Consider the following 144,179-nt stretch of genomic DNA (forward strand, 5'->3'; position numbering starts at 1 on the left):
CCACTTCAAGCTGCCTCAGCTCCTCACCGTTCTCCTGGTTTGGTTACTTTGTTTTGTTTTTTTCTTTTATCATGCAACATGTTCGTACACTATTTCCCACATTCACATACATCACTGATGTTACTGTCACATCTCATTAATTTGTTTAGTATAATACTTTAATAACTTGTTTTATTTTTGACCTCCACCCTGTTGTGTGTTCTCCTCTGAACAATGAGCCAGTTCATGACATAGTGAACAAGCAAATGTAAATATTTGATTGAATATGACCATGAGAGTCCTTTGGGCGGATCGGGCATGTGTGTTTGTGAATGCATTTGCTTTATCAGAAAGATATGAGGAAAAGGGAAGAGAGAATGGATTGACATTTTGCCTGCGAAAACGTGCATTCATGGCTATGCTGGTATGCAGAAGATAACATAAATCTCGCTCCTTGGCACTGATGCAGAGAATATAGAATTTAACAATGGAACATTTAATCACTGACTGCCGCTGAAAAACACATTAGCAACCAGCTCCTGGGAAGAAATCTTTACTGTCATTTGGCTGTCACATTTGTGAGCGTACAAGTCTGCATTTGATATTCTGGAGGTGACTCGCATGCTTGAGAACATGTGCGAAGTGTTAACCAGCTCTCTGAGCTTCCAGTGCCGGCTGACGCCACCTCAAAAGAGCGTCATTAATTAACATGCCATTATCAGAGCTGAATGCTAGCTGGGGGAGATTAATGCTGCGAGGAGCTGCTAGTGGATTAAAGGTCACATCCTGTGTGTTAATCACACAACACCCCTGACCTCTGGAAGGAAACACAGTAGAATGGGCACATTATTGCCACCTGGCTGGGCACCAATCATTCCCGGGATCAAAATGAGGACTGTTCCTTTCAGCAGACACAGACAGTGAATGGGTGGGATAGAGAGGAAGGTTTTAGCAAAATAATGACAAGGGAGATATGAAGCTGTGAGAGAGAGATAGAGATCAACATGATAATTAATATAAGGCACTTGAAATTGTGATGTTGCTACATTTAGTAGTTTAAAAAGATTGCAAAGGTCACTGAGTGTAACGCTGCCCCAGGGCTCCAACTATAGCCATTGTCGTCAAGTTACACACAGCACAGAGGCAGGAGTATAAGCAGTGGATATCATTATCACCAAGATATTACAAACAAAACAGTCAACGTACATGAAGGCATATACAGTGTATTGTTCGCCTCCTTCACAGTCTCCTCTCCATCTCGTATGTACATAAACACACAAAGACCCTATACAAGTCTGTTACTAACACTCTACATTCTTAGTGAGAAAAGCCTTGAGGACTTTCCAAGGTGGATGGATTAATTTCTGGGCGTTCAAGAAAAAACGCTCACAGGCTGGATCCGAGCTTCTATATCATATTTCTGCAGCCCACACACACCTCCCACTATCCCACATCTGACAAGAATCTCTCAGATCGGATGTGACTCACCAGCTTTGGCAGTCGAAGGCTAAATTCTTCTTCTGTTACTCTCTTACGATGACCACTCAGCTCTTTCCAGTTATTTTTTTTTTTTTGTTGTAGTCAACCACAATGGACTCCAGCCTCTGATGTGTGTTGTCATACTGAAGAACACACTGTTTTACAGGAATTTACATACTGTCAAATAAGGTTTTGATTATGCTCACATGAACGGGATCTGACAGCTGGGGTGGATTATTCCACATGAATCTGTGGCATGTCATCTATTGATAGCCTTTCTGTTTTTTTCTGAGCACGACAAAAGACACTTCTGAAAACACCTCTGGTGCTGTTGCCTCTGTGCTAGAGGACAGAAGGCCAGGTCAGGTGGAAAAAGGAACATAAACTGTGATTGCTCAGGGAGCATTGTAGATGCTTACAGAGCGGCCTCTATTCTCAGAGGACCCTGTATTCCTGCATCAACGCTTTCCAGGATGCAGGCGCTTGGTTCACTGCTCGTTTGATGGACTATTTTCCCTCCTTCCTAGGCAGGGCTGTGTACATTTTGACCTTGGTGTCAGCAGAGCCAGACAGAAGCTGCTGAATAGGATATCTCCCTCGTCCTCAAGGACATATACAGCAACATGGTCCTTTGTATTTTTATCACATGATTTTGGAACAGGATACTGACATTAATGTACTATAAAGTGCTTAATTTATTTGTGTAGAATAAAATGTGTAATCTACTTTGTTCAAATTGTATACTGTCCAACTGCAGAGATGGGACCAAGGTATTGCTTTGCAAGTCACAAGAAGCCTAAGTCTCAGGTCTCAGCACCCAAGTCCCAAGTGAAGACTAACAAGTATCATGTCAAGTACCAAGTCCTAAGCTTTAAGTTTCGCGGCCCAAGCAAGTCATAATGCGCTTTTCACTGAATATAATGCCGTTTTAACAACAGAGTAATAATGTTAGCTAAGCATTAGCTCGCTATGTTAATGTTGAATGAAATTGGAAGTTGTTGCGTCTCCATCTGAAATTTCCAACCCGCACATTTTGCATACTGCAGTTATTTAGTGCAGACCACCACATAGTTTTTGTACGTAAAATGAAATATCTTTCGTATATTTTTTTTTAAACTGGTACTCAATAACATAGCTTTAGTACTTCATGGTTTTCTCCTGCATCTTAATTGAATGCCGTTGGATCGGTTTAGACAAAGAGGATCTGGGGAATTAAGTGTCGACTTGCTGGAAATGAATAGCATTAACAATCAGGAAATGAAGGTAAATTAATTGATTTATGGCACACTGTTTGACCATTGTATTTTTTAATCTTTGGAGGTATCAGGTATTTTCAAGTCAAAAGGCTCAAGTCCAAGTAAAGTCAAGAGTCACTGGTGTTAAAATCCAAGTCAAGTTGCAAGTTGATTTTGTCAAGTCTCATGAATTTTGTGACTAGAGTCTGCCTCAAGTCCAAGTCATCTGACTTGAGTCCACACCGCTATTCTTGTAATGAATGTGGTATATTTCATTCTGAGGATGAATCCTACTGACTTGGTATTGGTCTTCTGACATTTCATTTAACGCCACCATGAGGTTGACACTTTTGTTTATTAGTGAAATGTCTTAACACTCAGGGCAAATTGTACCACCGTTAGTGCTCCCGGTACTTCAGTTTATAACTCAATATCTACAAAACATTCCCATCAGCCTAATCTTTACATTTTGTGTAGTGCTAATTAACAAACCTGAGCATGCTAACACAGAAATTGGTGAATACAGGACACATTATACCTACTCTGCTGTAACATACACATGCTGGCACAGTGAGTATGTTAGCATGCTAATGTTAGCATTTAGCTCAAATCACTGCTGTGCCTAAGTACAACCTCACATAGCTACTAACATGGCTATAGACATCTGTGATTAAAATGTAACTAACTGTAGTTTGAAAGAGGTCGATGGTAGTGAATTGTAAACCAACAGTCCCCATCAGCTCTATGGAGCTTTATAGCAACTTTCAGCACTTCTAATGAACGTAGTGGAGCATTTAACAACTTAAGAGCCAGGTATTTTCCTCAGGAGCTGGTGGTGAACAAAAATTGAGCCAAAAGGAGAGTGAATACTGGACTTACACCCAACTGGTGGTCAGAAACACAGCTCCAAATGAATGCTTATGTTGCTCTGTATCTGTTGAATGTGTAATCATGCAACCAAGCAGCAACAAATCCACCATATCAACTTATAGCACACAGTGACAAGATTCATGACTGTGATTCATGGCTGATAAATGATAAAACCTCAAAGAAAACAATATAATATTTGACATTTTAATTCTATTCTGACAGCCCAGTAATATTTAAGTGTCCCCTGTATTTTGGGGTCTTTGTCTCTTGTGTGCTATGTGGCCAAAACAAATTATAAGTGACTAATCTGCAGAGGGCAGCAATACTGTAGAGGCTCCTACAGCTGGGAGTGTAACTATTAAATCTGTGTAGCAGCAGAGCCACTTAAAAATAGCCTGGTCCTCCATTGTCCTGTCAGGGTCGGAGTTTTAGGGTACTGCAATTCACAGGAGGCTTCCATCTGCATGTGCCTGGAGACTCCTTCTGCTTTTTTGACAGCGAGATGTAATCAGATTGTCTGTTTGTTGAAAGGCACAGCTGACTACTGAGTGCAGTGAGTGGGGAGTTAAACTCTGAGTGGCCCCACTAAGGCTCTCTATGACGTAGCACGGTGTAGAGGCTTAGCTTTGAGGAGAGAGATTCACTCAACTTCATTTCACTCTCTATAAAGCTAAAATTACTGCGCTTTCTCAGTCCAAACGGCAGAGTTTCTCCAAGGGCAAATCTGGATTCTTGGTTTGACACAAGCAGTGAAATCCTCAATTGCATAATCAGAGTTTAACATTTGCTTAGCTGACAGCAGAGCAGTTGGGGGGGAAGTGGGGACTCAGAGATGGGGAGTGATTGACAAGGATTTTATTCTGCCTTTCTGTGGCGTGTTAGAGTGTCAAGCTTCCTCCTTTCAGCCGTGCTAGCTGAAAAGCCCTTCCCTCAGGGTGTCTTACTCAGCCCTGACACAGACACTGCCACTACCTTGTGATCTCACTGCAAAAAGCACATGAAAGATCATACTAACACACACATGCACAGAGAGAGGGAGTGTGTGACAGAGATTACTTCAATCACAGTATCTGCTATCGCACTCTATTCTTATCTCTGTACTGTTATCAACTCCCTGTAGAACATAAGCTCTGTTGACATTTCACCTCATTTCTGGTGTAAAATACTTCTAAGGCTCCATTATCTTCCTCACATGCCTTGTTTTAATTCCACTACTCTCGGTTACATTAAAGAACAATCTCCTGCACTTTCATATTTTCAGTCTGCCCTCCGGGATCATTTAAAATCGCTGCTCTGTTTATAGTACATCACAATCTCAGGCATGCGTACACCTGTACTGTTCCAGTTTATCAACAGCATTACTTATGAATTAGGTGACGCCTATCAACCATTTACGAGTCTGTGTGTTGACACTCTCTTTGATGATAGCTCTCTGCGTCAACTGACTCAGAGAATGTACGCTTTATCTTTCCACCATCCACCCACGGAGCAAGAATAAAGACACTGTGTCCATATGGGAAATGGCAAATGCATCAATTTCCATGGCTTGTGAGATGCATATGCATGTGCATGTGAGATGCTGCAGTGTGCTGAGTGTGTTATGTGCTGTACATTGAGCTACCCCCTGCACAGCTCCCCTAAAGCAACCCATCCCCCAACAGAGACATTTTTGCTCTCTATGTGTGACTACATTACGCCGGCTTCCTCTCCCCCACTGAGTGAGCCTTCTGAGCTGGTCCCTGGGGTGGGTGTCGGTGTGGAAAGCAGGCCTTTTTCCCTGTCCATGGGATGTTATTGATGAGGTGAGGTAATGGATCTCCCCGCTGTGCTCACAGGGACACTGAGGATAAATCAGACAGTGGGTAAGACCCAACCAGCCATTCCACCTCTCTCCAGACTCAACTGCCATTTCATTAGCTTTATTTATGGGGGTTCTGCACTCTTCTGAACCCCTCCCCTTTGCGTCCTCCCACTGAAAATGCCGCTATTCTTCTTTTTCCTCCCTTATATAGTGCTATGGCAACCCATAAACACCCCTGTCCTTCTTTCCTCCCTTTTTTCTTGGAAAATCTAGTATTCTCCCTCCCACACATCTTCCTGGGAATTATTCCTCTAGTTTGTGTGGAAGTGGAGATGTGAGCAGCCTGGGAACCTACAGCCCGCTATCACGCGATGGACAAAGGGCTGGAGAGATAGTGTCGTGCTCTGAAGTGGTGAGGGATTCAGCACTAGTCTGGGCTTTTAGACACAGCAGTGCAAGTCCATCCAGCTCAGCACTTCCTGTAGAGTCGTATTTGAGTTGGCTGAGCAGCAGCAATTCACCTCTGGGCTTATGGCTCAGCCACTTAGCGAGAAAAATGCAGCCAAAACCGGCTTTGTCCTTGAGGGGGGAGAGAGGAATTCCTTACGTGTCCTTGCTAGAAAGAACTAATTGAACTATTATCTTCACCATGGGATCAAATGTCAGCTTTTTTCTGCCAGAGATGGGTGTCCATTATTGGTGGGCAGACCTTTTACTTGAAAAGGTGAACAAGTTATCACGTCACTACCATATTCATGCCAACAGCAGTGACGCCTCCAAGGGTGATTCGATAGCTGCCCCCCCCCCAAGTAAAAAATTAGAGGCCAACATTACTGTCTTTAAGAGGCTGTGGCTAGATTTTTTAAGCTAGCACAAAGGTACTGGTATCATGTGACAACACACAACATAAAGCATCCACTGCTTCCAACTATGTCAACATAGCTTGTTGCGAAAGGGGCTAAATAACGCTTCAAATTTAGGCTAAATTTTGACAAGGGAACAACTGGCATGATCATTTTCTCTCTTGAACTCTCACCTCAAGAGAGTTTGTTCAATACAATCAATGTACTCTTTCAAATTAAAGGTCTATATTTGTCTCTCTAAGGAAAAGGACAACCAGCCTATCTGAAAAGCAATAATTTCCCTATCATTTATAGATACATAACATATTAAACCAGGATTGTTATGGAACTCAAATGTTACGGTGCCAGTATAGGTTTATGCACATCAGATATTTAGTGATATTAACTGTAAAATAAGAAACTGAAGTATATCAGTATGCGATTCCTTAACTCTCCGCATTGACATAGTCAGTTATGGCTTTTAATTTTTGTTTGCCACCCCAAGATTGACAATGGCCCCCATCTGGCCCCCCTGTAAAAAATTCCAGGGGGCACCACTGGCCAACAGAATACCACTTTGATTCCCTTCAGCTCTTTCATCACCATGTGCTTCTCAACTGCCAAGGTTTATCACACAACTCAGAAAAACACAGTGAAGTACGTCCACAACGCCACAACTTTCATCTGTAAAAGGCATCTGTGTTATCACAGCTGGTGGTGTCTGTTGATGTTGTGGCACACTATCAGAGAGCAAATATCTAGGTTGACTTGCTATTTAATATCACTGGAAAACCTTACCAATGCCAAAATTTGTTCCATGTGTGAATGTGGATGTACATGCATAATATATGCTGTATGATGTCTCTGTATCTAATTTATTTAATGTACTGAAACCTGGATTAGACATGAAAGGCAGTGATTCATACTCTCCTCGCATGCTTTTTCCATTAGAAAGAGACAGGAATGGCTTTTTTTTTTTCGTTTCATGGTGAACATTGATGTCATGACAGTCATGCTAGAACATGTCCATACAAGGTCCACTCCAGTTTACTCCGCATGAATCCATGCAACCTAACAGATGGTTGACTGAGCTAAGCTCCAACGATGCTGCGCCACTGCCAGTTTCATTACAGGGGTTCACTTGGACATGGGACAAGTGTGAATATGTCTGTCACACCCACGGGCAGCCAGTGATACCAAAGAAATTCAGCCACAATTTGCTACTTGAAAACAGAGAACACATGACATCATGGGGCGCCTCATTTTACGAAATACTGACACACATAGAGGAGGGTGTGATAAATATTTTGAAATGATTTTACAGAAATGTTTCAGTAGCACTTAATGTATCCACTCTTGCGGGTGTTACAAATGTCAGGGATAGAAATACTGCAAAAATATACACAGATATAAGATGTAAAAAAGACACAGAACCTAATCCAACTTCTCATTACACGTGGGTGAGGTTGGAAAAGACTCATATTATGTCTCAACAGTAAAATTTAGTCTACATATGATCTTGATAAAGGGAAGGAAAGGAAAAAATGAGAGAAAAGCGTGTGCTGGCGGTCAGCCAGGTGTGGACAGACTCAGGAAGTTAAGCCGGAATTCCAACAATGCAGGCAGTCGTTAGAGTCTTCAGTGAGATGCTGCCATTTCTGCTCTCACTGCCGTCTTTGTTGTGGCGAGGAGAAGGCTGTTAGGTGAAGTCTTGTGGCTGTGAATAAATTTCAGCCCTGACTTTGCATTGTAAGCCTAGACTGATTTGTGAATGATACAAGGAAAATAGTGTCTCAGTTAAGCAGATAAAAAACAGGCTCCTCTGTGGCTTTCTGTCTCTCTGCCTCTGATATCTACAGAGAAATATAATTTTCCCAGGCTGTTTGACTCGAGCCCAGTCGTGACAATAATGAATGCCAGCAATGGCAGAATGAATTATGTCTCAGCTAAAAATGTACATCATAGCCAAAGGAAGAACTTGGCATGTAATTATACCAGTGTTATAAATAGCAACACGTGCCAAGAAGTATCCACCACCTCCATCCAAAAAATCACATTACAAATGAAACATATGATTTCAAATGGAGATATTTTATGTTTTTGATTGTGTGTTTCTGATTTAATTGTGCTTGACTCTAATTAGGAAAAGTCTAAGTGAACATGCCTTTCGTACTCCCCCTGAAGACAATGGAAAACTAAGAAAGGCAGAGTGTAATAATGTGTTTCTAATCAGCCACAGTTTGGGGAAGATGGCACCCAGCAAAAGAATATTTGAAATTGTAATCAAAGCCGATCATTCACAAAGGGGAGCTCCATTAATCTGGTAGACTGTGGATGGCAGCTTGTCTTTTAAGAGTGCTGTTTTGATGAGGATTTTCCCTCCAGCCTCTTCTCTGTTTCTAAAGGATTTTCTGTTGTTCATCTTTTATTTCGGAGCTGTAATGACTGTCTGCAGTGCATCTATCAACTGACAGCCTTTGAAATATCCAAAGTCTGCTGAGCTGATGCAGTCACTCTCTGTGGTGCCTTTCATGTGGGCTCTGGATCTATTGAAACAGTCCTCTCCAGTTCTTTTTAATATCTCGAAGAAGAAATACCTTAGGTATTTTCCCCCTGAAGTGAGCTACAAATTTATTTTTGCAATCATGAAAAGTGTCCCTTGCTCACATATCATGTATTTTAGGATCTCAAGAAAGATCACCTGGCCATTTGGGCTTGGTCTGATGCCCTGTTTAACTCTACAGGGGATCTGGCTGCAGATGAAACACAGCTGTTGACATCAAAACTGGCAAGTGAGAAACATTTGTGCTTTATCAGTGAGCTGACAAATTGGGCATTGCGGAGATGGGGGATAGATTATTCCGACATGCGCCTGGGTCCAGAAAGCCCAGCTGAAATAAACAGATCTCTTTCCTGCTCTGTGATGGCTGGATGAAGAGATGGTGGTTATACTGATGGTTAGAGGGGGTCTCCCAAACCACAGAGCAGAAAGAAAAACACGGGGAAGAAAAACAATCCCATCTGACATCATAGGAAAGGCTGCCGCTGAAATTTAGGTCAAGATATAGCCTGCCTGAAGTGTGCCAGATAGTTTTATGGCAAAGTCAGGTTGCCAACGCCTTGTCCAAGTGGAGTGACATAATGCAAAATCAAAAGTATACAAGTGAAGCTAATTACCGTAGCCTGTCAAAACCAGGTTTACATAGCAGCAGGTTTTAATTCCTTTAATGAGCCCCACTGACTGACTTGAATACTTTGAAACAAAATCTTTTCTGTGGCTGAAATAGCTGCAGTGTGGGTGGTGGTTTGAGAAGCTAGTGTAGCTGTGAAGTGGATGAAAGGTTTCAGACCATTTAGAGGGCACTGGCTTCAGCAGAGTCATCAACTATGTACACAGCATGGGATGTTGTGATCTCCCAAATACTATCCTTCAATGTTAAGTCACTGTATTCACAGCTTGTACTTCTCTGCGGGCATCAAGCAGCACAGATGTAGACTTCCTGGAGTGTCAACGCTTGAAGTGACCCCTGTTGGAACCTCTGAGTTCAGGCTGAAGCAGGGAGGGAGAGGGAATACAGAGGGTTTTGTCCACGTGAATGTAGTGTGAGTGGGACAACATGAAATTTGTTGAGGACCAAGTGTGCCAACAATATGACCGAGTGACATGGATGTATTTTTTTCAGAGGATAGATAGATAACTGAATTTTTAATTTTTTAATTCAATTTTATATACTTTATTAATCCCCCTGAGGGGAAATTAAATTTTTTCACTCTGTTGTCATTAACACACAGGTCCGAAAGACACACACATGCACAAACAGGACCTATACATGCATATATAGTGGAGAGATGTCAGAGTGAAGGGGCTGCCTTGGTCAGGTGCCCCGAACGGTTGAGGGGTTCGGTGCCTTGCTCAAGGGCACCTTGGCAGTGGCACCTCTCCAGCCACCAGTCCACGCTCCATATTTGGTCCGGATGGGAACTCGAACAGGTGACCCTCTGGTTCCCGACCCAAGTCCCTATGGACTGAGCTACTGCTGCTTGATAGATAGATAGATGGATAGATAGAAAGAAAGAAAGAAAGAAAGAAAGAAAGAAAGAAAGAAATATGGTAGGCCTATACATTGTGAGGTGGTGCTAGCAACACATAGCCTATATAGAGTATTTGTAGGGACATACAATGTGTGTAGATAAGCATTTGGTTAGTGTAACCTTTTTGCATTGCATCTGATCCTAACCATAGCATACAGAAATGTAGACATGAGCATGTTTATGAAATGATACTGTATGTACGAGTCATGTGCAGACACGCATGTCAGACGTGTTAAATGATGTGTGGAAAGTAGTGCAGAGTCTAATAGGAAGAGGCAAGGTGGAAAATAGCGACTACTTGCTGTTTATATGTGTGTATTTTTTGTTTTTGTTTTTGTGCCTTATGATGGTCACTGACTTTAACTCTACGGCGCTATATCACTGAATTTGTTGTGGGCATGGGAAAAGTGCAGTCTGAGCAAAGAGGAGGGGCGAGAGAGCATGTGGACCTATTGAGAGAGGGAGGCGGTTCAGCCCCGTTGTGGTCTCAGCAGCAGCGGCTTAGAGACTAGTGCTAGACCACTGTGTTGTGCAGGAACAGGCACGACATAGCTGAAAACCGCCAGCGGAACAAATGAAAACGAAAACTACTCTTTCATGTGGATTAATTCAGGGGCGAGACACTCTGTCGAAGCGAGAAGCTCTTTAAGCGAATTGGGACCGACTGACGAGGATTGGGACATTAGCTACTGTACGATAACACCGCCGAATGGTTTCTCTTGCCCCGCCGCTAAGGTTAGTTAGCTTCCATTGCTGGCTGTCCGTTGGTTTGGGGTGGAGGGGGGTTGGGGGGGGGTCTGTCTGTTCTGTTGTTGGACGACGGGGTCCGGCTATTCTTTGGAGGAGACACACACATAGCATTATTGACCTTTTCGAGGCTATACGTTACGTTATAGCCCCATGGTTCGTCGAACCTCTGGGAAATGTAGTTAAGTTTAACTAGCGGGTTGCTCACCTCACAACAGTACTCCTAGTTGCCTGGCTTTCGTCAGCTAGTTAATTATTTTATAAATCATGAACACGTGCTACATGGCTAGGCTAAGCTAGCTTAAAGCTAACGGTGCTAGCTACCCGAGCTAGCTGTCAGAACTGCGGACCAGTTAACGCCAGTTTGATTGAACTGAATTAACGTTAACACTGGTGTCCTCTGTGTAACGCTAAACACACTGTTCATCACACAACGCTACCAATAACAGCTATGAATAGACAATGTCAGTTTTACACTAAGTGTATAAGCTATGTTATATTGTAGTATCTGGCTAACTGGCTTAGCCTGCTAACTTGGCTATGCACTGAAGCGCCCGGTTTGCGTTTGTAAACATTGGTTTTATTTGAAGTTGACTTAGTGCGCTCCATTGATAACGCTAGCTAATATAACGGTAGTCAGTAACACAGTGTTTTGTTGTCAGATGGGTGATAAGCTATGATGGTAAGCCACTGACACAAGTTTAAAGGAACGTAAGGTGAATTAGCGTTAATAGTTGTCTCAGATAGCGTAACGTTAGTTGCTTTTGTGACAGCAACGTTATGCTTTTGAGTTGAACCGTTGTTTTCAACCAAGTTTACTAGCCACATTTTAACTTCATTTTTAGGGGGCTGCTTTTAGAGTCAATCGTTTTAGCTAATGATAGTTATCCACCTGTAAGCAAGCGGTGTTGCAGCCTTATTTGCCAGTTGAGCCTATTGTCGTCTGACTTCAAAGAGCATGCACATCTCTAGTCACAGTTAGTTATTGACAATTTTATAGTACAACTAAGCCCTCTTGTGAAATGTCAAGGGGCAGTGCCTCACCCCAATTGAGGTGATCATTGACAAAAACAATGTAACCATGTGTTGTTGTGGAAAGAAGCGGATGTCTGTTTTTATCTGCTGCTAAATCTCCACAACCACTTCCATGATAAGCAATCCGATACATTCTACTTTGAGTTGTAGAATATGTCTTTGCTTCATTATTGCTGCCCCTGGAAATTAGGTTGACTTGATTTAAATTGTGACACAGCCAAATGTGATTTTAATTACCTTGTAGTGGATGTACACCTGTATTGCATTGAACTTCATCTAATATTGCACCAACACAGATCTGATGATCATGAAAACACTGTACTCCAAAATACTTTGAACACGACTTACTTGTTGTTTGAATCTGCTATTGAGAAACAGCACTGGCCTGTAATATTTTGAATAGGCATAGCATTGTTGAGTGTTATGTTTTTATATTTTAGACCTAGGCTTATAAAACCTCTTGGTAAATTTAAATCAAAGACATGGGGCCATGTGGTATACTAGGACCCATTGTTCAGACAGAGTGTTAATCCCATTTGTATTTATTTCACTGAGGTGATGTGTATTTGATGCATGTCCTGTTTGTTGGGTTTTGAAAGTTTTTTGCAAAGGATTTTTTTTGAGTTGAAGATATTGTCAATATATGTATGGTTGGGACATCTAAATTGTCATGCACTGTGGGGTTAAGCTAATTTTCCTCTTCAGCTTTACCAATCACCCATTGATCTTTGTTAGCAATCAAATGAAGCAGCATGGCATACTCTTATCTATCTCTGTATCTAGGTGTGCAAACAGTTTCAGGTTTATGTGCCTGTGCTTAGAGATGTCAGTCTCTGAAACCTCTATTGCCACTGTGATACGGTGGGGATAAATGGGCTTGTGTTGGGTGGCAGCAACACATCTTAAAATCTGGAAATGTTAAACCGAAATTGTCTGCATAACTATGACATAAAGTGGTAATTGATATGTTTTTTGTGTCTTTAGTAAGCTGTTATGTAACCCAGGGTTACCCAGGAAAAAGTTTATCTCAGGTGGTAAACCATGATCTTGTTGCATTTCACTCAGTGATCCACTTAGTGGTTGATGACCTATAAACAGTAGCCACACATTGCCACACTCACTGGCATTTGTTATTTGAAATGGCACTTGAATTTGTTTCCCCTGAAGTGTAATGTTGTATTTCACTAATGTGTATCAAATTTTATGATGTTAGTGAGGGCGGCCCGCTTCTTATATGAAAGAAAAGACTGAGAAATCTTGCACCCACAACATTTCCTGTTGCTGCTACACAATTAAAGTCTTCCTCTGGCCAGCTATAAGGGTTCTTATTGTGAAACAGTCACACATTCCTGAAGTCTTAGTCAAAAACATTTGCAACTGCCACTTGCTTGGTGTGTGAAATTCATAAATATATGGACATTTAGGTTTTGTTTTGTTTTTCTGCTCGGTTGATACGTTTTAAATATTGCAAGGAGGAATTGGCAGAAGAAGACATTACCACTGCCACAAGCAACCGTATTGTGCCCGCATCACAAGTTCAAATTTCCATTACTTATGGTTGGCTACTGCTAGATTTGTCACATTGGCCATTGTAGTCCCTACAGCACCGTTATAATGAAGCACTCTTGTTACTGAATGTTGCGGACACCATCTTGCCTCTTGATGTCATTCTAACAAACCAGCTGTCTATGTACACCGATACTTTCAGAACAAAAAAAAAAGAACAGGCTAAAGTGAGAGTCTCTCTGGAAGGGATATTTAGAAATAACGGGTTTGTGCAAGTCCTTGTCCAGCAAGAGCACGGGTGTCGTGCTGCCAGAGCTCACTGGAACGATGCTACTCCCATGTTTTTCCTCCAAGTCAGGCGATAGATTTCGCAGTTTACACAATCTGGTTGAAATTCATAAATATTTTTAAAAGTTTAAAGATCCAATTATCACTAAAGTGTATATGATCTTAGACAGACCGTAAAACAAATGGATTGGTCACACATTGACATTTAAGGTGTGTCGATTGATTTATGTTGTCAATAAATATGCAAGATACATTCCACTTTAAAAGTTGCTGGTAGCTGCCAGCAGCAGCCTTTGAACAGCAGGGTGAATTAAACATCTTTACCTCAGTCTATATAGCTATTGCTCGAGGCAGCAAGATATCCCTTCATTTTATAGTCTACTAATGGATGAAAAACTAGCCTCACAATGAGCTCTGTTTACATAAGCTTCAAAACCAGTCACAACTCACCTCTGAGCAAGAGTGTTGAAATGAGGCTACAAAGGCCAAAGAAAGACTCACATTACAGAAATAATTTAGTACACATCCTATATTAAATAAGTCAAGAGAAATATGTGACGTCACCAACGAGGCCCTGATATAATAAATACCATTTCCTATGACCATATAAATTTGAAGTACTTTTACTACACATTACATCACAGAGAAAATCAGCTCAGATAATATTTACCACATTAAAAATGTCCGAATTTCAAACTGTCATAAATTAAATGAATAAATGTTTTCCTTCAGAGGTTTGCTGAAATTTTTGATGTAATCCTTACCAGGATGACCCTGGCTATGGGCATGTAAAATATGAAGTTATCGTACGGCGCCGTTTTGAGAATATTAAAGGAAAGCCATTTCAAATTACATAACACATTGACGATTTCCTTGTATTGTAACTGTCATAAAGTAGAAAATTTCACAGCCGACAGTGTTTGATCTCTTTTGGTAGCATCCAGCCAACTTTGGTTGAAGCACCAAGAAAGGAGGACATATACACCAAATAGTGCAGGTAATTTTTTTGGTGCATGCAGTTTTAAACGTTAAATGCACCATTACGTGTACACTGAAAAAAGTATTTGGGCCCTGCACAGTCATAGTGCCTGGAGGCAGTTGGTGTGTCTGACAAGGCAGCCCAGAGAGCACAAAGTCTGCCAATAATTCATAATGGTGTGACATTGCTGACTTAAGGTCTGTGCACTCATAGCACAGTGTTGGCTTAGCAGTTTGGACTGTGAAGAGTTAAACGAGAGTGAGGAGATATATCTCCCTTATCCAAAAGGGTAATAGGGGCAAAGATAATCCCGTGCTCAGTATGGTGCCTCAGGGAGACCATTTCAATGCTAGTTCAATTCCTGCTTGTATTATGAAACACAGCACAGTTACGAAACTGGAAAGGGGAGAGTTCTTTGCTCATTTTATTGTCTGTGAAAGATGAGTCCTCAGTGAATTCTTGAGGGAAGAAAAAAAAACCATGTTGCGTCATCATAAATCACAAAAAGTTTCTGTTACACTTCACAAAGGCTGTCCTTCAAAGGCATATTTGTCATAATTTATTGTTGATAATTTTTAATTATCTGTAAGTAGGGATGGGTAATATATGATACAATATCTACAATATCATCGTGATATCGACATTGAGGTATTTGGTAAAAAATATTGTGATACTTGATTTACTCCATATTGCTCAGCCCTACATCTCTTTACGTAGATCTAATATGCTGAATCAGCTGAGCGCATACAGCACAACTCAACCTGTTGGCTTGGTGTGTCTGCAGTGCAAGACATTATTTTATTATTTGTAGGTTAGACTTAGCATTAAATCATAAGTCAGCATCCTCTTTAGTCTTGGAATTTCCACAGACAGTAATAATCTGCATTTTAGTGTTCAAAGGTGAACTTCTTTAATTTAGGCAAATCCAGTCATGGATCTGTTCACACCGCACATTTAAGCAAAATTTATATTCACTGAAATCACAGCACATGAAATAATGATTATAGGGAAATGACACAACTTCGGTATGCTGCGGTGCACTTTATGAACCCTTAAGTTAACACGCAGAAACCAAAGAGGGAAATATGAGGCAGTCACCATGAAACTGCCTCCCAGGCGCATTCCCTCCTCCCACCCAGTTTCCCTCTCACTGAATGAGTAACAGCAGCTGTCTAGCACTTCTTGCTCACTAGTGGACTGCACCTGGTAGGTTTCGTGTGTGGAGAATGTTATGCTTGACTCAGTGTGGTAGAATATTATGATCGGGCACAGCCGGTCTGTTGCAGTGCCTCAAATTACTCACAATCAAAGTGCCACTGAACTGGCCACAGTGCCAGTACCTCAGTTCCAGTGGCCGCACCAGGGCTGAGGTTTAGCAGTTGTACCATTTTCTGGGATTGCTAAATGGAAAAACCCCGGTTGTGACATGTTATTTGAGGAAGTTGCTTTTCTTATATGGGCCCATGCAGATCCTCTAAGTAGCCATCAGCCTTGTGATTTTGTTCTCACCTTTTATGCTCTCCCACTTTTAGGGCTGCACGGTATATGCGGTAGACGGTAGAAATGATATAAATTTGGCCCACGGTAGAGATTTGGGCTCTACCGTCCTATCGTTGATGACGTCATCGCACCTGCCTCAGTGTGAAAATGGCTGCGAGCACAGAGACAGCGGAGCAAGAGGAGCTGGTTCACGTCCGTGATTTAGCGTAGCACGTGCAACGTGTTGCTGGAGAACTTGTGAGTGAGTGAGTTAATGTTTTATGAACAGCCCCAGACTTCTCAGACTCTTTTAGCGACTTACCGCTCAGAGGGAACTCATTCAGTGTCTCCTCTGGCAGCAGCACAGCGTCTCTCCCTCTCCTCTCTCGCCATGCGCACACAGGAGTTGGTTTTCGGCAAGAGAGTTTGTCATAAACCTTTGGTAATGTAAACCTATGTGACGCTAGGGGCTCCACAAAAAACTCCATATGTGAATGTGTGATAGTTGTGGTATCATAGCAGCCTTTCACAGGTTACAGCGTGATGATTAGAGGAGAAATGGCAGAGCATAAAGGTCCAGGTGGAAAAAACACAACTCAGTCATTTAGGATTTTGCTAAAAGAAGGAAATTACCTTTTGATATAGATCCCAGGGGACATTTTGCACCATAGAGTACTGGGTTTTAATTTTGAGTTTTGAGATCTGCGTTCTGCACAATAAATGCTCTAAAAAATACATTATATCTTTGCTTTTGTTGTTGTTGTTGTTTTTTTTTTTTATCAATTTAGCTTTGCTAAGGGACTACAAAACCCATTCAGAAACACTTCTATTATAACTTTTACACTTAAATTTATACCGCGATATATACCGTTACCGTGTAGGGTTGGGTACCGAAACTCGGTACTTTTTGTACTTGGTACCGATTCACGTCGGTACTACCGAGTACCAATTCACTTAAAATGAAACGGTGCCAAATTTCGGTACCTGAGGTGGAGGCAGAGCGAGAGCGCATGACTCACACCTCAGACTCAGCAACAATGGCGACAAAAACAATGTGCAGACAAAAGTTAACGTGCAGCACTGTTCCTAAATGTTCTCAATAAAATGTTGAAACTGAGAAGTTTAGACTATGGGCCCGAACGACACATAGTGCGTCCAAATTCACACCCGTTTTCTCTGTGGATTTTCTCCGCGACTGTGCGTCATAGCGAGAAGCCACGCATATCAGCGGAAACAGCAGAATTGTAGCTTTCCGACAAGGCCAAGCACTTGTCGGTAATCCAATGTTTTCACAGCGAAAAATTACAATAAATTGATGTATAACAGAGCTTTCATACAGCTTTGCACACACATTACTCTTGGATGGATTACTCGCGAACGCAGGCTCGCACAGAAATGCCACGCATATCACATGAAAGCCCAGGACCACACACATCATTGTGCTGTCATCCCATCACGCCATAAATACAGATCAGTTGTCTACAAAATAAAAACTTGATGAATTTCTTTACAATCCATGATACAGATCTTGTTATCAGTCACTTCATATAGTGAGGAATATCATATCTTACCACGTCTTAGGCTTGCGTGTGTTTCTCCCTGTCTATCCACATTTGTAGTCCGGCTTTCAAGATGCAAATATCTCCATATTGTCCAGTTGACACTCCATCAAACTTTGTATGACAAGACCAGCCACTTCACCTTTGCACCCCCAGACAACTGCAGCCTAATGCATGCTGACAGGGCCGTAGTCACCATATACATTGAGGGGGACACATGCCCCCCCACCAATGCCCAAAATGTCTCCCCAGTATATAACTGAAACTGAAAAACAAATATTATCTTGGAGGACATCATTGCATTTGGTTGACTATTTTTCTATTATCTTAGATGTAAATATTGCATGTTTCTTTCAGATAAAACACATTTTTGACTTGTGAATGAGTCAATGGAATTTCTTGCAATAATGAAAAAATACTGGCAAACATGTCCGCCTGGCACAAACCACATGTTTTGGACAACTGTGAAGTGACAGAATGTCCCAGCATCATGGTTCTTATATTGCCAGATTCCAGAGAGTCTCCTCTCTTCATATATGGCAGAATATGTCTTCTTCCAACTTGCTATGGTGAGATACATGTAAAAATGTAAGAATTTAGGCACACAGATTTGTTTTTTTCATTGATATAAAAATTAATATAAAATACAGGCACATAGAAGAACATAAAATGATGGCAAATCTGGTTAGCCCTGATTGACCTGAAAAAAGCAAAATATAGCATGTGTTATGTAGCCTTTATAATGACTGTGATATGAGCTTAAAAGTAAAGGCAATAAAAATACCCCAAAAACGCCTAGGGCCCATAGGGTTAAAAAGTACTGAAATAAGGTATCGTTTGGTACCGGTACCGAATTCCAGATACCGGTACTGGTACCGTATCGGTTCAATTATGAATGGTACCCAACCCTATTACCGTGAAGGGATTCGATTTATACCGTGATATGAATTTTAGGTCATACCGCCTAGCCCTACCCACTTTAATATTTAGGATGCAGTCATCGGGGGGGGGGGGGGTTTGCTGAGGCTGTTAGCCTTAGGGGATAATGGGGTCTAAAGGTCAGACAGATTCTGCGTCTGTCACTCTGAAGAGTTCAAAAGGGCCACAAGATTTATATGTCCCTCCAGGAATTTGTGATGCTGCTTGCAATAATCAAATTCAGTGAATCCTTGCAATATTTGTAAGAGGTAGCAATTTTTACACTGCATTTTTTTTTTACATAACAAAGTCAGGTCAGAGTCAAGCTTCTCAGTTTACCTAATTACCACACTTTCCTGCATAAAATCCAGTTCAAAACCACTGTTACTAACTAACTAGCATGAAAAAAAGGTTCCTTGACCTCAACAAAAACCGACATGATTCAACATGAATTAGCTGTGTAATCTTTTCACTGATACCACTTCTCCAGTTTCCTTGCGCACCTGTACATCTGTAGTCTCAGCTCTCAGGGCGTGTACGTGCGCCACCAAGTCAAATCTCAGTAAACTAATACAACAGCTTTCTGGTAACAATGGAATGCATGCCAGTTTAATCCTGACCCTCACATGTTTTTTTTTTAAAGATATTTTTTGGGCATTTTTGCTGAGTGTGAAAGGGGGAGAGAGAGAGGGAATGACATGCAGCAAAGGGCCACGGTCTGGAGTCGAACCCGGGCCGCTGCGGCAGCAGCCTAAAAAATGGGGCTCCTGCACTATCCACTAAGCCACCGACGCCCTGACCCTCACATGTTAATAGTGACTTTAATACCACTGCAAATTGCAAATGGATTGCTTTAAATATCTTTTTGTAAGTATATTAATTTGTGTGTGGACAGACATAGTGCTGTCTATATTGTTTGTTTGTCTGTTTGTTAGTAACCTGTTGTCTGTTTTTATCATTGGACCTGGAGTCTGTAAATAAATAAAGAATAACTATATATATTTTACACACTGTAATGGTAGGATATCTCAGATGGAAACAAGTTGAGATGATATTGAAACAGTAGAGAACATATGGATGGTCTTCAGTGAGTTTTAAGCTCCAGTTTAATTTTAGTGCTGAGTCAGTGTGAGTAAAGAAATGTAAACAGCATTCCTCATTTACCCCCCACAGTTTTTCCCTTATGTCAAAGTGGGTTTCACAGTTTACAACTTCAGCATGAGGATGAAGCAGAATTATCGTTCCGGTCATGAGAAGTGAAAAAAACAAACAAAAAAACACCACAAGAGTGAACTATGGGAACATCAATCAGATTAACTGTGTTCGCTCCTCTCTGAGTTTGCTGTCTAATAACAGTAACGCTAAGTTGATGTGCCAGTGTGCAGTGCATCTCCCTCCAGTCTGTCTCTCTTGCTAACCTAGCTCGGCAGTGCATCTCTTGGTCTGTCTGTGTCTTGCTTGTTTGCCAGTCACTTCTAGGGCTGTTCTGTGACTTTGTGCCTGACAAAAGTAAGCGTGAAATACAGCTGATAAACATCAGCAGGCAACAGTGTTTACATACTGCAGCTTGGAAAAGATAACCACGTCACACGTGAACATACGTTCATATGTGTCAGCACGAAATGAAATTTCCCAGCAGCAACCTCTGTGCGGACCAGTCCTGACACTTAAGTGTTGTGATGGCACTCCTCATAGGTGCACATCATTTTAAACAAGACAATGATCATCTAGTTTCCCAGTCAGAGTTTAGTTACAGCTCTGGGCTAATGCAGGATGGAAAACAATGGATTGACATGGACTATTGATTATATATTAAGTTTACAATGTTGATTAGCTGGGCAATTAGCCAAGCTATAGTAGCCTATATATGGAATAAAATGAAGGAAAATATTTTATTTGAAAAATATAGTTTGTTAATACCTCATTCTTTTCTGTGTATGTTTACTTATTGACCGACATTTGGGGCAGACTGTTTTGAGGTAGGGAGCATTGTAGTGGGAGCATTGGGGTGTTAGGTGTGACTGTGTGGCAATGGCAAAGTGTTGACATGGCTCTAGGCTCAGGTAGGAACACCCTGAAGAAGAATTTTGCTCAGGGCCCCAAGGAGGTCTAGACTAGCTTTGCTTCATCACATGATTATATACTACTGTCACATTTTTTAAACTTCAGATAGCTGTCTCATTTTCACACCATACATGTGTTTGCATTCCTGATTTTGGACATATTGATTTTACTTTTATGAATCAGCGTGTGTGTGTGTGTAGATTGATGAAGTTGCCATTAGTTCTAGATTTTGGAATGTCCCTTTTTGTTGGGTGTTTGATGCGATGTGCCCTTTCATTAGCTAAATGCATACAGCCCGTGGGACTGATTGCTTGAGAGTTTCATGGCCCCCAATTGGCCTAAGCCTTTACAGTCATTTGCAGTACCTAAAAGTAGCACCAGTGAAACTCTGACCTTTCAGCATGAAGAAATGACATAACATTTCACAACTGTTAATTACGTTGTGTCATCAAACACTCAATCCTAACAAAAACTGTTCTGTGGTAATGTTAGATGTTTCCAGTGCTTTAAAAATGTGTTGTATCCTGTTACTGAAGCCTGAAGTCTTTCATTGTTCACATCTTTATTAGTCTGAGTGGGTGGAAGTTCGCTGCATAGATCAGCCTCTCATTGGGCGGAACAAGCCACCCGCTGAAGTCCCGCCCTACCACCTCCGGTTGTGCAGCAGTTTTCAACCGTTTTAAACACGCCCTTTACTAACTTTTGCGGTGTTTGATCTTGCAGGGATGTAGCCATTTTTCTGCCATGGTTTGCATCCTGTAGGCGATATTTTTGTGGGCGTGTTACAACAAAACCTGTTTCCCCCCGGCAATATTTTTGTAAGCGCACCGTTGCTGTGGCACCGCCCAGAACGATTGTGATTGGATGAAAGAAATACAAGCAGCCGGGGCGTTTTTTTTCTCCAATCTTAAAGTGAGAGTCGGCCCAGCCAGACCTTTCTTTTCTTGAGAAAGGTCTGGTGAGCGAGACTACATCTGTATTGATGTGCTTCAATGGAATTTACCCAAAAAACTGTCGATCACTTAACCAATTTTAATTACTTGTGATATAAGTGCTGCAGGGATGACGTTTTTTTTCATAGACTGTAAAAATAATGGACGTAGCTGTGATGTCTCCCAGTGGTTTGTGGACTCCCGTTTTGAGGCCTCGAGTTTGGCATTTTGGCTGTCGTCATCTTTTGGAGCCAGAAGTGACCATATTTGTGTGAGAGGCTGGTGCTGTGGAGGAGGGAGGGGTGGATATGACTGAGAAATCATTATGAACAGACAGCCTGTCACTCAAAGCAGGCTGCCCGAAATTATTTGTAACTTTGAGCCGGAATGAAATGTTATTGCACAGTTGTCACGAACAATGAAATTAGCTATAGAGACAAATAACATTTTTTGTACCAGGCTGTAGGGCTGGGCTGGGCGGTATACCGGTTTGTACCGAAAATCGGTATTTATTTTCGTTATGATATGAATTTTTCATATACCGCCATACCGGTGAATAGCCCAAACATTATCCGGAACGCGCACAGCGGGAAAGTGTTTCAGCGGGGACCCATTTCACCGCTGCACACCACAGGCACGCTTGAGCAGGTGAGAGTGAGAGCATAGAAAAGTTTAGAGGTGAGAATGGCTGCCAGAGAGAGTCCTGAAAGCAAAGCAACTGTACAGGATAACCCAGAAGAACTCGTACCAAAAAGAGCAGTGTTTCCCCTATATGCAACTAGCAGCGGCGCACCGCCGTTTACAATTCTCCTCTGCCCTCTGTATCGCACACGGTGGAGTTTCGCCCCAATGCGCGCGCACACACACACACACACACACACACACACAAAGCGCGCGCACACACCCAGACACAGATAGGTGAGCACACTAGAGTACGGCTCGGACCGCATTTTCCGAGACCGTTACGGCCGGGCTCCACCGGGCATGTCAGCGGCGCGACACGTCTGCAGCGCGAGTCCTGTAGCAGCTCGCCCCCTGTTAATCAATTACAGCGGCTCCACCGGCAATGGGAGCGGCACGACAACCCCCATCTGTCGCGTGACAACTCTCTATTTTACGCGGCTCTTCTATTTTTGTCGCGCTATGCTCCCCTACACGACCCTCCAGCAGATAAAAACTACATGAAATAGTGTGCTAAACGAGCACAATGTGTTTTTAAATGAATAAACCATTATCAGAGGTGATATGGGATGATTTTTTTTCATGCATTTACCCATGTTTATCCGTGACATTGTGTAAATGTCTGTGGCGGACATTTGAAAGCAAGTAGATGACAACCAATACAGTAAACTTGTAGATAACTCAAATATATGTAATAATTTAGGTGGAAAATGCTTTAACATTTCATGCAGCCTCTCGGCTCGGCAAACGGTAAACAACCCCACTGGCTTCTCTACGTGTCGCTTCCGTATGCAGTCAGTGGAGCCCAAATGAATGGAGCAGAGCGTGTGTTGTGTTCAGGCGTTGTCAGGTAAATAACAAATTCCGGCACTTGAATAGGCCATAGCACAACACAGCAGCATGTTAAGTTGGCCGAACCTGAGCAAAATACAGTGAAATACCGTGAAACTGATATGATTTTTTCTTAAAACCGTGATACGAAAATTTTGTCATACCGCCCAGCCCTACCAGGCTGTAAACATGTTTATTTCTGCCTTAAAGTTGAACATTGTAATTTGGATCTATGGGGAGTGACTTGGCTTCTGGAGCCTACCTCAAGTGGCCATTCAAGGGGAGAGCAAGCGGCAATGGTGAACAGTGCACCAGGTAAAATAGCTATTCCAGCATTGGCTACAATTGCCTACACAGCTAAACAACCCAAAAAAAGGAAGACAGAACTCGGTTCCCCGGAGCCCTGGAGGAAGGGGAAGGGTGAGGTGGGGCCAGGCCTGGCCAGAGGGCGCGAGGGTCGGCCGTGGGAGCGGGGCCGAGGGCTCTCGGCAGAGAGCGAGAGCCAAGCCTCGGGAGTATGTGCGGGTCCGCAAGGGAGGGATGGGGTGGGCTGCTGTGCGGAGAGGGAGAGCCGAGCCTCGGGGTATATGTGCGGGGCCGTGAGGGAGGGATGGGGAGGGCTGCTGCACGGTGAGAGGGAGAAATAGAACCAAATACTTGTATGCTCGTCTGGTAGGAGGGGCTCAGGGCACAGACGAACGAAACCTAACTCAGATGAGACTCAAAAATCAACCGTTTTCAGGCTTTCTACTTACTGCAGCTTTAAGTGTTGGCTTTGTTTTTCAGCCCCAGAGGGTGCCGCTTGTTTTTTGTAAGCCAACCCATTAGTTAGAGTCGCCCAGGTGCCCTCTTCAAGAAGCCAATGGTATATATCCATCGGATTCTGGATTACTGCAGAAATAAGCTCTGTGGCAAACCAACGTTTATGATAGCTTCACTGTTTGTTCAGCAAGTTAATCAGTTACAAAGTTACAAAAGTTACCTATGAAGGTCACTTTTCTAATTTTTGAAACGTAAATGCAATTGTCAGAAATAAAAAGGTGAATGTAAGGCTATAGACAAACTACACTACAGCCACACAACTTCAACATCGCCACCATAACAATGCTGTAAAGCTGTTTTCAGCGTGATTATGTTCTATAGTCTCATTTAGCCACTTGTTAGCAATTGTCTTTTTTAAGACACGGAAAAGCTTCAGAATTCATTTTTTCGTATTTTGTGCTGTAGAACCAAATGTGAAAATCTTAACCACAGACCTGTTGTCAAGTATCTAATCAAAAACAGTCATTTACACATTTCGTACTCATTCTTTCTAGGGATGCACCAGTGTATTGGCTGGACATTGCTATCAACCGATATTCTCCTTATTTTTTGTTGTGTCACATCAATTTTGTATAGGCTTGAAAGCAGGGTTTGATACTAATGACCACAAACTTAAATCAGTGGCCACTAGGTACAAAAATAATGCAATGTCAGGGCTTTGTGATCATACTTAGTTTGACTTGTTTGATGAGGCGGCTAGTAGTAGCCAGAGACGATAGAAAACTTGTTTGGGATAAACCGAGATCTCCCTGGGATGCTATTGTGATGAAAAGACACTGTAAACTCACTATGTTGCATCAGATGATACACCCTTTTGTTTCCCCAATAATACAACATTATAAGCAACAAATCTGTGTTAAAATCGGCAGGAGGAGAGCGAGTTAGCTTTACCCATAAGCAACCTGTGGCTGCAGCTAACAGCTCACAGAGGTTGCATAATGATTAGGTTACATCATGAGATGTAGAAATCTACCAAGTAAAAATGAGTCTTATATGAAGGTAAATTATAAAGTTGATGTGTTATGCAGTCTTGTAAAATGTAATTTTTAGGAGAAACTTGAATAAATATAGTTGGTTGAAGGAGAAATTTGTTGATGATTTCACATCAATATGAAATGGATATTAGAGAAGAAATTATGATCTATAAAAAATTCTACATGAAAGGTTATGTTAAAGGTTGTTTCACAAATTTGTATGATTGCATTTTTGCTCATTCAAAGGTAGTGTAATGAAGGGCATACTTACTTTAGAACAGTTGTAGATTTCTTTGTTTCCCCGGCACAAAAGGTGGAATTAAGAAAAACAACAATAACAAACACAAAATTAACAAATAATGTAAAAACATCATTATCGGGGTTGGCTATCGGCTAAATTGTTATTTTAAACATCGGTATTGGCCCAGAATTTTAAAATCTGTGCATCCCTAATTCCTTTAGAATTCTGTATTTGTGTCTCAAAGGCATTATGTAATACAGACGGTGAAGCTTTTCCTGATGTCTTTTTAAGTGTATCAAGGACTTTCTCAGTTAGTCAGGGTTTTTGGAGATCATCTTTTAATGCACCTTTAAGACACAAGAATACAGTCAAGACTTTCTAGCTGCCCATTATTTTGATCTTCATTGCTAACACCAAGAAGATAATTGATTAGTATGATAAGACTTTACTAGACACATCGACCACACAAAGAGTTACTTGCATCCCTTGTTTGTGTTGACTTGGAAGACCAAAATACCATTATTTAAAAGCCTTATGTAATATCCCTTTGATTGCTTGTTGTTGTTTTGTGTGTTATTAGAAATTAATTAAAAGTTAGTCATATATTATTCATAAGGCTTTCTATTTGATTCCCATGGCTATGAAATGGAGTTGTTATTAAAACCACTCACCCATATTTAAACATACTAAAAGACAGGCAGACAGCGGATTAGCAGAGATTAGAAATGGCTCTGTGGTAAGTGATTCACTTGACTCTGTTACGCAACACGGATGACAGCATGTTACAGGACGTGACTCTTGTTTATGTGTAGGCTACAGCTGTGGGTAGCATTATATTCATCTCTTTGATTGGCCTAACTTCTACTAGGAATGTGTTACAGCATAGTTTGTTTTTCACATTCTGGAAAGCGTGTTAGTAAGGCCAGCCAAGGGCACACACCTCAGGGTTGATGATCTTACAGTGGAAATACGAGTGACACGAAACAGTGAAAGGTATGAAGGCCCAAGTGGAGTGTAATTACAGGTTGTGGTGTGCTTGTGTGAGGGAATTGACTTGACATGTCAAACCTCCTGTCATGACATGTGTGCTGGATCCATGACAGTGCAGTTTGGAACAAATTAGTCCTCTTGAGTGCATCAAAACATCGAGCTGCCGGTGTGACGTCTAGTCTGTGTTTTGTAATGTCTGGGTATTTTCCCCACTAAATCAGTTTCTGTCCATAATTCACACCCTTGTGTATCTAGATGGGATGTTTTGTTTGGTATGTTGTCTGAGTAAATAACACCAGTATGTATGGCCATTAGTGCTTGGCACGGCACACACACGCTCACTCTCGCACTGTACACACACACACTTGAGCCCTCTCATGCATAAATAGAAGCTCTGTGAGGCTGCTGTCATGAGGGGCAAACAGAGGCACTCGGGTTGCATGCTGCCATACAGAAGAACATTTCAAAGCTCTTGAATAATTAAGTAGCAGTGAGGGGGAAGTAGGTCAGCCCAGCAGACAAGTGCACTCCTCAGTTTTATTTCCTGCTCCTCAGCATGGAGAGCTGAATGTCAGGTGGGCTTTAAGAACAGCGGCAACAGAGAATAAAGAGGGATTTGTGAGTGGAGACCTCAAACATCAGAGCGATGCTGTCACATTGTGTCCCACTGAGCTGAAGAGTGTTAAGTGTAGTGCATCCAAGAGGATCTGTAGAGAGTAATTTCAGGCATCAATTATTAACAGATTATCAATCTCAGCAATCATTTGACCTCAATCAGTGTTTGATTGTTTGGGGGGGGGGGGGTGGGGGGGGGGGTGGACTGAACATTATTTGAAAAATGTTCGATTTAGTACGAGTATGATATACAATATTAGCTTTTCGACGCTTTGAGTATAAATGGACATTTCTAGAAAACTCCTATGCGTCAGTGTGTAATGTTGAAAGTGATAATGATAGTAACAGCCATAAAATAACTTGTGGAACTGTAAAATTGTTCCTGTAATTTGTTACTGGCACCCATTGGAACCTTTTTGGTATTTTACTTGCTCTGCAATAATAAAAATGTAATTTTATAACTTGTTGCAGGGCTGATGTAGTAGACAAGAAAGCAATTCTGCTCCCCTGCTTTTCTGATCACACAGAGATCACATCTTCTGTCTCACTCTGTCACTTCTGCTTAGGGTTGGGTACCGAAACTCAGTACTTTTTGTACTTGGTACCGATTCGCGTCGGTACTACCGAGTACCGATTCACTTAAAAATGATTCGGTGCCAAATTTCGGTACCTGAGGTGGAGGCGGAGGTACCGTTTGGTACCGGTACCGTATCAGTTCAATTATGAACGGTACCCAACCCTACTTCTGCTTGTGTGTGTGTGTGTGTCTGCTCGTTGAGCAGTGATACTAGGCTATTACTACAACTACTACTAATAATGATAGTGATAATATAGAAAAGAAAATAGACCAGATGCCAAAACTGTCATGGCAGATTGGCACTGCAGCGATAGTTTTTGCTTGCTGGAAAGCTGACAGAGCAGCTGGAGAGCTCCGTGGCTGGCTACCTGGTTTCAGGGCATTTCCGCCTACTATCTGAAGTTGAACCCGGCGGCTTGGCAGAGCTCTGCTGCCAGATTCTAGGTGCATCGCGGCACTTCGCCTCTTGTCTAAACTTGATGTTCTCACTTAGATGCCATCTCCAGCACTGAAATTTGGCACTAATTGCTTTAACGTAAATTTCTATGTGGTAATACCAACAAAATTGGATCTATACCCTTAAAAGAGTTTTTGGCCTGACTGAAGAATGTTATCTCACAAACTGATTTTTTCAAGATACGATTTAAGTTTTGAAAATATCTACTTGAGGTTTGACTCGGGTCACACTAGCAAAAAATGGTGAATGTGTAATAGAGCATATTGAGTCAGTTGTAGAGACCCCTACTGTTCGCTTTCGCTTTTCAATCATGATGTGATTTTCCCTGTATGGTGTGGTTTCACATTATTTTTTCCTCTTGAAATGACCATTTCTGGGTTGTGAATATACATTCATAAGAATACACACAGCTAACAGTAAATTTTCACTTACACATGCATCTTAGCTGTCACCTGGCCATTAGAGATGATCTTGCCTGTGCATTCAGTTGCAAATGTAACAGAAGAAATAAGGTAACGCAAAGCATTTGAGCAGCTAGCCTGTGTCAGTGTGGTGTTACACAGCCTTAGGAAAGGTTCATGTAGGAATCAGTGTAGATACCACAGAGATTCTGCCATTTATCGTAATACACACACACAGATGAAGATATATACGGTGGACTGCATATGTTTTGATAGCCAATTCAAATCAGCTGCAACAAAATACTCATGTTCTTAAAAGACTCAGAGGGAAGATATCTAATTCTTTAGGCTATGTCAGTTACAACTTTTCATCAAATATTTACTTCATCCAAACAAATACAGAAATACTCTGCTTTTCTCATATTGTGGGAGAATCCCAGAGGCATTGTTCATTGGTAGAAGTTTGTTTTTGAAGTTGAGAGTCATGAACAAGTATTGTGTGATGTGCAGTGTGTGAAGGCCTCAGTTCTACGCTGGCCAACGGGGAGGGGGAGGGGAGAGCCTTATGTAATTTCACAGTGTCGCCGAGGCGGCTGGCAGCAGGGGAACAGGCAGGAAATCCAATAGCTGCTTTGCTGTCCAGCCTGGATACAGCTGGACGATCACATCTGGATGTGCAGGCCAGCCAATCGCTGGCCCTGTTCATCTCTCTCCTCCTGTTTCCTCTCTTCCCTGTCAGACACACACTTTCACAGTTGGTGTGTTGAGACAGTGCTAATGATCGATATCATGTGTTGCATATCGATAATGAATATTTGAAACAGTTTCAATAATCTGTTTGTGCAGTTTTGATACACCCGCACCAGCTGTGCTTTCTTGTTCTCTTGTTAATGTTTACTACAGTCATTCTACTGTTCTCTGCTGCAAACCAAGGAAAGTCATTTTTGTCATGTTATAGCCTTGTTATATATATCTTTAAGTAAAAAAATTAAATATTATGTCATTCTTTCCTTGTGTTAACCAAAATGGTATAAATATCAATATTTATATATATAATATAAGGCAGAGTCCTGCACGGGTCCAGTTTTCAAGATCCGCCCCGACCCTGCGACGTACAAACCCGCACCCAAACCGCAAACCTGTGCATCAGGCCAATTAGTACCGCAACCCGGTCCGACCTGTTGAAACACGACCCGCAGCCCGACCTGTAACCCGGATTTAAAGTAGTCATTTTGGGTCATATTGGCTGAATATTGAACAGCATATTGCCACAGTTAAGGTGCCAGTAAGTAAACAACGACCTGAATGAAGCAGCTCTCACAATAAAAACCTGACTTCAGCGCCATCATCAACCCTCTGTGTTCTTCGCCCCTTCGAGTGTAAAAGCACTTGTTTGTTACGTTTAATGCTTTTAAACTTTTAATCTATGTAAAGGAACTTTACATGTGTAATAATAGACTTACTTTCTGTCCAAAGCGACGTTCAGCAGTTACGAGCCGTCACGTGTTTTTAGAATCCATCGAGGAGAGAAGTAATCCATCAGGGAAACACTTCAGAAACATTATAAAGTGATAGTTGTACGTTTTATCCACTTACTTCTCAAATACCTAAATAATTATTTACTGTTTTGGAAGCGGCGCTTGTTAGAAGGTGGCAGCCATGTTGATTCTCTCGTCCAATCACAAATTGTGTTATTAGTGTAGTGTAAACAGCTGAACCAATGACCGTTGCGAAATAGCGGAGGCGATCCTCAGAGAGTAAATAATGACCAAGATAGTTATCTGTAGTTTACCGAACTAATGACTGATGTGTTTATCTAAAACCCGCGATCCGACCCGCATGTTATTTTTTTCCACCCAGATCCGAACCCGGGAAAAAATGTTTTTTAAAAACCACCCACAAATCAGCTGTTTTTGCGGGTACCCGACCCAGTGCAGGACTCTGATATAAGGTAGGCTATTGTTTCAAAGTTGTGACAACACTAGTGCAAAATAAAAAAAAATGCCATGTGTTTTTTTGCCTGCCCAACATTTTATTTGCTTTTTGACACAAGCACATCAATTGATCATTCATCACCATGTTTTTCCTTTGGTTGTCTTTAAGCGTATAATTATAGACAAAATTCTTACTTCCTTTAATACCTCATTTCAACTGCATGGTTTGGCTTGACTCAACTCACTTTTGGTACCAGGTTCTTTCCTCTATTTCATTTTCCACCGTAAAGAGTAGGCATGTAACGATATGTGGAATTTTGCGGTGTCGCGATAAAATAAATTCTCGATACCGTCGTGGGAATGCCACGGTAGTTATATAGCTGCGTTCTCCTACAGAGCCGGTAATATGACTGTGCGACTACATTCCCCATAATCCTTTGCATGCAACTGCGCGCGCAGGTGAGAGCAGACTCGTGCAGCTCAGCCTCTCAGCCTCCAGCTCTGACCCGTGCGTGACCGGAGGAAACAGCGAATAAAAGTAAGGAGATTGATTGTTCTTCTCTGTGGATTTTCTCCGCGACCGTTCGTTATAGCGAGAAGTCACACATATCACGTGAAACAGCGGAATCGTGGCTTTCTGACAAGACCAAGCACTTGTCGGTAGTCCAATGTTTTCACAGCGAAAAAAAAATGATAAATTTACACTAAAATAATGTATAACAAAGCTTTCATACAGCTTTGCACACACATTACTTTTGGATGGATTACTCGTGAATGCAGGGTCGCACAGAAATGCCATGCATATCACATTAAAGTGCAGGACCGGAGCTTTCCTCTCTTCATCTCCTGTTCTGAGAAAGTGTTAGGGTCTCCTTGATGTCAAAATTGTCAACCTGGTGTGAACAAACTGAGTGAATGTGTGTTTTTGAGTTTTTCTGTGACTTCCAGGGAAATGGCTGGGCTTTATTTATTTTGTTTTTTTTTTACACACATCTCTACCCACCTCTCTCTCTCTCTCTCTCTCTCTCTCTCTCTCTCTCTCTCTCTCTCTGTCTCTCTGTCTCTCTGTGTATCTGTGAGTGAGGAATTGTGTGTTATTGAGTTTACATTATTTCTAATTTGTTAATTTTGTTGTTGTTGCAAGGTCTGATAGTTCTGTATATTTGATGAATATTAAGACTATCCTCATAATTTGATGTCATTCAGATGACTTTCTAGTAATAGTACTACACTACTTTTGTTCAGAGTAGGTTAAAAAATACTGAATGTTTCCATTTTCATGTTCTGTCACTATAGTTTTAGTCTCGCTCACCAAACCTTTCTCAAGAAAAGAAAGGTCTGGCTGGGCCGACTCTCACTTTAAGATTGGAGAAAAAAAACGCCCCGGCTGCTTGTATTTCTTTCAACCAATCACAATTGTTCTTGGCGGTGCCACAGCAACGGTGCGCTTGCAAAAATATTGCCGGGGGGAAACAGGTTTTGGTGTAACACGCCCACAAAAATATTGCATACAGGACGCGATCCATGGCAGAAAAATGGCTACATCCCCGCAAGATCAAACACCGCAAAAGTTAGTAAAGGACGTGTTGAAAACTGCAACCGGAGGTGGTAGGGCGGGACTTCAGCGGGTGGCTCATTCCGATGAGAGGCTGATCTTTGTAGCGAACTTCCACCCACTCAGACTACTGTAGTTTTAATTGACATGACTTTGTTATGGCACTTTAATGTCTGCCTGCCTAGCAGTAACGGGGGGAAATGAAAGCACATGTTCAACTGTGTGTTGATTTGTTTATGATACGCTTCCAAGTTAAAAAGAAGAACATGCTGTACAGTGCCCATGCACTATTTTTGAATAAAATAGCTATTTTTAACAATAAATTTTCTCTTTTTTCCCCTTGTATAAATATCGTGATATATATCGTATCGTGGACTCTTTATCGTGGTAATATGGTATCGTGAGTTTCTGGTATCGTTACATCCCTAGTAAAGAGTATTCCCTAAGTGTAGGTGGGATTCTCAGCTAATTGCCTTAGTGATGTCACGTTAAACTGCTCTGACATTATTGTCAAGGTGACACTTGCAGGATCCTTTCATCAGCAATGATGTCGGCATTTTGTCAGTTGTACTGTGTAGTGTACAGTATAGTTTTGTGGGCTGCTATTTTAAAAGAAATCTAGGATAAGTAAATTAAATCCTTATGGTCTCTACTAACGATAGCTGGCTATTTAGAAAATTGTGGTTTGTGCAGGATGTCTCATTTCTGTCTCATTTTATAGTACGTTTTGATGTTTTTGTCCATCATCTGTGATGTGAAAATGACATTTCCACACAAAGAAATGAAAACAGTATGTGTGTGTGTCCTGGTCATAGCTCAGTAATTAAATCCAAATTTATAGAAACAGTAGCATTCAGGACCAGAGCTGAGAGCAGCAAAAAGAAACCCGTTGTACATACTCTGTGTAGAGCTGCTCTCTGTTTTTGTCACCCTTCTCCATTTCAGATATAGTTAGTTTTGTAGTGTGGCAAGTTTTTTTAGACAAATCTTGATTTGTACAACTGTATAGCCTGCCAAGATTCTAAGAATCATCAATGTTTAAGGTGGCAGCAATTCAGCAGTAGGAAAGGGCTGGCTCACTGTTGTTAAAACAGAAAGCCTCAAAAAAGTGATCAATACTAAACTGAGTTTCAAATGGGGTCTGTAATTTTCTTCTCCTGGAGAGGGAAGAAGCACCACAGTTTTGACTGTTAGCCCAATTGATGCTGACATTTTTTAATCTACAACCTAAAAATGATATATTTGTATCATAAACATTGTACTGTTTATCTGTCACATTTGAGACAAATTAGGTAGCCTACTTTCGACACCTCACTCTTTACTTATTTGAATTTTGGTAATGGAATCTTTCTAGTGTAATATAAATGATATGGTAGCAGGGTTGGAATTAGCATCAGCCACCAGCCAAATGCTGTAAAATATTCAAGTGGCTGCTAGATTTGCTTCATTCACCAGCCAAAAGACAATGGTGATCTATTGAGTGGCTGGTAGATTTTGGAATCCACCAGCCACAGTGGCAGATGGGCAAAATAGTTAATATCCAATCCTGTATGGTAGGTAGTAGACAAAAGCTCAAACAATTAATATTTTATTCATGTATAATTTTTAAAATCTTTGAATACATACTAGAAATTTCCTTTTAGGCAAAATAAGTGGCCAGTGATTATATTTTATGCAGCCCATTTGGTCCACACCTATACCGGCTGTTATACACAATTTGTTTTAAGCAGTTCTGTTTGAAAATGTTGAATATGTGTCTGTTCTACTGGTAACAGTCACATCTGACGCCATTAAAGCTAAAAAAAATCCAAATGAAGGCTATTTGTGCTGTATTTCAACATTGTTTATATCTCAGTACTACGTTCATTTTCGGTTTCACAATCACTTATTTTATTTTTCTCTCCTCGCTCATAGCTGTAGGTGTTTTTTTTTTTGTGTTTGTTTTGGTTCTAATCATACTGTTGTTAGTGTGATGAGAAGTGTGCCGTTCAGTCAGATTCAAAATGAAAGGTGTGACAGGCTGTGGTTTAGGGAGATGATTGTACCTCTTTCTGTCAGACAAATTACAGCCGTGTCAAAGTTGACTGTGGGTGTTCACACTTTTCTCACAGTGACTTCAGTTGCTGACTGTGTGTTGTGACCGCTGATTTCCTGTCTGAAAGTTGAACAGAGGTAAGGCAAGATCAGCTTGGGGTGTCGGGATGTTCTTTCTCTGTTTGGTACTAATAGCATTGCGCTAGCCACCTGCCTGCCAGGAACTGCACTATATATCAAGCTGACACTCCGGCAATAATTATATCACCTGCTGCCTTTTATAGCCTCTCTGTCACCTAACATTTGATTTCACTTCCCTGTTAGTAACTCATTTTCTCGCTTGCCTGTTTTTCCAGTAATGGTTAGGGGAACTTATTAGTTTGGATTTAAAGATTTTTGAGATTCCTCTGACAGAATTAAATTACTTTTGACTGGCAGAGCTAAACAAGATGAGGATTGTAAGATTGCAACATGTTTTTAGTGTACAAATATAAGCCTGTGTTCATCTGGTCTTTTATGTTTGAGGTTAACCGTGTACCTGCAGTGAACTGTCTTACATTATGGCCCCTGCACTACATTCATCTTGTGTTGTTTTCCCCTTTTTTAATGTCAGTGTGACACCATCTACTAGTAATAGGGGATTCCGCCTTGTCAGCATTGTCTTGGATGTTACTGCTTAGCAGAGGAAAGGGCGTTATACTAGGGTTTGGCAGATCTATGAGTGTTTTTCCTGCTGTTGTCCAACCGTTAATTTAAAGGTGTTTGCAATCACCTTCCCATTTCTTTTTCCGCTGGCTGTTGCACTGCGACTTCCTCCTCTTTACTTCACTGTGTTTCGATTAGTTTTTTTCTTGCAGTGCTGTTGTCGACACATGGGCCAAGAGGAATGGACCATTTAAGTTTCAAGTGTTTAAAGTGTGAGGTTTTATTGCACAGAAAGCAGTCTGAAAAAATATGATTGCGATAGAAAAATGCAAATGAGTTTCCTGGTAGAATCTGCAGCCCCCAGCATAATGCACTGGAGAGACAGGTTAAATAAGGTTTTTATCATGGAGAGAATAATAGCAAGATTACAGCTGTGAACAGAAGGGTTTGTTGAAAGATGGTCACCATTAATACAAGCGAAGCCAGAACTGTAGTCACCCCTCTTTTCTTTGTATTATTTCTCTTTATTTCATTGTATTTATTTCATTATTTTTATTCCTATTACATTTGTGTGTGTTTTTCCTCTTAGTTTAAGCCACAAAGTACGTTTGATTATCATACTTCAGTTACTATAATGTCAATTCAAGAGTGGTATGAAATGTGAGGTAATTGATGTGTGCTGCACTTGTGTATGTGTAATGATAATTATTAACATTGAAGTGTTTTATATGTGTTCAGAATGAAAAGACTTAAACAAGCTTAAACAAGTGCATATCGTCTATGTTGGATGTTTTATGTGTGAAGAAGGAAAAAAATAAGTACAAAAAAGAAAATGAAAAATGCAAATCTGTAACAGGCTTTGCATGTTACCCTGGGTAATCACTGTGTCATAGAGAACTCCATAGATAGTTTTGATAAAACAAAAATGGGTGAGGTCAGTTGGAAAAGACTTAACTGTTACATTGTATTTCTTGAGAAACTGCCTCAATACTGAGGCTTCGCTGGATTCATTGCAGGGGCTTTGTTTCCATGTTAAATTAGAGTTGATGGGGAGGGAGGTGAAGGGTGGGATGCTTCACTCCCACCCTTCTGCAGATGTGTGTGGAAGCCAACACAGAAGTTCCTCAAGATTTAGCTTTAATGGCTGCTAGGCGCTGACTGACTGTATAAATGTTGGTGGAAAAGACCACCAGTTTCTTTAGGAATACAAAGTCAGTACATTATTTTCACAAAATGTTAGGGTCCCACTACCCGGTGTCACTCTGACACAACATAAACTGGACCACCCATGCTGCAAGTTAAGACTAGGGTCATTTGAAAATCTTTCAGAAAGCAAGTGATTGCATAAATGTATAGTGTTTGTGAGCAGTTTAGTATTGAGGAATGAGGGTGAGTGAGTGAAAGGGTAAGCGAGCGAGAGCCTCCTTGTCCCGGGCCTTTCGGTAATGAGGCTCCAGGGAGATAAATCCTTATGAGACCTGACAGGGTGCCACATTCCTAGGCTGAGAGTCCTAGCAGCCCCCTCCTCTAAGCTCGGCTCTCTAGGGCACTTCTTTATAAACTTCTGATGTTGTTCTCATGCCTGATGCCCATTACAGTTCACTCATCTGCCTTTTTACAGTAGCTACATGCATTTGACTGGGGGGAGCTTCGATTGATGGGTGACCAATTGCTATTGGCTGATATTCGTTCTAAAAAGTTTGATCGTTGATCTCGCCTAGGTTTTGTTTACACCGGCTTTTTAATTTTATTTTTTTTTTAACTTTTGGCCATAAAAGATAAAAACAACGCACAAATAATGTAAATAATTGTAACCAGTTAAGTACAATAGAGAGTGGTAATGACTGACTCCACTAGCACACACTAAACAGCACATGGGATAAGTTAACCTTCAGTTTCTTTTATTTAACCCAGTCTTTTTCCTAAAACTTCAGGCCTATCTGGGTTAAAGCCCTGAAGGAAATCTTCTCCCAACAGCCATAATACATGGGTAAACAACAAGATTCTTTAACAAAAGTAATATGGCTTATAGACATGTCATTATTTTTTTCTAGTCAGCCATTATTAGTTCAAGCACTTTTTGCATAAATTATTTTGGCAGCTAGCGGAGTATTCCTGTACTCGTAGCTTAACAAATGACATTTAGTATTTATACTTCTAACTCACTGCTGATTAAAGTCACTGCATTTGCCGACAGAACAACACAGTCGCATTTTAGCCAACTTGCACAGCAGAGCTCTGGTGAAGGGCGTTTTGTTCTATCTCCAAGGTAACACTTATATGAGAAAGAGGGTCAAAGTTCAGGGCGTAATGTTCAGAGAAGTAGTATGTCAAGATTGTGTACATACTACATGCAACAGAACATACTTTAAAGAGCAGCTGCAGTGCCTACTAAAAGTAAAAAGAAGAAGTATGCAATTCAAAATGCACTCTGTTTCTGAAATGGTGCTTAAACACTTGTGTGTATGGAGATCGTTTCATGTGAAAATACTGTTTTAAAATGGAAATGTATTAACATTAACATTTATTAACATGTTAATAAACAACATGGCCAATTAATAAACAGTTGTCATCATGATGCTGTCTCACCCCTTGATTTTAATACTTGATATACAGTGCTATTAAATATAGTTACACAAATATAATAATGCTACATGATAAATGGAAGGCTTCAAGTGGACATTGTGAATGGTATCAGCCGATGCTGCTCTGGGTATTGTGCCCCAGAAATCCTGATCGGAGCACCTTTAGAGCCATCATCTCATTTGGCTGTCATAATGATTGCAGAAGTCCTTCTTGATACCTCAGTATCCTAATGTGTTTTTTCTAACATGATATTTTTGATTATGATTAACATATGATTAACAGTACAGTGCTGTGGTGTTTGGCTGATCACACCATTAGTTCTATCAGGGTCCAAGCTATGCTACCAAGGCTCTTATCAAAAAATATGTTACAAGCTGTTGAATTCCTTGTACTCTGTTTTAGAGCTTGACTGTCAAGCTACTAAGTCAGACTAGACAGAGATTTGATTAACTGTTTATGTCGGTAGAATTAAACTGTTGTTTGAAGTCAGCCTCCTGCTCTGCTTGGCAGGCTGGAAGCTGTCTGTGTACTCTGTGCTAGTATTTCCACAGCCATTCCTAAAATGAAGAGGGAGGGTGGGGGGTAAGAGGATGAAATATTGGCTTGCACCGCTGAAGTCTGAGGCCCACTCTACTCTGTGCAGAAGACGAAAGCAAGAGAGGGGAGAAGGAAAGCACGCTAGAGTGAGAGACTGAGGTGACTGAGTTCATTCGCAGTGTTGGCAGTGAGCCATCGACTTGCCTGTGGGTGTCTGTAGCAGTGCCAGTGCATGTGTTTAGCCTCTCATCTGGAAAGGCCCCATTCGCCTCAGAGTTTATGTCAAAGCTTTCTCATTGTGTTCGCCCTCTCATCTTGATTCAGGTTTTTTGTCCTCTGCAGATCTTGTGACTGCCTTCAGACTTGTTTTCGTCCTTCTCAGGGGAATCTCTCTGGACTGGACGGTCATCAAAGAGAGGCTTCCCAGGAGGATGGCTTATCTCACCCCCTCTTTGTCTCGCTGGCCTCTTTTTCTGCCCTTTGTTGAGCACATTTGCATGCTTTGTCAATATCATGAGTATTCCGCATCTAGTATTTCACCACCAGTGAGGTCTACTCCAGGACTTTAGCACTTCCCCTTTGTGTGGTCTGTTTATGCAGGTCTGTCTCGCCGAAAGACGAGTGTACACCAGTTGCTTGAAAATATTTGAAGCCACAGTTTAGACTACTTGACACAAAGGCAAAGTCTAGCTGGTGTGAGAATTTCAGCAGTGTTTTTGTATCTCGTGGCCTCTCTCAGCCCATGTTTACAGAGCTCCTCTGTTCCTTAAAGCCTGAGCCATGTTCAGCCTCTCGTAATAGAGCCCTTTGCATAACTGAAATCAAATGACACTTTGTGTTTGTGACAGTGGGGCAGGAAGGAAGGGTAGATAGTGCCCCTCTTTGTGCTGAAATAAAGAGTCAGACAACAGAGACTGGCACACTGGCACTCTACTATAGGTTATACTATGCTAATGATGAAACCTTGTGATGTTGTCTGGACTCAGGTTCATAGTGCTATTATAAGTGCTTGTTTACTGCTGGTTGCAGAGGTCATTACTCAAACCCTGTACAGGTCGGGACTTAAAGGGACCACTATGAGGAACTGTGGCCACCAGTGGAGGTAGCTGACCTGGCATTAGTACTTGTAAGAGAGTATTACAGTTTTTAGACCACCATTGGTTGTGAGTTTGTCCGAGTGTTATTGTTTAGTTTTCAATTAAAATACTTACATTTAGGTGTACAACTGTTATTGAAAACTTAATTGTATTTTCCCGCCAATAATACTGTTTATCGTGTCCCAAAATATTTTGCCAGTCGTTCCTCATGGACAAGGTTCTTGTGCTTGTGACAGCACTGTCATTTATGTTGACACAACCACAGTTTGTAGTGATAATAGGGCCGTAACGGTACATGTATTTGTGTCAAACCGTTCAGTACGCGACTTTCGGTTCGGCACGACCCTGTACCGAATTATTGGGCGCAGGATATTATTTTATTTTATTTTGTTTTATTTTAATTCCGTTTTTGCGAGCCGAACCATTTAAAATATCTAGTTCCCTGACGGACATAATTGAGTGACGGGCCGAGTCCCGTAAATCTCCGCTTTCACTTTGTGCAGCGCATTCTCGCATTTTGACAACATGGCAAGTGAGCCTGACGAACCTGAAGACCCATCCGCAAACCTTATGTCCTCCGTTTGGGAACACTTTGGTTTCAGGGTAAAATACGAAGATGGAAATAAACAAGTTGACAAGACAAAAGCAGTGTGCCAACACTGCAGAACAGCGGTCGGGTATGTACTTGGAAACACGTCTAACATGCTAACGCATCAAAAGCAACACCACCCGAGTTTGAACGTTAACCAGCACGACTAGAAAAAGCAATCTGGTGCAAACTACGATATTGTCGTCGTTTAAAAAGAAAGCGTTTCCCTGACCATCGCGCTAAAGAAATAATCAACGCCATTGGAGTTGAGTAAAATTGTTTAAGCTGCACTTTAGATATAAGCATGTTTTGTGTACTGCACTTTAACAAAGTGGGGAAAGCTAAGTTCCTAGTAAAACTGAATCTGAGCAGGCTTTAAAGCTGACCAGCTGCACTATACTTTTTATTTTAATTGAGTAAAACTGTTAAAGCAGAAATATATATTTATATTTTTCATTCAAAAAATGTGTTAAAAAACAGTAGGATTTTATTTTTCACTTTTTATATTTCTATTTTCATTCAAACAATGTGAAAAATATATATTTGTTTCATTCAAAAATTGTGCAAAAAGAGTTAACTGGTGTGGTGGTATGTTTTAATAAGGTTACCAATAAGTAAAAGATATTTAATAGTTGTCAATTTTTTTCATTACTGTACCGAAAAAAAACGAACCGTGACTTGTGTACCAAGGTACGTACCGAACCGAGATTTTTGTGTACCGTTACACCCCTAAGTGATAACGTATTTTACTAAACAAAAGTACTACCTGATGCCAATGAACTTCACTGCTGTGCAATAACAAGCAGATACATGCACTGTGTTCAGGTCCAAGTTGTCAACAAGTCATACTAAGGTTTATTGAGAAATGGTATCAACAATCCAAAACCACTATACATGATCTATTAATTTAGCACAATGTATTACTAATTCCTACAAAGCATAAACCATAAAACTTCAATTAAAAGCCCAATCTAAATTGAATTTGTAAGTCACATTTACTAGCTGGGTGTGGTAACACATTCTGGCAAATCAAAACAGATCTCAATTAGACACCAGATCTGGTTGCAATTGACACTGTGAAGTAGTTCATTGGGTGTATCAGACTTCTTAAGGCCCAAAAAGTAGTCAATGTGAGTGTACTATAAAGTCCTAGCAGATACTATTGTATGTTTCACAACCATTAACACAGTGTCAGCTGCTGCCACTTAGCCTACAAGTGAACAAGCTAACAGACAACCTAAACAAATAAAAGATGCTAACTACATATACCATTCTGATACATCAGCTAGTCACTGACTTTGTGTACAACAGACTCCTCATCTGAGTCTGGGTCTGACTGAAGCTCAAACATGTATGGCTGAAATTTTAATACTAATGCTAGCCATCTTGATGTGCACAGATTTTTTACCAGTCAACCTAGCTGTAGTCTTGCATATCCAGAATTTGTCTTCACACTTCTCAGTAGTAGTAGAGAAAGTGAAACCTGGCACAAGCAGCAGTGGTGGACAGTTTAAGGTCAGATCCAGAATTTCTCAATAAGGAAGAAGGGGATAGATGTGCTTTTAGTCTTTTTTCAGAGGGTTTTCTTAATGTACGAAACCAGGTTAAACAAAATATTAATATACCAGAGCATTTGTTACATACTTCAAATGTGTCTTGAGGGGGACTTTAAATTATGTTAAAGATACAGGTTGAATATCTTATGACATTTCAAATTTTCTCAAAATTCCTTGTTATGTTTTTGAAGTAATAATGGTTATTATTCATAGACTATATTTATTTTAAAACAAACACATACACATCGTGAACACTTACATTTAGTGCCAAATCTCATTTATTGTTATCTACAAAATAAAATGCATGTGAACTGTCCTGGAGGAGTTTGTCAAAGTGGTGGTGGATTTTCCTTTCAGTTAACAGATTTGCAGGGTACCCAGAGCACTTTGCTATCTTGTCAAGATTTTGATCAGTGCCATGTTAAGAGACCATATTTCTGCCACTGCGCCTCTTGTGTGGCTCGCACAGTGCTGAAACATGAGCTATGAGAGAGAGGCGTCATCACTCAGAGGCTCATAGAAATGGCAGGAGTCCTAATGGCTTTGTTGGCAGGAATCACAGGGACACATGTCACGAGTACTAGTCCACCTACTACTACAACTATTACTACTACTACAACCATCACGGTGCTGTAACAAGCTGACCAGAGCTGAATACTCAACATTGAATTTTTGTAGAACAAGATCTTGAATTCTTTGGAAATTTCATTCCCATTGAGGGTTTGAAGCTATTTCCATAGGTCCACCTTGTTCTTCCTCAGCATTGTCTCCGATTTCAACAATACGGTTATACTTTGTTGGTGTGTGCTGCAGTCTGCATGGTCACTGTGATAGGATTATGGCCCTTTCTTCATGCCTCTTTATTTTCACTCCTACCTACTTTCCTTTTTCACTACCTATGTGCAGAATAAACATCTCTTCCCTCAGCGTTCACAGAGAGCATATGTGAGGTTGTGCTCCAGCTCAGTGTCTGCCTGTTTTTACTTATATCATCACTCTTGGTCAATATATGACACACTCCTTGTGGATGAGGTCGATCTAGTGTGCATAACGTCATCTGGAGTTAAAATCCAGTGCTCGACTCTCAAGGCCTACATCTCTATCTGTCATTGAGTTATTTATGTTGCCTGTAAAGCCCCATTAAACTCTGAGTATTTTTGGTTTACGGGCTGGTTGCTTGACTTGGCTGGTCTCTGTCTGTGAGTCCTCAGTGTTAGGACAGTGGGCCATTCAGTAAGCAGAGAAGGAGGGGTTCAGTCTAGCAGGTGCAGGGACTTTCACTTCTTTGCTAGGAGCAATGGAGGGGGGAGCAGCTGTGGTAGGGAGGTGATGACATTCTGATATCCGGAGCAGACAGAGACACACACTTTCATCTCTAGCTACTCTGGAGATGCTAGCCAGAAAACATCAAATTGTTTAAGAGCTGCAGTCATGCATTATTGTATAATGTCTTATGTATTGCAGGTATGACATCGACCAAAGCAATTCCACTGGAGTCGCTCAACTACAAAAAAGTCTAATGTGCTATTTTTTTTCTCTGCAGGTTGCTGGCTAAGAGGAACAGCCAATAATGCACGGCATCTGCTCTGCAGCCACACCCACTTCCTGCCTGTAGAGGAAGCGGCTGTGCCAGCATGTCCTCTCATCCCCAGTCTGTGCCGCCGGGTCGAAGGGCTGTGGATACACGGCACCTGCCAAACCCTGCCAGTTTACCACTGCAGCTGCAACGGGCACACACGGTAAGGGGCCTGGCACACAATGTTTTTAATGGCACCACCTGTAGTGCCTTTTTTTTTTTTCTTTTCTTTTTTTCAAGGTAAAACCCTTTGAGAGATTTTACTTGAGTTGTAGTTCTGGCTCTGCCTGCCCGAATATTTAGTAAACAGGGCATTACTCTGAACCACTGGTAAGGGCCTGACCCCAGGGGCCCCCACTGGTGTTTTTCCAACAGAAACATTCTCAGGTTGCAGTGTTGTGCACACAGAGCTGTTCCCTCATTAGATGTTTGAGTTGGCAGTTCATGTTGTCATCATGGAGTCACATTAAGGCCTTCCCCATTATTTCCACCAAACTCTCCTAATTATCAAGATTATGTTCCTCTGTTTATTAGGGCCGGAGCTGTCTGTGCTTCAAAGAAGAGGCCTCTAGCTGATGTAGAAGTTCATTCTTTGACCTCCTGTGTTTGCAAGGCCTTTTTTGTTCTCTTATGGCGGGAGAACCAAGGCTTACCCCCCCCCCCCCCCCCAGGATCTCCATAGCTGCACCTGTAGTTAATCCTACCACTCCCTCTTGTCATCACAGTCAGGATGAGATGAGGGTTGACGGGCTGTGTCCCACAGTTCCTTACTGGCAGAGGGTCCGGTTTACAGTAGCTGCATGGGTTGCCCCATTTCCACATGGAAGGAGAGGGAGAAATGAGAGCTGGAGAGAAAACGACTGGACATAACAGAAGAAACAAGGCAGGGAATGCGAGGAAATGCCAAAATGTTTTTATTCCTTTTTGGAATGAATGCATCATTTTCAAGGAGAAGGGATAAATACAGGATATCTGGCATCATGCTGACCACTTTGTTTTGTTTGTCTTTCAGGAAGTGGGACTGGTTGACTACCACTCTCACCATGCCAGGGACTACAGCTCCCACCTGGCCCAGCCCCATCGCCGTCGGCCCTCCTTACTTTCAGAGTTTCAGCCTGGGAATGAGAGGTAGGTGCACCATGGTCATAAAGTCTCCTTTCTCACAAGCAGCATATTGCCATTTTTAAGATAATTTTAGTAGGGATGCACCGAAATGAAAATTTGTGGCCGAAGCCGAATATTACTAAACGCTTGGCCGAATACCGAGTACTGAATATCATTGTTTAGTTGTTCATTAGTTTTTGCAGATGAACCCCCTCCAGATTAGTGTTGTCATGGTATCAAAATTGGGACCCACTGTGCGATACCAATGAAAATATCATGGTTCTGAGTAGTATCACGATACCACAGCGAAAATGAGGCAGATGTGCCTTTTGTCATTTATGAAAAGATAAATCACTTTTCTATAATACATCAATGATATTTCAATGGAATGAATTACTTATTGACTTATTCATACTTCAAAAACAGCATCAATAAGTGATTAACAGGGGGGATCAAAATAAAATAAAAAAGACAGTCCCTTCATAAGTAATGAACAGTCCCTAAAGTGCGGTGAGGTTTGTGGGCCGTTACCTGCCACAAAGAGAGAAATGTGAACGGCTCGTTTCTCCTCTGACACATCACATACCTGTGTTCGGCTGGCTCGGCTGTTCAGGTACTTCTGGGCAGTCATGACACCAAGAAGAGGATATTATTGGAACCGACTTCTCCGTCGGCTGGTAAGCTGATGGCCGCCGTATTTGACAGGAATACATTAATGTTACTGTCTGTGTCTGTGACCCCCGTTCAACCCACAATCGGTGGGATTCGCCTTTCGTTTCTGCTGCTGGTTGAAATCTGTAGGCTGCTCGCATAGCGTGCTGAATGATTTAAGCCTATTTTGCTCGCTCAAAACTATTTTTAGTCGCAAATGCGAGTGCCGTGACGGCACGCCGTTTGATTGCGTTATCAAAACTCCGCTATTATTTGGCCTTGCTTTTAACTTATTCCACCGAATACCGAATGTGTGTTTTTTTTGCAATATTCGGCCGAATATATTCGGTTACCAAATATTTGGTGCATCCCTAAATTTTAGATTTCTTGTGCTTTCAATTACATTGTTGTTTTTACATTACGGTCTTTACTGGGTGTTGTTAGTTAAATCATTTATTTGTGCAGTATTATTTATAGTACAAATATAGAATCAGGGCATTAAAATAAAATCTTTTAAAGTTGCGCAAACATAATTATGTGAAAATATTCCGGCCAAATATAATTGCTAGAACTTTTAACAGAAGAAATGCACCATGATATTATCAATCTTACTCATCATCCTCTGGTGGGGATTATAGATGACATGACATTTTTAGTTTCACACACTTTTTTCAGATGCTAGATGCAGTTTCTGGTGTTCACAGTCAACCAGTGAAAGAACTGTATACCATTCACATGAAAATGGTAGCAATGCCCCTTTAATGTGTTTGTCCTTGTTGAGCCTTGACGACTGAGCGACAAAGCACGCTCAATGGAAGCGTCATGCAGGCTGCATTTTTATGCAGTATTATTCTACTAAAGCCTCTGCCTGTTAACCCTCCCCCAGTGTAATCCTCATGTAATTGGCATCTGCAAGCCGTTCCTCTGTAATGTTGTGTTAAATGACTCTGCGGGGCAATGGAGCTTGCAGAGTTTTGCCATCTTCAATAGACCAACAGTAAGTCAGGCAAATCATTGTATGTATAGTACCTTTCCTCTGGAGACACAGGTCTTGTACCTACCAAAGTTGTTTATTATTTATATAGCCATGCTTTTTTGAGGATGAGTCTTGATGAGTACTTGTGAATAATTTATGTGCATGCAATGAATTTTGCATGATGCACAGAGGATAAGTCACAAGATTTTTTTTCTCCTCAGGTGATTGTCATGGCAGATTGTCTTGCATGCGTTGAAATATCAGAAAGTGAAAAATTAAATTTTCAAGGCATTTAATTTCCTAGAAATCAGCTGGCAGATATTTGTTACATGCACAGTATGTCGGATGTGTAATGGGGGTTGTCTTTCTAAATATGTCAAATAATTTGTGTACCTCTAGCTTCTGGAACGAAATGGTGTTATAGCAGCAGACAGCAGATGGTAGAATGACTCTATCGCAGTGTGTGGCCGTTGCGTGTTGTGTCGACCTCTTTAACTATCAATCAGATGGGATTATGGTCTTCAATGTAAAGGCCAGAGCTGTGTGGTGTTCCTGTTAACAGTTAGCATAGCCTAGCCCACAATGTGGGAATACTAGGTCATGGGTTGCTACAGAAATAAACACCACACTGTTTAACTGCTACCCACCAGTGCCTGATTTGCTGACACCCTTCATTCAATCACTGGTGCTTTGGCAGTCACTCTCTGCATACATGATGCCTGTTCCCACAAGACAGATGCCTTGTGTAACTTCTACAGTGAAGAAGTGAGGTTGTTTTCCAGTTGATAAAAAAATAACCATCATATAAAAAAGGGGAGACTAGCAGTCCCACGTTTCTTTGTGGAGACAGTGAAATAAACCGCTGGTCTTACTGGCAGGCATTTGTGGGTGGGGAGTCTTTCAGTTGAATATATCAGTCCTTCAGCATTCCTTTAGAGGGCTTAGAATCCAGTCTAAAGCCCTCATTGTGTGTTCTCATTCAGAGTCTGAATAGTGTAATTCTGGCCTTGGCAATCCTTCAGTCTATTCTCTTCTCAGATGTGTGCTTGTCTTTTTATAAGTCTCCGTAATTCTGCACACCATGTCTCCATTTGTAGCAAGCTGAGGGTTGTTCACACTCTGACAGAGAACATAAGCACGAATATGGCCCTAGAAGCTGCACTTCCCTTTAAAGATGACATAAGCTGTTTCTTAGTATGTTAGATCTGTGCGTCCTTTATCTCCTCTTTAATCATCTTGGACTGAGGACAAGGTGAAAATGTGCTATTTAGTTAATGCTCCAAATTTACCCTAATTACAGGTCAGAAAACCACAACAGTATAATCATTGGTGAGCCACTGAGCTAGTTGTTTGTTTCATCCTCCTCTTTACTCCAGGCAATATCTCAGTCACTCCGCCTCTTCCCATCTGTCTGAGATCACCCAGGCTACTTGAGAAAGGGAATGAATACATTTTACAGCAAGCATAACAAGACAGAGAAACCACTTAACAGGGTTTCTTCTCTGGCCAGAACAAAGAGTCCAGTGCAAACAAATCTGGTGGAATAATGTAAAATGAGTTTGTGCAGTAGCTGTGATTATTGTTGTCATTTATCTGTGAACTTTAGTTGATGTAGTAAATGGGTATTAAAGTAGTAATATGAGGCTTCTGTTCAGACTTCAGCGTTTGGGTATGTGCATAGTCGTCAGTGTTTTCAAATATGTGCACATATATTTAGTTCTTATGAGGAATGTAGAGTACCAATGCTGAATTACTCAAAAGCGAATTATGTTCCATCCAGGAATGGATTGCTTTTTCCACCCCTACCCATTTTTAGAAAACAGCTTTTATTTATTCCAGTATCCAGCATTTAGCGGTTGTAAATATCTCAGTCTCCCGCTGTTTTGGCCATTGGGTAATGCCTTTTTTGTTCAGCAGTATGAAGAGAAAAGTTGAAGGCTTAAGTTTTTGGACTCCACCCATTGTCCCTCCTCTTCTGTACGCTTACTCAGTTTCATTCATCCCAGCTGTGGTGCAGTTAGCCTGGCCTCTCTCTCTGTTAGCCATCCCTGCGCCGTGCACAGCTGTGGAGCTGCTCCTCTGGGGAGCAACGAAGAGATTGGCAGCAGCACAATCGCCATAGTGCTTTCACAATAACAGGCTGCTATCAGCACACACGATCTCTGTTCTTGTTGTAATGGGGCCTAAAACAGTAAGAAAGTAATGGAGCCGTTGTGGTGCCCCTGTCCCTCTCCTCCCCACACACTCCGCCCCCCACCTCTACACACATCTCTTTCTCTCTCATCCTCCAGACAAATCCTCCCCAGGGATCAGCTTATTCTGCACGCTCACAAGAGGGAGAGGGAGAAAGAAAGAGGGGGAGGGAGGGGAAGAGAAGGGGCGTGGGCTAGAGCTTGATGATGTGATTATGTAAGTGCCAACCCTCTATGGAGATGAGGAAGTGTGCGATTGAATGAGTGAGAAAAATGTGTACGGGGGGAGTTGTCACACACTATCTGGGTATTAATTTTGTCCCCCTATTTTTCGAGGTACTATTTAGGCAATCAGTCAGATAAACATCCACAATCTATTTCTTTCCTCAGCATCCCATGACACCTTTTATCATGCAGATTTAGCCCTGCTTATTACATAAGTGATATGACGTAGTATCTTTCATAAAGTCTAGTCCTAGGATGGTCTTGATCGTTACACCAACCCACCAGCACCCCACTGGGCAGACACAGGCTCCATGCTCTTTGGCACATAAAGAAACCACACACTAGGCCATTGTGGGCCTGGACCAGCAATTATGGTTGTGTTTTCCCTCTTCTCTTCAAAAGCCACTTCCATTTTGACACTGGCAGCAAAGTCACTGACATTCTGGCATCTGCCTCCAGGGCAGACTTGAGAAAACCGTTCCCTCAGACAGAACAGAGAGCCATTTACAAGTGGGCTAATAAAATTTCCTAAATCTTAGTAGCCAGTGCAGTTAACATTCAGAAACTGTCATTTGACAACACACCAAGGGTCCATTTTACTGGTGCACTTTACTGTGTTTTTATCCACTTCCCCAATGATGAACACATGCAGAATGTGTTTTATACTTGCACCACACATGCAGCAAATCAAGACCAGATCACATTACAGTATAGTGCTTCCCCCTCCTCCGGTCGCTGTTAGCGTAATTGTTAGCATTCCTGGCCATCCAGATCATCTCTAGTTTTGGGGTACAGTATAGGGTGTGCCATAGCTCCTACTACAAGTCTAAACAAAGCACTTTTTTGGCTTTGTGTGTGTAGCCATTGACTGCCTAGCAGTGACTGCAAAACCTCACACAAGAGCAGCTCTACCATATGCTGCTAAATTTAAAACCATTAGATGGTAGTGTTACAGTGAGTCACCATTTCCAATTTCCCTTTCTTTCCACTTCCCACTGTTGAGTGACCCATTACATGTTCCCATTTTGCAGAAAAAATGGTCTTCAGTGATTACTTTATGATGATTCTGTTTAAACCAAATCAAGCCAGCTGGCGTATGTGTGTGCCTTGAACACAACAGTAAAGATTTAGGTCAGCCTGATCTCCGGCTGTAACTGTCATCTTGTGCTTTTGTACAAATGTGTCTTTGTGTGGTTAAATGGAGCCTGTATAAAAGGGATTTGATTAGGCCATCATGATTAAACAAAACCTGCACCAAGGCTCAGCTCTCATTCAGAAGATCAATATTGTCTCATTATTATTGATGTCTTCACATCTCACATTATTTAACCTGGGTATCAATTTGAGGCGACACATATAATTAATTTTTGTTTGTTTATTTCGCCTTGTGTCCATTGATTTGATTTGTCATGTCTCATTCTGTTTGCTCCAGCTATTACCTGAATATGCTTTGGAAGTTTGTTTTCTAATAAGGTCTGGATTTGTATTGTATTCTTTTCTGTTGCAGAGGACAAGAGCAGCATATCCGCTATGATCACATCTACCTGCAAGAGCCCAGCGGCCAATCGGAGGTGGAATATGCAGAGATCAAAAGGCCTCGTTTAGAAATGGGACCAGAGTCTCTAATGAGGCCCTCATCCCACCGGCCTCAACTGCCTCTGGGAGGGGCTGAGGATATGGCAAAGGTCAGTATTCACAGTGAAGTGCAGTAGAGCTGGGGCAATATGCCTATCTACCAATTGAATACTATCATGATACTTGGGGGTAGATTCCATATGTATTGTGATTTTTAAGTATTGTGAGTTGATACTGCGATTTATGGTGATTCTGTTTACTTTTTTAACACTAGATCATGTGAAAAAGTGGAGTTATATACTTCTACAGACTGTATATCATGAAACTTGATTCCAAAAACAATGCACATCACATGTCAGTCAATCTTTCTTTTATTTCTGCAGCATTGATAAGTGGTAAATAATATTCTTATTTTACAAATTTAATCCAGTGAAGTACTTTGTGAACTTACATTAATAGAATGGATAAAATAAATATAGATATGGAATAGAAATATAGACTTTTTGTAGTAAAGTTAAACTGCTACATTTAGCTGTCCCTGATCATCAAACTTGCAGCGCTTCCCATTAATACATGTATTTATTGTGACTGCTACAATATCGACACTGACTGCCACTTACTGATTTTCTATTTATTGTAATCTTTCTAGTAATTAAAATGGGTAAAATCTTACTTCATTGTAGAACTGAATGCAGCACATTGATTCGCTCAGCCCCTCGCCTTGCTCTCGCCCTCTCTCTGTCAAACCTCAAATGAAACACGAATTACCTAGCTAGCCACCCCGCAGTCCCTCCACCTCTTCCCCTTGCTAGGAGACTATTTGCGGGAGGACAGCAGGTGGACTCAGTAGCAGCTGTAGCAGCTGGAATTCAGTCAGCGCAAACCCGAGTGCTGAGGTTCACAGCAAGCTAGGTCTAATCTGTGTAAAGGCAGCAACAGAAAGTTTGCTTATCCAGCAGGTGGTTTATGCTGGCTGAATTTGAGTTGCTAATGTAGCAGATGAAGGTCTGTATCCTTGGACCATCCATCATATTTTGCTTTCTTGCTCTCAGCTTTGTTTTTGTTTTTCAAACAGATATGACGTCACATTACTCGTAGATTACCCCAGTAAAAGCAGCAACGTCGTTCCACCTTCACATTTGACTTAAATTCAGGCATTAAAAAATTTATTGAGAAATCTTAAAAAAAAGAATCATGATACTTTAGGGAATCAATTTTTTTTTCCTCACCCCTAAAATATAGTATATAATAGTGTTGCACGGTATACCGGTAGTAAAATAGTACCGCGGTACTAGAGTATTCCAAACGGTACTATACTGCATTTGGAGAATACCGGTACTTTGAAATTGATTCAATTCATTAATTTAGTTAATTTATTTTACTCATTTATGCACACAAACGCCTTTCTTGTTCCTATTGGAGCACAGATTGCACAAGTGGTGTGTATGACAACACCTGTATCAACATTCGCAGCTGGCGCATGTGAAAAAAGACAAGAGAAAGTCTGCCTCGCAAAGGGAGACAACATGAGACAACACCAACTTGGTGAAACATTTGAGCAACCAAACCGTGACGTCCATACTGAGGTACTTACCGAACCATGATTTTTTTGGTACCGTTACACCCCTACTATTTATTGTTCTAAAGGTTTGTATCCAAAAGGACTTTTCCTTAGAAAAAGTATCGAAATTCATATTGGTATTGGTACCGAACCATGATTTTTTTGGTACCGTTACACCCCTACTATTTATTGTTCTAAAGGTTTGTATCCAAAAGGACTTTTCCTTAGGAAAAGTACCGAAGAGTATCGAAAAGTATCGAAATTCATATTGGTATTGGTACCGAAACAAAGATTTTGGTATCGTGACAACACTAGTATATAATATTGACAGTTCGTAGTATATTACAGCTAGATGGTCAACAAGCAAATGACCTATAGTCAGTGCTTGAATCGGCTATGAATAATAGCCAATCAAGTATAAATTGTATACATTGTGATAATAGAGGGCTGAGTGTATCACAATGTTTTTGAATTAATACTTAAATGTCCGTAATTTGGCAATATTTTGGGAAATCACTGTTGGTGCCTTCAGGAGTCTGACATTTAGAAGCAGATTTTGAAAAATTGGGATTACTTTTGTCTTAAAGATATTATGACTTTATTCTTGAATTTTTTTATTTTTCGATTAAACCTGCCAGCCTCCCTCAGAGCTTCAAAGGTTATTATTAGACATACCACACCAGAAGTCGCAAAAGGAGATTCTACATTGTAGGAGCTGGAGCACTGTGAGCAGCAGTGGGAAGACTGAGGGAGTTGTGAAACAGCAATTAATAAATAATAGAGCTGACCTACATTTCAAAAGACTGAGGATGAAACTGTGTGAACCGCACATCAAAACGACTTGCTCACAGTGCAGAGCTGCTGATGGGGAGGTGTTCCTGACATTACACAGAGTGCTTCAAACTGCCAGGGGAGGCAGACAGCCAAGGAATGGTAAATAGATAGACCAATAATGAAGGGAACAGGAAAAAAATAACACTGGCTCTTAAGCTAGAAGGGAAATATTCAGGAATGCCAGTAATTCCCCTCGGACCACAGAAGGCCGTAAACCCATTATATAAGTCATGTCAGATGCAATCACTGCATGGAGCAAGTGCACCAAATGATAGTGGGGAAGGAGACTAAGATGTAACTGAAAATAAGGCAAAGGGCAAGTGTAGAGAGGCACAGATAGAGGTGAAAAGGGAGGAGTAACAGACAAAGGCCAACAAGAAAAGAGGGAGTAGGCTAGTATCAGACAATGCTGACGCTTGCATCATGACTCACATGGACAGTGAATCAGAGGACAAAAGCAACATTTTATCATTGCACACCATTTCGCAGTTGTCTGGAATTTTTTGGCTAAAAAGGGAGTAACATCAGATTGCTTAACATGGTTCAAAGAGTGAGAAGTGCCACTGGTTATTGTTTATACTGTTGTGGAAATCTGTATGTGACTAGTACCCCATTCAGACCAAAACAGTGATGCTGTTCAAATAATAAATAGGCTGGGCTGAAATACTCAGTATTACCTTATTGCAGATAAATCAGTATATGGTGCCGCCTCTTAAAGTTGATGAATGAGGTCATTGGCTGAGAAGACCCTGAGTCAACTCGCAGTTTGGCTTTCGACTCACTGCACTTTCTTTTTTTTCATTATTATTCTTAGCTGTGTCATTGTACACAGAGCAATGCAGGAGCAACAGCAGGGCAGGCTGTAAACTTTACAAACTGAGTCTACCACAAAACTAACTGTGATGGAAGTGGATAAGGGTAATGGAAAACCCAGGACAGCATGTGGCTATGCAACACAAGGCCAGGCAGTGCAACTCTGCGGTGCTGACTGTCAATATGGCTGGCTGAACTACTTTTGAGCGAGATGCAGGCACCACTTCTTGTACTGCTGTCCAGTGTGACTGAGTGTTTTGCTGACAATGCCGTCAGCAGCCCGGCAGGAGGGATGCTCTGTAGTGCAGGATTTTATAACTCCACTATGACCAGGACACACGCTTACACTTTCTGTGTGTCTGTGTGGAAATATTTTCACATCACAAATGTTGAAGAAAGGCATTAAACTGTGAGTCTTGCAGGTAAAACACCAGACTAATTTAGGCAAAGCTCAGAGTTTAGAAATGGGTGGCTGCTCTGAGTGAATAATACATTTCTCATATTTGTAGACAAGGTGTATTGAAGAAAATACACGATTAATGTTGAGTTTTTAAATTGTGTATAAAACTGAAAAAAATTAATGGTTAAGAAAAAGCATAAACTACAAACGCATAACAAATTAATATACCAAAGACAGTTATGTCCTGCTCTTGTGGAGCTACACTGCAGACTGAAGTATCTGCTAACATTGACAACCTGAGATTACCCTGTGACAGCTGGCTTTAATGAATTGGTTACATTTTGTATTTTATAAATATTTTGACTGCTGTAGATAGAGCATCTTGCAGAATGTCACACGCAGGCCTACACAAGCCTTTACACAATCTCCTGAACACCTCCCACCACACAAACTAATGTATGTTCTGTATTTCTAGTCATAATACCAGCAGCTCCGTTTCTGGACTAATGGCATTATTAGCACAAGATGTTAAGTTATCAGGGACAATGCCTGCCAGTAGTTAACACACACTGGCTTCAGCAAGACAAGGAATCTGCAATGTTTTGTTGTGGAGTGTATGTTCATTGGAGTATAGAAGAACCATGTCACATGCCACTCAACACTCAAATACTGAGTATTGCAGCCATTTAAGAGGACTTGATCCACATATTTGTGTGTGACATTTGAATCTCACTTTTTGCAATTGTAAATAAACTACTTCATAAAATTATGTGCTCAATTTCATTGTACAAGGAAACAAGTCATTATTCAAAAATTATTTTTGAAGAGTTGAATGACTTGATTTCCCTCATTTTCAGTTTTTGTCACAATAGCTGCAAATTCCTGAAAATAATCAAAAGTTGCAACCCAGCATTGAGAAGCATTAATCCACATTTAGTAACTTGGCATAGAGTTGACATATATGTTCACAGCCAGTCTTTGGCTCAAGAAACTAAACATAAAAAAGAAAGCAGCAAGCACAGACCGCAAAAGTTGTTGGTGACATTTCAAGTTCACAGCACAGCCGCCCACACAACTCAAAGCAGTTTCTTGCATTTTAAAGATTTTCATTTTTCATTTTTTACAAAGAGCCCTATTGAGACCAGTCTCACTCCATATTTTGGGACCCTATGATTTCCGCAGCATAGAAAACAGGGACAGAATTGTGGACTTTGATATAAAATTGATTCTACTGTAAAATGCGGAAAATGGGGGGGCTTTGCCAAAATGAGAATGCATTTTATAAAAATCTTGCTGCTATATTGTGGTGTTAATACGGGCATGCCACTCCTGTCTTCTGCTCTGCGTGTTTCTCCAAAAGCTGGGCTAAGCTCCTTCACACATCCCAGCACGGCCGCCAACACCGGGCTTGACCACAATGGTCTTCTCGGTCAGCCAAGCTGGGTCAAATCCTGTCCTCTTGTGCTCCTTGAGTCGCCCAGAGGCAGCGTCTTATGTTTCTGCATTTAGCCAGCCGCCCTTGCATTGCTGTGGTCAAACCAAACCAGCTGCTACTAAAATTGAAGTGCACCTGTATTCTGACCTGTAAATGCATTGAAACAGCCCAGGATACAAATATGACCACGTGTGCCTTTCAGAATAAGGTGTAAATACATATATATTCACAGGAAGTGTAAAACACCTTACCTGCCTCCCTTATAAATTAAGGAATCCCTCTAAATTGTTAAATTGTTAATTGAATAGTTGAAAATAGTGCTAAAATAGTGCAGTGTTGTTTTACATCAATATTCACTGATATTCATTCAATTTTGAATATTTTCTTATTAACTGTTGAAATTTTATTCCTTCACCACATTAGTAGACACTCTTTCTGAAGGCAAATGTGCTTAAATCGTGAAATACAAATTCAGAAAAATTAAAAAGGAAAACATGGAACCTGAAAAACAAATGGATTTCACAAGGCCCCACATATTGTATTCTTATTCTCTCTAGTTTGAATTATTTCCCTTTTTGATGAGATTCAGCTTTGAAACCTCAGTCACCTCAATTTCTGTAGCTTCATGCACCTGCTGGGGCGTACTCTGCATAAGAATGGGATTGATTCCCAAAGAGAGCAACTATTGTGAACTATGATGCACATTCTAGCATGAAAACAGGATGTCCAGGGCTTTATTCAAGTGTTGTCTGGAATGCATACACTTAAGACTACATGACTCAGTGACACAGGCTGGTGCTTACTAAACAGAACACATTTACACAGACACGCTACAACACCCAGAGGTATTTAAAAAAAAACCTGATGCATGCACAGTCCGAGGCATCATGCAGTGGAATGTTCTAAATGTGACCAGGGTCGCTGAGGGCATATAAGATGTAAGCTGTGCTGGGCCAGCAGCTTAGCTATTGGCCTGTGCTCTTTTCACACTATGTCACAGGTGTAGTAGCTGTTGATGTGCTGCTGTACTGTTGACAAGTACAGAGGACAGTGTAGGGCAGAAGAGCAGAGGGAAACTTAACACTTAATGCAGACTACTTTTGACTTCATAGTTCTGCCATACCATCAAACCCCTCATGGTTAAACCCACTCTCTAAACATTTGCACACACTTAACTATCCTTGAGTTCATAGCAGAGCAAAGTGGTGCCAATAAAAATAAAATCACAAATGCCATTACCAATCGACAACTGTAGCATCAAAGGCAAGAATGAAAGGAATTTAAGTTTCTCACAAAAAACCTCTTAACTGTTGAACACATGATGACATTTTTCTTTTTCAAGATTACATTGTAAATCTCCTCTGAAATCCTTTGGGATTGTGATGACCATGAACGCAGGTTGTGTAATGTTATCTGTTTTTTACATCACCATGATTTTGTCCCTTGAGAGAGATTTCTGGCACGCAGAGCAATAACACACATCTCAGAAGGGTAGTGGTGTTATTTGCACTCAAGGATGTCGTTTTAGACAAAGTCGAGCCATCCTAGGAGCTGTTTTTCCCTTCTTCATGTTGATGTATCGTGAGTTTTTGCGACTAACTGGATTTGGCGAACTTGGACTTCTTGATCTAGGACAGCCCCTCAACATCCTCTGGCACTGACATTTTCAATCATAGCCGGTCTGTGGGGCTATAATGCAGCCTGCCTAGTCCAGATTAGCTCACTTACATAACCTTCATTTCAGACGTTTAAAAATAACGCAGAACAAAACCCAAGCTGGATCACACACGCAATCATTTATGGAGGCTATAACGTATAAAGTAGGAACATGCATTACTCATACTTGTCAGGAGAACAACACTGAACACTCAGGTGTCTGTAGTAAACCACTGAAGGTACTCTCAGTTAAACAACCGGACTGGTGATGACTCAAGAAAGGTTGTCTTGCCTGATAAATTCCAGTTTAAAATGAAACACTAAAATGGTTGACTGTCATCTAAATAACACAAAGACGCTACAGTCATTGTTACAGCTGTATCAGTGTCATTAGCATAGTTAACATACGTTAGCCTACCCTGCTGAGTGAACACACATGTAGGCATAGTTTACTTTTCCATCCTCCTTTGTGTCTTTTGTTCAGGGAAGTTACAACTTTAGGTATGCGTGTGGCACCTATTAACCCCAGTGATGAATGAATTTGTTTTAATTACTCCACAAACCTCTGGATTTAATAGCTCATGTGTTTGAGCAAGATATTTGTTTATGTTTAAAACTTAGCGCAAATTCGTATTAATCAATCAATTAGTTATTTGTCACATGGAATTAAACAAGATACAACTCCAGTGAAATGTGATCCCATCATCTTATTTAACTTGTGCACTGTCGTTTAATTTTTTTTGTGTGTCTTCTTACATTATTGGCTGCTGCAGTGTAATTGTTTATGTTTCTGGGTGGTTCTGGTAATCCATGGTTTATATAGCAGTGATCCACAGCAGGAAAGGGACATCACCTCACAATTCCCCTGTTACACCAGTCCTTATTCATCGTAAAGCACATGTCTCCTCTCCTCTTGCCAGAGTCCTCTGCACTGTCAGATAGCCAGGTCTGTGTTCTCTGAGACGTCGGGTATAAAGTTGAAATATTTTGTGAAAAAAAAAAATAAAAAAAAAAAATTACATGTTCTATAGTCTACTGTGCATTACGATATTGCTCTGCTGCTGATATGGTGGTATCCTCTTCAGACTGTCAGACTGACACAGAACACTGTTATATACTGAATGAGGCACAGTTTAAGTGGCTGTGTGCTGCTCTTCATCAGAGGTGGAATAGCAAAACTAACTGAAAACACCTGTCCCTTACTTGATTAACACACGACACAATTTGTCCCGTATTTTTGTATACAAATGTTAGAATGAGAATTATTGCAAACAAGTTTAATCAGATATTAGTAGGAACACTTATGTCCTCCCGAAATATATTTTTGGGACATTTCCCCACTAGGGTTGCAATGATATGAGATTTTAAGATGAGCTAAAGCATACCATTAAAACAAAGCATATTTCCCCACCAACCTTGGAAAGTTATGTGAATTATTCTGTTAAACAGAGGGGGTGGTCCAACACTGTACTGAAGAGGGATTTACATATGAGTGTATGTTCACAGAACGTATATGCTGGTTTTTGAGTACTGTAGTGTACTTGGAAGATCAGAGGTTTGACGAATCGCTTCTCTCTACTCTGTCATCAGTACAGCTGCTCAGTTGATGAGCTGCACTGTGTATTGTGTGACTGACAGCCACACACCATTTCTATTTTTCTGCCGGAAGACATGGCTAATAAGTACCTCCTGAATTTGATCTGCACACATGTTGTACTACCCTCCAGATTTCCCTCCTACACCCTCAAATAGAGAGTATTTCACATTTCAAACAAAGTCTCTTAAACAGAGCCAGCTGCCAGCGCTCTTGTGCATATTCCTGGCAAGGGAGGCTGTGACCTCATATTCATTAGTGTCGTCTAGTGTCACTGAGACACTACACTGGCTTTCATTACCCAGAGGACTTAATTACTGGCGTTTGTTACCTTCCCAAAGGATACACAGACTGTGTTTGGATGATTTCTTGTGGAGTAACCTCCAGGCCTTGCAATCAGAGGAAGACAGGGATGTTTTCAACAGGAGATAGAAGTGCACTGTGCAAGTTCAGTCCTCTGAGATGGTCAAGCCATATCAAGAGGGTCTTTATGCTCCTTTGTATGTCAGATACCTTACACCAACCTGCTGTATGTTATCAGTTTTATCCAAACATTAGACTTCTCTTGTCACATGAAATTCTTTTTTTAATTTTCCTCTTTGTCCTCATTCTTCCTTCTCCCTTTGGATTTTAATTACATGAATTTATTGTGTGACCTTTGCTAGACTGTAAAATTTATCATAATATACACATCTTTTACATCTAATCATGTCACCTTTCACTCTGTTGTCCTTCTGTAGGACCGTGGAAGTGCCATGGGGAAGCTGGAGCCAATCTCTCCTGTGAGCCCGGTTCATATGGACCCTGACTTGGATCTGGTGCCGGCTCGCTTCTCCAAGGAGGAGCTGATCCAGAACATGGACCGTGTGGACAGGGAGATCACCATGGTGGAGCAGCAGATCTGCAAGCTTCGCAAGAAACAGGTCAGCACACCTATGGATTCGGTCATAAATTTGAGATTAGATTGGCTCGCATTGTGTTTATAGATTGCAGACCGATGCTATCTCAAGTTTTCCTGCACTCATCTGCATTCTGCAAATATTTTGACCAGGCAGGCATGACTAACAGAATGATGAGGTACCTTTATCCGTCATGCTTGTAGATGTCGGAAGTCTTTGCCAGAGCTGGCATCCTTGTTGAATTTTCTTAGTGGCAGTGTTTGGCTTGTTTGAAATGCTCATGTGTGGTTTTCCAGTGTGACTCTCCCTGCCAGGCTCCAGTTGGCATCAGTGCAATAAAGTCTTAAACAGACTTTGCTGTGTTGTAATCGCTGTATTCAAGTTCTGTAGTCTGTTTCTTGCTCAATGTGCCACGATTCTGTACACGCACTCCTCCAGGCAGCTGCATTCCCCTTTCTCTCTGCTCTTCTCTCTTTGGCTTTTTATTTAGGTGAAAAGTAGGTTAAAAATATATAAGGCTATAAATAACAGCTTCCCTGGGGGAGGAGAAGGATTATGGTGGAGGTTTTGTGACTGCTAAACCACTCATATCCCTGCCACACTGTCTCTGTTTTGGCTGTCTGCCATGTTTAGTAGAGAAACTGTATGGTCGAGCTTGCTCTTTTCCACCCGAATCCCTCCCCCACCATCCATGCTGTTATGTTACCACAGGGGTGTCCAAGCTATTTTGAAGGGGGGCCAGATTAGATAATGTGAAAAGACCTGGGGGCCAGCTCCTTGTGGCATCATGTGGGTTAATAAAAAGTCACATACAAATGAGACAAATGCAGCTGTTTTTAACTGCCACTGTCATTCAGTTAAAAAGTATTAAACTTTCCATTGCTCCTGAAAGCGGTGGCCCTCACTGTCAGCTTTATGCTTCTTTGCTGTGGCCATGTCTGCTACCTAGCAGAAAATGTCTGCTGCTAGGTAACTATTTGTTTGCCTGTTTACCATCTGTTCATAAAAACACATCTGCTCCACCTGCATATTTCCTAGTTGGTGTATTTCTACAATGAAATGATACCCTGCCATCATGAGATTAACAGAAACAAAAGAAGTGAACTTGCCTGATTGTCCAATATTTTGTGAGGGGCAACATGTAGTATATTTTGAGAGACAAGCTTGCGAGCCATGTAAAATCGGTCCGAGAGCCACGACTGGCCCCCAGATCGGACTTTGGACATGCCTGTGTTTTCATTCTGAATACATAATTATTTTTAAAAATCATTCAAAAGTAGCCTGAGGTTAATGTTCTGATGACGGCTATGTGTGGTGTTCTCAGTCTCAGCTGACAGTAATAAAGTGATATAACTCTTGACCATTAAATTTTACTGACATTCTTCCATCTCTTCACTTTGTAGAATCCAAAAAAGAGCAATAAAGCTTAAAATTTTGATTTTGATAAGCTTGACCATGCTGTACTTGAGAGAGACACATTTCAGGGGGTATGTTCATTTCAAACCCCTAGCTGACCTCCAAGTTACATACTAATAAGACAATTGCAAGGTGTTTTTGTTTGTTTGTTTGTTTCCTATTTTTGGTCCACCGGTTATTGTTGCCCATTACAACATTTCACCTGATGAAATGGATGGTTGCCAGATGAAAATGAGAAGTCTGCTATTTGAGTGTTTTGTACATTGCTCTTTGTTAATAGACTTAATAAATCTGGGTATTTTACCTAATTGCAATAGGAACCAAAATAAAGCTGGTTATTGGATTCCAACCTCAGGGTAGAAACTTTTGAATGATTAAGAGGCTAAGCCCTGCTGCTTACAAGCATAAATCAAGACCACTCCACTAAGCCTCCCTCAATACACACACAGTGTTTTTATGGATATTCTTTTTACAGTCCAACTCTTTTCAAGCATTAAAACATCTGGACTAATTAAGTGGCACGGTAAAACTTTATTTAAAGAGTTGTGGCAGAGTTAGTGGATGGGCGGAGGTTAGGGCTTAGGTTACCGCCAGCCTGTGTCATGTCAGCCAAGCTCAGGGTGGTTGGTTTATTTTATTTTACTCTGTGGTGGGTTTGGAAATGAAGGGGGGGTCGTCTCTATTGGAATGTGTGTGTTTCCCTAACTAGATGCTTATCCCGGCCTTTCATGGCACATGATGATCCATCTTGCTCTACTCTCATGTGGATCCTCTGGAGGCCGCCTTTCCCCCTCCTGAAGCCCCTGACAGGAGATGAGAAGGAGGGGGCTGACTTAACTGTAGATCAGCTATATGCACGCCACTCAGCAACACTTGCCCTCAGCCTCCAGGCAGCTAGTTACAGCTGAATACACTCAGCTTTTGTCTCAAGCTTATAGCCTGCACAAATAGAGACTTTGTCCAAACATTTTCAGGCAAATTAAGATGTCAAAAATTTAAGTTTTTTCTTTCTTTCTTTCTTTCTTTCTTTCTTTCTTTCTTTTTGGCATTACAAGGCTTGCATGTTCACTTGAAAAGAAATACATTTTTGCCGATAGTTTTGGTGTAATAGTCAAAGTTATGGTATACATAGCGTTTGAAATGCATTTGCGAAAATAGTCAAAGATGTAGAACATCTGTTTATTGTCTTTGTATGGGGGTATGGAATTTAATTTTTTCTGATAGCAGCATTAAATTAAAATGTAAATTCAGTTCAGTTCAGGCACTTACTAGAAGGGATATACAGATCTGGTGCTGATATCTGGCAGAATTTGAGTCAAGTAGCTGGAGCTGGGATTAAAGACAATGGGGCAGATATATTTAATTCAGTTTAATTCTATGTTTACAGTTTCAGCTTCCTTCGAATAAAGAGTCAAATTTAAACACCAAGGCCCCACTTTCCTTTTATGTGTCTTATCTTCAGATATGATTGTACCAGAAGCTGGGCAGGCTGTTACATATTGTAGTTTGGAAGACTGAGAAAGACTAAAGTTTATCTGTGCTTTAGTTTTCAAGTAACTAACACAGAGGCATTGATGAGTTGCATTGCTAAATAATTAAGCAAGACAAAGGTTTTGCTTCTATGATAAATACTACATACAGTTGCCTGCCTTCTTTATTACTGCACATGTTGAAACTAATGTTTTTGTGCCACATTAGACTATTCAATGTATAAATAATTTTAATGTTAACATTATTTTTAACATTATCACCTGCAATCATCACAGGCAGGAAGGAAGTGGCTACTTCCACATGCTACTTACTTAGGTACTTAAGTGTGGGAGGATTAATGCCCCTGACTGGTCCATTAACACCTTTTCAACATCTGGATAGAATGTGCAGTTGGAAAGCAGCGCCTCTCTAATGCTGCTCGGTTGCATTTACACTTTGCCGTTTCAATTTCTGATAGCTATCCAATCTGCCAAAGATGCGAGAAGTGTCTAATGTAAATGGGCTATGAGAGGCAAACACTTGCTTTTCTTTCTATACGCTGAATGACAGAACAGGCCTCTCCTCGTTTTTATCTGTGTACCCTCTGGGGAAGATTGATGGACAAAGAAGCACTGACTGAACTTCTTTCTTTTAGTTCCTCACTGCTTTTTCTGCCAATCCCCAAATTCTTACTTGCTGCCGTTCTGTGTTTTTGTTAGCAGCAGACAGAAGTTTCTGAAATTCACTGTGTCTTGTACAATCTCCAAATACTGTTAAGTTACATGCCAGGGTGACTAGTAAATAGGAGAACTCTGCTGTTTTCCAGTATTTTTCTGGTGTCAATTTACCGCATTTCCCTCTCTTACTTTTTCTTTTGTCTGTCTCTCTCTCTGAATTCTCTCTCTCTCTCTCTCTCTCTCTCTCTCTCTCTCTCTCTCTCTCTGTCTCTCTCACTGGATGTTCCAGCCGCACAGCAGGCATTGGCTTTGTTTACAGGCTGCTGTAGTAACTCTTTGATTAACTAGGCCCTGGGGAGTTAATAGCTATTACAGCTAATAGGACAGTTAGTCTCGTCCCTGCTGGAGTGCTGGGGGAGGGACGGTTGATCTAACACACACTCTTTAACCTCACAACAGGAACTGGTGAGCCACAGGTCTTCCCGGAAGATCAGGGCCATTTTGGATTTGTTAAGTGTTAACTGTCATCTTTGTGTATGTGTGTTACAGCAACAGCTGGAGGAGGAGGCTGCAAAGCCACATGAGCCAGAGCGGCCCATCTCACCACCACCCAGCGAGGCCAAGCATCGCAGCCTGGTGCAAATCATCTATGATGAGAACAGGGTCAGTAGAATGTACACACATGCACGTAGGCCTTTCACATCTGGTACTAAGATGCATCTTGGCTGATCCAATCATAAGAGGACAGCTTTAAGTCTGTATTTTCACACCTTGCGTTAGAATGCATCGACACCTGCATTTCAGTTCACCACTTGTGATCAGATCTCATCTCCTTGCTCTATATTCAGATAAACATGTATGTCATTTCTGTTTGCAAAGAACAAATGCGTTGTTGTGATGAACTGCCGGGAGACAGCAATGCACTTCCCATGCCTATTCTGTCAGAAATTAAAAGAAGAAGAAGTGCACTTCCCGCGAAGATGAAGTTTACAAAGACCTTGGCATGCAGGCAAAATCATCATCACCAAAGATGCATGTCAATTCCAGGTGTAAACAAGGCCACTTACACACACACACACACCAGATGCTCAATCTGTGGCCTACCACTGCAGCTCAAATTAGTTTGCATTTGTGGTTGAGCTTGATCACATATGCAGTGTATTACCATAAGTGCATGTCAGAGTGAGAGAACTGGTTGCTTTTCCCCCGATGCGAGATATCAGACTAAACTAAGCCAGGCTGTTAGAGCTACTGAATATTCTTTTTTGCCTGATTATTTGTTTTAATGTCAGCTTGTCAGTGCTGAAGATGGAGACAGTGCATGTAAGATAAACTACATTACCCAGCAGGTGCAGCTTTCAGCAAACCACAGAGTGTCCCTAATTTTACCCTGAGCAAAGCCCCACGGTGTGTACTTCTTTCATTATGTTTGTCATTACATTTCATAGACTGCGTTTGGCAGAGTGTGGATTAGTCTTGTAGTGTGTTTAATACTGAGCAAAATACTGTGGCTCTGGAGAGATGACATTTTTTCTTGGAGATCTGTCATTTTCATTTACCTTGTTTGATGTAATCCTCAAAAAACCCTTGTCAACAAAAGCAGAGTGTGCCACAAAGTATTCATCTCCTACCTGAGCCTCCCACTCTTTACTGTCAGGATAGGCAGAACTCTTGCCTAACAGAATAATCTTCTAAAGGTCAACACAGCAGGCATGATGAATCACACGCATACACACACAAGCACACCCTATACAGTGACAAAGACGCACACTGAAACAAATATTTCTTTTATCACCTATGCAAGTATAGCAACTTAATCATTCTTTCAAGAAAAGAAAAACAGAGCAGCTTGGAGGTCATATAAAGCTATTTATAAGTGTTAAGTTAGTCCTAGTCACAGCAATCATTATATACAGCAGTACTCTGTGCAGATTCTCTTTTATAATGGAGTGATTCTCAGTGCTCTCAGTCCCCCTAGTGGTGAAATGCACGTTTCCTCTTTTATTGGAATTGGCATTTAAAGCAGGGAACTCCTCTCACACTGTATCACACCCCAGATTTAACGTTTCTGAACAAGCCCCCTATGGGAAAGTCAGAGTAATGTTAAAACTTCACAGTTCAAAGGAAAAAACTCTTGGATCTTTTGAACAGCTTCTTTGACACATTCAAGGCAAATCACTTTTATAGGATGGCAAAGATATGTGGTGTATTGAGTAAATATGCTGCCAATGGAGAGCCTAGTTTAAACCCTATGTGTTGGCAGGCAAGCATTCACCCTGCTTAAGTGTCATTGAGCAAGAGACTAAATCCTTTGCAGCTGCGCAGATGTCCCCAGATAACCACCAAAATTCCCTGAAAAGACCGTTTTAAAGGGAATACCACAGCACAGGGAGTGTCTTTCATGACTTTCACCCTTACCGTCATCAAAATCAGTAAAACCACAGCACTGCTATGCAACAGCAGGGTACTGCAGACTGCTCAAGACTCATTGAAAGGCTGGAAGTTTAGGAATGACTCATAGCTTACTCCACAATTTAGCTTGACCTCTGTAACGCTTTCCACTTCCCTCTGACTTGCAGGATGTACTCTGGCCTACTGCCCCCCCCCCCCCAACCTCTCTTATCTCTCTCTCTAGACCGAACCAGCTTCTTCAGCTGTTTTTTTCTTTTTTAGTTTGGCTCATGCAAAGCATAATGCTGTGGTGAAGCCATAGCATTTTCTCATATTCAGTCATTCATTCCTAATTGATTTACATGACGTAGACTCATTTTACACTTGGCTCGGATTGCCCATCGGCACAACCCTAGTTTACACTCAGCTAGGGCTGGGTATCCGTACTCAATACTTTAAAGCTATTGATCGAAATAACCCAATGCCAAGTATGAATATACTCCATGTCTGTTGCGCCACTGGTGGCATTTTACGCAACTGAATGTTTCCATTCACATGATGGGTATCGAATTGAGTAACTCAAGTGGTATCTGTATCACTTTAAGGTTCTGGTATTGATACTGGAATCCTAATTAATCCTAATCCGCAAATATGTGTCTCCGTTAGCCAGATCAAAAGTCTGATTGCATCTGCTTCGGTTTTCCTTCACTAGCCTTAGCACTGATAGCCCTGACTCCAGCTTAGAGGTTGGTGGTAATGCACCTAGAGTTCTTTGATAACCCCTTAAAATGCTAGAACAAAAATCATTTGTGTACTTCAGCAGTGCAATTATGACAACAGTTCAACAGTTCAGCTAGCTAGATAACTAACAACTGTTCGTAATCTAAAACAAACACATAGATGACTTGCGTGGATGGTCTGCGAGCGAGACCTTGCTCATCTTTACAAGCTCTCATGCTCTCAGATCCTTCACCCATACAGATCTCTGTTCTCTCACCCACACAGGTAATTCAGTAGTTGTACTTTTGCTTTCATGGATTTGATAAAAGCTATGATGGTCTGTTACCTGTCTGTTTGACTGTAATTCTTTAAATTGCAGGATTTGTGTTTTCTGCCACTTTATATGCGACAGGAAGAACAATGGCTAATTTCAGTGTCACTGAAACTGCTATGATCACAGGGAACAGACCCCGTATATGGCTTCTTTGTTCAGTCACTTTCTTACACAGTTGGGAGAGGTAAAGAATGCACGTGTCCTGGAGAGAGATGCATTTATACCTTTTTTAACATCTGGCACCCAACCCATCTGCCCAAGGCACATGAGGTGGCAAGTATAAATGGTGTAATAATGTTTTTACGTTAAAGCTTAAAGGAGCTGTCTGCAACACTCAGAACATTAATATAGCAGGAAACCTCTATTTGCTATGGAAGATACGGTGGAGTAATGGCATCCCGAGCAGAGAATGTAATCACACTCCCTGTGTGTGTCGTTATTCATGCTTCCTTGTCCGATGTTGTGGTAGCAGTCTGGTGATGCATACATGTGAGTCCCTGTGAGTGTGTCCTACTGGCTAGCTAATTGCAGCCACTTTGCACTGTGCTCAAACAGCAGTTGCCACACATATCCAGATAGTATTGTTGCAGAAGCGAAGTGCCCACTCTCCTGTTTCCCCACAAGTTAACGTTGTCGGCATTGTCTGCACTGTTTATGGAGTTAGTACTGGTACCTGCTAGCGACAAGCTCAGCCCCCTCCACGTTGAGACCATGTGCAGATAATCCTGCCTCACACTCTGACTCATAGATATTCTCTGAATGCCACAAACAGCTCTTTTGATGTTACATGTCAGGCCTGTGGTGTTTGTTTATTTGTGCACATATATGTACATTGCATATGTATATTGGTGTGTGTCTTAAAGCACCTGGCTATAATTATTTCAGCCTCAGCATGCCTTTTTGAGCCGGTGTCACCACGGTGTCATCTGTCCCCTCTGGGCTCAGTGTCACCAGCTCTCCCAGACAGGGTTACAGCCGCATTTCTACCGACAGCCTATTGTCAAACCCCGGGGATGGCTCAACTCAAGTTCACTCCTCTCATATTTGGGACATAGCTGTCATGGACATGAGCACAAGAGAGGACAGCCCCTCTGAGACTGCATTATCATAATTCTGTTGAGCTGTGCTAAATCTTTGTGAAAGATGGCCCTGCAGTTCTTTCTCTCTTTCTTTGTTTTTGTTTGTGTTTGCTTTTATCTGTTTTCCTCTCCTACATTCTCTTCATGAAAGGTACAGAAGTTTTGTAGTGCTCTGATATTAGTTGCATAAGCACTCAGTGTGATTTTCATAGGCTTGTGCTGAGTTTTCTCCTATTCAGTGTGTTCAGGGATCATTCGATCCACTGGGGAGAATTTCTTGTTGACTGCAGGCAGCATGTGCAATTGTACAGTTGCTAAGGTTTACATCTGATAACACCACTGCCAGAGTAGCAGTCCTGTGTGTTACCACGGGGGGGCATAATTGAAGCAATGAAACCTGCCTCTCTGTGCCTGGGTCTTGTGATGAGGTTGTGTGTGGGAGATGGAGATGAATCGAGAGGGCAGTTACAAGACCAGCAGCTCTCAGTGTGTAATTATCCACACTTTGAGAAAAATGGTAATTTTCTGTACGGCTGCCCCTGCATCTCATATATCCCCTGTCTTCATTGCTTGATTTATCATTTCTAGTATATAATGTGAAGCCATATTCAAAGAGTTTGGAGGTCGTTATCATGCAGTGTTGTTTTCAAATTTGCTTAAAAATTTATGGCCAAGAAGTGAAGAAAAATCCTTGAGCCTCCCTACTCCCCGAGGATGAAAGGCTGGTTTTAATAATTGCCGTTCATTAACTGCTCCTGTAGTGAGCAGGCTCTCTGAGGCAGTACTCTGCAGCCTGTTACACCTACTCACTAGTGAGGAAGCAACAGGAATGAGGGAATCAATGCAAAACCAGTTGAGGAAGAATAATAGCATCATGTTATTGTATGTGCAATTAAATGATATGTGTAGTATGTGCAAATGTAAATTATCAGTGCTTCCCTTTACCTTATGCCTTAGAAGAAAATGCACAGGGCACTTTTAAAACTGTAGCCATGTCATTTGGCTCCACTTAGAGGTGACCCAGTTGGAAACCTGTGTTGAGGCAAGTTAAGCTGTGTGCGTGAGCTCCTCTGGGGTCTTACATCCAAGTCTGTTAGCGTGAGTCTTGTATAAACTTAGGAGTAGATCCCAAACACCTCCTGAGCTACCTCTACGGTGAGGACATAGTGAAAGGGACAAGGAAGCAGCATGACACTGTGGGTGGTGAAGAATAAAGGTTGACGTGCACACACACACCGGCAGGTTCTGTCTCTGTTATCACCGCCGAAATCTTCCTCTCCATCCAACCCCTCCCTCACTGTACTTCCATCCTGTCTGTGAATGTGTCAGTCCTGCCAGTCTGACTGCACGGTCACTGAAGGAAACAGAGTGAGATGGGAAGCAACGGAGCATGTGTGTGTGTCACCAAGGAGGGTCTGTTTGATCGATGAAGCGGAGAGAGTGCACAGAGAGGAATGAGGAAAAAAGTGGAGCGAACATTGTGAGGGGTAGTCTGGGACACTGCTCACACATTTGTCTGCTAGAGCGCAATATAAATGTATGGAGGAGCGGAGCTGCAGAGGGGTCATCCAGAGACACAGATGGGAGTATTTCTGTTGCCCAGCTTCATGACCCAACACCTCTCCTCTCTTGCTTTATGGTCCCTGCCAGGAGTTTTTGTTTTAAGAGGCTGATTGTTGTAGGTAGTGAACTGGAGGTGAGATCTTTCTGTCTTTCATCAGATGTCTCTTATGAGATAAGCACCAAAGCCCTTTAGCCCCCCCACCCTGTCCCTGGTTTTCTTTTTCTTTTTTTTTCTTTTTTTTTTTTTACTCTTCCTCTCCCACTCACTTTCTATTCCACTCCCACTTGCTTTCCTGCTTGCCTGCTCTTTCTCCCTTCCTCTCTCTGCTCAGGGGAGGTGAGTAATCTTTTTTTTTCTGGGAGAGGAAAGAGGGAGCTGAGGCAAGGAGCTGTGGCCCAGCTTGAGTTAAAAGCTCTAATAATAGTTGGTGCATCCACCTCTCCATCCATCCATACATCCAGCCACCCGTCCATCCAGTGAGCAGCAGTGTAGCCTCAGTGATCAAGTGAGCGTGCTCACTGCGTTGCCGTGGTGATGGCAGAGGTGCAGGCGGCCAGCTGATGTACTACTTCTGTTTGTGTTCCCTTACCAGAAAAAGGCAGAGGAGGCTCACAGGATACTGGAGGGACTGGGACCCAGGGTAGAATTGGTGAGTGGAGACTGTTTTATGCCATATGTATTTTTCTTTCTCTTGCTCTCATGTTTTTGCACCATCGACTGTGGAAACATTTTATTGAAGGCCAGGTTAGACAGATAAAGGATGCTTGGGAGACAAACAAGTTCTTAGGTGGAGGGCTCTTGAGCAGGGGTGTAAAGTAATAAAGTAAACATATTTTGATTCCTTTACGCAAAGCTCCATTAAACAATTTTGATCACATAGAATTTGATGACTCACACCAGGGTGCAGTGTTAAAGTGTTGTACCCAAACCCACTGAGAACAGAAACAGAACAGTGCAGATCACCTTTGACTTTGCTGTATTTGCAAAATTGGAATTTTTCCTTTTTCAAATTACCAGCCTATCTTTGTTTGAAATGATATTTTTTCACTTGATTTAGTCATAAATTTGCTCCCACATGCTGTATCTGTCCACGCATCTTTCCATCTATACTCTCACGCTCTTCACACCAGTGAATCTGATCACTTGGTTCTATTGAGCAAATTACCTTTTGAGCTCATGCAAGACGCTACACAAAACAGGTTTCTCCCCTGTCCTGGAGGACTTGAGGATTGAATTTGATTGGGTTACTGGGCTTCAGTCAGTCTACTGCACACACTGAATCCTACATTTCCTTGGGGGCAAGGTCAGAATCATACTGAGGAGATGTTGCTGTGAACTCTGTCATTTTGTAAACTGTTCATTTACAATCTGTTGCACTTACACTATGGCTGATTGTTTGGTTTGTCTGTTCCTTCTTCTGTTCCAGCCTCTGTACAATCAGCCTTCTGATACCAAGCAGTACCATGAGAACATCAAAATGTGAGTCTGTCACTTCAGATATCCACACACGTCCACATTAAGAAATGTTTCTTATCTAGCCATTAAAATATAACTTAAAAGCTGCTGTAGAGAGTTTAACCATGGTTACGGGAGCTCATGTAGAATTGTTTGATGTTGTGTCACCACAGATGGATAATGGTTTTATATATTTTAAATACAATTTGTAGATAAATAATATCAAGCTGTCATTATGCTCTTGAACTTGAATACCAGAGTATACCAAACTCAAATTCACATAACTTTTATTGCTGGGCCGATAAAATTGTCAGAATTTATCAAAGGATAAGACATCAGAAAAGCCTGGAGAAGCCCTGTACCTCAGGGAGAAACCTGACCTGTCAGAAATTGTATTTATAGGGGATATTTGTTTTCGTATAGATTCAGTAACCAATCAGAAGTTACGTTAAATCATACAGTATAATGGTGCATGCATTCCAGTTGTACTCTGTTGTGTTTTTTAATTCTCTGTAAACTAAAAACTACTATCAGTAAAACATCAAACTTAGCAGCTATTAATTCCCATAGTGATTGTTTATTGTCTCTGCTAGAGAGAGTCGCCACTTGTCTCCACCCCCACACCTCAACTCCACCTTCCTCCTGGGCAGACTGCAAAGAATGGCATTTCAGAGAGGGATGTGAAATTTTGGTTATGTAAACTTAGTAAGGAAGCTTCCTGGAATAAACGTGTGTAACAAGGGCAACCACAGAGAGAAAAAAGAAAGGACCAGATGAAAAAGGATCTGCACTGTTAATGAAACGGTGTTCAGTTTGAGTATGATACTGCAATAATGGTGGCTATGAAATGAGCTGGCACATTAGTCTGCAGACTAAATAAAATGCCAAAATTTTACTCAAAGTCAAGATCTGTCAGTCCAGTTTGAATCCATTCCTCCAGTTTCTGTTATCACATGTAGTGTTCATTATTTCCCCTCATGGTTTGAATTTGATAACTGATTAAGTTTATGAGTTGATTACAATTGTGTTTGCCTTTTTAGATTATGTATAAAAAATATAGGGTGGATTTGAAACTTTTAAAATGGTTGTTTTGTATGCTTCAGAATGGGGTAAACGGTACACAGGAGTCAGTTTGGTACAAATTTGGTACAGTGGAAAAAACTTCAACACATAAAGATATGTTTGTTTTCATTTATTTTGAGCAGACAGTAGTGCAAGTGTCAGAGACAGACACAGTCCTTTTACTGGGGACTGATGTAGCGTTTTGCCAACTGGAAACTTTGTTATTGTAAAAACAAGGAACATTTCAGACACTTCTTTATTGCACTGTGCGAGCACGGAACAAACAGCTTCCCAAAATGCAACAAGTCACAATAGCTATAAAACTGAAAAGCATCTGTTATACTATGACATTAAAAAGAAATACATGGAACTAGGGCTGGGCGGTATGACCTAAAATTTATATCACGGTATAAATCGAATCCCTTCATGGTAACGGTATATATCGCGGTATAAATTTAAGTGTAAAAGTTATAATAGAAGTGTTTCTGAATGGGTTTTGTAGTCCCTTAGCAAAGCTAAATTGATAAAAAAACAACAACAACAAAAGCAAAGATATAATGTATTTTTTAGAGCATTTATTGTGCAGAATGCAGATCTCAAAACTCAAAATTAAAACCCAGTACTCTATGGTGCAAAATGTCCCCTGGGATCTATATCAAAAGGTAATTTCCTTCTTTTAGCAAAATCCTAAATGACTGAGTTGTGTTTTTTCCACCTGGACCTTTATCCTTTATGCTCTGCCATTTCTCCTCTAATCATCACGCTGTAACCTGTGAAAGGCTGCTATGATACCACAACTATCACACATTCACATATGGAGTTTTTTGTGGAGCCCCTAGCGTCACATAGGTTTACATTACCAAAGGTTTATGACAGACTCTCTTGCCGAAAACCAACTCCCGTGTGCGCACGGCGAGAGAGGAGAGGGAGAGACGCTGTGCTGCTGCCAGAGGAGACACTGAATGAGTTCTCTCTGAGTGGTAAGTCGCTAAAAGAGTCTGAGAAGTCCGGGGCTGTTCATAAGACATTAACTCACTCACTCACAAGTTCTCCAGCAACACATGTTGCACGTGCTACACTAAATCACGGACGTGAACCAGCTCCTCTTGCTCCGCTGTCTCTGTGCTCGCAGCCATTTTCACACTGAGGCAGGTGCGATGACGTCATCGACGATAGGACGGTAGAGCGCAAATCTCTACCGTGGGCCAAATTTATATCATTTCTACCATCTACCGCATATACTGTGCAGCCCTACATGGAACAAGAAAAAATAAAAGTTGTGTATTTGAAGGATTGTTACAGTTAGTTCCACTTTGGCTTTATTAAAACATTGAGAGCACTTAAACATTCATCATCCAGGTTATTGGCACCTGTCGGCTGTTGGTCAGCATTTTGGATGTGTTTCCATTCACTTCCAAAGGTGGAGCAATGCCAACACACTGCTCTCTTCTTACACACAGCTCTCTCTATTGCTGTTGTAGCTGATCAGGAACCTGTTTGATTTGCGCTTGTCATAGTGTGACATGCCAATCAGCTTGTTGTGCTAACCTCAGCATATATTGGTAACAGCGTTCGGCTAAAAGTGAAACTGACGCTAGTGAAATTTGTTTCTACATTACGTGCATCAATTTACATGTGACGATTTGGTATGAATACATGAACCATTATGGCCCTACTTCAGAATACCACTACCAACTGCTGTCTGTTATCTTCCACCACTATTTAGCTAACAAGATGGCAGAAGGTTTGTATCTCAATATTTGCTGTATATTCTTGCCACATAGTATATTAAATCTTTAGGTAAAAAATAGCAGTGTTTTAATTCTGAAGTACCTACAAGTAGTATTTGAATTCTGGCTTTTTTTGCCACTGATAGCATTTCATATCTTTTGTGCTCAAACAAAAGGTGCATTTGCCAAAAAAAAAAGAGAAAAAACATAGTGATTACCTTTGAAAAGGGACTAAAATGATTACGGATTCCTTTTTTTTTTTTTTTTTTTGCCCCTGATATTATGACGCGAGTATAAACAACTGGGTGCCTTTCTCAGCATCCGTGATTGTGTTAGGTGAATGTTTAGGAGATCGTGCCAGTTTTATATGTTAAAAGATATCTTGGTTAGGGGAGCCGAGAGTACACAACTTTGCGTGGCCCTGCCATGTCTATCAGTGAGGCTCTGTAATCTTTTAAAAACCATAATTCACTGAGGCACATCAAAGGTCTGCACAAGGGTTATAATAGCTTGTCTTCCCAGTTGGCACCGTGGTATGGGCACAGTGGCATACCACAAGATGTGTCTGACCCCTCAGCCACACACTGCTCTGTCTTCACTCCTTTTGATCCCTGCACTGTTTGATCAGTATTATTGCCTCAAAGCAATTAACTGAAAACTCTCCTCTCTCCCTCCGTGTGTGTGTGTATTATTAAATACCACTGTGTTGCTTTGAGCCAGCACAATTGACTTCTTTGTTTTGCTAACCGGTTTGATAACCTTGGCACTCATCCCTGCTGGGATAGATGAGTACCAATATCTCTGTGGAGTGCTCAGCATCTGAGTCCCCATCCTAGTTCATCTCCTGCACACACTGCCTCCACCACTCAACTGATGATACATTTGCCAGTATCCTTTGTTTATTCAGACTACTATGAAAGCAAAAATCAAACTATTAAGTTAAATATATTTTGCCCAGTATGCTTTTACTGGGGAACATCTGGCACAAGTGTGTGTATAATGAATCTTTCAGCCATCATGTTTTGGAGGTATTGTGCCAAATTACAGTGTTCTCTGATATCTCAGAAGTGGCACAGGCTTAGAGCAGGACAAAGGAAACCTTTCGGAGGGGTTCAACTGTTCTAATCTTCTCCTTTGCCATCTGGTGTCCAGAGGACAATGCCATCTTTGTCTTAAAAGGGCTTGATCTATCAGTCCTGTTTTTGCCATACCGAGTTAGTTCTCACCCATAACATGCCAGGGTAAGTGTGGATATCGACAGTATCTAGCTGGACTTGGCAGTATTTGTCTTCTCTGCTGCAATGGCTTGGCTCAGTATGTGTCTGTTTGTTTGTGTGGGAGTGTTTATGTAGGTTGGGGGTTAAGGCTGTTTAGATTTAACTTGGGTTTGTTATTGCAGATAACATGTTTGGGAAATGGAGAATAGGTCACCCTGTGTGTTTATCCCTTTAGACCCCTAAATGTTATCATGCTATCTCCCCATTTTCACAAAATTCATAAACCACCAGTAGCCTACTTCCTTGCCTTCTGTCCTTCCCTGTGACCCGAAGGACCCCGCGGCTCAGTTGAAGTGACTAATGTAGAATAAGATTACATTAATCAGTAGGGAACGTGACCTTACAACTGACAGATTAAGTGTCAGGAATAAAATTCTGCCTTGCAGCAAAGAAAGAGACAAACTGAGTGGCTGCCTAAGGAGATTACTGGCCCTGACCTTTATTTGAAGCACTGTGGCTGGCTGTTCCAGCCCAGACAAGTTTTATAAGTTTGGCTCACCTCGCTGTCCTTTCCACCCAGAAGCTAGTTTGAGTTTATCGAGCGGTGGCATACAAGGACAGGCATTGTTTGTGTGCCTGTGTGTGAGTGTGATTTTTGTTTGTTTATTGGGTAAAGAAGTGAGGCGGAGAAAGTGCAGAGGGTAGAAAATGTGTACCCAAGGATCTGGAAAACATCATATACTAACATTTATTATGTGACAAACGTGATGAAAGCCCAAGCACTGTCTGAAATAAGTGTTTTCTTACCTTCTTACCTTGTCCTTTTGCTTCTGTCCCTCTGTTTTCTCCATGCCTCCCTTTCTTTAACCCTCATAGAAACCAGGCGATGAGGAAGAAGCTCATCTTGTACTTCAAGAGGAGAAATCATGCTCGTAAGCAGTGGGTAAGTAGAGAACTCCACATTTTTGACTCTCTGCTGGGACTCAGCCCATGACGGATGACTAGTGTGAAACTGGGCCAGCTGCTCCTCGAAGTGAGTGGCCATTTTAGGCATACCAAAGAGGAATAGAGCTCTGGGCATGATCTGCTGTCTGTACTCTTAGGGTGCCCTGGGGAAGCGATTGCTTTTGAAAAACAAAAAAAAAAAATTCTCTCACACGGTCATCTGAAAGAAAAACCCTAGATCTGTTGAATTCACTGTCAGCCAAGCTCTTATAATGAGCATTGTACAGGGTTAGTCTGTGCTCTTGCCTGCCAGTGAGCACAGGGAGGCTGAGCCAAAGAGCATGACTATAAATAAAGCTGAGATCAATGGGGTGAGCTCTCATGTTAGAGCCAAGCGGACATCTTAAAATCTACTGGCTTGACAGAAAATCGTTGTTGCAAATCAAGTCCACAGTTTTACTATGAAATTTGCATCTATCCACAAGTAGGAAATATGAATCAAAAAAAAAATTTTTTTTTTTTTTTAAACTGCTTCCAACCTCATAGGTAGTGCCAGCAATAACTGTTCACAGCTCTGCTTTTGTATCTATTGCAAGTTTATGTGAGGCCAAAAAGAACCGCTCAAATGCAGCACCTGTATCAAAGTCTGAGTCGTGGGCGAGTGTCCAGTCATCTCGTGTTGTGTCAAAGCGGGGGAGGTAGCTCCTCGTGGGCAGAGTGTGGGGAGACATCACCTTGTGGTTTATGAGCCTACTGAGGGTCGTGTCTCCACCAGGTTTAATGGTCTGCTTTACAGCCTGCCTGTGAGGAAGCTGGGAAAACGGTGGGCTGTCATCTGCCACAGTCGTGGCTCAAGGCCAGACTCCCCATAGAATACCAACATATCACTCTACCCCCCTCTGAACATGTAGAGGTTCATGGTGGGACACAATAGACACACAGACAGAGAGTTCAGGAGGATTACTGAATTACTTTCAATGTTCAGGCAGCCTAAAATATCACTGTGCTTTGGGGGATGTCTTGCTTTATCAGTAACCGTTAAGTGCTCTGTACTTGTACTTCCTCAGATGTAATGGTCCATTAGTTTTGTGTCTTGAGATCAAAGGAAAGGCAGAAAGAGATAGTGTTGATATTTAAGCAGATCTGCCATGGACTGAGATCTTCATATTTCTGTGGTGCTTTAGGAACAGAAGTTTTGTCAGCGCTATGACCAGCTGATGGAAGCCTGGGAGAAAAAGGTGGAGCGCATTGAAAACAACCCGCGGCGCCGAGCCAAGGAGAGCAAGGTGCGGGAGTACTACGAGAAACAGTTCCCAGAGATCCGCAAACAGAGAGAGCTGCAGGAGCGTATGCAGAGGTGAGAGCACAAGACCCCCCCACCCCCCTTCCCAACAGGCAATCTACGATTGTTCAACATAGTAAAAGGCACTTAATTTTAGGAGCTGAGTTAATCACTTTGATTTGTTGCCTGGTTACTGCTCTCATTATAAAGGATTTCTGTAGATTTGTTTCACTGTGTGGTGTAGGTGGCTCAGTTACAGTAATATGTGGGTATTTTTGAGTGACAGGTCTTTTGTGTTTTTCCTTTTGTAGCCGTGTCGGGCAGAGAGGAGGTGGGCTGACCTCGTCTGCAGCTCGCAGTGAACATGAGGTCTCCGAGATCATTGATGGAATATCAGAGCATGAGGTAAGCTCCTTTGTTAAAGATGGTTTGCACCTCACGATTCCTTTTCAGCACATTTGGGGTGTATTTACACTGTCACTTTCTTGAAGTTTGAATTGTTATGGTGGTCAGACATGTAGTTGTCTGATTTGTTGAGTGTCATATGTCAAGGTTGGCACTGGTGCCAGAAATGAGTGTCTTATACCCTGTTTCCACCAACATGGAATGGGGTCCATTCTGGTCCCTACACCTAATGTTGAACTGTTCAGAGCATTTGGACCAAAAATTAATTGTTTCAGAACCCAAAGAGTTGGTTCTCTCTTTGGACCCAAAAACAGCAGGTTTTTAACAACCTATAGTGTGAACTGTGCTGACATTAGTGGGCGTGTCATACTCTATAGGTAGGAAGGAGAGGATGGAGAAAGCAACAGTGGAGAGGTCAAGTGGGAAATTGTCGGGGAAAAGAAGAGCATGCAGTGATCCCAATAAAAGTTGGTCCATACTTGTTTTTTGGATAAAAATAAATAACTGTTATCAGAGCTTGCAGGTTATCAATGCAGTCTGCCATTTTGCTACTACTGTTTACTTCCGTTGTGCATTGTGCAGCGAACTCAGTTGATAACACATCCTTGATTACAATGGTTCTGCTCAAAACTGGTGGAAACACAGGCTGGTTCACTAGATAGCACCAAGGTTCCAAAAATCCTAAACGAAGAAGACCCAGACCTAATATGGTGGAAAAGAGGTATTAGTTTGAAGAAGGGAGCTTAATATTTGAAAACAAAACAAAAGAAGTTCACTCACTTTATTTGTATGACCTGTAAGTATAAACGTGCCCATATTTTAGTTATTAGGGCAAAAATGATTTAATAATTGAGCATTTTATTGATTTTTTTAATGCTTAATCAGATAAATGTGTAAGAGTACCGTAAAGCATGTAGATAGGTAATTAAGAAAAATGAAGTAGGCCAATTAGCAGTTTTTGGTTTCCTCATCCAAAAATGTGTAGGTATATATAAATTAAATTTTACAGCAATATTTATGAATATTAATTACTGTCACTTGCAGTACAAAGTAATAAAGATCATATATATGAACATTGTAATAACAGGAACATAATAGAAACAACATCATAAAAACATAGCCTGCAGGAATGTGACTCAAGCTTTCTTAAATCACTGTGACATAGTTTGTTTCAGAGACATATGTCACTCAATATTGGCGTATAATACAGCTGTTATACAGATGCTATGGTATGCCACTGGAATATCTGTGGTAGCTAAGCTAGTATGGCTAGCCAAAGCTAAATACTAGCCCTTTAAGGCCACCACAGCCCAGCGGCAAGCACAGCTGCTTTCAATTGAAATGCTCCCAAAAACTTTGATAGTCTCCGGTGGTTTTTATTGCCTGTCTCTTTTTTAACAGTCTTCCCAACGTTTCTCTTTCCTCCAGTTATAACATGCGCAGTCAACACACAGCGTCAGCTGTTGGTGCCACAGTAGTAATTGTCCGTGTACTCACTGTGCACTATGTAATGGTTCTATGATGAAGCCAAATTTTGAGGCAGAGAATAATAAATGTCACCATGGGATAGAAGAACAAACCATTTAGTAGCGACAGGATTGGCGATTTTTCAAGCCTACTGAGGCAAATTATATAAATAAAATTGGCTTGACTTGACTTTAAACATACCTCTCAAATTCATACTATTTAGGCTGTCAAAATTACCACTTGGCCACGCACATGGTTAAGATATTTAAAAAACAACACTACAGTATATATTCAATTATATTTTCATAAGAAGTTTTGCTAGGTGTCAGTGTTATAGATAAGTAGTGGAGGACCATGCTCTGAGGAGATATTGCTGTGATAACCTCTAGTCACACATTAGATTTGTTCCTCTCATGTCAGCCTGCTCCCATTAAGCTGAGCAATGTGTCCAATTGTGTTGTCCTGTCACACTCAAGAAATGCTTTTCTACCTTCTCAAGATAGCACAGCGCCTTTTGCTCACTACCCTCCTTCTCTAACCTCAGACTTTATCTCTACTTAAAGGTATTTTCTAGATTGTACATTGAAGAGTGACAAGAAGGTGACAAGTTTTAGGGGAGTTTACATTTGAGATGGAATATGCCTTATCCTACTGAGCTAAGGCTCCTAAACGCTTCAACGCAGGACAGATTTCATATAGTGCATGTCAATATAAGCAATATGCTGTCAGTTTCCCTTTTGAGGCCAACCCACTCACTCCAGGATGTTGGTTTCTGTGTGTGTCTCGTGTGTGGCATTTGTGTACGTCAGAACACTGAGAAGCAAATGCGGCAGCTGGCGGTCATCCCTCCCATGCTGTTTGACGCTGAGCAGCAACGCATCAAGTTCATCAACATGAATGGATTGATGGATGACCCCATGAAGGTGTACAAGGACCGGCAGGTTATGAACATGTGGAGCGAGCAGGAGAAGGACACTTTCAGAGAGAAGTAAGTACAACACTTCAGTAAGTTCATGGTGACAGACAAAATTTCTTTTTGTTTGAGTAGAAAAAAATGTAATTTTATCTTCATATTCTAACAGTTAGATTGGGTTTGGTAAGCCAAATATGCACCTAAAAATTGTAACATTTTGGCTTTCGCATTTTGGAGCTAGTATACAAAATATGGCTCCCCACGCTCAGCTCTGTACAATTCAGATCTTTAGGATTTCCCATACTATCTTCCTGCTCCATTCTCATTTTGTAGCCAAAGTGCTTTGGAGCTTCATTTTAAGCAACACGATGAAGTATGTCTTCTTTTCCCTGTGAAATATGTGTGACCGATAAAGGGTCAACAAGTTGTTGGTAAGGAAGTGAATCTTCCCCTTTCGTGAGAAATGAGAGGAGGCGTTTCAAGCTGCTGAATCGGATCAAACCCACACAGAGAAATCAGTGACTTAAAAGTCAGCCCACATGCAAAAGGAAGAGCTCCATTTTCTGTTTCTAATAACTTTGATCCAAAATATAGAGTAAGATATTTCATTACCATTGATTGTCTAGTGTAATTTCAGATATGCTAAGATTTTTTGATATAGGATTAATGCAATAGCGTCCATAGATTTTAGTTTTAAGTAAACTAAATCTTAATTTCAATTTTTTGTTTTCTGCGTCAGCTCTGCAGTCACCTCCTCAGTCACTGATCTTCTGATCTGCTTCGTTTGGATCTCCTCAGCAACTGCCAGTAATATTGAGTCATTCTGTTAGCAGGTTACTAGAGTCTCTTTGTTCTGCTCCCACAGGTTCATCCAGCACCCCAAAAACTTTGGTCTGATAGCGTCTTTTCTGGAGAGAAAGGTATTGAATCATTTTCTCATTTGAGGTGTTTTTCTGAATGATACAGTCTTCTCAGTAAATGGTTGTTAAACAAAACATTACGTCCATTTTTCAGACGGTGGCGGAGTGTGTGCTGTTCTACTACCTGACCAAAAAGAATGAAAATTACAAGAACATAGTGCGGAGGAACTACAGACGCAGAGGAAGAAGCCAGGTATTTTCACCTGTCAAGCTTATAGTTTAAAATATATACAACAAGCACAACAAGCTTTGTTAGCCTGAAAATCTGAGGGGCATCACTGCATCTTTTTTAAGAAGTCTCCCTTTGCTATTGCTAGGCAACCAGGATGTCATCTGTAGTCACTTAACTAACTAATACCATTTGCTAGTTGGCACAAAACTTGTTTACCATTTCAGTCATTACACTCCAGGCCTGATGCCATTCTCTGTTGTCAGACAAGTTTGGCACCGCTACTAACTTTTCCCTTATTAATCTCATGTACAGTGGATATGACTTAAAAGAGACTTGCCTTTGATTTTATCTGGTTGGACGGCAGATACATTTTTTTCTATGTGGAGCTGAATGTGTTTTGAATTTTGATGCACAGGGCTCTTTGCAAAGCATATGATGGAGATGAACGTGGGGTATCTGGTGTGCAAAAACAGCATGTAATCGAATTTAAACTCTTTGAAAACTACTGAAAATGGGGCATTGTATTGGGTAAAATGAGTCCTATTTGCAGGAGCCGTAGTGACGTCTTTACCAAACACTGAGGTAAGCTAAGCCACAGAACTCCCTTGATGAAGAGTTCAGAAAAACGCAGAAGGTCACACAGTTGTGCTGATCAAGTGCCACAATTTTCTCAACCCCATCATGTCGGCACTATTTCCATACCAACAGTTTTTTTAAACACAGGTCATTTCTGCTGCTAATGAGCTCCCAGTTATTAGCCTCAGATCAGGTGCTAGCTGTTGAACTTCATGGTGGCAGGCGCTAAGGAAATGGCACATTAATTTACCGGCGACCTTTTCCTGTGGGCACGAGGACGGTGTCTCCTCATCTTTCCTGAGGAAACCTCTGCTCATTACGTGGCGGTTTGCTCCACATCTCTTGAGTAGCAGCTAGCACTAATAGCTTGCAGTCACAGGGGGAGGTAGCTACTGAGGAGGAACAGAAAGTGCAGTGCTATATGTCAGGATGCCTGCAAATGCTAATAGAGATTATGTTTGAGTAAAAGAGAGATGGAGGGGATAAGTAATAGCTTAATGCAAATGTTAATGTGTTTCCAGTCTTACTGAGCCTTTTCCCCCCTCACAGTGCTGTACTGGAGGGGCTGCTCTGTTGTCTTCTTTAACTATACTTTCTGCAGGGCTGCCCTTGGATCAGCTCCGGGCAGATTTAGACGCAGTGCTAACAGATCTCTATAGTTAGGATTGATGGAAATTAGTAGGCTGTTGATGTGTCTGGGGAAATGAAAAACTGTCCGAGCAGAACATGAGGCTGGCTGACCATCACATCCAATTGAATTATGGCTTTTATTTGTTTTCTGTCTGAACTAATTTCAAAGGGAGGGAGAGGGTATTAGTGATATTTTGAAAATGGAGATGAAGGCAGCTTATGTGAATCAAAGGTGCATTTTGATCTTGCTCCTCTCCCTGCCATCTTGCTCTGCTCTCCCTCTTTTTCATGGTTTCTCCCCCCTTTCATTCGCTGGCTCTTGCTCCTTTTTATGTTCCCTTGCCAGGAGCCACATGTAATGTGTCTTTTTTTAGTGCAGATACGTAGTGAAGAGATCAACAAAAGTTTATTTTATTTGGATGAGCATTAGCCCAAAGGCAGCAAATGCAAATACATCAAATGGAGTAGAAGTTCCAACCAGTTTAAGTATGTCTGCTTGGTCAATATTAAGCAGTGTTTAAGGTTTCTTTGGTCAGACTACATGTCTGTACTAATCTGAACTCTAACCCTAAAAGTCCAGACAGACAGGAAATTGGTAAGGAAGTGGTTCTGGGTGCTTAAAGAGCATATTTCGGAACTTTCGTATCCTGTTTTGTTTTGTCTATGCAGAAAATGAATAGGATTTCTTTTTAGGTTAGCAACTATTCTCGACTTGAAGTAAGTGGAACAAAGTCTCTGAAATGTCAAAGATAAGAAATGTTTCATGTTTCTGCAAACACCATGCTGTGGTTTGTTGTGTTATCTCATAAAAAAAAACAGCTAGACATCATGCTGTCTGCAGCTGTGTGCCAAGAGTGCATTTGTCTGAATAATGTCTTAGATGTCAGATGTGTGACAGGAAGTGCCGCTTCGCTCACTGTTTGCAAACAGGCAGTAAATGTTCGTGCTTAAAAGTGTGATATTGTGGCTTGTAATTACACAGAAATATTGGAGGAATCTGCTCAAGTGAAAATGGCATTTTCAACAGTGAACAAAACTGAAATACTATGTAAATTGTTTCAGGTGATAATTCCATTTTTCATGTTTGTGAATGGACAATGTGCCTCCATTTCCCCCCACTGCACAAAAATGGGGCCAGAATATCCCCAATACAGCCGCAGCCATCTTGTGCAGGTGCCATCATTTGGAGCTGGAACCTTGATCCTCACAATCTTAAGTTCCCATCCATACTCCGACCAATTGCAAGCAGTGCCATTGATCATGAGTACACTGATTGGCCCACACAGCTGTCAATTATAACGTCACCCCCACCCCTTATAGCTTGTCCCATTTGCTAACATGGAGAAGGAGGGGTTTATGACCTACACAGCAGCCAGCCACCAGGGGGTGATTGAAATGTTTTGGCTTCACTTTTCTGGAGTCGTCATGTCGTCTGTCTTTATTAAATAGTCTGCGATGGATGGTATACAGGAGAGGTCAGGGTGTTTGTTGGTGAGTGTGTGTGTCCACTTACCTTGAATCATCTTGCGCCTTGTTGTTTCTGGCTCTCTTGTCACAGCACGGCCAGCAGCAGCAGCAACAGCAGCAACAAGTGCAGCGGGGCAGCCAGGAAGACAAGGAGAAGGAGGAGAAAGAGAAGGAGGGAGAGAGGGATGAAGAAAAAAATGAAGCTGAAGACAAGGAGGATGGAATGAAGTGAGTCACTTTTTAATACTGACTAAACCCTCCATGTCCGAGTCATCTCATTTGCACCAAACACTTTTTGAATTTTCTAAGTCTAAACAATGTGCGCTGCAAGGCTGATTTAACTCACTGAATCATTAGAAAAGCATGCTGACAGAGCGAGAGGAAAAGATTCAGCCGAGTGAAAACATTTCCACCACATTGCATGAGCCTGAACCTGCACAGCTGCAGCAATCTTCTCACTTTCCCAAATTCTCCCTCACACAATTTTAGAATTGTTCCAGGTCAGGCTTCAGCAAATGGAGTAGGAGTAAGTTTTGGCTAGGGGGACTGAATCTGGAAATCAAATCATTCTGTAACCCTTGAGCTCTCACTCCCTCACCTCCAGACTTTCCACCTACGGCAAATTCAAGCATCTATTCGTTCTCCCTATTAAAACAGCTGTTTTCCTGTTTATGCTTCTCCCCTTCCCAGTAGGATTCCAAGTGTCATTTTTAAAATTCTGTGCTTATTTTGTTAGTCTAGGATTTTTTTTGGTGGGGGAAATAAGTGGTATGATTAACCTAGCTGTAAATTTGAAATGTCAGTGTGTATGGAGGCGTGTGTGTGTGTGTGTGTGTGTGTGTGTGTGTGTGTATGAATGTGGGTGGCCGGGTGGGTGCAGCGGTGAAGAAGGGGGTGTTTTCAGGCACAGTGCCAGCAAAGGATTCAAAAACAACAGATGGAATACCACTGCTTTCTTGTGCCTGAGAATTAATCGATTAATTTGACAGTCTATGTCTGTCTTCGTACATGATATAATGATGTCAGCTGACGCTACAGTAGGTTCAAGTAATAGCAGTTCATATTTATTACCAGTTGTGTCGGACTAGAAGATGATGATGAAGCATTGCCTGCTGCCTCCTCTCTCAGAGGCTAGGCCGGGGGACTCCGTGACTCCCAGCACACCCTGCTGCCTGCCTGTCCCTGGCACAGCTGGCTCGCCTATATTTAGAGTGCCACCGGCTCCCCTCAGCAAGATTAATGGTGCAGGGGGAAGATGAATGGAGGTGCAGTGGGTTCAAACTCAGTGGCTGTCTCCTGGCATGCCATTGTGCTGACACTCGATAAATTATCTTGGAAAAAAAGAAAGAAAAAGCAGTCTGTATACACGTTTACATTTGGTCTTTCTAGTTTGTGTTTCAGTCTGAAGCAATTTCTAGTCACCTGTCCCCATGTAGGCAAACATATCTGTGCCCAGGTTTGTGGCACTAAAGTCATTGCAGTGCAGTGTGACTGCTTTGGCCTGGTGAGTGGGGGGTGCCAAAACACTCATTTCACCACCTACTGACATACCAAATTCTGTTCTCTAAAGTTCTGTTTAGATATTTATTAGTTACCTATCAAAATCCACATGAACTACTCTTTACATTGGCATTAATATGATCCACCACAGAACTTATTTAAAAAGAATATATGTCACTTTTAATGCTGGTTCCCCCGTTACTCCAGTTATTTCTTCTTTCCCAAACAGTGGTGAAGAACACCAGGAGCAAATGCCAGGAGTCGAGGGTTCATTAAGACAAAAACACAAAAACATGACTGGTGTGTTTAATGCATATAAATTTAGAGCAAACAAGGCCAAATTACCTCATAATGCCAGCTACACACTACACAAGAATCAAGCCGATTTTCCTGTGACGTTAGCTGTGGAAAGTGTGTTTTTTACATCCCTTAGTCTGGTCAGACGTCAGTCCCAGCCAAACTGATTTCAAATCGTAAATGTTAAGCATGTTCAATATTTATTATCTGTTTACGATTTGATATCCTGTTGTGAAAAGGGGAACCCTTAGGATCACCGAATCTCAGAGGGTTTTCACGAAATATCAAATGGAATTCATCTCAGAATTTACTCACCTCTAGCTTATGCTATAACACAACAGTCCATGTTCAGTATGTTCAATATGACTTAATCTATATATTTTTATTTTATTTTTTGTTTTGTTTTTTAAATATTCTGTGAAGCGTAGTGCAAGAACTAACAGATAGTGCTTCCTGCCCTTTGTTTGCCACGGTGGTTTACTCTTAAGTTATGTTTAATAGCGAGAGATTTGGAAGTTTACAGTTTTGAGAGTCATGACTGATGGTGATGGTCATACATTGGAACTGAATTTTCGGGACTGACTGAATACCATGATGGCCCGTATTTGTGTCTCAGAAACGTGTTTTCTTGCACACATACTAAACAAACATGATATATTTCAGGAGTTTTAAAGTACTGCAAGTACTACTGCAGAGACACATTTTATGTTGCTAGCTCTGTACCATAGCACGTTGGGTTTGAAATGAAAGTCACAAGTGTTAACTTTGCAATTTGATGGTGTGTACATTTATACCAGTTCAGGAATTATGGCCATTTTCACATGTTAGAATATTGTCCATCAGTAATATTTGTCTTTGCAGTCCGTGATCTGTAGTCATGAGCAGACACTTGGCATCTTCCGCAGTGATTTTGTACATCGCCTGTATTACAAAATATCTTATATTCTTGCTTGGTTAGGGGCTCATTGCATTAGTCTGATTTTAAGCAGTTCTCTGGCAATAAAATCACTGCTTTCTTGTCTCAATTATTTTTACCACTGTCCTGCAATGCTGCCTAAATATTTGGGAGCTGTATATAGGGCCTTCACTCCTCTTATCATTGACCCATTGCACGTACACCTTCAAACACCCTGTGCTTCTCTTGCTGACCATGTTGACATTTCTCAAACACAGGGACGACACCTCTGGAGAAGATGCAGAGGACAAAGAGCCCGCTGTGGCTTTCAAGGGTCGACGCACAGCCAACAGCCAGGGGCGCCGCAAGGGCCGCATCACCCGCTCGATGACCAGTGAAGTGGAGGAGACCACCACGCCGCCACTCAACAATGAGCTTGGTCAGTCTCAACTGCACCGCAAATTAGTGCCAATTTGCTTCACTGTCCAGTGTTACTTTAACATTCAAATAAATTAAGCATGCACCCTTAACACATCGCATACTGTAATTGGAGATATGAAATCGCTTATGGGTCAAATCTCAATAAATTGTTCTAATATACCTGATAAATTCACAGACATGACAAGAAACTTTATTTCATACTTCATATAAGGAAACTCGTGATTTCTAACTTGGTGTAAAAGATCAAAATGTCAAATAGCTAAAAGCAATAATATAGTGCAGAATTATTTTACACGTCGGAAGCCAGTAAACAACAGCTAAGGTATTTACGCAGGATTGACTTTGTCACCTTTGATCTAGTTGTGGCCTCCTGTCCCACACCACAAGAGTGCACTGTTGTTCTTTTGTTTTCCCTTATTCACATTCAGTCTTGCACTCCCTACTTTTTGCCTAAGTGACACTCATAAATGGCAGAATAAGAAATCAAAACAGTGAAAAAAAAACATCCCTGCATGAGATGTGTAGTTTAAATCCCATCTGTTTGAAAGACAAAAGTATTGTTTAAGTGCAAAATATTCAGTGTGTCAGCAGTGTCCCCCCCGCTTAGCTCTTTGTTTCCTCACAGATGGTAAGTCAGCCGTGCACACACTAACACTCTTGCTGCAGGCTATCAGGGATTTTTGATGTTTCAGCAGTTGTGTGTGTATGCTGCAGTCGCTCCTGCAGCACAGGTTTAGTCACAGGGAATCCCCAGGTGACTCGGGCTGTAGGGGCTCTCATCAGCAGCTCCCCTCCACCACTGTTTGTTCCCCTGCTGGCAGCAGTGCTAGCTGGCCCACTGTGCCCTTCACAGGTCCATATAGAGGACACAGAGGCACAGGCTCCCGATCTGCTGTCTGCCAGGCAGGGCCAGGGTCGGCCCTGGCTTATGGGCTGTGCAGGGAAAGAAGCCAGTTGTTATGTCTGTAATCATTAACTGACTTCTCTCCTTGGATTTCCTGCTTCCTCCATCTAAAACAAACAGTCCCTAGCGACCCACGCTGCAGTGCCTCACTGGCAAGCAGTACAAGCTACCCTGCCCCCCACCCTCTTATTCTTTTTTCTTCTCTAATTTCTCTCTCTCTCCTTCCTTTCCTCTTGTCAGTCACTCCCTAACTGTCTTTGTGACAACTGCCCACTCCACCCCCTCCTCCCGCCTCCTCTAACTTGGTGGTTCTCTATTTTTTTTAACAGCCAATCTGGAGATGAATGAGAGCTCTCGCTGGACTGAAGAAGAGATGGAAACTGCCAAAAAAGGTAATACAGAGTAAACCTTTTCCTCTCCATGCGAAGTATAACTTAATTCCAGTTGCTATGCATTATAATAGAGTTGCCAAAGGAGAGAACACGAGCTGCAGCTCAAGCACTTTTTTTTAAAAGCATAGACAAGTGATGCGGCTGTGACTTCCTGTTAGTGAGACAGCAACCGCCACGTGCTGCGAGGTTGTGTCTATGCGTGTATGTGTCAGTCTGCCTGGACTTGGTCTGTTGCTCTTTGGAGCTGTTTCCCCGTCTCTGTGGGTCAAGGCAGCCTGTCTTTTTATCAGGCAGGCTGTAAAGTCTGTCTCTTATCAGCCAGCCCCTGCAAATGCAGCGGTCATTAACTCAACCTGTTTATTGTCTCTGACTGAAGATTACCCAGAGGCCTATGGCTGATTCACAGAGGTCGCTGACACTCTGCCCATTTTCCTACCACCAGCGCTCTGTGTGAGTGCTCAGACAGTGTTTGTTTTGCGTGCAGTCTGTGAGTCTCAGTTACTGATACAATGAGCTCCTCACCTCAACAGTGGCTTCGTATGCTCACTACTTTAGATAGGGATTCCCCACTGATCTGCGACACCAGATTGATGGTCCAATCTGGTTCTTATCTGTTTGGGTATTTAAACAAGAAAGATTTATGTGTTCCCAGAAAAGGTGATGGTGTTACAGGCAGTGATGTTAATATATATAAATATCTCACATTGCCAAAAGGCAACCTCAGCTGTGTATTTAAATGCATCTTTTGATAGATGATTTTTTAAAATCTTGGTCTTACGTGACTAAGTACCATCTTTGTAATGTCAAGTCCTGCTTTCTGCACTTGACTCAACACATTTTCATTGCAAGGCGCCTGCTTTGTGGCCATTTGTAGATGATGTGTCATCTTGCTTTGTGTGACTCTCAGTTCTGCTTCTGACTAACTTAACCTGCTCTCTCTTGCAATCAACAGTAGATAAAGTGCCTCTTGCAAGCAGCCATGAGCAGCTTGAGCGTGATATTGAAACCACATTTGGTCATCATTTATCGCATCTGCCTCATGCAGTGTGTCTGTGTGTAGCGTCTCCTGCAAATTGGGGGTTTGTGTTTGCGTGGGGGTTTGTGTGTTAAGGGGTTATTTTGCGTAACTGGCACTGGCCTGGCTTGAACACGGTCCTGTGTAGTAATCCTGGTTAATGTCTTCAGTTCCATTCTCCTGCTGCGGGATTAGTGGGGCTCTCCATCCCAGAGGATTAGCCTGGCAGCTTGGTGGGAGCAGGGCTTCTATGAAGGGCTTATGTAACCACAACCACAGAGCCCCAGCTACAGTCCTGAGGGCCGAAGAGGAGGAGCTGCTCTTGCCGTTTTTTCATCAGTTCTAACAACCACCCCCATACCTGCCAAAAGGGATTCCCCTCCAAGAACTGAGACACTCCAAGATCATAACCCCCACCCCCCATTTCCTCGTAGTATTGAATAAGCTTGTCAAGGTGCTCTCCCTTGCAGGTGCTTGACATGTATATGTTTTAAAGAGGCTTAGGTGTCCTGATGCTAATGTGTTTATCCCTTTGAGCTAAACAGATCTGAATAATGGCATTTATACTGCCTGGCAGGGCATCGGCATTCCAGCATGGCAGCACCAGCCATCGCTGCCTTCGAGGATGGCATGGCCACACTCGGAGAGAGATCACTCTTGTCTTCACTGCTCATAAAGACTGGTACTTCATACAAGGGACTGCCAGTCTTCGTAAAGCCTCTCTCTTAAACCCACCAGCCATGCCTGCCTCTGTGTGTGTGTGTGTGTGTGTGTGTGTGTGTGTGTAAGATATGTGTAGCAAAGGTTGTGTCTGTGTGCACTTGGTCCAAACTGTGTCTGTGTGTGTGTGTGTGTGTGTGTGTGTGTGTGTGTGTGTGTGTTTGCATGTGCACCCTTCTTGGCTGGCGTTTATGTAAGTGCACTAATCTGGCAGGCTTTGCTTGGGTGCAGGCAGCTGGATAATGGCCCCTGCTCTGCTTGCTGGAAGAACCCATTTAAAGGAGCAGCAGGTAGAGAATGGCATATTATTTTTTTCTGTCTTTCTCCTCCACTGTTGCTCTATCTCCGTCTCTCATTCTGTCTGCCTCTCTCGGATGGGAGATGGCAACGGCCCAGATTGGCAAGAGCTGTGGAAGATTTGGCAAGCGCCTCTTTCCCCCACTCACTTTGTCTCTCCCCTCACTCTGTGTTGTTATAGACTGGAGAGAGGTCACATTCAAGATGAAAAGCAGGTCAGTCAGGAAAAATGTGAAAGCCTTTATGCTTTCTCATGGTATCAACATCAACTCCCTCCCTCCCCTCCTCTCCCCTCTTTGCTTACTCTCCACTTCTGTATCCTTTCCCTTTCTCCATTGTCTCTTTGGCTCAGTGGCTCTGCTCTCTCTCTCTATCTTTCCTCTCTCTGTGGGCTGCTCTCTCTCTCTCTCTCTCTCTCTCTCTCTGCTCTCTGTTTACTCTTGGACTGCCTGAGTGTGTGTTTGCGTCTGTGTGCTAGAGTATTAACAAGAGAGACAGAGAGAGAGAGGGTTCGAGTGAGTGTGTACTCACTCATGCGTTTGCGAGTGTGTGTGCGTGCGTGCCGCGGTGCCTGCTGGCAGACTGAGGTAGGGGGAGGGACGGACCGACGGAGAGAGGGAGGGAGGAGAAAAAAAGAGAGATAGAGGAGAGATCAGATGAGGGGAGAGAGAGGCTGAGCACATAGCACCGCCCCACAGTCCCACTTTCCTGTGGAAGTCTTCCCAGACGACCGCCATTGGGGAGAGACGCAGCAGAGAAGAACAGACCAGCACTCACCGAAGCACAGGGAGGACAGAGTGAGAGGAAAAGGAGGGGAGAGGCCAGGAGCATGTGCTGTTTTGGAGCATGTCAACCTGACACCGGCTCAAGTATCAAGCCAGCTGGCAGGAAGAGTGCCAAGTCTGAGCTGTTTTCATCTCCTCTGCTCTGGATCGGAAGGCCCAGCCCTGAAGAGCTTCCCGGCTGGCCTTCTGGAGATCAGACCGTCTGATACTGTTATCCACTGCAGGGCCACGAGACGGCGGCTGGAGTGACAGGCATGTGACAGACAGGAACAACCACTTTCTGGCTGCACCAGGTGTTGATTGGACTCTCTCTGGGAGGAGCTAATGGGAATACAGTGTCCTGATTGGCTGTGAGGCTACCACCTGCTTCAGTATTGCTGCTGCTGATTGGATGTTTGTTCCATGTGTTTTGCTTCAGCAACTAAGGCCCTGAGTTAACCAGAGCCACTTAGCATTGTGCTTCGTGCGCTTGCATATAATGGAATAAGGTCATAACAAGGAGGTCATAACAAAGTGACCTTTGACTTTCAGTTAATGAATTGCATTGTTATTGCCTCCGGTTCGGTGGGTGCAAAGTGCTTATCTTACGTGCCTGTGTGTGTGTGTGTGTGTGTGTGTGTGTGATATTATGCCACTGCTTGTGTCTTTGCTTGTCTGAGCACGTGTATGTTTGTGTGTACTCTGGAAGGTGTCTGACTTGTAGGGCAGTCTATCCCCTCCGCCTCTCTCATGAGACGGCTGTAAAAGGTTAATAGGTGTCGGTCATGTGTCTCAGTCCTCTTGAAGCGAGTCAGGCCTGCCGGTCTTCTTTTCGTTCTTGGAAAAGCTTTCGTAGCAATGCCTTTTAGTGGCAGCAATGAATATTTCAGCTGAAAAACCTCTTCCACTTTAACACTTGACAGGTTGTAGGTGCGTAGCAGCTTTTAGACACCAGCAGCTCAGACTTTAAGATCACCTTTGCTTGTTATGGTAGGTTTTTTTTTACTGCCATTAATAAATTCTCAGCATGACAGTGAATATTGTACATCTTTTCACATCTTCTGGATGATGCACAGCTCTTTTAGCATTTTTTTTTTAATATCAGTGGATATGTGTGACAGAGGTACTGTTTGACTTTTCTGGATACTTTATCATATTTTGGGTGACTTGTTTATGTGTATCTTCATATATTGCCCAAGGTCTGGACACATAAACAAATACACTCTTGTGAATAATACCCTAGAAGTTGAACTTGTAAACAACTGATAGACCAGCCTTTATTGCAGCTGTCACTTATTGATAGCATTATTCAATAAAGCGCTGCTATCAGTTTTTCTGATTAATCTGAGAGTTGAAATGACAGGGCTGTAAACAGCTGTCCTTTCCTCTCCTTTGGCTCAGATTTGTGCTTGTTGTCCCACTGCCTCCATTAAGCGATGAGATGCAGAGACCTCTGAACCCATGTCCAAGGTTATACCAGGAGGTGTTGGCTCTGTGCCTGTTAATAACACCCCCCCACCCCTCCCCACAACCCTTTGAGAGGCTGTCCTGTTGCCAGGACCTGTCAGGCTGGCACAGGAAACAAGTGGGTGGTGTAAGCTAAGCCTCTTACAACACACACTGTTAATGAGCTGCCTTTAGCTAACAGCAGACTCTGGGGGGAAACACCGGAGCAAATTCTACACTATCTGTCTTTCTCACTCACTTGCACTTACCCACCAACTGCTCTCTACATCTCCTCTTTTAGCACGCATACACACTGAACGGTTGTGTATGTGTGTGTGTCATGACAGGTTGATCTATCACAGCTCTTGCCCAGCGGGTGCCTGTAGACTCTTGTGTAAGACACAATCATGTGGTTGACTGGGTAGAGGACCAGGGTTTCTTGGAAGTGGGTCACATCAAAGTCAGTCAGAATATGACACAGAGTGACCCCAGTTGGGAGAGTTGGTGATGTCATTGGTGTGACTGACGGTTCAGCCACCATACCACCACTCCCCTCTCTCTTACTCTGGACCTCTCTCCCTGTCTCCACTTAGGAAGCATATGGCATATAGCCATGCTGCTGCTGGGAGAGTGGGACTGTGTCTGTGTTGCGTTGTGAACTAAACTCCCAGGCTGTGCTACAGTTTTGACAGCTGTATAGAGACAGATGTTTGTGGCTATTGACTTACCATAGAGAGACGTCCATACTGTGCACTGGAAGAGGTTGGGGATATTGTTTGTGGTACATAAACCAAAATAACCATGAAATTTGCAATCTTTACAACAAGTGCACTTTGCACATCTTGCATCATTTTTTTACTGCATAAAGAACATCATTTAATATGAAGCTGAAACGTAATTGTGTGAGACCACATGTCAGCCGTGTCTGGCTGTCTTTGTTCCTGTCCCATCCTAATCCCCCTGCCTGTCCATCTGTTAATTCCAGGCCTTCTCCAGTATGGTAGGAATTGGTCCGCCATCGCCAAGATGGTGGGATCGAAAACCGTGTCACAGTGCAAGAACTTCTACTTCAACTACAAAAAGAGGCAGAAACTGGATGAGATTCTGCAGCAGCATAAAATGAAATCGGTAAGCACTGGGACAAATTTTGTGAGTCACATTTGCTCCATGTGATACTGACAAACTGAAGTCATTCATGCTGTTATGTGCTCACGCAAGCTATAGGGGTGTTTCTGGTTTTCCTCTGGATCTGCACAGTTTTGTTCCCCGGGCTGTTTTTATTTAGTGTGTGTTTGTTTTGACCCAGGAGAAGGAGCGAAAGGCCCGCCGAAGGGGCAAAGCCCTGCAGAATGAAGAGGCCAGTGCCCCGTATACAGCAGAGGAGGAGGAGATGGAGGGTTCAGGGGCCAGCGGCAATGAAGAGGAGGCCCCTGAAGATGGAGAAGGTACACTACCCCTAATTTCAAAAAGAAAATACTGTGTAAATCAAAGGTTTTATTTCACCTCCATATATCAGTCAAGGAGTTTATCATCTCTAACTGTTTATCATCTTCATCTATTACTGTTTAAAATAGATTGTTTAATTTCATTAAGGGCTGAATGATTTTAAAGGAAATATCTCATTGCGATTATTTTGACTGATATTTCAATTGTGATATAATTTGCAATATAAGAGATAATGAAAAATTTTACATCATTAAAAATATTTAAATGATTATAGTGTCATTTTTGTAGGGATCTAAATTACAGCAGGCCATATTAGAATTACAATAAAATTTTAACAAATTTGCTCAGTCCTAATTTCAGTATATAGTAGTTTTACAGTAGTTAAGTTTTAACATAGTTATGCATCAGCATTTTATAATCTAAGATGATAAAAAATGTCAAATGTACTAAGTAAAGCAAAATGGATGCTTTTAATTTGTATAGTCTCTGGACACCTGGACCTGTACACTTTAATGCAGTCCAACACAATAGATTTACAACAAATTCTACCTTTTATGATAATGACGCCTATAATGGCCAGCCATTGTTAAAACGTGGGTGTGAATTCAACTTTGTGTTTTACTGTTGATGTTGTAGTTAGTGTATTATGCTGAGGGTTTCCAATATTCTTAACCCCTCATATTTGTAAATGGGTGGGAAGAGCATTAAATGCACCACTGAATATAATTTAGTCAAGTTCAACACCACTGTAAGCCTTAATAATACACATAAAGCTGAATTAACACCTTTCTGACAGTGTCACTCATTATTAAACATTACTCTCTTTGTAGTGGCACAATCTATGGCCGAGCTGTTGTATTGGATTGCATTAGACTGTGCATGTATACTTAATTAAATGGCCACTGAGTGTATCTTTATACAATGTAACGTAACAACGAAACTCTTTGAGTAGCTCTGTTAACTTGAAGAATCATGTTCTGCAGTGACAAACATAAAAGCGTCCTGAAAATCCCGCTGTAGTTTGTTGATAGTCTGTGTAGACTGCACTTCCACAATAGAGCGCTGATGCCCCAGGGGATTTCGTCCATCATCCCAATTGGTTTTGTGTTCCTCCTTATTGTACAGTGAAACATGATTAGGTAGAAGACTGGCACTGTGAAGAATCTGGTTTAGCAGAAAGAGATGGGGGAAAAGATGAAAGAAACAAGGACAAGAAGATATAACATAATTTACAGTATGAGCCCAGTCGCGTCCTCTGATCTGCGTTTCCTTTTGTCCTCTGTCCCTGCCAGGTGGAGCCAACAACAGCTCTGACACGGAGAGCCTGCCCTCGCCACACTCATCAGAGGACAGCAAGGCTAAGGAGGAAGGCTCAGGCAGGTCAAAGGCCAGCTCCACCGCAGGGGACAAGGAGGCAGCCGGGTCAGACATGGGCCAGGCAGGGGATGAGAAACCTCCAGTCAAGGAAGATGCAGAATCAGCCATAAAACAGGAGATAAAGACTGAGACAGGGGAGCCCAGCAAAGAGCAGTCAACACCACCCAGTGATGCCACAGATAAAAAACCTCCCACAGTAGAGATGGAGGAAGTCAAAAGCTCCACTAAGAGCTCCAAGAAGGACCACGGACCCAAAACAGGTTCACATGGGGACAGTGACTCTAGTGCCACTTGCAGCGCTGATGAAGTGGAAGAGACAGACAACACAGACAAGAACCGGTAAGAGCCTTTAGCAAGAGATATAGTGTAAATAAGACTTTTTTCTCAGGTTTTGTAAAATGCAAAAAACATGTATTCTACATCTTTCTAGGTTAAAATATAATATCTTAATTATACTATATCCTTCCTGTTCTGATTTATCAATGACATCATTGGGCCTGCTTGAGATTATTAGTGTCAGAGGGCTTCTGGTTTTTGAGCAGTGGTTTACCAGGTGTCCTACTTCTCTGGTCTACCACAGCAGACAGAAAATGAAGCAGCGAGGGTTTTGAAGTGTTATTAGTTGCCTAGCTACACTGTACAGCAGGGAAGCCATATTTGGCAAGCCACTTGTGTGTACACCACTGGTTGCTCTATCAGCCAGAGATTTTATTTGTACTTTGTATGAATGAGAATATATATTTACCATATATCTATGTGTGTGTGTGTGTATATATATCTATATATGTATAATATATATATGTGTGTGTGTGTGTGTGTGTGTGTGTGTGTCTGTGAATGAGGCCACAAGAAATGGGTGTCAAAGTGCGTGGGAGGAGTGATTAGTCTTGTTTGCACGGTATTTGTTCAATTTTTTCCATGACAGCAGACTGCATGTACTGGCAGAGCCGGGGGAAAAGCTGCCCTCTCTGCCAAAGCAAACAAAGGGAGTGAGTGAGTGTGCGAGTGTGTGCGCGCGCGTGTGTGCATACGTGCACACACTTTTGTGTTGTCGTGCATCAAAGTGCGTGTCTGTCTGTGATTCAGAATATATTGTGTGCTTTCGACAGATGTGCGAGACATGGATATGGATTTTTACTTGCAATTCGGTCTCAGGCTCTGTCAACACTCATCCTACATATAACCCCCCACCCACTCCTCACACACACACACACACACACACACATGCACCGCACCTGTTCTATGTATTCCTGCTGTTTGCAATCATTTGAATACTTAAGCACCTCGCTTAGTGAGTGAGGATTTGTGGCTGTGCCTGTGTCTCCTGCAGGAGTGGGTAGGCAGGCATGTGGGATGGAAACACAATCAGAACCTTTGCGCTCTTTTTTGTGTTTTGGATCAAGCAGGCAAACCCAGAAAGAGAAGGGACTAACTTTTTCTGTGTCTGTATGTGTGTAGAATGACTTCTCCACGGCCAAGTCTACTGAACTACGCTCACGATGGCGTGATATCCTCCCCGCTGCAGAAGCCCATGGACCTGAAACAGCTTAAACAGAGGGCTGCTGCTATACCACCTATTGTGAGTCACCGGTTAAACTTTGTGTGTGTGTTTTTTACACACACACACACACACACACACACACATCATACAAGAGTTAGGTGATGAGCATCTCAGCTTTTCCAGCCTAGGAAAGTGTCTTTGATCCAGGTAGTGTTTTGTAACAGAAAACTGATTTGCCCAGACACACACACACACACACACACACACACACACACACACACACACACACACACACACACACATCCGTTGCATTGGTATCAATGCCATCCCTGTCTCTCTGCTTACATAGATAACAGTAGAGCAGGTGGAATTGTTAAGTCATATTTGTATAAAATAAGCCAGCCAGATGGAGGATGATGGGAGAGATTGCTTTGTGGAGAAGAAATTAGATCCCAGGCATTCGAGAAACTCTAGCTTACCAAGAAATAAGAGATGTTTGTTTGCTATCATGTTTATCAGATACTGTATGTGGCTAACCATATGTCAAATACCAGGTAGGCGTGGGCTTGTGTTATGTGTGTGGTGTGATTGTAACCTTTTTTCTTTTCCTCTCATCCCATGTGTAGATGCCAGAAGCCTCCATGCAGGGCGGTCAGCGAAGTGTAGGTGGCAAGGCAGTGCTGCCCCCCCATGCCCTGGCATTGTACCAGCAGCAGATCACCATGGCTCATGGGGAGTCCTCTCAGGAGGTCAAAATGCAGCAGCAGCAACAGCAGCAGCTTTCGGGCCAGCCAGGCAAACAGCAGGCTTACACGTCACAGGCAGACAGAGACAGGGAGGCTCTTCACAGCAGCAGTCCTCGTATTCGCCCGCGCAGCCCCTCCACAAGCGACAAGGATGGTATGCACACCTTTATCAAGAAAGAAAGAAAGCCACCTTTTGTTGCTTATATACTCAAGTATCTGATCAATCTTCATCACCACTCAGATAGCATGTAGGGCTAGTTTAGAGGTAGGATGTTGCATAAGCTGCTGAAGTTACAAATGTAGGGACCCTTCTCACAATTTCCTGCATTTGTCTTTTTCCCATGCCATTTTCAATCTGTATCATCTCTAGCATTACTCTTCAGCAGGCTGTATGTATGCACAGTATTGCTAAAGTTGTCCATTTTAAAATGAAGGATAAATGAAAAACACGATTAGCACTGTGAATGAGGAATCATGAAATTTTAAGAAGAAAATGGAGAAAATGCTGCATTTTATGTGGCTTTAGTAGCATTTGATCTAGTTTTACTTAGTTGGTCCTTGCTACATGCTCTAACCTTGAGTCTGAGTTCTCTAGTGTTTAGGGCATTCAAGTGTTTCTGGGACACTCGTGGAGAAGGGAACTGATAAATGATCTGGTATTGCTATTGACCCAGAAGGGAATACAGTCTAGTTCAGTGCACTTACTGTGAGCTCGTGGAATGTGAATCTCTGAGAGCACAGTGTAAGACTTTTAGCAACAGTCCAGACAAAGACAGGTCTTTTATAACCAACTGGGTACAGCAGCTGTGAACTCTAAAGTACAGCAACCACTTTTTCATGCATTTTTTGTGAAGAAAAAGGCTTAAAAATCTCACAGGTGTAGATTTACAATGTAGCTACTGTTCACTAACATTTGGCTGTTGGTGAATATCAAAGTCCCACCATGTGGTAATGGAAGTAATGTGTTTATGTATTTAGTGCATGCTTTTGTGTGAGAGAGAAAAATCTGTGAGGATGCGATGATATGTGGTGTGTTTGTGTCCCTTCAGAGCTGGAAGGCAACGAGAGGTGGTTACTGACCCTCCTGCAGGGATTAAGTAGGTTCACCCCTTGCCACACCATTCCCTTTTTAATTACACCTTAATCACACTGCAGGGTGATCACTGCCTCTGCTGGATTTTACTTTGTGTACTTAATGATAAATATTAGCAGGAGCTTTTTGTGTATATTGGCTGGCTGGGAAGTGGTGTGCCCATAGATGACGATGGCATTGGTGTTGTTGTTGACAACAGTTAGCAGGCTTAAGGACAGTCTTTTGGATTAGTGGAGATCTAGCTAAGTGCTGTGCTTTGGTTTTCACTGGGAATGTCATGAGAAGGGATACTTCGATACCAAGTCAAGGCCAAAATTCTGAAAATGTGACAGTACTTGTGTTTCTCCAGTACTGTATATACCAGGGATGTAATTCATCCCAACCTGATGGGGCAGCATATAAGCCTACAAGTGTTCTAGTCTGCCATTAAATGCCAAAGGAAAAAGAAGATCACCTACCAGCATGGAAGAACAAGTTAAACACGTGGATGATGGCGGGAAGTGCAGTTGCAGTGACTGCTCTGCCTTGACCTGGCGAAAAGAAAAGTGTAAATTGCCCAAGGCCAGCGTATTTTTGTTAATTCTCTGCAGTGGGATCAACATGTATTTACACTGTGCTACAAACGGCAGCAGTGTTATGAGGCACTGAGCTTCTATTCTGCGCTGAGCGCTGCACATTTGGCTTTTTTTTTCTGGTTGCTGAGAGCTGAAAAATGTTTAACGGTGTGCTCATCACTGTTACTTTTTACCCAGCCATCCAGTCACAGTGAAGGAGGGGCAGGACAAATACCACAAAGACCACCTGTCACATCTTATATGTACTAGTGCTGAAGTGCAACAACAATGGAGGAGAAATATGTTATTATACTGCAGGCTACATATATTTGTGTGTTCCGTCACCCACAAAATCTCATTAACCCACATGGAAGAGTACTGTGTGTTCAATGCTGATCATCATAATAAAATTGAGTTTAAACTAGAAGCCACCTAGCAATGGTCACTCCAGCCACAATACAGCGATCTGCGACATTAAGCGAATGTCGGACCGGGGCTCAAGTGGGGTGGCCATCAGCCCCTTCCCTACTTCCTTCCCCCTACTTCTAGCTCGTTTTGTTTGGACCATACCTGTCTTTAAACACGACCCTAATTTTGATCTCTACGCACCTGTGAAGTTTCGTGACTGCATCTTGCACAGTTGCTAAGTTATCGCATTGACATTGTCATGGCTGGTAATGAAATTTAAATGTTCCTTATAAAGGAGTGTATGTCCAAGTACATGGGATTTATTGATTTGTTTAATTTCTTACCGTGATATTGAACTAGGTATCAAGAATCGTGGAATATCACTGCTACTGATATCGACTACCTCATTTCTGGTATTGTGAGATACCTTCTTCTGACTCTGTGTTGTTGTTTTTGCAGAAAAGTCGCGGGCTTTCTCTCCGCACAGTGAAGCCAAGAAGCAGGCACTGGGCCCTGATGATCTGAGGACCTCCAACTTGGGTCGACCAGCTCTCTCACCGTACCCCATGTCCCCACGAGACATGGCCAAGATCAGTCACGACCAGCATGTGCTCCACTTCAACTGTGAGTCCTCTCCTCTGCCCTGCTCTGTTTTTATATTCTTAACAAGCCTCAGATATATATTGTAATATATATTGTATATTTTATCAGGGGAACTTTGAACATAACCTGCACTCCCTCTGCCAGTACTCAAATAGTCAAATCTCAATCTCATAATCTCTCCTGCCTTCCAGCGTTCCAGCAAACAGGCCATCCGTCACTCTCTAGTCTGCCACAGGACAGTGGAAGGCTAGCAGCAGTGAGGCCGATGCCAGAGCCTCCGCCACTCATTTCCTCCAGCAAGCCAGGAGGCTCCATCACACAGGTATAATATACTAGTCATAGTTGGCCCATGGAAACCATGGAATTGAAAACCTTTTTTTTCTTTTTCAAATAAACTTGGTATCACACTTACACATTTGCTACATAAAATATGAAGACATTGATGAAAGAAAAAATTTGAATCTGACAAACTGATTTCTATGCTAGAGCAATGACAGTGTTTATCACCATTATGACCAAATACTTGTTTCTTCAGGGCACCCCAGTGCAGTTGCACAGCCCAGCTCATGGGTTGGACCATGGGAAGATGACCCCCACACAGATGGGGTTGTCTTGGATGGATCAGAGGAAAGTGGGTGAGTAAAATTGTGCGAAGAGACTGTGCACTAAGTTGCCATCTACTTCTATTATGCCCATCGAAGCTGATGCATCACCATAGACTTGTCTTTCTCATTACGGTGTCTCTGTTTGTCCCTTTCTTTTCCACACTCTTATACTCTATACAGCAGGCCCATTCCCTGTGGTAAAGCAGGAACAGTTGTCCCCTCGCAGCTCGTCCTCTCAAGCTGACAACCTGTCAACCCAGGGGTCGCCTCATGATAGTGTTTCTGGACGTGGTGAGTGGCTCATCTTGTCCTCTCTCTTATTTTATTTCCATACGTAGTGAACTGATATTAGTGCTTCGCTTCTGAGTTTTTCCTTGTCCTGTGTAGTAGGTAAAGAATATTCACAAATTTTTCCAACAAGTTTTGTTGCACCACAGATTTATCTGAAACTAATTACATTTGTGCCATCAATCAAGATGCTATACACCCTTGAATAACAAAGTCAGATCATGAGTTTTCCCACATGTTTTGCTCAGCACTGTCATGCTGAAAAGATTAACCTCTTGAACATGACAGTGACCTGAGGCACACAGCAAGGACCACACTGGAGTGACTTTGGGACAAGTCTCTAAATGTACTCCAGTGGCCCGGGCTAAACTTAAATCTCAAATACAAAATCTGTGGGGAGTTGGGTTCACTGAAGCACATCTAATCTGACAGAGCTTGAGAGGATGTGAAGAATGGGAGAAACTGCCCAGATCCATGTGTGCAAAGCTAGTAGATGCAAACTCAAAAAGATTCAAAGCTGTAATTACTGCCAGTGGGGCCTCAACAGTTTTTCTTTTTTGAAATAAAATTCTAAAACTTAGTAAAGTCATGCTCTCACCCGTATTATCAGTAGATACATTGCTTTAACTACTCTTCATACTGCTTTTTTGTCTCTGACCATCTTCACATCCTGTCTTCACAGGTTCTATTCCAGCTGTTCAGGGGGGTAGTATCACGAAGGGCATCCCAGGGACCAGAATGCATCCAGATTCATCAATCTCTTACAGAGGGGGCTCCATTACTCAGGTGAGTCTCGATCCTAGGTGCATCTCAAGGCTTCTCCATCTGAGCATCTGAACATCTTTAAAAACATAACTGCCTCAAAAGTCTATTTACTATATAACATATCATAATTCCCTCTCTAATATCTATTTTATATTGCTGTAAAAACATCAACACATTTCTACTTCAAACAACTGTATTTTTTCAAGTTTCTCACCAAAATCTAAATTTTACAAGATTACACTGAACTTATCATGAGAATTCTTTAATTTACCTTGCCCTAATACTAATTTTTTCCTGAATAGAGCTTTAATGCATCATAATGTCACTCAGCGCAACCCTCATGAGCTGTTAGTTGTTGCCACCGGCTGCCTAGAGCTAACGTTAACTAGCACTCCTCCTGCCGATGTCAAATGGGTTTGTTGTTCACAAAGTATTATCAGGGAAACAATAGGGTGCGTCCTCTGATGAGACAGTAGTGAGTCCCCTGTGTCCTTGCGTCCCGAAGGCATCCTGGGGAGTATCTGTGTTTGTCCCACGCATTTTCTTTTTTTCCTGGGAAGTCACACGACAATGAGATTAAAGAGCCCATTTGCCCATTAAATTATTTGGAGAAGATGAAGTTACGTTAATGAATTGTCACATTTACTCGATAGAGGATCTTTTAAAGGTCTACAGAAGAAAGCAAAACATTTGAATTGATGAATCTCAACTAAAAAACTGTTGAAATGTTACAAATACTCTTTGAACCATGTGTAGGTTAACTATCCAAATGAAGTGTTTCCAAATATTCTTTGACTTCTAGTTTGAAGATGGAAAGCTGGTGTAATCTAAAGATAATCCTCTACCACTATGTTTTTACTCTCACTGTAATAGAATCTCCCATATGTGCAGTTTGTTATCGCAGTTTTGGGTGTGGCAACCCTAATGAGAGTGCGTTACGAATGTTCTGCTGACAGTGTTCAAATTTGAGTAGTGCCTTACGACAGACAACTGGCAAACAGTTCTCTTCCTCTTTATTTGAAGAACCTCTGAACAACCTCTGAAAGTGATTTAAATAAGCCGGTTTCAAAATGAACCACTGACAATAAGCCATCCTGCAGGTTTAGAGGAGACTTGTTATTATATACAGTATAATATGATATTTTGCCGTGTTTCCCCTCAGATCACTGTGCAGCGGCACACTCGGGTTAATTTGATTTGCTTTAGATGCTGATGGATGTGAATGGTGAACTGAAACTGACTCAATGTTAAACTGTGTTAAGGGTCATGATAGTAGCAGCTTATGTGGCTGGTACACAGACAACCAACATATGTAATTTTTCCTTCCTTCCATCTTTTCTGAAGGTTAACACTAGGTTTGCCCAAATTGATGTTGTTATTTGTGTGTACTGTTGAAAGCCAAAGCTGTCAAACTAGCACTCTTTGTGTTATTGAGTTTTGATTTGTGTACTTATGATGAAAGAGTGAGCAGCAGATCTGTTTAGACGTCATGAGGCAGGCCAAGTGCTGTGGCTGCTGGATTTCCCTGCTGCTGTGACATAACCACAGCTCTGTCACCCTAGCAACAGGTACACACTGTACCACGTCTGTGCCCTCTTTTATTTATCTATTTATCCTAGACTCTGGCTAAATCCAGTCATTGATATGCTCACGGTAATATCACATCCAACTGGCATACAAGAGGAAACGAGTGTTGAGGGGGCTGTTATCCACCATGATGGATTAGTAAGGAGAAGGTGAAAGCGATAAAGAATAATCAGCACCGTTGCAGAGGGACAGCTCATTTGTTTGTTTAGCTTGCTGCTAGATTAGCACCCAGATATGGCAATGTTACACCTTCTTAGGGAGTAAATGAGGACTGCTTTAGTCAGTGCCATCTGATTCTGCATTCATAACCCCTCATTACACAGAACTCTACGACTGTGGCCTCCAACCGTCGGCAGTGTCTTCTTAGAAAAGCTGCAACCAATAGACAAGAAATGTGATCTGAGGCACTACTGTGTCTCCTACTCAAACGCCCACCCCCACTTTCAAGCAGTGTAGAAATATGACTCATACTCAGGGTACGAGTGATGTGACTCAAGGTTTTAACAAAGCCTGTTGTCATCTATTGTTGCACCTCCGCTTCTTCAGAATGTACTACTTTGTATTTCACAGCTGTGTTTGTTTATTTCTTATTTATTTATTTATGTGGATCACTTTTATCTGACGCCATTGTAGCAAACACTTTTTCTGGGGCATGAACAATTCAAGAAACAGAATACACGTTTTGTAGGTAACACAGTATGCATTACAGTCAGCTCCAGTTACATCCAATTGAACAATCCTGAAAAGAGAAATAGTCACTTACACTATCTGTACCATAACAGTTTTACTCAGGATTGTTTTTGACCTGCACCGTGACTCATGAAAAGTAGGGCAGCACGATAAGAGGAAAATATGCGATAACGTTGAATGTAGGTGCTCACCACAATTTGTCAGATAAACTTTTTTCTTAAGAACATCCACTTCTGCACAATGTGAAAATAAAGTGCAGGTGCTTCTCCTCTCTTCGCCACAGGGGACACCGGCTGATGTGCTGTATAAGGGAACTATAACCCGTCTGATCACAGAGGACAGCACCAGCCGAGCTGAGAGGGAACGGGATGAGGCACTGTCTAAAGCCCATGTGCTCTATGAGGGCATCAGTGGGCACATTCTCACATATGACCGTGAGTACCTCAGCTTGGCTGCAGCATTTGTTATATCATTACCTTTATTCCAACAGGAAATACAAAGGGACCCATTCAGAATGTTCATGTTATGAAGTTTGAAACAGGATACAATAACATCTCTGTCACTGGCAGGCCCAGCTTCTCAGAACCCTAAAGATGAAGGTCGAGGCCCCGGGCAGTCTGGGGAAATTCTTGGCCTAAAGCGTCCATATGACATTATGGAGGGAGGCATCTCTAGAGGACTGCCTATGAGGGATTCACTGTCTGCTGCCAACTGTGAAGGTAACAGACGACCCCTTAAATCTTCTGTCACTACCACAAAGGGCTGCTGAAAAATATCCAGTTTTACCCTGGTTAAATCACATTGAGCTCTCATTCTTAATGATATCATTTACCATATTCTTTCATCTCACTACTCCTCCTCTCCACCTCAGGTCTGATTGGTCGAGCCATGCCTCATGATAGGGACAGTCCGCACCACACACCTTACAAGGATGCTCATCACATTCGTGGCTCTATCTCTCAAGGTAGGATGATGCCTCAATATATAACATGGCCATATGATTTAATGTTCTTTTTTTAAAATGTATAATTTGAACTCCTTCCGTGGGGAGACTTTTTTGATGGTTATAAGCGTAGCAGATTAAAGAGACACAAAAAGACTGAGAAAAGTCTTAAAGCAGATTAAATCTTTGAACTGAATGTTCATGTAACTGCTTGCGAGATAATGCTGTTTAATATAGTCTGTCGTCTCTGTTTGCATTCTGTGTGTTTTTCCTGAAGGTACTCACTCATTGTGCTCTCACACACTGTACTCTCGGTGTTCACTCAGCAGAGCTGCAGAGAAAGATAGCTTTTTCTCTTTCTTTTTTCTTTTCAAGAAACAGATTGTGCCAGCTTACCAGAACTCACCCGCTGGCAGAAGTACTTTCATGTTGATATTCATATTTATCTATCTGATAGCAGTAAAGTCAGACAACCATCTTGTCTCATCTTGCCCAGAGATAGTAGTGGATGAAGCTGCTCTAAGAACCTTTGCCGGTTCAGCTGAGCTGATATAACCCTATCAGAACCTTTCTTCATCTCTCTCCTGTCTGTTTCTCCATTTCTCCTTCTGGCTAAATCATGAAGCGTTTTTTGATATATGCTGCCCACTCTTGTTTGAAGAAAAAGAAGACTGACACGATTTTAATATGATTTCAGGTATACCTCGTCATCTGGACCCTCAGGATGGCTACCTTAGGAGAGAGCCTAAGCAGATGAAGAGAGAGGGTTCTCCACCCCGTGGGCCCGGTTCACTTTCCGACCCAATGAAGGGCAGAGAGGCCATGGTGCCAACGGTGAAGGAGGCTGGGCGCTCCATCCACCTCATTCCCAGGGAGGAGCTCAGACAGCCTGGCAAGGAGGGCATCATAGCGCAGGTACACTAGCAACACATGCAGAGGCTTTCCGAGCCATTGGCCACATTCACACTAATATGTTTTCATTTTAAAACTCTTGTAAAACAAGATCATTTTAGTACCTTTTCAGAAATAATCTTTTTCTGTACTAACATGTGAAAATTTCACATCACATGAACACATTTGATACATTTAATACTTTTAATTGATTAATTTCTGTTGTGCTCTTCAGGGAACACCCATGAAGCAGGAGGCAGCTGGTTCAGGGAAACGTCATGATGTCCGCTCCATCATAGCCAGTTCACCACGTTCCTACCACAATCCACCCTCCCACATGGAAATGCGTGCTGAGAGGGGCCGCTACGAAGAGACACCAAAAGGGCGGCCCAGTGCAGTGGTCAGCACTGCTAGCCCCATGGCCCGCTCTTCCCCCCTTACACTGGGGTCAGAGCAGGGAGGCAAGGCCCATCATAGTCCAGTGGGCTACGAGGACAAAGGCGCCTTAAGGAACCCTTACCCTGGGCCTTCGCATCGTGGCTCCCCTCTGTCCAGGGAGGCAAGCCAAAGGCAGCATGATGGTGGGTATATCTCGTACAGTCAACAGAGGAAATATTGTAAAACAAGATAGTTCACCCCTCACAACACAAGGAGTGTTTGTGAAATTCTTTTGCTTCCTTGTTTTTACTCCAGGTTCCAGTAAGAATCCGCCTCAGGAGCGTAAAGCCACACCAACCCCCAGGGAAATGAGTGCCACCAAATCACCACTCCCAGGTGTTCCAGATCAACAGACCTATGAGCGTCTGCTGCAGGGTCTTGGGGCTGCAGACGTGTACCGTCAGATCCCCTTAGCCTTTGATCCTGCAGCGTTGCCCCGTGGCATCCCCATTGAACCAGGTACAGCCACTGTAAAGTTAGATCGAAGAGAAATTACCAGAACATGCTCCCTCTCGGGTGTTTTCAGCTGTAATGACCTGATCAGACCTCTGTTAAATCGAGGCTCGGGTGAGACTTGCTGGGAGTTATGCGAGGTCACAAAAATCCATCACAAAATGCAGTCTGGCCTTTGACTTAGACTTTTGTGTCGGTGCAGTGAGAGTACTGTTGTACAATCAGACAAGTGAAACAAAATAGTAGAGGGAGGAATGTCACAGTCTCTATACACCCACACAGACCTGACAAGATGTCTAATTAAGAAATATAAGTAAGAGTATTTGTGTGGCGTGTAATAATTTTGATTTGTTGTTTAGTTCAATGTAAATGACAGTTCCTGACAGATGTTACCCACTCTTCATACACAGCGGCCTACTACTTGCCTCGCCACCTAGCTCCCAACCCAGCATACCCTCATCCCTACCCCTACCTCATCCGCGGCTTTCCCGACACTGCAGCCCTGGATAACCGCCAGACGCTGCTAAATGACTACATCACGTCCCAGCAGATGCACCAGTGGCCTGCAGCTGCTGCAATGGCCGCCCAGCGCTCAGACCTGCTGAGGGGCCTTACTCCACGAGACCAGCCCCTTCCTATGCCCTACTCTGCAGCCCCACGTGGTAAGGCTAACTAACTTGACAACACTCATTTTGACTAGTATTTCTTAGTCAAAAGAGGTTGTCTTAGGTTGTGTTCACATCGGCTTTTAGAGATGTTTGGCAAACTGAAAGTCTGTTTGCAGTGGAACAACTGTAAACTCAAGTGTGCTGTACTGACACATGAAGCATGATGAGAGCTCTTACCCTTTACTAAACAACGGCAGGGTTCATGTTTCCTGAATTTCATTCAATAATAGCATCACTGAAACTGAAATATGAAGAGGTGCAGTGCTGTTAATGACCTACTTAAACCTTGTATCTCACACTGCAACTCAGGTGGATAATATATTCACAAGGATTTCTATATTGCATCATCATTTTTTCTTAAAAGTCTGTCCTTTCTTCCTCGACAAGGGGCTTCTCTCCACAGTAAATAACGAGTTCATTCCTCACTTGGCTGTTTAGATTCTCAGCTTCACGCTCTCTTTTTCTCTTCTTCAGTGCTGGTTTCTGAATTGAGGAGTGAGTCCAGTAAAGAGACAGAAGATATAGATTCAGCAGCTGTAGTAATGGTGCCGTGGTTTGCAAACTGGTTTCCTCCAGGGCAGTGGAGTGGATCATTGTGTTGGGGGTTATTTCTGAGAGAGAAATTTCTCTCTTCCATCACTGCCGCAGCTGCTCTGTGGTACTGAGCTTAGAAGCCTGCATAAGAGCTAACTCGAAGGCAGCGCTCTGGGTGCACTTCAATACCCCATTCAGAAATAGAGGCACTGCTGAGACTGTTATGTATTTCTCTCTGCTCATGAAGATAGTGGCACATTCAGAAGCCTTAGGGGCTGTGGGAAGCTCTCCCAGCAGGCTCCACCAGTCTGGTTTAAAATCCAAGAATCTTTTGCCCCTCTTAGTGACAGAGGAGTTGAACAGTGTCGCTGTTACAGGCCACCTTTGCTCGAGCAGTTGGTTGTAGAGCATGTCTTTCCACCTTGTGCTTATGTCTTGAACAAGGCTGTGCTCAGGTGGGGTCATTTGTTGCTGTTTCTCTCAGAGCTTGTTGAAGGCCAGCTTGCTTTTTATGCCTCCGTGCCCACGATAGCTGTGGCCTGCGGCATTATGTTTCTGGGTTTATCCTTGTGGACGATATATCTTAAGAATGCCTCGAGGGAACTTCTTCAAATTTGACACAAAGGTTGACTTGGATGAAATGATAAGATTTTGGTGGTCAAGGGTCAAGGTCACTGTTACCTTGCATCTGTCTGATTCTCTTGATAACAATATCTCATAAACACCGTAAGGAAATTTGTTTGACACAGATGTCCACTTGGACTGAAATTTTTTTTGGTCAAAGGTCACTGTGACCTCACAAAATATGTTTTTGGCCTTAACTCAAGAATTCATGTGCTAATTATTACAAAACTTCACACAAATGTCTAGGACAAACTGATGAAGTGGTGACACTTTATATCCAAAAGGTCATTATTATTATTCAATGTCATATTTCAGGAACAGAAGGGGAAGTATTTGATCTTTATTTTTTTTTATTTTTTTTTTTTGGATACTTAATTGGTGACACTCATCTTGGGTGCCCACCTTGAAACTGTGCTGATTGAATTGATCTTCTGTGCTGTTAGGGGACATTGGGTGTGAAGATTCCATGTTTTCATAGACGTGGATGTAAACTGTATAAGAAATCTTACTGTTGCGCTGAGGCATACAACCACAGGGCAGTAATTCCAGTTTTAAAATGTTCCACATGTTTTTTTGCAGCCCCATTAGGTTTTCCAATATTTGGTGCCTCAAAGCAGAATTTATCACGAGTTGCAAGGTATGGCCAGTGCAGTGCACAGAGGAATACACATGCTTCTGCTACAGTATGTTTGCTGCAGCCATAAAATTATCACCATTGTTGTGCACATTGGTGATAATTTTCCTAGAAAGAATTTCAAACCTGGCTCTGACCTCCTCTAACCACTCTGTGATAGTGGATGCCGCCAGTCTGTCCTGCAGTGGCATGGTGGTAAGGGATACTGACACCATGTCCCAATCATCTTTGATGTAATGGCATGTGATGCCAAGGCTGGCTCCAGTGGCTACACTCGTCCATACGTCAGTGGTGACAGCAGTTTTGCTGTTGTTGGCTTCTGTTGCAATCTTCACTTTCTGGAATGTCTCGTGATATTTTCTTGGTTGAGTAAAATTGGTCCTTGAGGAAAAAGTGAAACCAGACTGGAGAGTGTTGGTCATTGCTCTGAAGCCCTCATCCTCAACCAATGAGAGTGGCCTCATGTCAGTGACAAGCATGTTAATTATCGGTCAAACAGTTGCTTGTTATTGTATGTATAGCAAGTTTTTTTTTTCCTAAATGAGAGACAGTATGAGTAAGCATAGCAGCACAGTTTACATAAAACTCAAGACGTGTTGTTATTTTAGTTTATAGTTGCTAGCTACCTCAGATCTCTTAGCTCCGTTGTTTATTAGCTTGCTCGGCTAATGTTGGCTAATGTTCCCAACTCTGCTCTACCACCACCACTGACGTGAGATGTCATGCAATATTTAATTTGAGGTGCTCCTGTACTATAGATGATTTTGGTCAAACTGTTTTTTCCGGCTCCACCATGTGTCAAGTGTTTCAAATGTTTTAATAATCAAATCTCACCAATTTCATACACTCGTTGTTGTAGCTCTAATATTGAATTCTTTTGTATGTGGCAATTGTCATTATGTTTTGGTATCTTTAGTTTGGTCAGATTTTTTTGTTATGTTACATGCCCAGCTGTGGTTGTATTTGTCTGGCTCATGCAAGTTGTGGGCAGCCATTAAAGTTAAGGTAAGTAGAAGCTGCTGGAGAAAGAAACATTATGAAATATCTGGCGGTTGGTTGTCGTCACTGTCTGGAGTCATTTTCATTTATACTGGTAAAACATCAGATACATCTTACTCACACTTACCATCCATTTGTCCTTAAAAAAATGGAATGCAAAAAAGTTGAATTGCATTTAAATTGCTGAAATGTTAATATCATTAAGAATCGATGAAGGATCAGTGAGTGAGTTTCGGTTTCAGTATAATGTAATGAAGGTGCGAAGAAGTGCACATTTTTACAGGAACACATCTTGGATCATTCTTAGTAACTTTGTCGTGAAGCGCTCATTAAAGCAGAGTCTAATTAGATCCAACACTATTCTCTCATTTTATTGCTCTGTAATCATTTACTTGTGTTTTGAATCAGGTATAAATACTTGCCTGTTAGTCAATCCATTATTTATTTTAACCTGAAACTCATTTTTTTTTAGTATTTAGTTAAAAGACACAAGCCATGCTTTTCTTTTCCTTGCATTATAATACAACCTTTTAAACCCTCAAACCAAGCTGAACGATAAGTTGTGATGTGGACCAACATGAGAACACTGTGTCAGGCTTTATTTATTTCTCATCCTCCCGACCAAAAGATTTGCCAACCAGCTGTCAGGGTTTTCTTTACCCCTCTCTTCTTTCTGTCCCCTAGGGATCATCGATCTTTCTCAGGTGCCACACTTACCTGTCCTGGTCCCTCCCTCTGCAGGGGCAGCCGGCTCCACAATGGATCGCATCACCTACATCCCGGGGGGAAGCACCACCTTCCCTGGCAGGCCTTACACCACCTCCCCCATCTCACCTGGTACGATTAATTGTACAGAAGCAGATTCACGTACAGATTGAACATTTTGCACTCTTATTGTTTTTAATAATCTTTTTTTTTTTCTCTTTACCCTTTTCTCTGCAGTTGGGTCCTCGCACATAAACAAAATGCAAGGCGCATCCTCAGAGCGCGAGCGTGAAAGAGACCGTGAACGTGACAGAGAGAGGGAGCGGGACCGGGAGAGAGACAGGGAGCGGGAGAGAGAGAGGGAGCGTGAACGCGACCGAGAGAGAGACCGGGAAAGAGAACGGGAGAGAGACCGTGAAAGGGACCGGGACAGAGAGAGAGACAGAGACAGAGACCGAGAGCGTGACAGAGAGAAGGGCGGGTCTCTTGGAAACGTGGAGCATGCCCCCATCTGGCGACCAGGTATGGAGCAGATTGTTGTTTTCATTTTTTAAGTTAACATACTGGCTGCATAAATCTGGTGACAGGAAAGAATGAGTTTTTTGTTGTTGTTGTTTTTTTTTTAATAAAATGAGTCTGTTTTTGTCTCTCAGGTACAGAGCACAGCTTAGCAAGCAGTAGTAACAGTAGTGTGAGACCTTCCTCCCAGCCGTATAGCCACCAGCACTCCCCAGTGTCCCCTCGCACCCAGGAGAACGTGCAGCAGAGGCCAAGCGTCCTGCACAACACTGGGGGCAAGAGCCTTTCTGTCAGCGAACACTCCAGCTCATCCGTGTTTCGGTAAACTGCATTATAGTTGTGGAACAACACAGATATATTTTCCTGAGCTTTCACAGCAAGGAGATCTTGTTTACTAAGCATGTTTTGTTTGGCTTGCCAGGTCCATGACCTCAGGGCAGGCCCGCTACCAAGGTTACCCTGGCCACCTCCAAAGGACAGGTGTGCCCCCTGAGGCCTACCCACCTGCCATGGACTCAAGGGTAGCCAAAGAGCAGAGTGGCGACGGAGGCAAAAACAGGGGCGGTCTACCCAAGCACGTGCAGGACCACGGGCCTTCCAGTAAATCTGACCCCAAGCTGTCCTGCCCCAGCCCAGGAGGAATGTACCCTGGTTCCTACCCCTCGGTTTCAGGTCGGCCCCAGCACCTGCTGCCTCCCCAGTCGGATATCCCTCCTGGCCGTGGAGAAAGCGGTACACCTAGTAGGGAAAAGACTCAAAACAAACCGATGTCCATTCAGGAACAAGAGCTCCGAGCACTCGGTAAGACCACCATGACTGCGGCCAACTTCATAAACGCGATTATTATGCGTCAAATTTCTTGTGAAACGGGGATGGCAGAGACGGGCTCGCTTGTTGCCAGCAGCGCCACTGATGGTAAGACGCTCTGGATCCCAGGGTCCCCCTCATCACCCAGACCCTTCCCCGTCAGTCTGTGGCCTATTGCACGCTGTGGTGGTTGGCATTATCAAATCAGCCCAATTCATTTACATTTTTTTTCCTTCAATGCTATACTTTTTTGCTTTTTTCCAGTTTTATTATTAGTTTTTCTTCACAGACTTAAAGACCACCAAGGCTGCCCTCTGGAAAACTAAACATCTAGCCTGTCCAAATTGGGCCTGGCTGGCTGAGATTAAATGAAAAGAGGCAGTTTACTCTGATAGAGCATTGATAAAATCTTAATGTCTAATTTTCCATGAAGAAGATCCGAGGTGTCCTTTAAGGTGTCATTTAAAGATAGCTAAAGATGGTGGGACATGATGGCAGAACATCCTTTGCTGCTTATTTTCATTTTCTTTTCGTAGAGGATGTGACTTGAATTTAAGATGTGGCACCCCTCCTCCCTCCCATTCGGCTGCTTACTTTAAACAGAATATTTCACCACATGCAAGTGAGCATGACAAGAATATTTAGACACTTGAAAAGGCATTTCACTGCAGGAGGCTTTTATATCCTATGTTAAATGAGACATGCAGTGGCTCTCCTTCACTACTGCATGTCTCTCCTGTAGATACTCATAGAGCTATTTGACAATGACCACGTGTAACCCAGATGACTAAAGGGGAATAGAGAATTGGTGTGACGGTCCCTTTCATTAAACATTGAAAGCCCCACCAACCACCAAACAGACTCCTGGGGTCCCAAAGAGCACCGGTGTTGCACAGAAGGAGGGTGGGGCAGGGGAAGGGATGTGGAAAAGACTTCAGCCATCCAGGGGGAGGGGGGTACTGCAGCTTCTGCCCCCCCAAATCTCTGCATGTTCCTTTTTTATGGCTCACTGTAATTTACACTGATTTGTTTTTTTCCCTTTGTTAATTTTTTTCCACACATGCCAAAGCTCAACACATCTTTCTCAATCAAGCCTCTGGGAGTTTGTCCGTCATTTGGAATGTTTTTGTTGTTTTCTGCCGTAGAGCAATGTGTCACATGTGTATATATTACAAGCCTGTGGGGCAAGTGACAACTGCATGCTGAGTTCAAATGAGTGTTGTGGGTCAAAAAAAAACAACTCTTGTATGTACAGAAGTCAACAGGAAGCATGCTGCTCTAAACAGACAAGACTGCCAGACAGACTAATGCTGCATTCACATAAAATCAGGCAGACGGTAGACAGCAAACTGGATGTCACTTCAGTGGACATGAGTAGGTGAGGCAAGCGGATAGTAAAAGCAACAGTAACGGTAGACAGCATTGCTGTTCAAAGTTAAAATATTTTAGCTTTTCCATCCTCCATGATGGGATTTACAACCGGGATGTAACATAGCTCCTTTACACACGGAGATAACCCAGGCAATCTGGACAGTTATTGGGCATTACTAAAATAATTACATGAAATACTAAACATGAAATAATTTTCGTCAATATATTTTATTCCATTGTTTGTAAACAATACAGCGTCACCATTGCAACATATCATCTTGCATGTTTCATTTTACCTTCCTGCCATTCTGTCAGACTTGTTTGTTTGTTTTTCCTGTGCTGTCTGAAATGTGTATTCAGTCTGCTGTCTACTGTCTGCCTGACTCTGTGTGAACGCAGCATTATTGATATCATCACATTGATGTTGGCATGCATTCACAAACTAGTAGACAGGACCACAAGGGAAATGCAGGCTATTGTAAGCCTTTGTTGAAATGAATCCAGGCGTTGCTAGCTAACAACTAAAACCACAGCATCCTGTCCCTTTAGGGGACTCGTCCTCTCTGGGAGTCCATACAGTCAGTCCTGCCTCCTGTGCTCAACTTGCATCATCCTCTCCTGAGATGAATACTGTAGTGCAAGAGTTGTGTAAGAAAACATAGTGGGACATGATGCACAAGAGGAAATGGCTTGAAATAGGCTTGCGAGCTTCCACTATGGTTCAACAATAATTTCATATACTCATGGCTAAGCATTAATTGATCCATCTTGAGTTAAGTGTTGTTGTGTTCTTAGTATTCATAGAATACAGTAAATGCATTTCTATTCTTCTTGTCTCCAAGACATTACCTAAAAAAAAAAAAAAAGTTTAATGCGGAAACATGGTCTGGATTACATCGGTTATAAGGTGACTTTCTGTGACTTCTTCATTTTTGAGTCACTGATGCAAAACCAGTCAATTTTAGCATCATTTCTGGTCAATGCTTGGTCTGTATGCAAAGAGCTCATTATAAATAATTAAGAGATCTGAAGTAGCTTGTCACACACACTGTCACATGGTATTTTCATAGGAAATCTTGTCCTTTGAGCTTTCATGTACAGATGCTACATGAAATGTTTAAATTGCACATCTACCATAAGTCCTGATGGATGGTCAGACATTTCTGAATTATGCATGATCTCATTAGCACATTTTTAGGGCTTACATTTTGTCTCCAAGGACTAAAAATGGGACTAACTTTTACCCATGTGTGGATGTGACTTTTGCCTCTGTGTGTGTGCGTGCATGGGTGTACATGTGTGTCTGTTCAACAGCTCAACAGAAGATGGAGCCACACAGTCTGTACCGTCCTCCGTCTGAGGAGAGACTGTCTCCAGGCCAACAGCCCCCGTCCCCCTGTGTTAAAGGCAGCCAGAGGGTGGTCACCCTGGCACAGCACATCAGTGTAAGTTCACTTACCAACTGCACCTCAAATGGCAAAAAAGGCACAATAACATAACAATATTCATATCTTCAAATTTATGTGGAACGTTTCCTAGTGGGTTTTAAATTGCTGAACAGTGTAGGTATTTTCAAGGAATTCTAATGCTCAGTGTATGCCAGACAATGTAGTCTCATTTCTTACATGCATATATCTTTACATAAACAGGAGGTGATAACTAAAGACTACACCAGGCAGAGCCAGCAGCAACAGCAAAGCTACCATGGCTCTCCTGTCCTGGACTTGACCCGTCCACCCAGTGCCTCCCAGCCCCCACCCACCTCACAGGAGTCTGCGCAAGGGTCTCGATATCAAGAGGGCCTCGGTGGGGAACGCAACAGAGACCGGTAGGAATCACTGTCAAACATGATTGCTCTGGAAAAACTGAAATACTGTTAAATGTATTGGGCACTGTCTACCATGTATGCCTTCACCCTTTGTTACTTTTGTTCATTATTTCAACAATTCACAAATGATTCCTTGATTTGGATCAACGTCATTCATGTTGCAACTCTGTCTTTGAATTCTCTGCAGGTCTCCTCCTCAGGCAAAGACATCACCTGTCAGTGTGTCAAATGACGGCATTGAACCAGTGTCTCCTGCTGGGGCCGGCTCTGAACCCGAGGTCCAGGGAGGGGCCTCCTACTCCAGCGAGCAGGGAGAGCAAGGGTAACAGCTCACATTGATCTCAACAGACACGGCTTGTTGCAAATATGTTTTGTTGCTTGTATAACTTGGCTGAAGTATGTGAAAGCCAACTCAAGCTTAATACATATAACCAAACTATGTAGTAAATGTTCATTTTATGAAAGATATAGCTTGTATAATATTTGAATTAGCAGCAACTAAAGATTTTTTTCCATAGTCAAATATTAAATGATACAAGGCAGGCAAACATCTATCAACAACAAGCAGAATATTTACACATAAATAACAGCTCCACCTTGAGATGAGATTCACCCTCACACAATAAAAGGTTGAGACATCTCCTCTATGTTGCGTGGAGGTTGAAGATAGAGGTATTGGGCTTTCAGAGGATGTTGGTGGGCTCCAGTTATCAGGTGGGCAAATTGTCCCTCTATGTTTACTCTTGGAATTTTGGTGTTCAGGCGGCTGCACAATTAATCAAAATATTATCAAAATCGCTACTTAGCTGAGTGCAATTTCCAAATCACAGAGCTGCATTTTTTTGACAAATGTAAGAAGTAAATGTAAGCTGTCCCAATTTTAAGAATTGTTCACGACTGAGGGGTCTCAATTTACCAGCCAGTTGATGCTCCAACCCTCATCTATGGTCTTGAACCTTGTGTGGTCACAGAAAGAATTAGATTGCAAATATAAGCAACAACAATTAGACAATGTTATCTGCGATCTAATTTTAGGGTGTCATGGTTTACACTGAGTGACAGGATGAGGCGCTCAAATACTTAACAATAATACTTTATTAATTACAACATTTGTTCGGTCATTGTTGCAGCTCTACAAATAATTGTTGGTAATTGCTTGCAAAGTGCTGCTCAGACATGCCAGTTACCACATTTACATGCACACAAAAGCAGGACTCATCTTTAAAGAAAGACACTGTCTACAGATATTTACATTCCAACAGTTTGCTTCTAAACATCCAAACTACACTAAGTATATTATGGTAGTATCACAGGGCTTGGTTTGTGTGTGTGCGTTAACCTGCCTCTACTTTCCCCTCCTGCAGAATGGGCTCATGCTCCCCTCCCAATGCCTCTCAGCCTCCAGCTTTCTTCACCAAGTTGACTGAGAGCACCTCCGCTATTGTGAGGTCAAAGAAACAAGAGATGATCAAGAAGTTGACAGTGGTGGGAAATGAGGGTGATTTCAGTAAGTCTGACCTCAGCACGGCATGAGTGCACAATTAAAAATTGTTATCAGAAGAAAACCTTGCACGTGTTTTAATAAAGAGCACATAGTTTAAAAAAAAATAACCCCTGTTCCCACTTTCAGATGCTGGTCAGCCAGGAACAGAGATTTTCAATATGCCGGCATCTACAACTGCAGGTAAACTTTGTAAATCTCATCAATTATTAAACTGATCAAAGCGAGACAACAGCCTCTCATGACATGATAGTAGATCTATGTTGAGGGTCAACACACGCATGCATACTGTTGTTATGGAGAGTTATTGTGATAGTGGCTTCATGGAAGGATTGTTAAGCCTCCAAGTCATTCTCCAAACAAAAATAACTTTGGCAAGTTTCCAGTGCTGTACCAACTTCTGTGAAATACAGCAAAATGAGTCACTGCCAGTGTACAAGCTGCAGCTGTCTGTTTATTTAATGAAGAGGCTGACATAACAAAACTGGAAATACATCATTCACATGACAATATATTAGTAATAACATGTTGACCAACTGCAGGCAGCAGTGTTTTGAGTGAGAGGAAAATGACAGTGAGAAAGTTTTAAATTGGTGTCAGTTCGGTTTCATTTGGGTGGCAACATGCCGTTGTACCTTTGTGAACAGGTACATTTTGATTTAGATTCAAGTACACTGCTGTCCAAAGCCCCAATATCAAAACCTGGACTTAATATGAGGAATTGTTCTGTAGTAAAGCAGTGTTTTGTTCTACCTAAGCACTTCTTACAACTGGCTTTAGCAAACTGCAGCATTTTCAAATACCCAGGCAAGATAGCAGTTTTCCACATCCCCACCCAGATCCTAAACATTGCTTTCTCTTAGCAAACTAACCTTTTGTCTTCTCTATCCAACTGCTTGTTATCACACTAGAGCTGTTGTGAAACTTGTAATAGTACAAGGTCCTGTGGTGGTGTGAAAGGTGGCGTTTACACAGGAAATTAACTTGACCTGTGTCCCCAGATGACACAGACAAGCAAATTGTTGGGGCACTTACGACATAAGATGCTTGAGAGAGGCCTTAAAAGAAATTCATCCCCTCCTCAACCCTGTCATCCTCTGGGCAGCCTGAAGGAACCACTAACCTACAGGATTCAGTTCCCACAGATAGACTAAAATATGAAGGCAGCAAGAATTCAACAAACCTCTCCTGACTGAAGATGTGTCACAGCTCTGTTTTCTTTCTGCCTCTGTTTTGTCTCTTCATTGCTTATCTTCCTTTTGATATAATTTAATGCTGTGGTTCTGTGACTGTCATTATTCTTCTTCCTCTTCTTGTTGTTGCATCATTGGTTTTATTCTCTCTCTTTTTGCATGTGATTGCACTCTCTGTACGTGCATTCTGTTTCTCTCTCAAACTTGTTTATCACTCCTTCCTTTCACAGGACCTGTGAGTGTCCGCTGCCACCCAGCTCCAGAGACACCTGGTAACTCAATAGGCCTGGAGGCCATCATAAGGAAGGCCTTAATGGGCAAATACGATGAGTCTGAGGAACGCTCTCCATCCAACGCTGCGAACCCGATAGCTGCTGCTGTGTCTGCTGGTATGCCTGTAGCTGACGGACGTGTTGAAGACTTTTTCTCACAAGGTGCAACATATTCAGACACTTCTACTTTATCGGGTTTCTTCACCCCAATATAGTCTGTAATGTGCGGTGTCCTGAGGTACAGTTAAAGGCTTTCACTGTAAACTTCATCTCACTCTCCAGGTTTGCGCCAAGCTTTGTATCAGATCTTTTAGTTTTCTACACCTGACCTGAGATCATCAGGCAGGGGTCTCTTGGCAGTTTAAGACCAAAACATATCTGTGCCTTTTCTTTTTCAGCACCATCATCTGCCTGAGGAAATCTTTTTCTACTTTATTCCACTATATTCAGTGAGAGCCTGTTTAATAATTAGGCTTGTATGCTTGTTACCTCCGCCAACGAGGTTAGGTTTTCGGTTTGGTTTGGTTTGGTTTGTTTATCAGCAGGATTACAGAAAAGCTACTGGCACAATATTCATGAAACTTGGTGAAAGGGTGTAGCATGGGCTAAGAGAGAACCCATTAAAATTTGCAATGGTTTGGAATCACAGATTTACAAATTCTTTTTCACTTTTGCTCAAATATTGAGATAGGGCATTTGGCCTTGGCAGAATAAATGTCATACATTTTAAAATCTAGTAGATGGTAGTAAAGTTCAATAGTAACAAAACATAGCCAAGAAGAAAGAAGTGCAATGACTCCTCTAGGATACACATGTAGTTGCTCAAACTTGCCGATGTGGAGTTTCTACTAGTTTTGGAAATATATCTGCACATAGGTCTATGTAGTAGTTTCACTTTCAAGTTAGCATATTATAGAAAACTGTACCACTGGCCTTGGCGGTGGTCTGGTGGTCTTGGAGTGCCCTTCTAGTAACAGTTGTATTTAGTCCGTTGCTTCCCCTCTTAAATGTTACAAGTCTTGTATGAAGGCTTTTGTAAAAGTATACTGCAGGTTAAAGCTGTACTTCGTCTGTTTGCAGGTGGGGGGAAGTCCTCAAAGGGCAGCGGGCGCTCTAATGGGCGAAAGGCCAAATCTCCAGGACCAGGTCTGTCAGGGGGCGAGAGACCGTCCTCTGTATCCTCAGTCCACTCGGAGGGAGACTGCAACAGAAGGACTCCTCTTACCAACCGTGTCTGGGAGGATCGGCCTTCATCCACAGGTATAAAACCTCAGTTTGAGAGTTCGATCGATTTAGCGTTAACTGATTTGATACAGTATCTGTTGAAGTGGTTGCCTGGAAGGTGAAAATGTCTTGAACTCATCATAACAATTCTGTCGCTCTGCCTTTTGCAGGTTCAACTCCAACTCCCTTCCCCTGTAACCCGCTGATCATGCGTTTCCCCAGTGGGACGGTGTCCGCTCCCTCCCCCTCTTCTGGCCAGCTGGGAGGCCAGGGCCAGGGCCCAGGACCTGGGCAGGGCCGGTCCTGGGAGGAGGAGCCCAAGCCTCTACTCATGTCTCAGTACGAGACACTGTCTGACAGCGAGTGACCCAGAAATCTGTCGTACCACAAGACCCGCTAACAGTCAACCAACTCTGTGCTGCTGCAGCCACACACACACACACACACACACACACACACACACACACCTGCTGAGGCATCTGCAAACCTACCCACACCATTCCACTCTGCATTTCCTCTGTCAGTTTTCAAGCAAGGATTGTGTCCTCCTCCTTTCACACACCTGAGACGCCAAGCAGCAACGAGCTGAGACACTGCTGCTCCGTGTGTGTGTGTGTATGTTTGCACTTACGTGTTATGCATTCACTCCAGGACTACTCTAAAGGACAAATCACTTTTTTTCTGTTTGTTCTTCTTTTCTTTTTCTTTTTTTTTTTTTACTTTACTACTTTTCCTCACTGGCCTTATCAATATAGACACATTGACCTGCACCTTTGGGTGTACCGCTCTAATGCGCTGACACTTATGTAGAAGGGACTCTGAGGTCGTGTTGCTGGTCCGGTCAGGAGCCTGATGACGGCTGCTTGAGTGACAGATTTTGACCACAGATCTGACCTGAGAGCAGCAGCCCTGCACAGCGAGGACCCTCTCACGTTTCTACACGGTGAACTCCAGGTGCAGATGGCCTGAGCACTGCTACCACTACAAGAACACATGCAAAGCAACGGGAGGAGAATCAACATCTTGTTTTTTTTTTTCTTGTTTCGGTTCTTTATTTTGCTCCTTTAAATTCAGTCAGTCCAGTCCTGTGTTTGGAACGTGAGCTGAGACCTTTAGTACATTTTGATGGTGAACTTTTGATGGTGTCATTTGTTGTCTATTATCTGCAATGATGTATCTTTTTTGGGGCAGGGGCAGGGGCAGGGGCCAGAGATTGTTATGCGGGAGGGTCATATCATTGGTTTACAGGGTAAACATGCTGTTCATTGCTGATGTCGTCATATATTGGGGTGGGGGGTGGGGGCGGGGGTTCCTGAGGAAAGGCAAAGGCCTGTTGACTTCAGGCATCCATGTGGGGAGAGAGATGATTTGCCAGATGGATGGCACTGAAACAAGTGACACTTTCTCACTGTTTTTATATTAACCATGTCTGTGTTTGTTGAAACAGTTTTTGGATATTAAGCACTTAGTTGTCAGTCTGTTCACAATGGCATTTTTAAGAATCTGTGTTTCCTGGGGCAGGTTGAAAAATGGACTCAAGAACAGCATAGAAATCCCACTGTGGAGGTATCCTTTAACACCTATCTGTTTATTTTGGTCTTGCCACCGATATTCTTTATGGCTCCCACACTCAAAGCGACAATCACATTTTAGTGAACGACGACTAAGCCGCTTCGAGCAGGTGCAGACCAACCTTAAAGCTGCTTAAAGGCAAACTCCTCAGCATTACATGGAGTTTGCTCGCATTGAAGAGGTGACACAAAAAAAGCCATCTTTCTATGACCCTTGGTCCATGGCGGTGTCAGCTTCAGCTGGCCCGCTAGAATCCCGTCTAGGAGCTGTTGTGACGGCCTGACCTCTGACCTTTTACTGCCTAGAGGAGGAGCTGAGACCCAACTTCTCATCCAGGCAGATTTTGTACAGTTATGAGATATTCCTAGTGTTAAGTGCCATTTATTTTACATATACAGTACTGAAGTTACCAAGTGACGCACAACTTTTCTTTTAGCCCCCCATGACAGGGTTTATACTGTCCACGCAGGGAAATCTGAAAACAAAACAGAAACGTCCTCTTTTTTTAAAGAAAAAAAATTGTGTGCATTTTTTCTTCTTTTTTTTCAAATCCATCACAGCCTTAGCTTTTAACTTTTTCACTCATTAGATTTATCTTCAAACCAAGCTGTGTCACAGGGCAGCTTAGCTGGGCCTGCATCAAACATTCTCTCCACTTTGACATACTTCAAGTGTACGTCATTACACCCCCATGTTTGTACTGGTCGGAGGAAGTCGAGGGGAAGGCATCGGAAAGCATTCTGGTAGTTTTATGTAACATTAGTTGACATGTTCTCACAGTTTACTGCAGTATTTTAAAGGTCACCCTCTCTGTAAATGATGTGAAATGTGTCCAGCTTTTGGCTCTGTGCAACCAGGGACGAATTCTGTCCTCTGACTGAACACTCTGAAGCGATGGCAGTGAGATTGTTTAATGGTTTAGAAAGAATTACCTCTCTATCTTCATTTAGTCACAGTGGATTCTCACAAACATGACTGTTATAGGACTACCTCCTCTCCCTCCTTCATCCTACCTGTCAGTGCTGAAGCATCCAGCATGCCACATCTGCAGAAAGCTCAGCCATGTTTAAGGTCTGATGTTTTTTTTTTTTTTTTTTGGTTGTTTTTTTAAATCATGGCTGATGGAGGGTTTGTAATTTCATCAGGAAACGGCAGAAATACAGCCAGGCTTTGTACATTGGTCTCTCTGCGTGTATATCATTTATCCACTGATGATATTTAAGAATGTGACGGTAAACAGACTAAGCCATATCCAGCTGTTCCCTAAACCGATAATGGACTAATGTGTTGTTTTTAAAAGTATACTGAAATGAATTTTAACATGCATCCATTTTTGTTAAGAGTTTGTTTTGATTTCAATCGTGTCACAAATCTCAAAATAATCATTCAAAAAACATGAAAAGACAAAGTTGATTTCTGATGTGTTCCCTGGACTGTCAAAGGGGGGAGGGGTGGGGGGATTGACATAAACAGTACATTGTTCAACCATTTTGTGCATAATGATTTTTTTTTATTATAACCCACTGTATAATAGCAAGGATTGTATATAAAACTGAAGAGATGTAAATATTTATGTGGCTTGCTTCAAGGTTGGTATTACAAAAAAAATAAATAAAAGAAATATTCACATGGTTAAAATTCTACATGCCCACCAGCAAGCTTTGTGGATAGCAGTGTAAAAATGAAAAACAAAAAAGACACTGCCTTAATGTTTAAATAAAAAGCTTATTGCCATTCATGGTCTCAGAGTGTTGTTATTTTAGTGGTGTGTGTTTGTGTTGGATTTCAGTGTTCTCACACTTTCTTTTATTCATTTTGGCCCACAGGCACGTCTGACAGGCCCAAAGTAGTGAACATCAAGTACCACCAGGGGGCAGTATAAGCATATTTTTACTAGCTATGAATTGAATATGTCTGATACAGAATTCTGGAGAAGACAATTTATCACTAATAATTGAACACGATTAAGTAACAAAATACAGCCTTGACCCTTGTTAATGCTGCAGTTACTCTCGTGATGAAGTACATAAAATTAAACATTAAAACTGATAAGAGAATACTGCTGATAATCTCATTACAATGTAATGTTTTTGCTGGGAAACCTTGGATCCTGGCATTCATGTGGATGACACTTAATAAGCGCCACCCACCCAAACACCTTGGCAGACCAAGTACACCCCTTCATGGCAGGACAATGTGCCAAACCACACCATAAAAACTTCTCAGGGTTGGCCCAAGGAATGTGACAAACAGCTCAAGACATCGACCTGGCTCCCCAGTTCCCAAGATCCCAATTCCATCAAGCATCTGTGGAACGTGCCAGTACCCCACATCTCAGCCCAGAGGACTCAAAGGATCCACCACCAACCCCCAGGATACCCCCAGAGGCCCTGTGTTCATGCCTCAACAGCTCAGAGCCAAGTCCGATCCAAGAAGGCCTCACCGTGGCTCAGACTTGCCTCTGAGGTACTGGCACATCCCACGAATGCTCGATTGGATTAGATTTGGGGAATTTTGCAGCCAGGTCGAGGCCTTGAGCTGTTTGTCAAGTTCCTTGGGCAATTCCTGAGCAGTTTTTGTGGTGTGGCATGGTGCATTGTCCTGTTGCCATGAGGGAGTGTTCTTGTTTTGCAATGGTGCTTAGGTGGGTGGTGTGTGCCAAGTGGCATTTACTCGAACATGAATTCCAAGACCCAAGGTTTCCCAGCAGAACATTTCATTGTAATGAGATGATGGAGATTATTCTCTTCATCTGTTAGTGGTTTTAATGTTTTGGCTGATCGTTGTGTTTGTTGTACAAATGTGCTTCTCAGCAGCCTCTCATCTGGTCTCCTGATCTCCTGTACTTTCGTTAAGCTCCTATGAAGGTCAGACAACTTGCCTCTTATGACCCCTCCCCATCCTTACAAAGTCATATATTTATAAAAGTATAATATACTACTTCTATCCCATGGAAGTATTTCATTTTGTAGCCTCCAGAAGTGTCTTTGTTTGCAGTCTTTTGACAGGACAGACGAGTGCTGAACAGTCAACAGTTTCTCTGACTTAAACTGAACTTGCCGATCAGATCGTAATTGAGAGATGAAGAGCAAATTTGGACAAGTAAACCATCTCTAAGGACATCAGATAAAGCATTTTGTTGTTGAGACTTCTCTCATTAGAGGAGAATCTTCATGAATAAATAATTTACTGCTTAGAAACTCGCTGGGAGTCAATATTCAGGCTTCCTTTGCATTTGAAAGAACACTGATTTTCACAGCCTAGAAAGCATCAAATCAAAGTGTGTGACCCACCCCTCTGTGGCTGGAGAACTTCATCTTTCTTTCAGAAGGCTAAGCAATATCGTGTGATCAAAATGAAGCAAAATATGAACTCAACACAACAGAATTAGGGCTTGGGAATTGCTTCTTTTTATTCATTTAGGATATACATCTTTTTAAATTATTTTCTTTGATCAGAACAAGAACTATGATTGACGTACAAAAATATAAAGAGAATTATGAAGTGCCTCGATGCCACATATACAACAGGAAAATATTTTACAGTAACAAAATCAAGTGTTAGGAAACACAAAAGCATCTCACATAAAACCACCAACGTATTTAACTTGACACCCACCAACTTTCTCTCATCATTCTCTGACATTTCACAGACCACCTACACATAGCAAAACTCTCCATCATCTTGCCAAGAACTTTACTGTTCAGTATAAAAAGCCATCTTCAAAACAATTTCCTGACCTCATTAATGTTTCTTTTTAAAGAGCCGATCTGACATTTCTCCCCTTGTTCTGCCACTTACTGTTCCCTCATTAAAACCCAGTACCCATCTTACAGTACTGTTGCACCACCTCTTGTGCCCTCCACGTACCTCCTACCCTTACACTAATCTGGAGGGTATTTCAAACTATAAAAAATAACAAGACTGCAAGTTCAACACCTCAACTGAAAATTGGGAATACACATTTCCAATGAAGTAAAACTGATACCCATGAAGATTTGAGGTAAAGTCTGAAGTTTCAATATTTGCCATGTTCAGTTATCTAAATATATATATATATATATACTGGATACGACAGACACAGAAAGAAGTCATAAAAACGCTCAATAAAAATCTATTTTACATCTTCAACGGGGAAATCTGCTCCACTTTTTACGTGTTACTGATTACAGAGGGGGTTGATGGTTTTGAGCTAACGGTTCAAAAACTGTCCAATATGACAGTGTGTTAATATCTGAAAACAACATGGAACACTCTGCTGCACCAGCTATTCATAAATTCAAGCCTTGTCGTGTTTAGTGTTGAGTTTAGTGTTTATAGGAGATTAACACATCACTAAATTTAAAGTTTATGCATCACACAAAGTAGTTCTTATAGAGAAACTGGTTATTATGTGTAACTTCCGGGTGTAACTGTTAGTGACTGTACGTAACGGTAGCTAACACAACCAACTGACAAAGCTCACGTTAGCTTGCTTATAGGCTATATGACCCATTTAGACCCATTTGACCCAATGTGATTAATGTCCGAACATAATGCGTTTTGTTTTTTTTTCACCAAGACAAACTCCCATACGTCTCAGTTGACGAGTCCAAATTAATATGCACCTTATGTCTAACGGAATTAAAATATCACCGAAGTACTTTGAATTTAAGCTACCACCTATGAACTAATTTTGAACTGTTTTTTTTTTTTTTTACTATTTTTAAAAAGTTATTGATTCATAGAATGGAGAGAAGAGGTAATAATACGACTGAAGTGTCTGACCTGACATTTGGGAAGATTTTAAATAAAAAAAAAACATGACTATAATATCAGAATAAACGACCAGATCACATTAGCTAGGTTAGCATAAACAAAACAAATTCTTACCTACATTTAGAAATGATTACTAGTTACATTTAATATATCATCCCACTAAAACTAGAATTTTGTGATGCTTCAGTGACTTTGGATTTTTTCGGATGAAGCTGCAGACAGTTCTTAAGTATTAATAGTGCAACATGATTTAGTAGGCTATATCTCAAGTTTGAAACTATCAACTAGTTAGCCTACTTCATGCACAAACTTGGTGATGTATTTACGAATAGCTGGTGCCTAATCCAGAACAGTGTTAGCCTCATTTTGAGAGGCATTTGAAACAATAATCCTTGTACCACGAAACCATCCAGACAATCGCAGTTGGAAATACTTCTTGTTTTTATGTTTGACTCTCACGGAGAAGTAGATGACTGAACGCCACGGCTTCCGCTTCCCCCGATTGTCTATTTCTTTTTGGCACTTGTGTGAGCAGCTGCACCATCTGACACCAAAGCGGGTTAAAAACAAACAGATTAAAAAAAGCAAACCAATACCCACCGTGCTCAAAGGCCCTGAAAACATGTCTGTTCTCAATCATCTTTTAACAACAGATGATGTGGTCCAGATGAAGCAGATTAACTGAGTTTTTAAGTGTTCAGCTCTTAATAAATAATGGATGTCCCCCTCCCAACTTCATTGATTGTTGCTCTGCAGCCAAACAAGCTAAAAAGAACCTGTTTACCAAAACACCCTCATTTATAATCTCAACCAGAGTATTCAAATTAAGTCTTAACAGAGGTTTAACATAAGATAAAAACCATAACTGCGGTGATCCAGTATTGTTGAATATTGAATGTTACAGACAATTTAAGATTTGAAACCTAAGTTTTCAGAGGCTTTAAATATCTCCCTTTTTAAACTTATTCTCCTGGCAATCTGCTGTTATTGTGCTGTGATCCTTCTATTCATTAGTCTTAATTCTGCAGAGCACTCAGCTGAATAAACAGGACACCTTGCAGAGTGTAGAGGGTTTAATTAAATGCTTGATCAAACTAGACAGGCTGCTGTTTGTGTGTTAATTAAAACTGTAAAACAAAATCAAGTGCTCTGTCTCAGAGTGTGGGGTTATTACAAAGATATAAACTGCTCAAACTATCTTTGGTCCAATTTTGTTTTATATGCTGTACTGACATCCCCCCCCCTGCAATGCCAAGTCCGCTGGGAGGACTGTGATATATAGAAAACAAGTGCAATAAAGCCATATTAGAAAGCTTTGCATTGGTGTGACTGGGTTTGCGCAGGCTCGGCTGAAATCCACCACACATCTTCTCGACTTTTCTCTACATGCACAGACGTTTACAGTCTGTTACCTTCACTGAGGTTACAATCCAACCTGAAAAGAGAGCAAAGGCCACCAATTTGTCAGCTCTTGTATTAAATAAGACATTAACCATTGAAGTGCAGCTTTAAACTGCCGGAGGACAGACTCCCTTTTTAAAGACTGCATCAGTAGAAAGTCTAAATACACTCAGGTGAAACATCACTAAAGGGTTCCCAGAGTTTCCTCCATGGTGAGTATAGATGAACAGAGTAGGATTTTTAGGGGCTCCGGGTATTACTTGAAGTATTTCCCTTTCGATACGGGCCTTCCCAAGTTCCTCGTCCTCCAAAACAAACGTGATGATCACCAGGTAGCCCTCTCCCAGTGCCGTCTGGGCCCTACAGGTCCTCTGTGTAGATGATACAGGGACTAGTGTCCTCGCTCGACTCCAGCTGCACTGTGGAGACAAACCAGCGGCGGGAGCCTGTGGCGTTGTAGTTGAGCGTGGTGCGGTAAGTGTTCTTGGCGTGCTTCGGATAGATGATGGTGGTGCTCTGGTAGCTGATTGGCTTCTGCCGCGGCTCCAGGTACACCTGGGACTTGTAGCTCCTCCAAGTGCAGTTCCGCACTGCCACTACTGTCTCGCTGAAGGAGGTGGCTGTGGGGACGGGGGCGCAGTACACCCGGTCTCTGTAATGCTTGTCGGAGTCGTACTTGACCTCAGAGTTGCACCTGAACAGGAGAAGGTGAGAACTCTTTAGAAACACATCTGAAATTGGTCACTAGGTGGCAGTGTTGACAAGACAATATTGATGAAAATCAGTGCCCTAGGCTCCATATTCAAACAAATTCTGTGTCTTTATGTGTCAAAGTTCTCTTACTTGATTTCCTGCTCTGGTTTGGGGTTGACCTCGATGCTTTCCCCAAAGAACACAGGGTACATGCGAGTCTTTGGGTCTGTGCCCGTGGAGTTAAGCAGCAGGTAGGGCAGCTGTGCGGAGGAAACACAATCAGGAGTCAGTTAAAAACAATCTCACAAAAAACATCCATGAACTGCTGAACTGTTTGTAACCAGCCTGCCAACGTGTCCATTCAAAGAATTCCAGTAAAAAATCCCAGCATGGTTGGGGGTTTCAGCAGAGCCAGCAACCCAAATTAAAAACACTGCAGTCCCCACCCTCTCAAGGAAAACACGCGCCTTGATCCGCCCTCATGTGTCCGTGGCATGACTATTACTACAACAACTATTAGACAAGAAGCACAGCAGTCGGGGCAACACTTCCATTTTAATTCAGATAATTACGCAGTGTGGGTCCAGCCAAATTAAGTGTTGGTGGTAAATCTCTTTCTGGCTGGCTGGAGACGTGTGACCCTGACACAACCTGTGTGTATGTGTGTGTGTGTGCGCGTGTGTGTGTAGACTGAAAACAGGCTTACAGATGTTGGCCCTGCAGTAGTTACAGAAATGCTAAATGCGCTTACTGATATGAGTCTCTAGAGCAGCTGGTAGCCAGACTGAGTGGAGATGATGCTGTTAGAAAACGATAATGAGGTGATGTTGAAAGATTCTCGTACTGCCTGCCAGCCTGCACAGGGAGGTAAGAGGTCTCATGGGAGAAAGTTATCTAACTGAAAGACAGTCTGTAAAAGGTCTGCAACTAACGATTATTTTTATTATCTATTAATCTGCCCATTACTTTGTCTATTAGTCATTTCGTCAATAAAATGACTAAAAAAATAGTGACGCAAGCCCTGTGTACTATCCCAGAGTCCAAGGGTACGCATTATAATGGTATGTTTATTCGACCAACAGCCCACAAATCCAAAGCTATTCAGTTTGTTATCATGTATGACAAAGAAAAGCATCAAATTCTGATATTTTAGAAGCATTAAAACCTTAAAAAACTTCTGAAATCATTATTCGATGATCAAAATAGTTGTCAATTTTCTGTCAATCGACTACAAATTGAACCAATTCGACTACGATCAAAACAATTAATCGACTAATCATTGCAGCTTTAGTCAGTAATGACACATGCTATGTCTTCATTATATTTCTTGATTCTTATGAAAATCATGATTTCTATGGGTTCAAATTATCAACTTGAGTAAGAGGGTGTCTCCTCTCTTCAGGTTCATCTTAACCTGTGGCCACTGTCACCACTCCACCTTCTTCACACATTAGAGCTGTTTCACACAGTTCACACACACAGTTTGATGCTTTCTGGGGCATAAAGTACTTTTAAAACCAAAATATTAGACAAAGGCTGCAACTAATCCTTATTTTCACAATTAATTCATCTGACCGTTATTTTCGCAATCAATTGTTTGCTGAATGGAATGCAAAACAAATTTATTATTTTTTTATTTATTTATTTATTTTTTTTTACCAAAAGTCCCCATAAAAAAAAAACACATTTTCAACTAACTATCGCATGACACCACTTTGTTTATTTTTGACAAGTTCAAACAAGGTAATGTTCAGCATTTTGCGTAAAAACCCCTTAAATAATATCAAAACTTCTGCAAATTGGCTGATTTTTTGTTTAAGCTCTAATCGGTTTCTGTAGGCATAGGCGTAGATTTCAGGGGGGGTGCAAGGGACAATGCCTCCTCAATATTTAGAATATGCACATTTGCACTCCCCAGTAAAAACATGAAAGTAGAAAGGGACAAATTTAAAGATATTTACACCAAAAATTCATGCAGAAAATTCTTGCATAAAAAATCACCAGAATGGCGAAAAGTTAAGTGTTTGGCGCTCAAAATTTTCTAGCGAAGGACTCCTAAACCCCCTGTTTAATCTGTGCCCCCCTCCAATATTGAAACAAAACCTACAGCCCTGCCTATGTAAGTAATCCAATGAACCATGTGGTCCTATTAAGGTCCAGTTAACCAACACTGATACCACAAACACAAACTGACGTTCCTGTAGGAATCATACAAATGTTACTGCATCGGTTTTCATGGGATTAATTCAGGTCATCTGTTTAAAACAGTGTACAACACCAGATGAGATACAGATATACTGTACTCAACTACCTGTAGGGACCAGGTCTGTTTTAATGCTGACCCTTGACCTCTGAGTGTTCCGTGTGAAGCCATAAGGGGGCAAACAGATCTGCACCAATCAGAAACACAGATACTGCCACACACACACACTGTGAAGGAAGGTTGTAATGGACCGTTTTCTTTGCATGTGTGTCTCTGACGGATCTGAATCAAATGGCACCCCAACCGCTACTCCAGCACCTCTCACATTACAGAGGGGAGGCTGTCACATGCTGTGCTTTGGCCACAGTTAAGCGCACATGCCACTACAGGGGACGAACAAGAACAGGCCAAGGGCATAGCAGATCGCCGTGTGAAGCTCGTCTTACCTACAGCCTACAATCATCACCACACACTATCTGAGCGGTGGAGCTGAACTTGCACAGCTGCTAGTTTTGCCACGCCAGACTGAATAAAAAAAAAAAAAAAAAAAAAAAATCTGCAGGCCATTTATTTTCTGCTGCTGGTACTTCGTGAATTGAAAAACTGCACGAGTATGTCTTTACCCATGCTGCTCCGGCATGGAGAGCATCCCAGGTATTTCTCCACGGTGAGTTCTGGCAACTTCTGCAAAGCAAACACTCGTGAATGGAGGGTAGGTCACCTCCAGGGAGGCAGTGGATCCCCCAGTAAGCACACAAAGCATAACCCCCCCCACCCCCTGGAAGCACATTTCTGCCCAGGAAAAATAGTCTGCAGCTGAGCAACCCACACAATGTACAATGCACAATGCAGAGCTGCAGAGAGAAACGCCAACTCAAACACACTTTTCCAACTGCTGGCTGTTTGGTAAAGTGAACTGACTTTACATCCTGCGTTTGCAAGGACGTTAATGTAAGAGCATCAGTATCACACGGTGAGGCAGATTTAGAAAAAGACATAAGATCTGTCTCCTGTCTGTCCTCCTGTCTAATCCACCGACACTTGACCGGTATCCTTGAACAGGACATGCACACAACCTTCTACAACTCAGAAACAGAGACTACATGACCACACTCGTGTTTTTCATGCATCTGTCCCTCTGGTTAATTAATTCATATGTTAAGAAGTGAAAATATAAGAATAATTATCCAACATCTGCATAAATGCGACCCAGGTTTGAAAACAGACATGCTGCCTGAGGGTTACTCCACGTTTTATTTAGAAGTGAGAGGTCATCAAACACTTATGCAATGCCCTGCAGCCACTCTAACAAGCCCCCTGCTCCCCAAAATAGAACTTCAGGATTGTTCTTAGGTGGCATACAAAAACAACACATAAATAGATTTGGAAAGAAAAAAAAATCAAGCACACATGTGCCTCCTCTTGTCCTGCTAACAGACACGTAACTTAAAAATATCTGATGGAGAGGTCTGATTCATTCCATACACACGGGCCCACAGATGGCAGTCGAAACACAAGCAGGAGCAGCCCCCTATCAGGACTGATCTTTAAAAGGAAAACCACATAGCAGAGGACTCCTACTAATCTGAACCTCCAAAGGATTAGAGGATCTCTCTCTTTCTCTGTTTCAGGCTTCATCAAACCAATGTCACGCAACTCCCAGGATGAAGTGCTGCATTTCTGAGGCCTCCCTCAGACACTCTAAAAGCCACCTCGACGTGTGCAGACATGTTCTGTAAGACTTTTGAAACTGGGAGTGACCTGGAAATGATTTTCAATCAAATCAGTCTCGTCATGAGTGACACAAATCACTGCCGTGTGTGTCCCTGAAATGCTTTGGGCACCATCAATTATCATTAAACTGAGTTTCCATGGAGAATAGTCTACTATGTGTAGTATCATGCCTGTTCTCAGCTGAATAAGTGCTAAAATAGGTGTACTGACTGTTTGTGTGGCCCATTTAAAGTATAGTTTTTGCATGTATTGCTGGAAATATTATGTAGTTTAACATTTTAGAGAAAAGTAATAGATTACTAATGCCTATAAGCTATTTTGAATTTTCAGGAAATAATTCAAGGAACTTAAAAAGTGCACAACCTGTGAACGTTAATTAAAGTTAAGAACTTACTATTTTGTTTTCAGTTTTATGTATGGACTTGCTGGTGTCCGTGGTGGGATATGAGCTCAGACAAAGACATATCTAATCATGTTCTTGTGAACAGGCACACTTTTCACTGGCGAGAGCTGTCATCACACAGGTCCTGTTTCTACTTTGTCTCTGCTGCGGCCACAGCCACAGACATGGTGAGTTGAACATTAATAAATCCAGCAGGACCCTGGCTTCCAGATGCTGGTGTATTTTTTAGCTTTAATCAATCATTTATTTTTCATTCATTTTGAGACTAAGATTAATCAGCTTCACGGTATCATCTGCAGCTTGATTTCAGCTTTTCTCTATTTTCAGCTTTTCATTTAGTGACTTTGGTGTCAAACTTCGCAGATTGAGCGAGACACATGGGAGGCGTCAGGTATCAGTGCACAAACTACTAAGAAACAGTAACACAAGACACAATGTGACTTTAAACCTCTGTACTGAAGTTAGTCTTAATGTGGTGTGACCACTGTCACAATTATGAAATGCAAATACTGGGGGTCTTCTTCATGAGATGCCCATTTGACAGAGAGGTCCCCATCTTGGGGGTTGGAACAAGTTGTCGATCACCCACAGATGAGTAACAAGTACGGGAAAATATGATAATGAGTACCAATGAAAGCCTTTAAAAACTGCTCAAATGAAACAATTTGAGAATGAGATATCATTCTGTGGTTAAACAGCTCGCCAGTCACCTGTGAAGAAGTGTTGCAAGTGGACATTGCTTCACTTTTAAGGGGTCACATACCACATGGGTTGGGAAAATCTAATAAACAACTAATTTGCCTTTCTGTTTATTTAAAGTGGTTCCAGCAAAGGATGCAGACCTGCTGCTGGTGGCTTATTTTAAGGTTTTTATAGAGCCAGAAGTCTGGCTTACATACTGTCTGTGTCTCATTAAGATTCTTCGGCCCTCTAATGGGCGTGATTGACATGAGAGACCTTGAAAAAGAAGTCTGACCCAAACCTTTCATGACAGCCCCCTCATGTAAATCCATCACAGAGCATTCCCATGATTTTTACTGTCTATCTTGTGAGACAGAAACCTGATCACACTAGGCATGGTGTACACACCTTCACTCAAATGCTACTGAGTGAAGTGTTATAAAGCTCTCTGTCATCCTGCTGGGAGCCCCTGGAATCCTGGCAAGGACCCCTGGGAGTCCCTGGACCCCAGTTTGGAAACCCAAGCGGGACTAATCAACTCACTGACCCTTATGACAGCACGTAGTTAGAGTCCAGCTGATGCACCAGGGTGAAAAAAGAAAAGATTTTAATGGCTTATTGAGGGCTGGTGACATCTTCAGCACAAGTGCAACATCAGAAGTTTGCAACTAAGGAATTTCTGACAGGGAGAGGGAGAGAGAGCTTCCAGATGTTGTGTGAGTGGGACTGAAGTGAAATCTGTTCCTGGCCAAACACTAAAATGCTCTCAGATTTTCAGTTTCTCTCACAGCAGCGTCATTATTTAGCCATTAGGTCTTTTTATCCTTTAATTCAGTGTGTCAATGAAGTGACTGACTGCAAAATTACTCTGGACACAAAACAGACCCGAGTCCCTGCTTTCAGATTACAAAATTGTTTCAAATCATAGAGTAAATAAAGCGATATGTTTCTTACCAGTTTGCCTTCTCTGCTTTCCTTTTTATAGTATCCATGATGGCTTTCGACGGGCGTCGTGCAGCTGCCGGAGCGTGACTCGATCAGACCCGGAGAGAGTGAGCAGAAGGGCGGACTGGGGCTGGGGGGCAACCCCGAATCCGGACTGTCGAGCAGCCCTTCCCGGTTCTTTCCTTTCAGGCTATCATCCATCGCTTGTAAATGTAGGTGCCCCACCATTTCTGGGACCACTCAAGTCAAAAAAACACCCCAAAATCTCGCCGACAAGTTGTAGCGCTCCGAGCTGCTGCGCGCTCCTGCGTCAAAAAGAAACAATCCTGGACGAACTTTTTCAAGATGACTTCTGCAAGCAGAGGAGAGGAGAGAGAAAAAATCAGGAAATATGCGTTTAACCATTGCCCATACACTGTGGACAAAACACAGAGTGATATGAATTCTGTTTTTATTTATTCCAAAACTTTACTGTACCTGCGCGTCGTGGAGTATCCACCTTATATATTTAAATATATTCCAAATAGCCGTGAAAAACCAGCCACAATTTTGACACAAATCAAACCTGACACCAAACTGAATTATGAACTACCCTTAATTCAAAAAACTAAACAAAACTGTAGTTAAACTCGCGCAAAAACAAAAAGTCGACAGTGCGTCTGGCACCGATCAGGATGAGAGCTCCTCTGCTCTGCTCTGACTCTCTGTGTTGGTGTGTATCCGTGTGTGTGCGCGCTCTCCAGTGGAGAGCTCCTTCTTAATGATCCTGCCAGGCTTTTTTTTCTGCACCTGGATCCAGTCCAGCCCTCATGATCTGGATCACTTCCATATACAACCGACAGGGGCGAGCACGTCCTCCTCGCTCCTGCTGTACAGTGCAGTCTGACTCAGTGTTCATGATCAGCACCCCTGCTGAAGTGCCACCCAGCAAGTTATCCAGATCCCAACTGCTGAGCTGGTGATCTGGTTATATTAATATTTATGATTAGCAGTTAGTAATCAATTGGTTTGAAATTGGTAATTATTTACCGATATCAATAAAAGCTAGTTATTACATAATAATAATAATATAAAACTGTTCATAATTAGTAAGTTATTAATTAGTCAGTTGGCACTCATTCAGTTTGGCTCTGTTCATCATTCATGGTTATTAATTACATATAAAATAGTAACTAGCAGTCGGTAGTGATAAAACTATTCACAATTAGCAGTTAGTTATCAGTTAATTATTCAGAGTTAATATCAGAGCAATCAGTTAATAATTAGCAATTAATCACTGTTCTTTTGAATTAGTAAATATCATTGAATAATGTATCCATCCATCTTCTAACCACTTCATCCTCTTGAGGGTCGCTGGGGGGGGGGGGGGGGGGGGGGGCGGAGCCTATCCTAGCTGGCATTGGCCAAGAGGCAGGGTACACCCTGGACAGGTCACCAGACTATCGCAGGGCTGACACATAGAGACAGACAACCATTCACACTCACATTCACACCTATGGACAATTTAGAGTCACCAATTAACCTAATTCCCAATCTGCATGTCTTTGGACTGTGGGAGGGAGCCGGAGTGCCCGGAGAGAACCCACGCTGACACTGGGAGAACATGCAAACTCTGCACAGAAGGGCTCCCACACCCGGGATCGAAATGGGAACCCTCTTGCTGTGAGGCGATAGTGCTAACCACCACACCACCATGCCACCCTGAATAATGTACAATATTCATTATTTGTTAATAACACTTAGTTAACATACCACACTTAATAGTGATATTACCATTTATTATTAGCAGTTAATTTCTGATTTGTCACTCCTTTATTCCTCAAAACTTTCTCATAATCTAATCTGTTTACCATGAAATTTTCTAAGAACGCTTATGCTCTGACGATGATAAACTGTATTGACATAGATAACCCCGTGGCCTTTTCTCTAACGCCATACACTGAGCAAAGAATTGCAAACATATTGTTCTCTCTTAGTAGGCCGACATGGCCAAGACAACAAAACAATAAAAAGTCAGACAATGGATATTAAGATCAGGCTAAATGTAAACTAAGAACAGACAATTAATGAAGGAGTCATTTACCATATAATTTACTATTTTCCTGAATTTTGCCAAAGATAACAGATTCTTCAATTTAGATTCCTTTTGCAAATGATTCTGGAGAAGATGTGAAATAACGAATAACTCTTATTCTGGGTGAGCCCTGATAGAAGTTTACCCACAATAGTTTTAATAAAAGGCTGATACCAATAACCCAGTTGATGTATGGACAGATATGGTCAGCCAACTCTGTAATGCAAACCACGATGGGTCAGTGCTTTTAATTTGGTTATAATTCTCACAACACTAGAAAAAACAGAGTCTAACATTCTGAGGCATTGTGCAGATGCATTCATGTACATCAAATCATCACAGTCATGAAGTGGTTAAGGTAATGTCAATCATTTAATCCTGGCTTCAAAGAGAGAGAAGTCTTGTGTCTAAAATAAAACCCTAATCTCAGTCTCAAGTTCCAGAATCAAGCCAAAAAACAACTTGTCTTCCCAATATTTAAAATATCTTCAACACAAGCCCAAGTGAGCTGAAACTGCAAAATATCACAGGCAGACTGTTTATGAAGTGCATCTGAGAGAGAAGCTCCACAGATATACAAAACTGTATCATCTGCATAACAACGAATATTATTCTATGTGTATAAACATGTTAATTATTTATGCTGACACATTTTATTCAGGCCTAAGCTCATCTTTTGACGTCAAAAGAATTACACATTAGCTGGATGACTGCACTGAGTAAAACCCAGAACAGTTATTCAGAAATCATCCAGAAATTACCCAGTGTTATTCTAATGTAATCCTGTTGTGTGAGAAAAACTCCCTGATGTCAATCCTTGTTTAGTTTCAGTCATTTAAGAAATCACCAGTGGGCTGCCTCTGTGGAGCACTTTTGCTTTGTTCATAAAGTATCTAGTCACTGACAGGATTATTAAAGGATTACTTCAGTTATTTTTTCACAAGGCCTGCGTGTATATGTGTCTCTGTGTGTCTGTAACCATCCTGCCTGGTGTATTTCAGGACTGGGTGGAGATGGGTGGGAACGCTGTACATCCAGCAGTTACTAAATGAGTGTATGGTGGTGCACGCACACAGAGGCACACACATACTTACACACAGAGCAGACAAAGCAGACCTGAGTGAACAAATGAGCAGACAGCAGTCATCACAGCAGGCAGAGGAGAAAGAATTGAATCCTTGTTGATGGCTCCCTCCACAAACGTCTGTTCTCTCTGTTCATACAGTTACTCTTACCAACAGCAGCTCTGCCAAAAGGGAAATCAGAGCATAAATAAGAGCCAGTGCAGTGCTGCACAGAGCTGACTGTGTGTCTTAAGTGGTTGATTGTATCTTTGATGGTCCACCAGCTCTCCATGGTGATTACCACAGATTGCCAGGAAATCATGCGTGATGTTTTTTGTTTTTTCAGTTCTCATAAAAACTAAGATAACTCTTTGTTTGCCTTTGTTGTCTGAAAGATATACTTAATTGCATGCCTGTTAAGCTTGTGCAGCTGTAATCTTGTTTGCTGAGAATTGTTTTCCCCTCCTCTGTGTTATTGTTTTGAAGCCGCGGCAGGAAGCTGCGGAGCGGCGCTGGGAGTTTTACTGGCGTTCCCCTGCGTCAGGTGTGTTTTTGTGTCATCATGTCCATGTTAAAGAGCCCATCATGTTGATCCTCAGGCATTCGAGGGATTAGTGCTGAGATCTGGTACAGATTAGCTATAAAATACTGGGACACAGATGATGAGCATGTTTGTGGGTTTAGGCATGTCTGTGAGCACGCCGGCAGGAAGCCGTGCAAAATTGCAGCCTCACTGAGGGGAAAGACAGAGCTCATGACCAGAGTGACCATGCTGGAATATTTTGGTATTTTATACATATAGGGTTGGTTTGGTTAAACATCTGCTCTGCTGTACATGCACACATTAAAGGGTCTGTTCACCCAAATGACAAAAAAACAAAGCACACTAACTTGGTGCTACATAGCATTACAGATGGTTTGGGTTTTACTTCTTTTAGTCTTTAAGGTATCCATCTTTGATATTTTTGCCTCCACCCCAATACAGTGAAGGTGAAGAGAATGTTATTTGTGCCTCTTACAGCATTGAGGAATTTTATTTAAAACAAATTTAAAATCTCCTCTCTGAATCAGTGTCTCCATTAAATCGTCAAAAGTTTCCAATGGATTTTTTTCTTTGATAGAAAGTATTTATGTTTAAAACTGTAGCTGACTGTTTTCCGTGGAGTCACTGTGATACTGTTTCTATACATAAATGTAGCTGTTTAATTTATAGCTGCAACCAGCAGCTCTATAGGTCATTCTATTGGTTGGTTGGTTGGTTGGTTGGTTGGTCGATCCACAAAAATTTCCCCACCCTTTGGCAGTCACAACTTTTCCCTAGGAGGCTGATATTTGAAGGTCTGAAGGTCAAGTGTGTGTGTGTGTGTGTGTGTGTGTGAAGCTGTGTGTGAAGCTGTGTGTTTGTGTTCATGCCAATTGGCTTAACTGGTGTGGGGGTGGCAATGGGCAATTTACTGACTCAGTGTTGCCAACTTGTCCACTTTCTCGCTAGATTTAGTGACTTTTCAGACCCTCTTAACAACATTATTTTTAAGAAGCAACTAGCAACAAATTCAGTGACTTATTCAGACCATCGGGAAAAAAAGGGGGAAAATATTGTGTTGTAATTCATTCCTGTGCATGCTGTTCAGAGTAATCACAGTCCACAACTCTCCGCTGTCAGTGCGGGTACGTCTACCCCCTTCTTTCCTCTATCCTTCATGTAGTAGGTGTGGGACAGGCAGGAGGAGAGGTAACGCCATTTGCCCCGGGAGTTCAGTTGTCGTGAGTTTTTATGGTCACATTGATGCTCTTGCTCTATGGATTGGAGGTGTGAAAAAATGGTGCATTATAGTATAAGCATGATAGCTCCCAGGCCATTTAAACATTTTCATGAGGATTTATGTATTGAATCCATTAATGTACGATGATGCCACCAATATGCAAATGAGCATGTGATGTCATCTGGCAACTTTTAATGACTTTTGGAGCTAGCGCTAGCTACTTTCATTGGAAAAGAGTTGGCAACATTGCACAGACTTACCCATGATTATGTGGAACGACTGGTCACGAACCAAATGACAGCTGATTAACTGTTGATGCTAACTGGCAAAAAGGGGCAACGTGTGGATGGATGCCTGTACGTGGTCACAGCTATTGCATATTTGCGCTTGTTTGAATATAATTTTAAGCCATGCTAGCAGTGACATTCATTTTCTACAGAGGAGCATTGTAAGAATTTTTGCTTTATTTTTGGTTTATGACCAAATTACCTACTGCAAAACATACAGTTTGTTTTCCTGTCAGGCTTATGAGCAAATATTAGCATGCTAACATGCTAAACTAAGATGGTGAATGTTAAACGGTACCCGCTACACATCATTATGTTAGTATTGTCATTGTGAGCGCATTAGCATGCTCCACTGTTGTTAAGTAGCCTACAGCCTCACAGAGCTGCTAGCATGGCTGGAAACTCTTAAAGGCCATCTAGACCAAGAACAATACCTGTAAGGTGTTTTCGGACCAAACAGTTGTGGGAACTCCCTGACAGGAAGTGGCCACTTGGGAGCTCCACCAAGAACTCTATACCTTCAATGACTTTTTTTCTGTTTACGTTCGCATCGTTGATATCAACTCTAAAGTGATATACTGTAAATCAGCCAGTGGTTGGTATAGCAACATCACTTTTGCTTGTCAAAATCATGTTGTATTTCCACTGTCATGCTCAGTAAAGCCTGGATTTCACTGTCAGTCTGTTTGTCATTCATTCATTTTTATTTTTTTCCCTTTCAAGCTGTTTTTTGTGTTGTCTGTTGTTTACACGGCTGTGCAACTGCTGATGCTGCATTGACCGTGTCGGACCAATCAACGTATGCATACGACCGGACCAATCATTGTACACTTACATAACTCATGGTTCCTCTTGTGCTGGGGGAGAAACAACACTGAGATAGGAGCTAAAAAAAGAACACAAAACAAAAACGTAGTTGTAAAATCTACAATCATTGCTAGTTTTTACAATGCGGACACTACAACAAAAACAGAGGTTCTTAGAGCTATGTTCCAAAAACTATGAAAAAGTTTCTCAGGTCCAAAAATGCCTTATAACAATAACTATAAATAAATTGTTTTCAACATCCTTCTAACACAAGTGGTAAAGTCCATCCCATAGCTATAAGGACAATGACAGTGGCAAACAATATTGTTGGAATCACTTTTGACAGAAACGCTGATAGCCAATCATTTCCTAAGGTGCTGACACAGCATGTGCTTGGTGCCACAGTTTACAGAACCATGTCATTCATTGTCATTCATCAGTGTGGGTGCTCACATCGTTATCATTATAGTTATTGTTCTTGGTGGTTCTTTTAGTGTTGTTTAATGTTGTGAGGCCCGAGAAATCTCAAAATGTGGCCAAATAAAACCAAACTGAGTGCATGGATAGAAACCTCAAAACAAAGTAAGACAGACGAACTGGACAGAAGCATAGCAACAAGACAGTGTTAAATTGACAAAGACAGACAGGCTGGTCTGTTGTTAGTATCACAACACTGGTGTTTATCACTTGATGAAAACTGCTTATCTTTACAAAAAAAGTCACATTATTAACTCCATGTTTATTCAGAGCATGCGCTGGACACATGTCAGTTTTACTGTAACATGCAGTGTCTTTCACATGTTCATATCTCCATGTCTCATGTGACAACATTCACACACAGAAAGGCAGTTTTTTTTTATTCATCCCAGACACTTTTATGTTGTTTGTTTTATATTGTGCATGTGTCAGCATGCATCACCTTGGGTTTCACTCTGGGTATTAGCAATACCTGTTTTGTATCACGAGGGAGTGAGTATATCACCAAACTGGTCACAGTTTTTGCAGACAAACATAAAGTCATATTTTGACCAGGTTCAGATGATGTTTTTTCCATGTGCTCTCATCCATCACAGGTCAGGGAGATTATAATTATTCTTTCAAAATCATTAATTTTGGAGATAGCTTCCTGCATACCTGTTTTATCCTCCTCAGTCATTCAGTAAAGTTGCTTTGACACTGTGTATTAAACCTATGACCTCTCCATTATGGATGGTAGGTCTGGGACATTATGAAACAGACACCTTTACCATTTGGCCAAGCGGATGCATCCCCATTACGTGGGAGTTGATTGAAGAGTTCTGCAATCAGGATTCTGTTCCTGAGAGCTTTGAGATCCCAGGAGGCTTTGAGGCAGACACAGAGGAAGAGGACAGCCAAGCCGTCTGCTGATGATTCATTTTTTAGTGCTCCATCATCCTTCCCCCTCACAGGGCAATCACTCACATCCTGCCACACACACACACACACACACACACACACAAACATGAGAACACAAAAATGTTTTTGTGCATAGACGCAGAAATTCACACACTGTTGCACACACACACATTCCTGATCTGCAGAACTCTCTGGCTTGGTCTCGCTGCATTCACATAACGTTGCCAAGCCAGCTGTGCGAACTGTGTCTGGAAAAGAAGGGGGGGTAATACAGGTGTGTGTGTGTGTGTTTGTGTATGAGACTGTGTGTGTTTGTTTGCATGCAAGAAATCGAGTGAGACAAACAGACAGACAGAAAGAGTACACTCATTTCACCCCCATGACCGATTTTTCAAGTCTGTGTTTTCAGTCTGAGGTACACATAGTTTCTTGAGGTGTGCAGTGTGCCGTGCATGTTGGCGTGTGCATGGGACGTCTGGAATAGCTCTCAATGTAAACAAACCACAGAGAGGCCAGCCTTGGCAGGGAGGTTGTTTTGAGCCGACAGGGACGTCACTGTGGTTTCCACACACAACGCTCTTCTTCAGACTTCAAGCCATGAATCGTCTCCATCTCGCAGATAGGTGACTATTCTCCAGTTTGCTTTTCACACAATGTACACATAAACACTAGATGCTTGTTCAGCCTTCTCACGTGACCCTCACACCTCTGGTCTGTTCTTATTGGCCTGTTTTAAAAAGAGTTATGAGCATGCTTTGACTCGATGATGGATGAGCCTGACAGACTCTAAATATGCCATCCAGACCTTCCAGTTCAATCCATAATGCACCTCACTTCTCTGGAGCCTGGCTGCATCTGGTTTTAATGTGTGGAGACCCCTGCTTGGATGGAGAAGACAGTCTGTAACTCCCTCTCTATCACCACCAAAACTTTTTTCCTCCCTCTTTTCCCAACCTCTTTTTCTACAGAGATAGATGAGCCAATGCTGCCACCAATTTCAACATCACCAGACCACATTAGACCTGAAAACAGCTCTAAAGGACTGCCTATAAAATGGTTCACTGGGTTATAATGTCTGTGATATTACTCTTGTCATGTATGCAAAGTATATTGATACATTTGTGACCATGCACATTAGATAATTTTATTTACTTGCCTCCTGACATCAAGCCTTACACTGCTTTGAAAGTAACGTGCCAATTTGGTGTAATAATTTTAACATTTCGATTAACAAATGTTAGTTTGCTGAAGTGATACAGTTGACCTACTTTAAGCTAATATGATTAACTATTATTTCAGTCTAGTTATACTATTCACTCAAGTGTCTAGTGGGTATCTGGTTTCACATACAGTTAGTAGCTTAATGGAAAACCCTTCAAGTAACAAAACTCAAGGACCAAATGCAAAGAAACAATTTAAGCTACACTCACTAACTTACTAGAAGAACTGTCTTCATTTCACCAAAACATTTCCAAACTTAAGACTCCCCAGCCTCAGCTGTACTTTATGTTCATGCTAATGAACAATCGTTAGCATGCCAATGCACTAAACAAAAAGGGGAACATGGTAAACATTATACTGCGTTCCATTTGCAACAGGAAGTCAGTGAGTTCCCAGTTGGAAATTTCAGCTGGAACACCTCTGAATGTCAGACTTCCAACTGGGAAAGTTGGAGGAACCTCACCAATCCCAACTACAAAATCCAATATGGCTGCTCCACACATCAACAGCACTGAAAGCTGTAGTAACATACTGTGTATTAGCACTTCTTTTTTATTTGTGTCTCATTAAAACAGTCTTACACACACTCCTGTCCAGCTTTTATCCAGGTAATGCTACTATGCTGTTTGTATATGAAAAATACAGAACAATTCAGTGATATCAACTAGTAATGCTAACAACATCTTGGTTTTCTGACTTATACTGCAGCAGGATCAACTAGGATACGACCTCATTCCCAGCTCAGACCTCTGATTTAGTAAACAGAATGCAGCATTATACCTCCTGTATGTTAGCATCAACTGACATTGTAAGCATGTTAGTATGTTGACGTTAGTATTATGCAGCCTACGTAGAGTTCCACAGAGTTGCCAGTATGACTGTAGTCTGTAGGAAGCAATTCTGCATTTCATGAAGTAAACTGAAGAAGAAGTTTTTGTTAGGATTAACAACAAAAGCTCCAGTGTAATATTTGTATTTGTATATCTGTCTGTTTGTTACTATTAAAGCCTGTTTCACAGCATTCATGGTTTAGTTTGTATTAATTTCAATCTAACATGTTTCTATAAGCTGCACGTGAATAATCGTGAGCGTCTTGGGGTGATAAAATTGTTGTCTGCATGCTTTTCAGTTTCAACAGCTACAAATCATTGCCACTGATCCAGTGGTGTGTAGCTCAGTGCAGCCTGCACACTCTGTGACCTCCTTACTGAGACCTCCCCGAGGCTCCGCAGCTGTTGGCCTTGCATGCTAGCAGCTCATCCACTCTCAGCTGTAATCAGTGATTCACCTGCACGCAGCTTCCTCTGACATTTTCACTTCCTTACAGCTTTGTGTGAACAGTCAATAGGTAAACACGACAATGGGTTTGTTTAGCAGCCAGAAATGAGACTGACTGTATTTACTGACATGCTCGGACCACGTGTGTGTGTGTATATCTATATATATGTGTGTGTATCTATATTCTGCTTGGGTAAATATGCAGAGGTCATTTAAACACATGAACCGTCACTAAAAAATCGACTTTGTGCGCTGACAGTCAATAGTCAGACGCTGGTTTAGATTCAGTTGGTGCAGTTGAGTCACAGATCTGTCAGACAAATACCAGGGAGTGGGAGTGTCAACAGTATCTGCCCTGAGAAAAATGTAATGTGGACAGAGATACAATCTGTGCTTTGTGTCAGTTTGTCGATTCTCATCGTTATTTATTGACTAAACAAGGTGTACAGTGGTCACAGGGAGAGCCAGGCTCAGTGGGGCAGCAAACACAGCCATGTGAGCTGAGTCGATGAAGACAAGAAAGGTCAGGCGGGGGTAAAGGACGACGAGATAAGAGCTGTTTATGTTACTTGTCCCATTCATTTCCATTGAGAGGCATTCATCTGTACACTTAGAGAGAAAAGGCCCTACCCTTTGCCCTGCTCTCTGTGCCTTTAAAGCATAAACAAGTCTGAATCTCAGGTCCTGACAACAGCCCTGCCTGTTTGCTCACAGTGTTTACTCAGGACTGTGGTTTGGGTTTGTGTTAGCCTTGCACAGGTAGTTCAAGACACACAATCAAATGCAACAGTTTGAGATCAATGTCAACGTGACAGCAGCTCACCACAGTAACATAATATTTATTACCCTGCAATTAGACCCAAGTGATTCAGTCTACGCTGTAGGAAGAACAAACAAGCTGTGACTTCCTCTCCAGTGTCAGAGGGATTTATTCTCTGCAATATTTTTTCACCATGGAGCTTCCTCTCTGTTAAGTCTGCTCTGCCCTGGGGGATAGTTTGATCTCTGGCTGGTTGATACACCAAACTTCTATCTCCCAGTGATTTGTGCTTCACTCAGAGTTCATGACTTGTCTTCTGCCAGACTGAGAGCAGCTCTAGTGCTCTGCCATCAGGGAAGGTTGCGTTTCCCATGGTGCTTTGTGTTTGCCTTCTTGCCTGCAGGGATATAATGACAAGCGTGGACCACCCATGTCTGCTTTGACCTGAATGTTATTTAAGGAATTCCCCCAGCTTCAGTGTGTGTGTGTGTGTGTGTGTGTGTGTGTGAAAAACCATAAGCTTTAGTTTATGTTTGCACACTAAGCTGATGTGATGAGCCTTTATTTTGAAAGGTTGACATATAGACTTAAAGCGATTACACTGTAATAACTGATGATTGATCATTTTCTTTCTCATTACACAAAACAAACATTTATTTAAAAGTTAATGTGAATGTTATTGTTATTGTTATTATTATTATTATTGGTTCTGTATCCAGTGACTGGGAGTGTCGGTGGCAAACAGTCTTTATGGCTTTTTAAGATTACTTTAAATCCTCTTAAACTGTTTAATGAAGTGAGTCAGCAGTGCTTTCTAATGGGTCCTTAATTGTGTTTACAATTACGATATAGTGCGTTGGAAATAATTCAAATTTTAATGCATCACTTAGTCATACTTCATTAGTAGTTC

The 144,179-nt window shown here is 41.9% G+C and overlaps 2 protein-coding genes across 11 annotated transcripts; one reads left to right on the forward strand and one right to left on the reverse strand.

Moving 5' to 3' along the window:
- The first annotated feature begins 10,779 nt into the window (after positions 1 to 10,779).
- Positions 10,780 to 118,797, forward strand: ncor2 (nuclear receptor corepressor 2). 10 transcript variants are annotated; one of them, XM_033620137.2, is made up of 48 exons: positions 10,780 to 11,033; positions 42,471 to 42,666; positions 43,516 to 43,631; positions 49,159 to 49,336; positions 58,260 to 58,442; positions 62,531 to 62,644; positions 68,662 to 68,718; positions 69,496 to 69,548; positions 74,410 to 74,476; positions 75,663 to 75,835; positions 76,072 to 76,165; positions 76,543 to 76,632; positions 78,442 to 78,620; positions 79,411 to 79,465; positions 79,560 to 79,658; positions 82,402 to 82,538; positions 85,281 to 85,441; positions 86,677 to 86,739; positions 91,967 to 92,109; positions 92,288 to 92,426; positions 93,720 to 94,143; positions 95,263 to 95,383; positions 95,932 to 96,205; positions 97,101 to 97,148; positions 98,566 to 98,730; positions 98,901 to 99,031; positions 99,245 to 99,344; positions 99,495 to 99,605; positions 100,285 to 100,388; positions 102,928 to 103,078; positions 103,214 to 103,363; positions 103,516 to 103,608; positions 104,285 to 104,502; positions 104,714 to 105,059; positions 105,172 to 105,375; positions 105,780 to 106,031; positions 109,513 to 109,665; positions 109,771 to 110,055; positions 110,187 to 110,373; positions 110,474 to 110,967; positions 113,545 to 113,675; positions 113,880 to 114,058; positions 114,246 to 114,380; positions 115,423 to 115,565; positions 115,689 to 115,742; positions 116,983 to 117,186; positions 118,105 to 118,284; positions 118,419 to 118,797. In XM_033620137.2, the coding sequence occupies exons 2-48, from the start codon at positions 42,562 to 42,564 to the stop codon at positions 118,613 to 118,615; spliced, it is 7,440 nt and encodes a 2,479-aa protein (XP_033476028.1). In that variant the 5' UTR covers positions 10,780 to 11,033; positions 42,471 to 42,561; the 3' UTR covers positions 118,616 to 118,797. The 10 variants fall into 10 exon arrangements, with proteins under 10 accessions (XP_033476028.1, XP_033476033.1, XP_033476031.1 ...); XM_033620142.2 differs by having other exon boundaries at positions 110,474 to 110,853; XM_033620140.2 differs by having other exon boundaries at positions 109,570 to 109,665.
- Positions 118,798 to 124,501: 5,704 nt separating this feature from the next.
- On the reverse strand, positions 124,502 to 133,380 carry rflna (refilin A). Its single transcript, XM_033620448.2, has 4 exons — positions 133,116 to 133,380; positions 132,648 to 132,990; positions 126,823 to 126,932; positions 124,502 to 126,673 (listed from the first exon to the last, which is right to left on the reverse strand). Exons 2-4 carry the CDS (start codon positions 132,864 to 132,866, stop codon positions 126,340 to 126,342), a joined length of 663 nt encoding a protein of 220 aa, XP_033476339.1. The 5' UTR covers positions 132,867 to 132,990; positions 133,116 to 133,380; the 3' UTR covers positions 124,502 to 126,339.
- Positions 133,381 to 144,179: the final 10,799 nt, after the last annotated feature.

This window comes from Epinephelus lanceolatus, chromosome 9 (genome assembly GCF_041903045.1).
Source record: "Epinephelus lanceolatus isolate andai-2023 chromosome 9, ASM4190304v1, whole genome shotgun sequence".
Taxonomy (NCBI): domain Eukaryota; kingdom Metazoa; phylum Chordata; class Actinopteri; order Perciformes; family Serranidae; genus Epinephelus; species Epinephelus lanceolatus.

Bases quoted from the DNA above. Each gene is read 5' to 3' on its own strand.
- rflna (XM_033620448.2), bottom strand. From the start codon at position 132,866: ATGGTGGGGCACCTACATTTACAAGCGATGGATGATAGCCTGAAAGGA. The intron at 126,933-132,647 runs GTAAGAAACATA...TCCTCCGCACAG, and splicing joins AAAGCAGAGAAGGCAAACTG to CTGCCCTACCTGCTGCTTAA. The intron at 126,674-126,822 runs GTAAGAGAACTT...TCTCCTGTTCAG, and splicing joins AAACCAGAGCAGGAAATCAA to GTGCAACTCTGAGGTCAAGT.
- ncor2 (XM_033620137.2), top strand. From the start codon at position 42,562: ATGTCCTCTCATCCCCAGTCTGTGCCGCCGGGTCGAAGGGCTGTGGAT. The intron at 96,206-97,100 runs GTATGCACACCT...GTGTCCCTTCAG, and splicing joins CTCCACAAGCGACAAGGATG to AGCTGGAAGGCAACGAGAGG. The intron at 103,364-103,515 runs GTAACAGACGAC...TCTCCACCTCAG, and splicing joins GTCTGCTGCCAACTGTGAAG to GTCTGATTGGTCGAGCCATG.